General features: G+C 43.1%; 15 protein-coding genes and 1 pseudogene across 29 annotated transcripts; 11 read left to right on the top strand and 5 right to left on the bottom strand.

Annotated features, from left to right (window-relative positions):
- LOC110431753 (tubulin--tyrosine ligase-like protein 12) lies at window positions 3,239-10,410 on the top strand. Of its 3 annotated transcripts, XM_021451272.1 has the most exons (15): window positions 3,242-3,655; window positions 4,186-4,443; window positions 4,783-4,907; window positions 5,771-5,972; window positions 6,067-6,192; window positions 6,477-6,733; window positions 6,985-7,092; window positions 7,163-7,304; window positions 7,415-7,586; window positions 8,167-8,324; window positions 8,451-8,774; window positions 8,869-8,943; window positions 9,142-9,211; window positions 9,277-9,434; window positions 10,143-10,410. In XM_021451272.1, exons 1-15 carry the CDS (start codon window positions 3,356-3,358, stop codon window positions 10,290-10,292), a joined length of 2,625 nt encoding a protein of 874 aa, XP_021306947.1. In that variant the 5' UTR covers window positions 3,242-3,355; the 3' UTR covers window positions 10,293-10,410. The 3 variants fall into 3 exon arrangements, 2 of the variants coding, with proteins under 2 accessions (XP_021306948.1, XP_021306947.1); XR_002449196.1 differs by lacking the exon at window positions 10,143-10,410 and having other exon boundaries at window positions 3,239-3,655; window positions 8,869-9,051; window positions 9,277-9,323; XM_021451273.1 differs by lacking the exon at window positions 9,277-9,434 and having other exon boundaries at window positions 3,240-3,655.
- Window positions 10,685-11,638, top strand: LOC8082016 (germin-like protein 3-1). Its single transcript, XM_002468358.2, has one exon. The coding sequence runs from the start codon at window positions 10,760-10,762 to the stop codon at window positions 11,483-11,485; it is 726 nt and encodes a 241-aa protein (XP_002468403.1). The 5' UTR covers window positions 10,685-10,759; the 3' UTR covers window positions 11,486-11,638.
- On the top strand, window positions 22,914-26,675 carry LOC110437091 (serine/threonine-protein kinase RIPK-like). Its single transcript, XM_021465287.1, has 3 exons — window positions 22,914-23,055; window positions 24,777-24,913; window positions 25,596-26,675. The coding sequence occupies exons 1-3, from the start codon at window positions 22,914-22,916 to the stop codon at window positions 26,193-26,195; spliced, it is 879 nt and encodes a 292-aa protein (XP_021320962.1). The 3' UTR covers window positions 26,196-26,675.
- On the bottom strand, window positions 27,932-29,104 carry LOC8059790 (protein LURP-one-related 6). Its single transcript, XM_002465710.2, has 3 exons — window positions 28,766-29,104; window positions 28,365-28,607; window positions 27,932-28,252 (listed from the first exon to the last, which is right to left on the bottom strand). Exons 1-3 carry the CDS (start codon window positions 29,087-29,089, stop codon window positions 28,121-28,123), a joined length of 699 nt encoding a protein of 232 aa, XP_002465755.2. The 5' UTR covers window positions 29,090-29,104; the 3' UTR covers window positions 27,932-28,120.
- Window positions 35,624-42,064, top strand: LOC8082015 (probable lipoxygenase 6). Its single transcript, XM_002468357.2, has 9 exons — window positions 35,624-36,216; window positions 37,056-37,339; window positions 37,909-38,146; window positions 39,037-39,360; window positions 39,485-39,570; window positions 39,971-40,078; window positions 40,167-40,471; window positions 40,598-40,864; window positions 40,994-42,064. The coding sequence occupies exons 1-9, from the start codon at window positions 35,814-35,816 to the stop codon at window positions 41,751-41,753; spliced, it is 2,775 nt and encodes a 924-aa protein (XP_002468402.1). The 5' UTR covers window positions 35,624-35,813; the 3' UTR covers window positions 41,754-42,064.
- LOC8059789 lies at window positions 46,279-47,308 on the bottom strand. Its single transcript, XM_002465709.2, has one exon. The coding sequence runs from the start codon at window positions 47,013-47,015 to the stop codon at window positions 46,620-46,622; it is 396 nt and encodes a 131-aa protein (XP_002465754.1). The 5' UTR covers window positions 47,016-47,308; the 3' UTR covers window positions 46,279-46,619.
- LOC8082014 (polyadenylate-binding protein-interacting protein 7) lies at window positions 54,503-62,784 on the top strand. 5 transcript variants are annotated; one of them, XM_021448482.1, is made up of 8 exons: window positions 54,559-54,735; window positions 54,835-54,890; window positions 55,994-56,692; window positions 56,769-56,851; window positions 57,541-57,931; window positions 58,029-58,099; window positions 61,144-61,265; window positions 62,212-62,776. In XM_021448482.1, the coding sequence occupies exons 3-8, from the start codon at window positions 56,098-56,100 to the stop codon at window positions 62,486-62,488; spliced, it is 1,539 nt and encodes a 512-aa protein (XP_021304157.1). In that variant the 5' UTR covers window positions 54,559-54,735; window positions 54,835-54,890; window positions 55,994-56,097; the 3' UTR covers window positions 62,489-62,776. The 5 variants fall into 5 exon arrangements, with proteins under 5 accessions (XP_021304158.1, XP_021304154.1, XP_021304156.1 ...); XM_021448479.1 differs by lacking the exon at window positions 54,835-54,890 and having other exon boundaries at window positions 54,515-54,735; window positions 61,141-61,265; window positions 62,212-62,784; XM_021448481.1 differs by lacking the exon at window positions 54,835-54,890 and having other exon boundaries at window positions 54,516-54,735.
- On the bottom strand, window positions 63,069-65,854 carry LOC8082013 (proteasome subunit alpha type-6). The gene is made up of 8 exons (XM_002465708.2): window positions 65,636-65,854; window positions 65,427-65,521; window positions 65,172-65,253; window positions 64,406-64,502; window positions 64,239-64,297; window positions 64,030-64,112; window positions 63,792-63,887; window positions 63,069-63,448 (listed from the first exon to the last, which is right to left on the bottom strand). Exons 1-8 carry the CDS (start codon window positions 65,709-65,711, stop codon window positions 63,296-63,298), a joined length of 741 nt encoding a protein of 246 aa, XP_002465753.1. The 5' UTR covers window positions 65,712-65,854; the 3' UTR covers window positions 63,069-63,295.
- On the bottom strand, window positions 66,886-72,855 carry LOC8082012 (UDP-glycosyltransferase TURAN). Of its 3 annotated transcripts, none has more exons than XM_002465707.2 (18): window positions 72,672-72,855; window positions 71,948-72,062; window positions 71,630-71,663; window positions 71,401-71,456; window positions 71,185-71,319; window positions 70,605-70,753; window positions 70,385-70,474; window positions 70,215-70,281; window positions 70,083-70,146; window positions 69,888-69,993; window positions 69,598-69,764; window positions 69,406-69,516; window positions 69,240-69,301; window positions 69,114-69,166; window positions 68,959-69,034; window positions 68,636-68,764; window positions 67,782-68,550; window positions 66,886-67,694 (listed from the first exon to the last, which is right to left on the bottom strand). In XM_002465707.2, the coding sequence occupies exons 2-17, from the start codon at window positions 72,050-72,052 to the stop codon at window positions 68,539-68,541; spliced, it is 1,416 nt and encodes a 471-aa protein (XP_002465752.1). In that variant the 5' UTR covers window positions 72,053-72,062; window positions 72,672-72,855; the 3' UTR covers window positions 66,886-67,694; window positions 67,782-68,538. The 3 variants fall into 3 exon arrangements, with proteins under 3 accessions (XP_002465752.1, XP_021306425.1, XP_021306426.1); XM_021450750.1 differs by lacking the exon at window positions 72,672-72,855 and adding an exon at window positions 72,213-72,662; XM_021450751.1 differs by lacking the exon at window positions 72,672-72,855 and adding an exon at window positions 72,207-72,660.
- LOC110431605 lies at window positions 66,927-68,418 on the top strand. Its single transcript, XM_021450752.1, has 5 exons — window positions 66,927-67,062; window positions 67,157-67,238; window positions 67,341-67,714; window positions 67,807-67,960; window positions 68,064-68,418. The coding sequence occupies exons 1-5, from the start codon at window positions 67,057-67,059 to the stop codon at window positions 68,081-68,083; spliced, it is 636 nt and encodes a 211-aa protein (XP_021306427.1). The 5' UTR covers window positions 66,927-67,056; the 3' UTR covers window positions 68,084-68,418.
- On the bottom strand, window positions 78,506-79,847 carry LOC8059788 (protein TIFY 11a). The gene has a single exon (XM_002465706.2). It carries the CDS (start codon window positions 79,616-79,618, stop codon window positions 79,076-79,078), a length of 543 nt encoding a protein of 180 aa, XP_002465751.1. The 5' UTR covers window positions 79,619-79,847; the 3' UTR covers window positions 78,506-79,075.
- Window positions 84,033-93,285, top strand: LOC8059787 (annotated as a pseudogene). The gene is made up of 5 exons (XR_002450029.1): window positions 84,033-84,609; window positions 84,707-84,882; window positions 85,039-85,215; window positions 90,697-90,877; window positions 92,200-93,285. The product of XR_002450029.1 is annotated as an uncharacterized LOC8059787 (transcript).
- LOC8059332 (protein ROOT PRIMORDIUM DEFECTIVE 1) lies at window positions 99,768-101,701 on the top strand. The gene has a single exon (XM_002468353.2). The coding sequence runs from the start codon at window positions 100,129-100,131 to the stop codon at window positions 101,470-101,472; it is 1,344 nt and encodes a 447-aa protein (XP_002468398.1). The 5' UTR covers window positions 99,768-100,128; the 3' UTR covers window positions 101,473-101,701.
- Window positions 106,762-110,705, top strand: LOC8057674 (3-ketoacyl-CoA synthase 10). The gene is made up of 2 exons (XM_002468352.2): window positions 106,762-107,325; window positions 109,180-110,705. The coding sequence occupies exons 1-2, from the start codon at window positions 106,912-106,914 to the stop codon at window positions 110,395-110,397; spliced, it is 1,632 nt and encodes a 543-aa protein (XP_002468397.1). The 5' UTR covers window positions 106,762-106,911; the 3' UTR covers window positions 110,398-110,705.
- Window positions 114,961-119,715, top strand: LOC8057673 (protein FAR1-RELATED SEQUENCE 5). 6 transcript variants are annotated; one of them, XM_021445891.1, is made up of 6 exons: window positions 114,961-115,098; window positions 115,298-115,428; window positions 116,176-116,278; window positions 116,869-118,731; window positions 118,812-118,871; window positions 119,302-119,715. In XM_021445891.1, the coding sequence occupies exons 2-6, from the start codon at window positions 115,349-115,351 to the stop codon at window positions 119,377-119,379; spliced, it is 2,184 nt and encodes a 727-aa protein (XP_021301566.1). In that variant the 5' UTR covers window positions 114,961-115,098; window positions 115,298-115,348; the 3' UTR covers window positions 119,380-119,715. The 6 variants fall into 6 exon arrangements, with proteins under 6 accessions (XP_021301566.1, XP_021301556.1, XP_021301561.1 ...); XM_021445881.1 differs by having other exon boundaries at window positions 119,250-119,715; XM_021445886.1 differs by having other exon boundaries at window positions 115,295-115,428; window positions 119,250-119,715.
- On the top strand, window positions 122,011-126,620 carry LOC8057672. Its single transcript, XM_002468350.2, has 5 exons — window positions 122,011-122,399; window positions 123,588-124,263; window positions 124,492-124,845; window positions 125,119-125,210; window positions 125,713-126,620. Exons 2-5 carry the CDS (start codon window positions 123,616-123,618, stop codon window positions 126,317-126,319), a joined length of 1,701 nt encoding a protein of 566 aa, XP_002468395.1. The 5' UTR covers window positions 122,011-122,399; window positions 123,588-123,615; the 3' UTR covers window positions 126,320-126,620.

Raw genomic sequence — 133,020 nt, 5'->3', positions numbered from 1 at the left:
TGCGAGATTTTTTTAAAAAATAAATCATTATATATAGAGCATTACTATATAGTATTCAATCTATTATGTATGTATACATATGAAATTGACTTGCATGTATTTTATTGTATTAGATCTAGTAAAAAATTGCTAAGCTAATAGAACAAAAACTAATATTTGGTTACATTATAGAGAAATTAATTGATGCTGAAACAAATAGTGTATGTACATCTTGTATGTTAATAGATTAAAGATTTAAAGTATTTCACATGATATAGATGATATGGTAATTTTTTGTAATTAATGTGGGATGACATGGACTTAGTGGAGAATGATGTGGACACCTTGCATGAAGAAATGGAATATTTAGTGGGTCACTTAGTGAGAAATGATGTGGACACCTTGCATGGAGAGAGAATTCATCTAGTGGGGTTTAGCTTTATAAGAGTTATAGATTTACATGTTTCCAACTAGCCAGCTAATAACTAATACAGACTAGCTGACTACTCCCTCCATCCTAAATTGTAAGTCATTCCAAAAATCTTGGAGAGTCAAATTTTTCTAAGTTTGACCAAATTTATATGATAAAATAATTATTATTATGATACCAACTAAGTATCATTAGATTCTTCCTTAATTATATTTTCATAATATACTCACTTTACGTTACAAATCTTAGTATTTTTCTCTATAAATTTGGTCAAACATAAAAATGCTTTGACTCTCCAAGATTCTTGGAATGACTTACGATTTGGGATGGAGGGAGTATTTTTTAGTAGTTAGTTATTTGGATTCACTTGCTAATAGATGGTTGGACATCGGGCTGAAGGTGCATATAAACTATTAGCATCTAAATATTAACTTCAAACTGATTAATGGAACTAATAGTTACTAGCTCTCGAACTAATAAATAGTAGATCTTTTAGGATCTAATATGCTTTTAGTGGAGTCGGTATTCTCCACTGTTCAGCGCGGCGAATTATCAATCCAGTACAATAGGAACTTGGGTTGTCCTCGCCAAAAAAGAACATCAGATGCCAGGTACTAATTAGTAGAACTACACATGAACTAATTATAAAACTAATTACAGAAGCCATGGCTAATTCGTGAGAAAAAATTATTAAGCCAAATTAATCCATCATTAACATGTATTTACTGTAGCATCACATTATTAAATCATACACTAATTATACTTAATAGATTTATCTCCTGAATTAGTCACAAACTATGTAATTAATTTTATACTTAGTCTATATTTAATACTCTAAATTAATGTTAAAAATCCGATGTGATAGGGACTCAACTTTAGCCGTGTGAATCAAAGAGATTGGAAGATTAGGTTAAAAGATGAAGATGATGGAAATGGGAGAAAGAAATGGAAAGTGACAAATCACTGGATCAGTGAAAAACATCCCCTCAGAGAACTAGTGGAGTTTATAAAAGCAAAAAAAGAAAAAGAAAGAAAAAAGGAGAACAGGCGCGAAATCACTAGAACCGACCGGTCGCGCATGATTTAGCCTACTCCCTCTCTAGGGTGTACTCATTTTCCAAGTCATTTAATTTAAAATTAAATTCGTTTTGTATAAGAACATCGATATCATATTAGCTTATCTGATGAATTTATCAGTCATTCAATATTTTTTTCTCATAATAAATCATATTTTCAACCATACCTACTTTCGACGAGAGGTTAGAAAAAATAATAGAGGTTGTCATTCGGAAGACAGAGCAAGTCAGCCACCAAGAATGAGCTGGGAAATGGAAGTATGATTGCGAAATTAAAGTACGATCAGAACGAGCTCAGAAGTGGTGTGGCGTTGGGTACTCAATCTTTGGAGGACTGCATCAATGTGATTCAACGTACTAAGGCTGTGTCCAATAGGAGATCTATATGGGAACCCAAACCCAAAATAGGTTTCCAACACAATACCTATAGCCTCCAACAGACTACCCATACCCATACAGAAGACCCATTTTGGGTATCAGGAGAGGCATAACCCAAATTTGGGTATTCTCTCTCCTCGAGACCCATTTACAGAGAGTGTTGTCTTTTAGGTCTTGTTGTTGGAGAAGACTAAAAATAGGTATGAAACCTTTTACCTGTAGCGCTACCTAAAGATAAATGAGTCTTGTATTTGGCTTACGATCGGATGTGGTTGGTTCGGTTGGCTCTATAGGCCGGTTACGATTTACTGACACATATGCCCACCATGGTGAATAGTTTTTAAAATACTTTATGGTAATAAAGCAGGGTAACCTAATTTCTATGACATGAATCAATCAATATCAATATTTCAATAACAAAATGTATTTTTATTCATATCTGAAAACACAAAAATTTACAAATATTAGCCGAATGTGGCTACGTTGCCACCGACCATACGAGGGAGGACAACCAGTAAAAGACATTGCAAACAAAACTAATGATCCAAGGTTGAGTCAATCGAACTGAAAATATTTGGTCGATGTGCATTTCAGGCCTTGTTTAGTTCCGAAAAGTGAAAACTTTTCGGTACTGTAGCACTTTCGTTTGTTTGTAACAAATATTATCTAATTATGGACTAACTAGGATTAAAAGATTCGTCTTGTGATTTACAGCTAAACTGTGTAATTAGTTTTTGTTTTCGTTTATATTTAATGTTTCATGCATGTGCCACAAGATTCGATGTGACGGAGAATCTTGAAAACTTTTTGGTTTTCAAAGTGAACTAAACAAAGCCTCAGTTGGAAAACATCGAAATCTCCTGAAATAGGCGACTAGGCCTATATAGCAGTGCCATACTGCCATTGTATATCGATCGGGATCCATCACGCGGTAGTGCCGATGCATGGTCCTTTGCAAATTATACTAAGGATGTTGTGGTGGTATTCATACGATCTAATTCTCTAAACTACGCTTGTCATTCCTGTCGAATACATCAGCATTGTCAGCAATAACCAATAAGGTTGTTACTCGGTATTCCCATCATCTTAAGGTCTTGTTTGGATGAAGTCGGATTCCCATCAATCCACGTGTGTTGGGGTGGATTGGAGTGGAACTTGAACTAAATCTCACCCCAATCTACTCCAACACATGTGGATTGAGGTGAATCCGACAACATGCAAATAAAGCCTAAGAAGTGTGATTCTACCATTTGGTTACCATGGGATTCTAAAGGCTTGATCAAAAACGAAAAAAAAAACCCACTCCGAAACGAATCGTCTGAAGCATACTCCTACTTCAGCGCGAATCCTAAAGCGGCAAAGCAGGCTCACTTCTCGCCTGCTAGTCGCCCTTTTCCACTCCACTCTGTTTTCTGGAGGCCTCTAAACCCTTCTTCTCCCCACGCCCTCACCCGACGCCGCCGCCGCCGCCGCTTGCCGGGGTGCTATAGCCATGTCACCCGCGGCAGCCTCTGCATCACCCGACGACCGCATCCGAAACTACGAAGACTTCGTGCGGGTGCACGCGTACCTGCTGGCCGCGGCCGGCATCCCGCCGTCGCTGCACCAGAGGCTGTACCGCAAGCTCGCGGACGAGGTGTTCGACGGCGGGGAGGTCTTTGCCGTCGAGCCGTGCGAGGACGGGAGGCAGCGGCGCCTCGTGCTCTCCGCCGATGAGTCTCTGCGAAAGGAGTCCGATGTCTTCCTCGTCGACCACGCGTGGTCCTTCCGCCTTCCTGATGCGCTCAAGCAGGTAAGTGGCGTGCGCGCGTGGTGACTGGAGTGCGTTCAGCTAGTCTGTCTGTCGAGGAGCAAAATGTTTGGGGTCAGTCAGTATGGCTTGTACGTGTTTGTGACGCGTGCCTGAATAATTACTACTCCGAATTTGAAGATTGCAATGAATCCATTCAATTTAATCATCTGTTTCTTCCAGTGGAATCAATAGTCATTTAGTACGTTCCATTTCATTTTTTTGGCTAATTGGAACGATTAGGAATTCTATGTGCTGAAGTGTGGATAATTGGTCGTTCTATATTATAATTAGTACAATCCATTAAGTGGCGGATACAATTTCAGATACCTTAAGCTGTTCTAGCTAACACGAACCTAATTGTCATCACATTACTTGTTTAAAAATACAACAATCAGTGCCTTCTTGAACTTCTCTGTTATTATCTATGCATGGTCAGTGGTCAGCAAGGAAGAATTGTAGTAGCATTCACTTACAGGATTTTGTCATATTATTACGGGTGATCTTATGCATGTGTTTTGATGATTTTGCAGTTGCGGGAAGTGCCAGGACTGGCTGAAAGGATGGCAGCATTGATGTGTGTGGATTTGGACCGCAGGATAGAAACTGAAGAGGCAGATGAGAAGGATGGTCACGAGAGTGGGAGCTTGGAGCATGTATTGCAGGTAGTCGAGAAAGAGAAGGCTAGAGTTCAGGAGAGGGGAAGGGATTCTGCGGCATGGCTGGAACTTGAAGAACTCGGAATTGATGATGACATGCTAGTAGCCTTGGATCTATCTGCAAAATTTCCGGTCTGATTCTCTTTTTCTAGAAAAAAGAACAGTCTGATTCTTTCCAATGGACAGGTTCTCAATTTTGCTCATTTGTAATATACAGTTGGGAAAAAATGGTTATGTGCTTGTTCTCAGTTCTCACGTTGAAAAACCTAACATTACATTGATGGAACTTCAATAAAGTATTTTTTAAAGTATGCCCTAAACCCTAAACCCTAAACCCTAAGTAAGTGGTGACTTCAATAAAGTATTTTTTACAACGTTTTATGCTAGTTGCCAGAACTCAGAAGAAGTGTTTTTGGCACATTGTGCTTGGTCTTCTATTTATCTTAACTATTCCCTTTTGTATCTGACTAGAATCTGGTAGCTCTGAACCTATGGGGAAACAAGCTGCAGGATCTAGAGAAAGTTATGCAAGAAATCAGGAAGTGTGCAAAGCTAAAGGCACTGTGGTTGAACGAGAATCCTGTTCTTGGCAAAAGGTGAGACTAAGTTTTTTTTTTCTTAGGTTGTTTGATAAATTCTTCAGTGCATACTTCCATGGCAATAAGGGCCAAATATAACTCAATTTGAGATAAAACTATCAATATCACATTGATGGAAATTGGTAAGCTTGTCTTCCGTGCATACTTCAATGGCAATTTGAGGGCCAAAGAGAACTCAAGTTGAAAAACCTAACATTACATTGATATAACCTGGGAAGTAATTTATCTTCATGAAATACTTCAAGGTGCATTAATCATAGCATTCATTCATGCAAATTCTAGGCCTGAGATTTTGTGTTTTGTGGCTGTTCAAATAATTGATTTAATATATGGATGGATTTGAGGTGCTAAAAGCGGATTTGGGACAGAAAAGTAGCAAAACACTTGCCAGCTCTTTGCCATCCATGCATTTTGAGCCTTTGTGGTATCAACAATCCTGGCTACAACAGAAGAGTGGTTATGCATGCATGAAGTTTAGGTCACGGAAACTTAATTTGTCTAAATAACAGAGTCTACTGCTACATTTGGTTACAATACATGTCTGGTAACAGCAATGCCATGAAAGGGAACAGTGATTCCCTGATTAGATCTAGGTTGGATCTGTAGTTTGTAGATTGAATTAAAATGGTTTAAATATTTGTATTTAGTACAATCTGCAAACAAAGTGATTCATCCATATGCTCTTGATGCACCTTTAGCTTGAGATCCAAGATTTCTTGAGCTGGATCCCTGCTGAACAAGCTTAAGGAGCAAGGAATCAGGCTTATAGAATTTTACTGTCATGTATTTTCAGGCAGTAGTCTTTTAATAGCCTATGTTGTCATGATCTGACATTCTTGTTGTCCTGTTGGCCTTGCTAGTATTGACAAAGCTATTCTAGATGGTCTCTCTGGATTGGAAATATACAATTCACATTTTACGAGTAAAGCTGGAGAGTGGGCATTAGGTTTTTGTGCAGACATTGTTGGAGCAGATAATCCCTGTTCTTCTGTGGAAAGCACACTGTTAGGGAGTATTGAGATTATTGACCTTTCTGATAGATGCATTCACAAGCTACCAGAGGTACTTAATGACCCCAACTGATCTTCTATGAATGACATGCACTTCTCAACACTTGTACTGACAATTTCCCTCTCTATGGTGTTTAAACCCCTAGGTATTATCTCCTAGTAATTTCCCATCTCTGTCAAAATTGAACATCCGTGGTAATCCTCTGGATCAAATTTCTGGCGATGATCTCTTAAAGCTATTTGGTGGATTCACAAAGTTACAAGAGTTGGAGGTACTATGCTACAGCTTACATATCTTCTTTTGACATATCTTCAATTTTTCATGTGTCCTTTTTTCAAGAAATCCCCTATATTCCACTGAATAGGTTCAGATGCCTACAATACAGCTTTGATGTCTCACTGACATGCCCAAGACAACATGTCAGCTTCACGACAAGTGGTGTATTGTGTTACATGCACTTATTCAGTGGCCTATGGTGTTTTTTCTTGTTTTTTTGTCTAGATTCTCGACAAGGATCACTGTAATCAAATTTTACCTAGCAAATTCATTTTACAGGTCGACATTCCTGGCCCTCTGGGAAACAGCGCAATCTCCATTCTTGAGTCTCTCCCTAATTTATCTTTGCTAAATGGTGTGGATTCCTCAAGTATAATAGAGAGTGGGAAGCATATAGTTGACTCTGCACTTGAACCACGGCTTCCAGAATGGTCACCTGAAGAACCCCTTGCTGAAAGAGTTATTGGTGCAATGTGGTTGTATCTTATGACATACCGGCTTGCTGATGAGGAAAAGATTGATGAAACACCTGTTTGGTATGCCTTGGTTTCCATTCTTTTCTTATCACTTTTTTGAAAGCATTACTGACTCGCTAGTAACTAGGTGGATCTCTGCAAAAGTTTGGTCAGAAGATCATTGCACACCATTATGACTCATTACCTATAGTTAGATTATCGGATTATCTCGATTTACCTTTGCCTCGTTGTAAACAGAATGCCTGGACTCTGAGCAGAGGATATTTTGTCAGTCCATACTGTTATCATTTGATGCTTGGTTATTTATGCAGGTATGTCATGGACGAGTTGGGCTCAGCCATGCGCCACAGTGATTATGCAAACTTCAGAATAGCTCCATTCTTGTTCATGCCAGAAGGGAAACTAGACACTGCTATAAGGCATTGACCCTTGATATGCATTTCCTATAACTTATTAACACTATAGTTTGCTAATATCCAATATTTTCAGTTACACAATTCTGTGGCCCACTCATGATGTTCATACTGGAGAAGAATGTACCCGTGATTTCTTGTTTGGTATTGGCGAGGACAAACAGCGTTCGGCTAGGCTTACAGCTTGGTTCCGCACACCTGAGAACTACTTTATTCAGGCAATTTTGCTTCTTCGCCTATTTTGTACACAAAGATGCTTCTTTTGGTACTGGAGGCTGCGCGAATGACCTTATCATAACTCCATATATATCTTTCTTCTACTTTATAGGAATTCAGGAGGTACCAGGAACAACTTCAATCAAATAGCATTTGTTCTTCGACAAAAATAGAAGAGACGCCCTCTACCAAAAGTATACGTCCAAGTGATGGTCGTGCACTTCGAGTATATACTGACATACCTCATGTAGAGGAGTTTTTAACGCGGCCAGAGTTTGTTCTCAGTAAGCAACATTCAATCCTGTCTATGATTTGTCTTCCCTTTCGTTTGAAGGATTCTAGTTATCATTCACACAAGTTTTCAACCCATGCTTGCAGTCCTTTTCCTCTTCATTTTGTGCCTTTTCTCCTTATCATTAGTACTTGTTACTTGAAAAGCTATGGTTAGCTTGTCTGCAACAAAGAATATTCATTTATCTGGATCATCTGAACCTTCAAAATTCTTTGCATTTTTGGTATTATTATTTTATCCAATGACTCTAATAAGTATTCTGTTATTTTTCTTGTGCACCCTTGTGATAATACTCTGGGATCTATTAATGCACCATGTAATTTGTGACTTACAGTATTGTCAGCCTATCTTATAATGCTTGCCAGCGAACCAAATCAAAATTAATGTGATATATAGTTTTTGTAGTATTCACTTTAGTATGAAACTGTTGTGATGCCATCGTATCAGTTTGCTTCCTTTAATACATTCCTATAACCTTGACAATTAGTGGAATTTAGTTGGGTATCTTCCATTATTTCTGCAAATGTATTCATCAAAGGCAACTCTTTCACACCTGTTCTGTATACCTGCAGCAACTGATCCAAAGGAGGCTGACATTATCTGGGTAAGCATGCAAGTGGATTCAGAAGTAAAGAAAGCTGTAGGGCTCACAGACCAACAATACACAAATCAATTTCCTTTTGAAGCTTGCCTTGTCATGAAGCACCATCTTGCGGAGACCATCCACAAGGTTAGTTTCTCTCTTTTTTTTTTGGTGGTTAGGGGACCGTGTGTGGCTTACTGTATAAATCTAGAACGCGTTGAGTTAAACAACATCAACATTGGTGGTATTTGAAACTAAGATCAACTCATGCAGGCTTGGGGTTCACCTGAATGGCTTCAACCTACATATAACCTAGAGACCCATTTGTCTCCACTTATTGGTGATTATTTTGTGAGGAAACGAGATGGCATGGACAATTTATGGATCATGAAGCCTTGGAACATGGCGAGAACAATCGATACCACAGTTACTGGTGATTTGTCTGCTATTATCAGACTTATGGAGACAGGCCCCAAGATATGCCAAAAATATATTGAACGCCCTGCACTTTTCCAAGGAAGGAAGTTTGATCTTCGGTACATTGTTTTGGTCCGTAGTATCCGCCCTTTGGAAATATTTCTATCTGATGTTTTCTGGGTATGACCTGAAATTCTGATGATACTTGATAAATCCCTTTGTCCATTATCATTCTTTGTTTGACAACTCTTGTGTTTTTTTTTTTCTATTCTAGGTTAGGTTAGCAAACAATCAGTACACTTTGGAGAAGACTAGCTTTTTTGAGTATGAGACCCATTTCACTGTGATGGTGAGATCCAACTCATTCTCACTTCTATGGGATAACATCTAATTATTTGTTGCTATTGAAGATTTATTAATGCTGCATTCTCTTGTATGCTTTGTGCGATTCTGCTAAGTATGCCCATATCTCCTGGCTTATATGTTTATATTGTGATCGGTTGTCATGTTACATTTAACTAGTTACCTAACTGTTTCTCTGATTCAGAATTATATTGGAAGGATGAAACATATGAATACACCAGAGTTTGTCAAGGAGTTTGAGAAGGAGCACCAAGGTTGATTCTCTCTTTTATGTGAATTCTTAGTTGTACATTACTAATTTTTTACTTTTAACTTTTAGTTAAATGGCTGGACATCCATGAAAGTATACGGTCTACGATACGTTGTGTCTTTGAGTCAGCCGCAGCTGTTCATCCTGAGATGCAGAACCCATTCTCCAGGGCCATGTATGGTGTAGATGTTATGCTTGATAACAGATTCGAACCAAAGATTCTAGAGGTATGTCTCAAGGACTTACTGTCTTGTAATGGGTTGTTCGGTTTGGGGAATCATCCCATTCTAGATTCAGGCGATGTATCATGAGGTCATTCCTTAAATTTAGTGGAATGACCGCATTCCTCATACTAGTACTAAATTATTAGCTTGTGAGCGATGAGGTGGTGATGGATCAACTAATTCTATTCCACAATCCAAACAAAAAACTAAAAAGTTAGATGATGATGGACCAATTTATTCCCCAAACCAAACACACCCTAATTGTAGCTTGTTATCTCTCCAGTATAGTTATAACCTGCTTGAGCTTATATCTTTAGGCACATTGGCTATAATAAGTGTTTGCTCTGCTGGAGCAGAGAAAAGCTTTTAGGTATTCTCATTTTGTGCTCTACAAATTATGAAACTACACACAAATGTGTGGATGCCACTTGGCGCTTGCAGCCATTGCATGCTGACATTAATAAGATAGTACTAGTAGTAATTCGTACACTATTGTAACCAGAGAAAATACAATACAAGTCACGGTAAGGCTGTAGCATTGGAGCCGTTCTGCTTCATGAATAACTGCAATCTTCCAGTTTGCATTTTGCTTTTGCTACTTGTGTTTCTATGTGTGAACATTGAGTGTGAACATCTAAAAGCTTCCTGCGGTGCTGCCTATAGGTAGACATGTACGTATTCTAACAAAATCTGTCCTGAAATGGGATGCAGGTGACATACTGTCCGGACTGCGGGAGGGCGTGCAAATATGACACGCAAGCTCTGGTAGGGAGCCAGGGTACAATCAGAGGCCGTGATTTTTTCAACGCCGTGTTTGGCTGCCTCTTTCTTGACGAGCAAACAAATGTATCGCCCTTGTAAGCATCGCCCGAGTGGCTGCTGTAACATCAGATCTATCACAACATGACATGTATAACCTGCTTGTCTGTTGCCATATGAGATAGGACTTGGGAGCTGTTGCTCGTTTTTTTTTTGGTCAGCTTATTCTCAAATCTCAATGAATCGTACTGTGCCCAGGCTTGCCGAGGGTATAGCGGGGACTTGTATTCGTGATGCTGTTTGTTAAATCGCGCTTCAGTCGGAGTGTGCTACACCTACAGATACAGATTCATTCTTGAAGGCAAGGTAGACCTTACCCCTCTGTTACTCATACAAATAGTAACTTTAAAGCATGAGCTTGTATGCTCGCGTGTCATCAACTACACTTCATTTGTGCTGCTACTAGTACTATTTATACGCGACCACACTGATCACTGAAGCTAGACGGTGGCATACATCTAGCTCGTTCTCCCGCCAAAATTCAGAGCAAACAAATAAAAAAGGTAGCCATGATCATGAGAGATGCGGGTGATGGTGGCAGCATCGGTATCAGCCACCGAATCCTCCTCTCCCTCTTCCTCTTCGCCGCCGTCTGCATGTCCGACCCCGACCTCCTCCTGGACTACTGCGTCGCCGACACGGCGACCCCTCCGTCGTCCCAGTTCCACCTCAACGGCCTGGCCTGCATCGACCCGGCGTCAGCTCGGGCAGAGCACTTCGCCACCTCGGCGCTGTCGTCGCCCGCGACGACGGAGCACCGGTCGGCCACCGCCACGGCGGCCTTGTTCGGGTTCAACGTGACGGTGACGAGCCCCGCGTCGTCGCTCCCCGGCGCGAACGCGCAGGGTCTCGCCATGGCGCGCACCGACCTGGCGCCGGGCGGGCTGGCGCCGCCGCACACGCACCCGCGCGCGTCGGAGGTGGCGCTGGTGCTGGCGGGAAGCGTGCTGGTGGGGTTCGCGGACACGTCGTACCGGCTGTACACGCAGCTGCTGCGCGCCGGGGAGGCGTTCGTGTTCCCGCGCGGGATGGTTCACTTCCTGTACAACATGGACGTGGCGGCGCCCGCCGTGGTGCTGTCGGGGCTCAACAGCCAGAGCCCCGGCGCGCAGCTCGTGCCCTTCTCGTCGTTCCGGACGGAGCCGCCGGTCCCAGACGAGGTGCTCAAGATAGCGTTCAAGATCAACGGCCAGGACGTGCACAGGATCCAAAGAAACCTCGGCGGATCCTCCTAGTTGTACAGTATTTTTTTTTCTTTTATATATAAATTTATTTAAAGTTTGATTTAACATGCAACTACTACTAGAAAATAGAAATGATAATGATGATAATGTCTAGGGGAAAAAAATGGAATGCAACCAAAAGGCCCGAAACGAAGATTTGGGCCCATCAACAACTCTCTGTCGCGCGACCTAAGGCCTGGTACGTGTGTGGACCGTGGAGAGAAATCCGTGGAGGTAATAATGCAGAACATGGCCTCGCTAGGGAGCGAGAAACACACGTACAAATACGGGCCATGTGGATGTCATGCTGATGCACACAGAGCGTATATATCATACCATAGCGTGACGATCTCTGCGTCGACTTGTGAAGATTTCTGGAGAGGGTATTCCGGCGCAGGTTTTCCGGCTGGTTAACTTGCGTGCGTATGATGCGTTAGAAAAACCGGCGACACCTGCTGCACGTGGCGGGAGGGGGGTGCCGGCCGGCAGCAGGGAAGAACTGGCTCGAACGCACGGGGTAGTCGCAGCAGAAATCTAAAAGCATTCTGCTTTAGCGAGAAAGAGATCGGTCTCTTTTCAGTTCATCTGAACGACACCTTCTACTCTCCTTTTAGGGGACACCGCTGAATTCCCACGGCAATACGGCATGGATTGAAATCTTTATCTTGCTCGTCTCCTCCTTCTACGCGAATCTTCCATTGACAAGGTAAGCAGAGGCAGGGCTCTTTCTCTCTCGTTTCGTGTGGCCATTGTTCGTGCAGAGCAGCAGTGTACTCGTCCGCGTCTAGGTCTACACCCATGACGCGAACCGGTGGTGGTTGGCGGCGCCAATTCGTCCTCCCTTCCTCCGTCGCCGATTAGAGCTCCGGACGGCTACAGCGACGTGATGTGAAACCGGACGCAAAGCGTCTCTGCCTTTTTTGGTTTTTCCGATCCTGTCTTTTGGGGAGCATCCATCGATGGATAAAGGCGAACGGAGGATGCTGGCGACACACGTATTTCGATCGAAGCCGATTGAGGGGATGTTCTGCTCGTTCCATTTCTTGCGGCTGCGTGACATGACATCCATTCGGTCAGGTCTATGCTTGGAAGACGACGATGACTAGGGCTCCTCATTTGATTTCTTGTATGTGGTTGTCAGCAGTATGAATCATGAATGAACCGTCAAACAAGGCACAATCTAAACGGCGCTCAGCGCTGGTGAAAACACGTCGGATCGACTAGCGGCCGGCTTACGTGGTCTTATTAGAAGCTGTGTGAGGTCATGAGCGCGTGTGTTTTTTTTTTCTCAATTTGGTTTGCTTCATAAGCTGCCGGATTATCAGTCTCTGTCAAACCTGACAGAATTGAGAATACGATCCAGGACGAGGCCAATAAAATCTGACAGGATGCCTATTAGCATAGCATGACACAGATGGTGTTCCAAGTTCAAACGGCACGGTATTCTGATCGATCTGCAGCGAGAAAGAAAAACCTGAATTCGCTGGATGGCCCTATGATTTGATTTCTGAAAGGCTCCATCAGAAGAGAAATCCAAAAATTTTCAGATCAGAAAGAACAAGTCGTGTACAATTACTACCGTCCAAATTAAAAGGGAGATTATACATACACTTGAGAATAGCAAACAAGTGTCATGCGACTTCAATCAATCGATCACTGCAATTGCAGCCTCGAGCTAAAATAATCCTGATCCTTGTTAAACACACCCTTCTTCTAGTATATATGTAAGCTTCAAACATGTGCCACACAAGCTGCAGCTGCGTGGTACAGTACTATACAGGATGGTGAAGTCTACTACGCATTCATAGTTTCCAAGGGACCCCATCGTTTTCGGCTGTTCAGGTAAGGACCCATTCGTCAATCTCCCGAGAGCCCGTCTTCGTCTCAAGTCCTGTGGGGGGAAACGGAAATGCGTTTTAATTTCCTGGTGATGTTCAGATATGATGTCCGTCTCTCAAAACTATTCTCCAATCCAGTTTGCTGATACGAACGGAGTGTTCAATTCTGCACCTAATCCCTGACATGGACATGCCATACGACACTGATAGGTCGTCGTCATCGTCTGACAGAGATAGAATCAAAGTGTTTTTTTTTTGAAAAAAAAAGAAAGTTGTGGATGCCTAGGAACTGAAAATTCTTTCCCTGGAGAAAATTAGAAAGATAGTAGACTTCACCGTCCTGTACATCAACAATTCTAAAGGCAGCGCGTGCAATGGCTTAGCTTGCTTGCTTCTTCCGCCGTTGACAGTAGGCAGGTTAAATTAAAGGGCCGGGCCAGCTAGGTTAACTCAGCAAGTCAGCATCATTAACTTAGTTGAAAGTGGCTAGTTGACATTGTCGACTGTTGTTGACAAATATCTGCAGGAACTCACTCAAACTGCTTCGAATTTCAATACGGCTAGATCATGTACCGTTGAAATTATTCAAATGATTCAGCTCAGGTAGATGAAGAATTGAAGATCACCATGTTCTTTGAATTATCCTCTGAAAAAATGGTGTACCCATCATGATTGAGATGACTGATTGGACAAAGTTTACATGATTAAATCTGGAGCTTAAGGCATCGTTCGGTTCTTGGCACCGGTTCTTCAGGATTCATGCCCCGAAAGAGCTGGAACAATTCTTGGGTAGATTCCTAGCTAACCGAACAAGCCATAAGTCAGCTTTATGCATGCATTTCTATCTTCATATCAACCGTACATTTCTTTCTAGAAAGACTATCAGTCGGCAGCCAATGTTAATAATTACTATTACCCTTCCCTTTTTCTTAAAAAATTTATATATTATTCGACGTGTTTCCACTGCAGATCAATCACGCTAGTCACTCAGTCATTTCTCGGATCGGAGATAAAGTAAACCTGAAGTATAAGCTGTGGTTGCGCCCAACTCCGAATTAATAGGCCGTTGTGTCCATCTTGATCAAGATGTTGTTGTCGCTTCTTGACTTGTACTATGTAATTTGTTCATCTCACTGGCTGCTGTCTACAATTAGTCTCCTCATCCTCGTCATCGATCCATCTTAATTTTCCCTAGGAAAAGTTTTCGAAAACTGAGCTTGGGTGTATATATCTTAATTTTCCTAGTGTGTTTATTGGGTGGTGGAATCATTGAGATCGATGTTGATATATAGTACTCCCTCTATTACCGATAAAGAAAGTCGTTTAGTGAGCTCATGTACTCCCCTTCTAGTGAGCTCATGTACTCCCTCCACACACACGGTCTCCAAAGTCGATTCTTTGTTTTTTATAAAAATATTTATTAAAAAGTGTTATATGTATATTTTTATGATAGTATTTTTTAAGACAAATCTATTTATATGGTTTTCACAACCAAATTTAACAACTTAAAAGTTACTTCCTCTGTCCCTGAAAACTGCAATTTCTAGAGTTGTTCTAAGTCAAACTTTAACAACTTTGACCAAATTTATAGAAAAAAAAGTTAAGATTTATAGTAACAAATTAATACCATTAGATTTATTATAGAATATATTTTCGTAAGATACTTATTTTATGTTATAAATATTGATGCTCTTTTTTATAAAATTGGTCAAAGTTAGAAAAGTTTGACAGGTACGGATTTTAGGAGTTAAAGCTTTCAGGGACAAAGAGAGTATTCATGATTTTATATTCTCAATGTTTGACTCAAAGCTTGTCCAAAATAATTTTCTTTAATTAAGACGAATAGCCCTTGTCTCTTTGCATGCATCACAGTTGACAATGGATCTGTACCCATGCGTTCACCTCAAAGGCCACTAAAGTACTACAAGTTTTTAAGGTACCAACAACACCATGAAAAAAAAAAATCTTCTGGATATATCATGAGGACATGTATCGACGTGTAAAAATTAATTCGCCGGACGTGTTAAATTTTAACAGCTCTATTAACTACTTACGACGGGACATTATTGGCGATCGATGCATGAACATGCATCTGGCCAGGCGATGTGGCGGACACGTATAGAGTATGAACTTAATTGGACGCGCTGGTTTGATTGGTGAATGCACTAGCGCGAGCTAGCTTAGTTCGATCGTACTTCTGTGTTGTGACGCATGGAAGCTACAGATGATTTGCGTAACTATATATATACGTTGTTGTTAGGCGAAACTAGCTAGGGACAAATTGATGTATGAGCTCCATGCATGCATGTCATGCGCATGGAACGGAACGACCGTACCGATCGAGTTGCTTGGCAAGGCGGGCAGGCCAACCAACATTATTTGTCATCACACATCATGTTCAAAAGGACGAGAGCGAAAAAATTAAACGTTTTCACGCGTCGTCAGCTCACCAACCCCCATTTAACCGGCCGTCTAGTTCCGCAGCCGGACCACCGTCGTTGTTTTCAAAATCCATGATGTGTACGGTGGTAATTAAGTAGAGATCCACGCCCAATTAGGTCGATCTCACAGCGTGACACGAAGTACTCATCGGTAAAATGCATCGACGAAGACGAACTGTTGATGGGGGGCTTGCTGGTAATGGTAAATAACTAGCACATGCATGCATGTGTTGCGGTTTGGACGTCGTCAGCTGGCAGCGTCGCCGCGCCGGACGACGACTTGGCTACTCCGATCCGATCGGATGGTCATGGTCGCGAGCCCAGGTTTCTCTTCGATCGGTACACCGTACTCGGACTCGGACCTGTGCGCGCGCTGCCGGCCCGGTCTCTGGTGGTCCGCCCATCCTGGGTTCCGTGCGTGCGCGGATCGGAGAGGATGAGGCCAACCCGCCAAGGACCTGGCCTGGTTTGGGTTGCGGCCGCCGGCCGGGGCCCGGGAGCGATCGATATGCATGACGTGGTCGAGCCCAACGGCCACGGGGATCCAACTGCATGCATGCGAAAGCGCGTCCATGCTGCAATTGCAGACAGAACGCTGCAGCCTGCTGCGCATGCAGAGACGCTGCTGGGCGGCTGGCGATCGATCCATCGACCCGACCTCTCGTCGTCACGGCTGGGACGACGGTGCAATTAACTCGGCAACGGCAAGAACATGTTGCAAGCAACTTGCAACTCTATCTGGAACACCGACTCCATCCATGCATTGCACCTGGCGGTTTCGCACGTTCCTGCTTTGTGTTGTTAGTTTAATCAACTCGGCGAGACTAGGCCGGCCGGCCAACAACGTACGGTTTGAAAACTATGAATATCTATAATTCTATATATCTATGTCATGGTTTCCCCGTTCGCTTGTTTTATAAATCAGCCAACAACAGCATTTTTTTATAATAAATCAGTGAATAATATTTTTAATCATGATTTTTTTTTAATATACTCGTGGAATGAAAGCAGTTGTAAATGTATAGTACCTTTGTTTTTAATACCAAAACAACCCACACTATGACGACGACGGAATTCAAACTGCATTGTAGCTGTTGTCTGCTGAATCAAAGCAGGGGGGGGGGGGGGGGGTTCAGGACGGCCATTTACACGCATGGCTTCCTGTCTTGTGTCATTGTGTATTCCTTGAATAATTGAATTTATTTCCCTTGTAAATAAACTCTGGTATTTCTTTGGACCCTGGTGGTGAGGCTTGTGGCTAGTTTTTCTTTGTACCATTTTTTTTTCTCTTTTACTTGTCTAATAAAAACTGAGGCAAATCTTTTGTTATCCTTTTAAAAAAAACTAGAAATACGCATGTCGATCTGATCTGTGCCTCTGTATACACTCTAGTATACCAATGCAATAAGGGGGTGTTTGGTTGGAGATGTTAAAGTTTAACAAATACCATAACATTTTTGTCTTATTTGACAATTAGTGTCTAATCATGAACTAATAAGGCTCAAAAGATTCGTCTCATAAATTATTCTCTAGCTATGTTTTTAGTTTCATACATAATCTATATTTAATACTCAATGCATATATCCAGACATTTAATGTGACGAGAGTTAAATTTTACCAGCGCCAACTGGCCCCAAGAAAAGGGGGCAAAGGAACTTGCTTATTCATGCGTGCCATATATTTATCGACCTCACGCACGCATACGTACGTCCGAGTTCCGGCCATCGTCCTTACCTGCAACGCATTGACCGTACTGCGTAGTACAATTTCAGCTCGCTCGCTACATCCACATGTACACCAAGCACAAGGTCATCAAGTTTCTAGAAGCCACATCCATGTCAAGTGCAACTAACACCGTACAAGATAATCTGGATATATGTTTTTTACTAGTTTATTTAATCTTCATGATTGAGTTGATGAGAGTTTAATAGTTTATATATATTTCATGTCCCCTGTGCGCGTTTTTTTTATATAAGTGGCCTGGCCTACCTAACCACAGGCCCTTGGAAATTAAATCATCTGACTTGTAGCTTTATTATCTGAAGCGTTGCTTTCCTTTCCTAAGCACATCCTGATCTATGTGTGCTTGCTGACATGGGCTTGGAGGAACTTTCTAAAATTTGGCTCTCTATTCCTTCAAATATATACCCGTGGTTTTTTTCTAGTGTAACCAAATTAATAGTTCATTTAGTTACACTGGAGAAGAATTGTGGGTACCCGTTTGGAGCACCGTCTCCATACTTAAATTAAAGCATGAAACACCATATGGTAGTTCTTTTTGATACAGATGAGGGAGGAGGTATCTTTCTTCTAGATATATAATAACGTGATGTGATGGTGTTTGACACGTACATATATGTGTCATGTGTGTGTGTGTCTTAAATTAAAGGACAAAATATACATATACACATCGTAATAATAAGCATCGAGATTGCATATATACATGTGCTTGAATTGTTTTTAATAGAAAAGAATGAACACTGTTAAATGACCTAATGATGGATTATTTGTGTTGAGATTCTCTCTCTCTCTCTCTCTCTCTCTCTCTCTCTCTCTCTCTCTCTCTCTCTATATATATATATATATATATATATATATATATATATATATATATATATATATATATATATATATATATATATATATATATATATATATATATATATATATATATATATATATATATATATATATATATATGCTACTCCCTCCGTGTATTAGAAGTGCATAATAAAGCTATGCATCGAAAAACCTCATAGCGTCTTATAGTTTGGAATGAAGAAAGTACATTGACTTACATGCATGATGCATGCATGACAATCTGTTTGACTTTGCACTGTTACTAACATCTCTTGTAGTGTCATTGGTCCAATCTTTGTACCTGCTGGGGTTTTTGTTACCCAGTTAAAGAAAATGTTTTAAGATGGGATCCACTAAAGAGTCCAAAGCTTGTATATTCTGTTGTATGAAGAGAAGCAACACGAGCCGGATTGCCGATCGCATCCGGCCACCATAAATATAATCAAATCCCATGGCCAGAAAAATTTTATATATAAATGCACGCAAATTGGTGGCTAATAATAACAAACGAGACATGTGATATACGTGGCCCAGCTGGCACGCGCGCATGTATGGAATAGTATATGGTACAACAGAGATTTGCTGAATCGCTCTTGCTGTTTGAAGTGTCACCTTGCGCTGCACGTACGCAAGTGTCCTTGGTGCAGTGGCCGCCGTCCGGTCGGTACGGTAGCCGGTAGGCAGCTTGCGTCGCAGAGGATATGTGGCTGCCATGGCCCAGCCCATGCAAAGCGGGAAGGGCTTCCCTGGCAAGTCTGATGCAGAAGCAGCAGTACACAAGTTGTCGAGAACAGGATCGAGTTGTGTGGTGTGAATTGTGATATAGCTAAGGTCATGTTTAGGCCTTATTCAGTTCAGCAAAAAAATTTGGTTTTGCCAACTGTAGCATTTTCGTTTGTATTTAAAAAAAATTATCCAATTATGGACTAACTAGACTTAAAAGATTTATCTTGTAAATTATAGACAAACTATGCAATTAGATTTTATTTTTATCTATATTTAATGCTTCATGCATGCGTCCGATTGGATTTGACGGGGAATCTTAAAAATTTTTAGGAAATTTTGAGAACTGAACAAGGCCTTAGTTCACCTAAAAACTAATTTTTTTTAAGATTCTCCGTCACATTGAATTTTGGGGCACATGCATGAAATATTAAGTATAGATGAAAATAAAAACTAATTGCCCATTTTGCCTGTAAATTGTGAGATAAATCTTTTAAGCATAGTTAATCCATGATTGGACAATAATTGCCAAATAAAAACAAAAGTGCTGCGGTATCCAAAATCAAAAAAAAAATTCAGAATTAAACCAAGGCCTAAGTTTCTAAATTTTTTCCAATTTTTAAAGATTTTCCATCACATTGAATCTTTTACGTATGCATGGAACATTAAATATAGATATTAAAATAACTAATTACATATTTTATCCGTAATTTACGAGATAATTTTTTTGAGCATAGTTAATTCATGCATGATTGGACAAAATTGTCGAATACAAACGAAAAATCTAAATTTTTTTACCAACTAAACAAGACCTAATTAAATTTCCAGTACAAGTTGTACAACAGTGCACTATCGACGAGCAGCGAACGATCGTGTCAACATTTTTCCGCAATAGAAAAAGTGAGAGAAAACGAAAACGATATGTCGTGCCAACTTGCATTTGCATTGGTGCAAGCAGGCTTAAGGCCTTGTTTAGTTCAAAAAAATTCAAGATTCTTCGTCACATCGAATCTTATGCCACATGCATGGAATATTAAATTTAGACGAAAACAAAAATTAATTATACAGTTTGACTGTAAATCGCGAGATGAATCTTTTGACCATAATTAGTCTATAATTGGACAATATTTGCCACAAACAACGAAAATGCTACATACCTAAAATCCAAAATTTTTGCCAAGGCCTTGTTTAGTTCCTTGGCGAAATTTTTTTGCGACAATGTAGCATTTTCGTTTGTTTATGTTAATTATTATCTAATCATGGACTAACTAGGTTTAAAAGATTCGTCTCGTAAATTTTGACAAAACTGTGTAATTAGTTTTTATTTTCGTTTATATTTAATACTCAATGCATATGTCTAAAGATTCGATGTGACGGGAAATCTTGAAAAGTTTTTGGATTTTGTGTAGAAGTAAACAAGGCCCAGCTAAACAAGGCCTTAAGTTTCCCCGACCACACTGCACACGTTCCGCGCTTGCTCCTACCGTGCCTGTGTACCGTTGTCTGAAATCAAGGCAAAATGTACGTCTAAACAGCCCTCCACACACACACACACAAAAAGTGGCCATTTGCATCCACATACATGACACGTCTGCATCCGACGGACCTCGATCGTGCACGCATATTCCACAGATGACCCGGCCGGTCCTGTTGCGCTCCGGACCTGCTTGTGAGAACGGCGTTCTCTCGCGCCCCACCCACCGGCACGCGCGCGCGGACCCGCGCCTCCATTCGGTGACACAAAAATCCTCCTCTCCGTGCGCGGTTTTAGGCCTTGTTCAGTTATCTGGAAGAAAAGTTTTCATATATTATATTATTTTTATTTATATTTGATAATTATTATTTAAACTAATTAGACTGGAAAGATTCATTTTACAAATTATAAGTAAATTATATAATTAATTTTTTTATTATATCTAATATTCTATGTATGTATCGTAAAATTTAATGTGATGAAAAATTTTAAAAGGTTTTTGAATTTTGAGTACAACTAAACAAGGTCTTAATTCCGTGTCGTGTCAGGTGCAATGCAACCCGGCAACCAAGTCAGAGCTTGTCCGCCCGTCCGTCCGTCCCCAGTCCAGTCTCCCTACCAAACCACACCCGGGGTGCCGCCGCTGATCAGATCAGGCACACACTGCACGCCAGCCACTTTAATCGCCCGCACCGAGCCGCAACCACTCCCTCTCCCCCCCCCCCCCCCCCCCCTGGAGGATTAAGCGTAATTAACCCACCCCCCACCCCCACCCCCGGAAGCAAGAGCCAGCGTATATATACCCCGATGCGTCCCGCCAAAGCCGCTGGTGGGAAGGTAAGTAACATAGCAGAGTCCAGACTCGAGAGACCGACCGACCCGGCCGGCATGGCGGCGAGGCCGGCGGGGTGTGGCTCGCTGTTCGGCTGCTTCGGCAGCAGCAGCAGCAGCTCCCACGAGAACGGAGGCAGCACGAAGAAGAAGGGCGGGAAGAAGAAGAAGAAGAAGAGCAAGCAGCAGCAGAAGGTGGCGGCGGGGAGCGGCAGCGGCAGGCCGCGGTCGCTGCAGAGCCGGATGTCGTTCAATGAGCTGAGCCTGAGCGGGATGGTGTCGCCCGAGGACCTGTCGCTATCGCTCGTCGGCTCCAACCTCCACGTCTTCACCATCGCCGACCTGCGCGCCGTCACCCGGGACTTCTCCATGACCAACTTCATCGGCGAAGGAGGCTTCGGCCCCGTCTACAAGGGGTACGTCGACGACAAGACAAAGCCGGGGCTCGCCGCGCAGACCGTCGCCGTCAAGCTGCTCGACCTCGAGGGCGGACAAGGACACACCGAATGGCTGGTACGGTGTTCGATTCGATCGCTTCCTCTTGCTTATACGATCCATCCACCTGCTGGTTAATGCGTGGTGTTTTAATTAATCAACGCAACGGATGCAGTACTAAACGATTTCATTACGCATACAGATAAGAATATAGGATAGGATCGACCTGTGCGGCATATTAGTACGGCAGATTTAAGTGAGGAGGAGGAACTGATCTATATATGCAACAGTGTCAGAGATTGTTGTGCACGCATGGGGTTTATTATAGCGTCTATCAGCACAATTTCTCCTGCTTTAATTAGATCAATAGACTTTGCTGCTTGTTCCAAGTTAGTTGAGCTGCTCTCAAGTCTCAACTCTGATGGTCATATGTTTTGAGTCAGTCAGTTAGCTCGGAAATTTCACAGTGCGTGTGCCTCGCAAGGTCTAGTACTACTCTCTCCAATCCAAAAATACATGATGCTGCTTCTTAGAGTTTCTGATTATTAAAGCCAAATATATATTCCCAACCAAATAACATATATATCCCATGCTTTGTTGGCAGTGATATATAGTATCGCAAATTGGAGTAGTAGCTAATAAGAATTAAAAAAAAGTAAGTTGCACGTCTTATTAGTTATTAAGAGATTTATATTAAAAAAAACTAAATTTAAAGGGAATCATCGATCTCGATCTGCACATTTCTTTTATTTATTCTCAAGTATATTATGATTATGGTTTCGTTCGTGTTTCCGTTTAGTTTTTAATTACTTGTGTATATTTGTCAATATTCGTTCAAACAAGCAAGTTGTCTTTTCTTACAAGTAGAAAGTTCCCTGCTGGCTTGAAGTATTCCACGCACTGAAAGTGTCTTCGAAAGCTTTCCTCAGTATGCTTTAATTTGCCAGCTGCTGCTAGCATGACAGAGGACTCAATGGAACAGTGTTTACTTTAGTATGTTCAAGTAAATTAGGCTTAATTATCTCGGTTTCTCACGTGATGAAGCAAAGCAGCAGAGTAATATAATGAGAGATATTTACATTAGTTAAACTGACGGATAGAGCCATGATCTACCATGCATGCAGACGGAAGTGTTCTTCCTGGGACAGCTGAGGCACCCTCACCTGGTGAAGCTGATCGGCTACTGCTACGAGGACGAGCACAGGCTGCTCGTCTACGAGTTCATGACCAGGGGCAGCCTGGAGAAGCATCTCTTCAAAAGTAAGCACACGTAGCCTGCCTCTTTCCATTGCCCTGTTAATTCAATTTCCTACAGAGAAAAAAACACCTCATTTCACCATTTCATGGCATGTTGTTTTCCTATATATCTATATATATATATATGGCTGCACAAAACATGCATACTAGAGACTAGAAAACACTGTGCGTGGCGGCAAGCAGCCAGCAGACATCGATGGTGCAGGCGACAAGAAAGGGATATCCCTTGCACGTAGTTGTCAGCCTCCTTTTCCCTCGCTGCATCGCTAAGCTAACTAGGGAAAGATTCGGATCTCGAGACACACATCAGTCGAATTGGACGGCTCGATCGGTCGATGACCAACCTGTTTTTATTTATTTCTCGCATAAAAAGCTTTATCGGCGAATTGGATTTATTTCGTGGCCGCCGGCCGGATCGGCAGCAACTAGCTTTCCGTGCTCTGCACCCTTGGTTTTTGTCTCTTCCATTTTCTTCAGTGATGGTTCAAACTGCCTTTCGGGCGTGTCGTTGCGGCGTCAATTGATTGATGCAGTCTTGTTACATCGTCTGGATCGATCTCTACTTATTCTGATCCCCTGGGTCATTTTCTCTTAACCACTTTGCTGATATTATTCACACCAGCATCATCGTCCTTTGGTTATGCTCTCAAATTTCATGCTTGATTTCCGTCAAAGAAAAAAAAAATCATGCCTGATTCTACATTTCTACTGTTGTAGGGGTAAGACGGAGACCTGCACCACATGTTGCGTATCTAGTACTACTTGTTTTCGCTGCTTTTATGCAAAGTAAAAATAAAAAATCTATTTTACTGTACGTGCATGATTAGAATCAGTCGGTAGCAATATACAGCTGTCATTCTGGATTATAAGTCAAAAGGATGTGATGATGTGCTACTAGATATACAAGATTCATCTCGATCATTGTAGGCACTGAAAGGGCCAGTAAATTAGCCAGATGCTCGTCGCCTCGTCATCAAGCTATTGCTTTAGTGTGGAACTTCCAGTTCACCAGTCTCCATGCATGGTCACTGTCAATCTATCATTAAAAGTCCAGTAGGGGGCAACCCTTCTTGTTTCATAAAAAAACTATCAGTTTATCACTAAGGTTCTGCTACATTAGTAATTTGGTAGGGTAAAGTTAACATGGATTCAGAGTGCCTTCAAAAGACAAGACTCAGAGTGCTTGTTGTTTGGAACACATAAATCTCACAGGATTCATGTTAAAAACTACTGTTTCTTGGGAGTTTTATCCCGGTGATATTTATGCATGCTTCCAAACAGTGCCTGCTGCGTTTCTTTTCAAAGTTATCAGTCACTGTAAACAGTTGGCCACGGATCGATGTGGAAGTTAGTCACTAATACTCACTATTAGGCAAATCTTGCTGTGTAGTATGTGTATGTCACATCTTAATATCTTGCAGATCTGAATGACTGCACTGGTCGAACTAGAACAAACTCGTAGTACCATATGCCAGAAATTAGGTGTAGCTCATTTCCCTCATTCTAAATAAGAGGATGCATGCATGATGGTATTGGAAACGGACATGTTCCAAACATTTGACAGCCAGCTGTCTGAATTTTACACTCACATCGTGCATCTGAATTATATTTTGACAGCTTTAGTTTCTTCAAATGTTTTCGCACCACCATTCAGCTGGAACCTAAATAGTTTGACTACCTCAGCTGATCACCATAGCACTCAACCAATGTATATGTTTTTGCAGAATACGCTGCGTCGTTGCCATGGTCAACACGGCTGAAGATCGCCATTGGCGCTGCTAAAGGGTTGGCCTTCCTCCATGAAGCCGAGAAGCCGGTCATCTACCGGGACTTCAAGACCTCCAACATCCTGCTGGACTCGGTGAGCTATATCGCCTATACCTAGCTAGCTAGTGCATCCGTAACAGCACACGGCATCCACCACACATATCCACATCCACCTACTACCGTACTACCTCTCTTCACTCTTTCATATCTATCTCTCGCTCGAAAGATCAGGCTGGCTCAGCTGTGGTTGGGTTCGGTTTTGATGGAGCCAGTAGTGAAATATCTGCCAGAAACTAGAGTCTAGAGCTAGTGAAATATCCGCCAATTGGTTGGTTAGTTGTACTACAAGTTTGCAGCGGGTGCATTCAGTCTCGCAAGTAAACCATTGCTGAAAACTGAAATCGTCAGGTCGCCAAATGCCAACTGCTGAACAATTAACAAAATCTTAGACCTGACCTCCACCACTGCCGTCAGCTTCTGGCCGGGGCTTCATCAGGATTCAGGCCTGTGAACCAGAACCGGTCAAGTGTCAACCATTGCAGATCTTTTCTTCTCGCAGGAAAAGAAATTCTAAGCGAAAGCTTCCACTATACCACCAATGAAATATATATAAATAAAATATGATCATCGGAGTTGTTGGGTGTCAACTGCTCTAAGTACGCGAGGAAGCAAGCTGACGTCTGCCTGCATTCGCTACAGTACCATCCACCTTCTTACTTTTGGTATTGATTGAAATCCTCTTTGTTAATTTGCGTGTATTATATGTATATATATAGGATTACAAGGCGAAGCTGTCGGATTTCGGTCTGGCCAAGGACGGTCCGGAGGACGACGAGACGCACGTGTCGACGCGAGTCATGGGCACGCAGGGCTACGCGGCGCCGGAGTACATCATGACGGGCCACCTGACGGCGAAGAGCGACGTGTACGGCTTCGGCGTGGTGCTGCTGGAGCTGCTGTCGGGCCGCAAGGCGGTGGACAAGACCCGGCCGGCGAGGGAGCAGAGCCTTGTGGAGTGGGCGCGCCCGTACCTGACGGACGCGCGCCGCCTGGACCGCGTCGTCATGGACCCCAACCTCGCCGGCCAGTACTCCGCCCGCGCCGCGCACAGGGCCGCCGCCGTCGCGCACCAGTGCGTCGCGCTCAACCCAAAGTCACGGCCACACATGTCCGCCGTCGTCGACGCGCTCGAGCCGCTCCTCGCGCTCGACGACTGCGGCATCGTCGGGCCATTCGTCTACGTCGCGCCGCCGGAGACGGTCACCAAAGGGGACGAAGCGGCGGTGGGTAATAAGAGAGGGTCCGGCAGACGAGGAGGCCGGAGGAGGTCGTCAGGAGAAGGCGGTGCGGCGGCCGTCGTGCGGCCGGAGGAGTGATCCGTCCGTCCATCCGTCGTCGTCCGTGCTATCTGCTAATTAATCTGCTATGATGAAGATGATGATGATGATAATTGTGGTTGTGGGTTTGCTAATATTTAAGCTAGCAGGTCCCTGGTGTACGTACGTAACTGGCCGTGGCCGGATTGTTGTTGCCTGATCGCATGCAGCTGGCTGAGCTATCGATCGACCGAGCAGCAAGCAGGGATCGGTGGAAGGTTAACGTCGTTTGTGTGATTGAAACTTGAAAGCAGCTGCTTGTGTTTGGCTTCACGATCGAGCACGTATATAGGTACAAGTATACAAGAGGTTTTGAAGCGTGTGTAGTGTGTGTATGTACATATAGGATTTAGCATCTCGTAACATCACTTACATGAGCATCGACATTTTTAGTTACTTTTCTTCATGGTTTGGCAGATCGATATGGAAAAGGATAATAGAGTTTGAAAATAATGAAATACTCGTGTATGTGCATTGAAATTTTGCAATTTTGAAACCTATGTTTCCACGTCTCTCTATCGGAAATTAGGAACCGTGAGAAACAAGAGTGTCATGGCTCTCACGTGGGCCTCGAATCTTAAGTGGCAACGTAGTTCCAGAGTTGAGGCCCATTCTAACTCAAATATGGGACAATTGGAACGAGCTGGAGGCCACAATCCAATATGGGCATACTCTGTCTCAGACCTGAGGAGGAGAGGCATACGTCTAAAACTGTTAATCATGGTCCTCCTAAATAAAAGGTACATTTTTAGCCATCCAACTATTCATCGATTTTTTTTGATCATACAACGTTAAAAAAAAAACTTTGATAACTGAAATATCAATATGGATAAATGTATTCATCTAGTTGCCTTCAAAGGTCGTCACAACTAGATTTTTCAATTTCTCCTAGTAATGTGGGGTTCTCCTAGTGTTTTAGCATTCATAATTTAGTATAAACTTTCCCTAGTAAATACCTCCTAGTGAGGATTCCCTAGTGTTTTGACTAGTGGTAGTATTTTATTACTAACTAAAAACACTAGGAGAACTCCACCATTTTGGTAGTACGTTTTGTATTTTATAAAAAATGATAAAATTAGTCTATTTAAAAGAACATAAGAAATAATCCATTTTAAATAAAAAGTACGAAAATGACACCGTATTTTTTATCAAAATATAATATATTTTTGGTGGTCTATTGAGAGTGATTGGTATTATATTTGTTCATATTCTTGGTGTTTAATTACCATTTTGTACTATATTATGTCCACAATTGACCAAATAATCCATAGTAGACTACCAGTAAACAAAAAAAAATATGTAATACGAAAACCAGCCTCGCAGGTGCCAAGCTCCACCACATATAGGTTGCAACTAGTACAATATTGTTGTCCCTCTAAAAAATATTTTTGTTATTTAACTCTAGCATATTTGGTACTCTATTTTGAGCGTGGATTTACTTGGTGAATCACTAGGTTTAATCTAGCACAAAATTATGATATTATAACAGGCAGATGGTAATTTTAGTGGCAGATGTTGGTAATTTAGATGTAGATACTAAATTAATGGCTACGGTTTTTTATTATTATGATAATTGTGTCAGTATCTTTTTTTTTTGCAGCGCGTCACGTGAACATTAACATGGAGATGAAGTTGAGGGCCATTAAGAAACAATAGTGAACAAGCAACCTGGAGAAAAGTATTCAGGATACGCTATCATCAAGAACTTAAATCGTTTCCATGTAAACTAAATTTGAAGCGCAACACACTTTAATATTACAGATATATATCATATTATCATGTACACGGTAACCTATCAATGAAAAGATACAGTAAGAAATGTACAGTCCAATAAAATAATCAAGCTACACAACTGTGTTCTAACAATGGAATGGATCTTATCGACACAGGGATATGAGCAGTCTCAAATCTTGTAAGTTGTAACATTAACAGCTTGTGGACTCTCCATTCATGTTGTCAAGAATGGCAATAATGCCAACCACAAAGGCCTGGTCGTAGCCCGGTTGCACCACCACTTGGTAGAAGTCCCTGCCTGCCATCATCCCCTTCGCACCAATCTGTGCAGCAAAAAATAGCATCACCGTTGCATCATAACGTAATTTGATTGGTTTACTTCCAACTAAATTCCGCTCAACTTCATAGTCCTGTTGGCTGTGGAGTTTTTATTACCTGCGCTACAACCTGGCCTGCTCGGTTCTTGATGGCACAAGATCTCTGAGCAAAGGATCCAGTCACCTCGTAGTCCCAGTGCCTCTTTCTCCCGTTGGGTTCCACGGTGACCCGAACGTCACCCTTCATGAAGAGGACAGGCTTAGGATCCTGCAAGCTGAAAACCAGCTTGCTTGGCTCACCATAATCGGACAGATATCCTCTCCACCAGTTATTAACACTCAACGCTTGTACGACACCTTCCTGTGATCAAATTTCAGTTCGTTAGTTTTTCATCAACAGCTTGAAGTAGCTGGAGATCTTGTTGCATTAAGAAACGAAATATCGAAAAGTTTGATGGAAACATTCAGAAAAAGAAATCAGAGCTCAGAGGCTTTCAGCTTAGCTCCTGAATTTTGCACCTTCTTGTGGATGAAGAGGATTGCACTGCCATCACCATTCCTGACGATCAACTGCCCACTAGCACCGATGATTCCACAGCCATCGACGCTGAAAGCGGCCCTCTGATCCTGGTTTGTAACAACAAGGCCGCCGCCGTTCACTGTCGGAGGACGCCTGCGCACCATCAGCACGGCGTGCGACGAGCTGCAGAAGATCTTGCTGACAACCGGAGCTATGGTTGTGTATGCACCCATGGTAGTACGCACGTATGTATGTAGCTCGATCTTTCTTACAGTTGAGGTAGAAGACAGATATATAGTCCTTCTCTGAATGCACACAGTCATTTGCTTGGCAATGAAAGCAAGGAATAAATAGAGTTATTTGAGTGTGGATGTGTCTCAACTCTCAATGACTCATTTGTGTACCTGCCTAACAGGTAACAGGGATTGGCCGTAGAGGCTGTGAACTCGTTGATCATTGTGAACCAAGCAATGTAGATGAAGTATGACATCTGAAGCAAGCCAATGAGACATGGCGAGTATGCAGGGCTTCTGAGTCCCACATGGTCACATGGAGAATCTTTGAACAAGTTTGCTTTAGGCTACCAAACTACTTTATCTTTACCTTTTCGAACTGTCTGATTAGCTGAAGACGGATGATTGCCTAATTACGAGCCTAAACATACAGACTGCGGTGTTGGTTAGCTGAATGCTTTACGTCAGTGTTATGCGTGCCTTGTGATAACACATTGAAGAGATTAAACCCAGCTTATCCCTTCTATTAAACATACAGACTGCGGTGTTGGTATCTAATCATGCTACGGAATATAGGAGTTCTCTACTTATTTTGTTTCCTAAAGTAGGACATTGATCTCTTCTTCCCTAAGCAAACCTTTTTCCTCTTTATTTTTTTTAAATTTTTGTACTTTTGGTCACGAGGAAGTATAGAGAATCAGACCTGCAAACGCAGAGATGCAGCTCTTTGGGAAAATAAGTTTGGAAGGCTTTGAACTTGTTGGGTACACATAGCTTGTCGTGTGGTTACGATGATTTGCGGCTACAATATTTATTCAACCATCACACCATTTATTTCAATTATCTCGGAATTGGACTTTGTACCATTGTTGCATGTACAAAAACACATACGATTCTAACTTGCACCAGGAGTCATGAGTCTAGGTCACATACAGGATGAGGGGCATCAGGGCATTGTGGGAAGAAACAAAAAATATGGCTGGAAGAATCTCTTCTCTAATTCTAGACTAGATAGACATAGGTATATGTATTGATATAGATATGTCGTTGAGTAAAATGATGTTGTGTCTAATAGAACAAATGCTAACTCTTTCTTGCGAACAGGCAATGGTCACATATATCTAAAGGGAAAGAAAGAGTGACACTAAAGAAAGGGTGTCGTTGTTTGTAAATCATCTTGTGATTAGGCAATGATCATAATTATCTAGAGAGAGAGAGAGAGAGAGAGAGAGAGAGAATAGCACTAAAGAAAGGGTGGGGTGTCATTGTATGAAAATCATGGTGATCCAAGTCTTCGAAAAGTTGGGATAGCGACATCAAAGAATGATAGAGGCTTAGGACAGATACTCATTTGCTCATGGATGTTGGAGGCCCAAATATTATCGTTCTTGAATCTAAAAGATTATAGATATTAATTTGATTGGAAAAAGTTTAGTTTATCTCCCTCAACTATCGCACTCTTTTGATTTTATAACTTGAACTTCAAAATCATTTTTTATCTTCATCGACTTTTAAATTCGTTTGTTTGCTAATGTGGCGCTACGATCATGTAAATTAGAAAAGTTAAAAGTTTAGGGAGGTAAATAGGACTAGAATTTTTTCAAAAAAAATCTCCAGAAACATAAAAAAATATCCAAAATTTATATAGATAATTTTACTTGGGAATAATGCGATTAAAAGTCCTAGAATTTAGTTTAATCTTAGAAAAATGTTTTTCTTTGGAAAATTATGAAAGTTTTTAGATTTTTTTTATAAAATTCATGCTCGGTGGCTTGCTTAAAATTGTTTGTATCTTGATAGATTCATTTGGATGCTTATTTTCTAACAGAAGCTCTCATTATTTCTTAGTCGATATTGACCATCGAACTACGTGGAAGCACTAATAGAGGGACTATCTCCAACAATCGTCACCTAAAATACAAAACTCATTTGTCCTTTGGGTAGCGCTACAGGTAGAAGGTTTCATACCTATTTTTAAGTCTTCTCTAACAAAAGACTAAAAGACAACACTCTCTGCAAATGGGTCTCGAGGAGAGAGGATATCCAAATTTGGGTTATATCTCTCCTGATACCCAAAATTTTGGGTCTTATGTATGGGTACTCTGTTGGAGGTATTATGTTGGAAACCAAAATATTTTGGTTTGGGTTGCCAAATGAATCTCCTATTAGACATAGCCTAGAACGGCATGGGGGCGCTGATCCCGTGCTCCGGATAAATAAAAAGTAACTAATGTTAGAAGAAGAGATTGACAACGATTTTATGACGGACAATAAATCTATATTTCTTGTAGACCTGAATTTGGTGGAGCCAGAATGTTTTTCTTGTATTTCGTTGTGGGGTACCTCTGTCTTTTACAAGGCTGGACAGCCCTATTTGGCTAGCTAGCCCAAGTGGGGGGCGGGCGAGATCCGGAGCGCACCAGTCCATTACCATGCGATGCATCTCGGTGGGCCGCGTGGCAAGGGCATCCGGAAGAGGAAATCACACCCGCGGCACTGGGCCCTGCTCGAGGCGCGAAGGCGAAGCCCACCCTCTAGGCTCTTGGGCCTGGTATCTGAGCTAGCAGTGAATTTCTTTCTCCAGTGCCGACTGCCGAGGCATGTCAGTCTGGTCGTGGTCGGCGGTTTTGCTCAAAAAAAAAAAAAGGCCTGGTCGGCGGTCGCAGCAATATCGAACAAAGAGATTCGCAATATCCCTGCCTGTATCTGCAAGCGTGGGACACGCACACACCACGGTACGGTACCTGAAAAGTGAAAACATCCCCAATTCCCCAGTGGGAGACATGCCTGGCAGGAAAATCCCAGGAACGTCAAAAAGGCCAGTGCGTTTCTTGGGGAAAAAAAAGAGCATCACTCACTGCTGATACCACTTCCAAATGCAGTCAGCGCACTGAAGCAAAGCCGTGGGTGGCCATGATATGATGGAGCACAAGGCAAAAATAGGTGGAAGAAACGGGTTGGATTTGAGATGGCACCGGCCTAAAGACGAGCAGGCATAAGGCAGGGACATGTCGTCCCTCTCTTCTCTCTCTCCCCCAGCCCAGCCTCCTTTTTCTTTCACCGGCGCCATTGGCCACGTCGCGCGTCGGCGCGTGCATGACCATCCGACGAGGCCAGACGAGACGGGCAACGGCCGGCGGCCGCGTCGACCTGCACGGAGCGCGGGTGCTGCTGGAGCCTGGAGGCCTGCTTTGCTAGGCCTTGTTTACTTCCATCCAAAATCCAAAAAATTTTAAGATTTATCGTCACATCGAATCTTTAGACACATGTATAGAGTATTAAACATAAACGAAAATAAAAACTAATTACACAGTTTGGTCGAAATTGTCAAGACGAATCTTTTGAGCCTAGTTAGTCCATAATTGGACAATAATTACCACAAATAAACGAAAGTGCTACAGTGTCACGAAAAAATTTCGCCAACGAGCTAAACAAGGCCTAGGACCATTCAAGCATCAAGCATATGTATGTAACTTTAGCGCATCTTAGATATGGTTAGAGCATCTTCAACCATTATGCATTTGAAGTTATGCATTTTAGGTAAATTGCAAACACCCAAATGAAAATGGCAAGGCTAAAATCGGGTGATCTCCAACCGTTATGCAAAATGCCAAGTTCATCTTTTTTTCCCGGAAATTTTGTTTCGCGGCACTCTTTCCCGCGCGGCCAATCGATCCCGCGCCAAACAGCCCGCCGTCGTCTCCCGTTCACCAATTCCCGCCCCTTGGCTGCAGTACCGATCTCCATCAGGTTCTGTTCCCCATCAGTTTCCGGTCGCCGCCATCAGTTCGTCGTCCAGGCAGGTCGTCGCCATCAGTCAAGCCGTTGCAGCTCGCGAGCAGCAGAATTTCGTGAAGCCAACATGGGATCGAGGGTACCGGAGAATGGATCTAGCCGTATTGCACAGCGCATCGCCAAGGTTTGAACTTCGTAGCCGAATATCTTGATCCAATTCATGTGGTCTTTGTTCGATGTACTGAGCTGCGCAGTTGTTATCAGTGGCGGCGCGAAGGGAAACCGCGCGAAGGGAAGAAAAAAGCCCGCGAGGTGGAACCGAAATCCCGTGATCTCTATTTGCATAGCCAGACTCCTTTGGCATATATGCCAAGTTTCCCCCTCCAAATGCATAGCTATGTAAAATGCAAAGTCCAAATGCATAACGATTGGAGGGGTTTTTTTTGGAGTTTTATGCATTTTGGTAAATGCCAAGTCCATTTGCATAATGGTTGGAGTTGCTCTTAGATTCTTTGTGACGACACATGTTTATCTAAGTGTCAATTTTTAACGTAACACGGATATTTGCTTTTTTTTCCCTTAAGCACTCCGTGTATTTCGCGGAGCATCGTTCCCGAATCCTCCTAGGCCTTGTTTAGTTTCAAAAATTTTGCAAAATTTTTCAGATTTCCCGTAACATCAAATCTTTAGACGCATGTATTTAGTATTAAATATAGACGAAAATAAAATCTAATTGCATAGTTTGGTCGAAATTGATGAAATGAATCTTTTGAGTCTAATTAGTACATAGTTAGATAATATTTGTCAAATACAAACGAAAATAGTACTATTCTTATTTTGCAAAATTTTTTGAAACTAAACAAGACCCTAACAGGTTACGCACCTTTTTTTTATCTCATGAAAAAGTCCAGATGCGCCTTTTCTTTATCCGCATAAGCACATGCCTGCAGATGCTTCTAGTAGGAGTAGGAGGATCATCGGTGAACGGACACCGGCTCCAGTTACGTCACTCTAATGCATTGGGCCTTGTTTAGATCCGAAAAAATTTCGGATTTCAACACTGTAGTACTTTCGTTTTTATTTGATAAACATTATTCAATTATAGAGTAACTAGATTTAAAATATTCATCTCACGATTTACAAATAAACTATGCAATTAGTTTTTGTTTTCATCTATATTTAATGCTCCATGCATATGCCGCAAGATTTTATGTGACGAGGAATCTTAAAAAGTTTTTGGTTTTCGGGGTGAACTAAACAAGTCCCAACGTGGCAAAATGACGTCTTGTACTACTACAATATTGGCCTTGTTTAGTTCCGAAAAGATTTCGGATTTTGGTACCGTAGCACTTTCGTTTGTTTATGATAAATATTATTCAATTATGGACTAACTAGGATCAAAATATTCGTCTCGTGATTTCCAGCTAAACTGTGTAATTAGTTTTTGCTTTCGTCTATATTTAATGTTTCATGCATGTGCCGCAAAATTCGATGTGACGGAGAATCTTAAAAACTTTTTGCTTTTTGGGTTGAACTAAACAAGGCCATAGTATACCGCACAAGATCAGAAAGGTAATTAAGCACACACAGTAACCAACTTCTTTTAAATGAGCTAGCAAAAGCGCATTTTAATAAAAAAGAGAAAAGGAACGTGCCGAAATGAGCCAAAGCTTTTTACATGATCTTTTGCTGCACCGGGGATTCTGACTTTCTGAGACGGTGTGAAATTTCGGCCGGATGGACCGGACGGAAACCGTGGGCGGCTTCACGGTGTGATGTACTCGATCCATATCAAATTACAAGATATTTGACTTTTTTATACTAAGTTTAATCATCTATTTTATTTAAAAATTTCTACAAAATATCATTTTTTATCATGTCTTAATTTATTAATAAAAGTTTGTCAAAATCAACTTAAATTTGACTATATTTATATAATCTTTTTTTAAATAAAACGAGAAATGTCTTACACTATCTCAGTAGTGAGTAATATATATGGATATGGATAGCAGAAGTACATTACATACCGGTAGTAGTATACAACGGCGAGTAGCGAGGAAGCTTCGAGCTTCCCAAACGAGACCGATCATTGCGATTCGCGAGAGAAAGCCAACATCCTTGACTCCAAGCTGTTCAATTTTGAATTCAAACGGACGGCTGCTGATAGATGATGATCGTGATCTGAATGTGGTTGTCATGTCCAGCAGAACACGCGGTTTCAGGTCTTGTTTAGCCTTGTTTAGTTCCTCAAAAAATTTGTAAAATTTTTCATATTCTCTGTCAAATCGAATCTTTAGACGTATGCATGGAGTATTAAATATAGATAAAAATAAAAACTAATTGCACAGTTTGGTCAAAATTGACGAGACGAATCTTTTGAGCCTAGTTAGTTCATAATTAGACAATATTTGTCAAATACAAACGAAAGTACTACTATTCCTATTTTGCAAAAAATTTTGGAAGTAAACAAAGCCTAGATGCGAAAAGATTTTAGATTTCGCTAATGTATAACTTTCGTTTGTTTATGGCAAATATTGTTCCATCATGGACTAACTAGGATTAAAAGATTCGTCTCGCGATTTATAGATAAACTGTATAATTTGTTTTTATTTTAATTTATATTTAATGCTTCATGCATGTATCGAAAGATTCGATATGATATGAAATCTTGAAAACTTTTTAATTTTTGGGACAAACTAAAGAGACCTCAAATGAAATAGCAGCATCTGCTGCTGCTGTTCTCAACTTCTACCTGTTCAATGGTATCGTATGGACTGGCAGCTGCCTGTTTTCTCAGGTCAAACAGGAACAGGGAGCAGGCCAGCTCCCCTGGTCCCTGCAATGCCACCAAGACTCCGTTCCGTTCCGTTCTGCTCAGACTTGCAAATTATAAAAAAGAAGAGCGGGCGCACGAGGCCGAGGCAGTCGGCACGGCTCCCTCCTCGTCACTGCTGCACTGCTGCTGCTCCATCACGACGACGCCAACCACCTCACCTCACTAGCTCCCGCGGTCCCGCCTGAGCGAGCGCAGCCAAAACCCAAAGATCCCAAGCGCACAGGCGCAGGCGCAGCAGCTAGCATGGCCGCGCCATGCAGGGAGCTCGCGGGCCTTCGCCGGGGGCCAGCCGCGGCGAGGCCGCCGGTGCCGGGCCGCCGGGGCGCGAACGAGCTCTGCCTCGCGCCGTTCCACCACCGCGCGCCGCAGCAGCAGCGGCAGCGGCAGCGGCGGGGGCGGGGGCTCAAGGTGGTGGCGGCCATCAGCGAGGACCTGCCGAGGCTCGCGGCGCCCGGGACCGGGACCGGGAATAAGGGCGCGGCGGAGGGCAGGCGGCCCGAGAAGGTGCTGGTGCGGGCCGCGCTCACGGTGCGCCGCAAGCACAAGGAGGACCTCAAGGAGGCGATGGCCGGCCACCTCGACGCGCTCTGGGACATGGTCGGCCGGAGCGTCGCGCTCGAGCTCATCAGCACCAAGATCCACGCCAGTAAGCAATCACTCCGCCGCCCCCTCGCTCCTCGTCCTCGTCGTCGTCCAATCCACCACCGCGCGCCGTCCGTCCGCCCCTTTTTCTTTCTCTCGCTACTTGAGTTGACCTGCCTGCTTGCTCTTAATAAGTCCCCGACAAACTTTCGAGCTGCCTCTGAATTTTAGCTTCGTTTCGGTAGTCGTTAGAGCTATAGGGGGATTCGACGTGCAAAGCTTTTGCCTTTTGGGGGCATCTCCGTCTCTTCTTGACTGACCGCCCTGATCGGTAGGTGTCACCGGCAATCAGAATCAGGAAGACGCTAACTAGATGCACATGATCAACAGATCTTTCTGCGGATCTTCAATAATGGAGCCATGATAACCAAGGCCCGTCCGCGTGTGCGATTCTCTGCGCATTAGTATATTCGCTCTGCATTTTGGAACAAATTGTTTATTCAGAACACAAGTGACGAACTAAACAACTGGAGCAGTTTAGCTTTTTAACCGCTGGCATCTTTCGCTTGACCATGATTCCTGCAAGAAGAGAACAAATGGAGCAGATTTTTTTTTTACACGACTTCCTACTTCCCAGTCTTCAGAGCACTGCAAAACATTATAGCCTCCCTTTACTTTTTGCAGTATCTAGTAGTCCCCGTCCTGATCACTGCTCTGAATAATTCAAGCTTAAAGGAGTCACTATGCAAAACTGAACGAACGAGACATGTTTTCCCCATTCTCACCATGTGATCGGCACCCAAAGCTGATACAGTCACTTTCCATGTCTACATATTTGACTTCTCTTCTCAAGGTCGTCCTAACCTTCCCGTTCCCGGGTCGTGCCACGTGAATCATTGGCAGGGACCAAGAAACCGTTGCAGAGCGGTCAGGCGTCGATCAAAGACTGGTGTCAGAAGAGGGGTGTCAAGGGAGAGCACGTCGTGTACACGGCTGAGTTCATGGTGGATTCAGACTTCGGCGAGCCCGGCGCCATCACCGTGGCCAACCGGCACCACCGGGAGTTCTTTCTGGAGAGCATCGTCGTCGAGGGTGGGCTGCCGTGTGGTCCGGTGCACTTTGCCTGCAACTCTTGGGTGCAGTCCACCAGGGAATTGCCGGGAAAGAGGGTGTTCTTCAGTAACAAGGTAATAAGCATTTTCTGCTAAAGAAAAAGGTAGTACTAGTAGGCATTTTCTTTCCTTACTAGTTCAAGAAAAACGTGTTGTCGACCTATGCCTGGAACTGAACGTTCTGGTACTAGATTATCATCAGTCATCATTAGTATGTGCCTGCTACATCAATCCTGTGCCAAATGATCGCTGTTTCTGTTGGCAAGCTGGTCATGCATCGTTTTCTTCGATGTTGATAGCGAAAGGAAGCCATTCACTATAAAACGTGGAGCCCAGTCTAAAGGCATGATGAATTGATATGTTGTTGTCTATGCGCTGTTCAAATGACCAGCTTTTGAGTAGGCCTCGGTAGAACATATCTGTAGTACCTGAGCTTACTGGGTCATCAATCCCTTGCACTGTATGTTCATGTGTATTTTTAGTAAAATTGTAAATTTTACGAGCCCTGTCGAATTTTATATTCTGCCGATCTCTTACAGTATAGTAGATAATAGGTCAAGAACCATTGAAAATAATATTAAGAATTTACCCAATAGTAATTTGTGGCATCATATTTCTGATAAGACCTAGATAATCTCATGCAGCCGTATTTACCATCTGAAACACCACCTGGACTTAGAGAACTAAGGGATAAGGAGCTGAAGGACCTTAGAGGAGACGGCACAGGAGTACGAAAGTTATCTGACAGAATATATGATTATGCAATGTACAATGATTTGGGGAATCCAGATCGGGGAAAAGAGTTCACCAGGCCAATCCTTGGAGGTGACAAGATCCCTTACCCACGGCGATGCCGAACTGGTCGTCCACCAACTGATACCAGTAAGTTCTGTTCTTTCAAAAACCAATACGGTACCGTTACCTTTTGGAAAAAAAAATGTTTGCAGATAATGGCAATTAGAATTTGGCAAAATGCGAAATGATGCTTGTTACTTTCCAACTAGAGCCACAATCATATGTGCATGTCCAATTCTACTTTGATCAATTGTCTTGTCACTTTCGGACTTGACAGCTTCAGCCATCAGCCACCTTCACCACATGTTTTTTTTTTATTGACGAGACACCACATGGGTTGATGATGTCCAAGTTTTGAACAAGATAACATATGACTTTTGAATTTTGCTTTACACCTAACTTGAGGAAGACAGAAATTAGATTGGACCATTTGATTGCACAATCTATTCCACATGCTTCTTGGAGAAAAATAAAATTTGAGTTATCACGTTTCAGCAGAAAATTCAATGGATTCAGATCAGGATCACAGAAATGTCATGGTCAAGAGTCTCAATAAGTACTGAACATTTCGGTTAGTTAGGTTGTATGTACATGACCTTTAGCAACCAGGAACACCAACATGCTGTATCCACACTGAGTTTGATTCCCTGTATTTTCCTTTTTCCATTCTTGGGCATAGTCTCTTGGATGCTCTCCATGATATTGACTACAGTACAGAAAAAAGTATTCGTCATTGTTTCTCTCCATTAATTTTCTTCTATCCTTCAAATGACACAGAGTTTCCAGCCTGTAATGATTTACCACTGGAGGGTTTTACTAAATTTTATCAATCAACTCTTATGGTAAATTATGGCATTTAAGATTTAAGTGAAGCTGTTTACTACAAAATGGTTGCTCTAAATTTTGAAGACTAAGCATGCCTGTCTTTCTCCTCATAGAAACACTGTAGCTAATTTGTGCATTTACCTGTGGTGTAGGCATGATGGCTGAGAGCAGAGTAGAGAAACCACACCGGATATACGTACCTCGGGATGAGGCATTTGAGGAGCTGAAGCAAGGTGCCTTCTCATCAGGGAGGCTGCGGGCAGTACTTCACACCCTTATCCCATCGATGATTGCAACCATCTCAGCTGAAACCCACAGCTTCCAAGGTTTCCACCACGTTGATAATCTCTACAAGGAGGGCCTCAGGCTGAAGTTGGGTCTCCAGGAGCACCTGTTCCAGAAAATACCCCTTGTTCAGAAGATTCAGGAATCAAGTGAGGGGATGCTTCGCTATGATACACCTAGAATTCTTTCCAGTAAGTAAAATCTATTACCTTTTTGGCTTTAAACTGGTGTGCCAATGCCAGATGTTCTTCAGATTCAAGTGCCTTCGTGTCCAGGGAACTGCTGCTTTAATGCTTTAATACTTTGATTATGCAGAGGACAAGTTTGCATGGCTCCGTGATGATGAGTTTGCTCGGCAGACCGTTGCAGGAATAAACCCAGTTAGCATCACCAGGCTCACGGTAATGAATTTAAAAACATGATTATTGTGTACTCCCTCCAACCCAAATTATAAGATATTCCAAGAATCTTGGAGAGTCAAAACATTTCGAGTTTGACCAAAATTATAGAGGAAATTACAAAGATTTATGATACTATAAAAATATAATTAATGAAAAATCTAATGATACTTAGTTTTTTTGAGCAAGCTAATGATACTTAGTTGGTATAATAAATGTTATTATGTTATCATATAAATTTTGTTCAAACTTGAGATGCTTTGACTTTTCAAGATTCTTGGAATGTCTTATAATTTGAGATGGTGGGAGTAGATAAGTAAATATACTGCTAATATTGGTCAACCCCAGTAATACATAGCCTTGTTATACAGTACTACTTTACTGAGCGGTTATTTGGAAATAGGTTTTCCCACCAGTGAGCAAGTTGGATCCTGCAATCTATGGCTCACCAGAATCATCGATCACAGAAGCGCACATCGCTGGTCAGCTCAATGGACTCACAGTACAACAGGTACTGTCAATACGATGAAGTTGAAAGTTATGTCATGTATGAATGATTTTTTTTTTCTTCTGATTCTGATCATGCATCATGAGTGCAGGCAGTGGACGAGGCAAAGCTGTTCATATTGGACTACCATGATGCCTACCTGCCATTCTTGGACCGGATTAATGCAATAGAGGGGCGGAAGGCATATGCAACCCGCACAATCTTGTTTCTTACCAAAGCTGGCACATTGAAACCAATTGCTATTGAACTTAGCCTTCCTCCAAGCAAGGCAGGCCAGCCCCAACCAAGCAAAGTCCTTACTCCTCCCAGTGATGCTACCTCCAATTGGCTATGGATGCTTGCCAAAGCTCATGTTAGCTCCAATGACGCCGGTGTTCACCAGCTCGTTAATCACTGGTATGGATTCCAGAATGAACTGTTTGTTATGTGGTGAACATGCACATTACCACTGTCAATTTGGTTGATTTCTAAACAATGTCAATCCTGAAACACTTACTACTACTCTCTGACAAACTCTTCCAGGCTGAGGACACATGCTATAATGGAGCCATTCATATTGGCAGCGCATCGGCGAATGAGTGCGATGCACCCAGTCTTCAAGCTCCTACACCCCCACATGCGGTACACTCTGGAGATCAATGCGCTTGCACGGCAGAGCCTGATCAGTGCGGACGGTGTCATCGAGTCATGCTTCACCCCTGGCCCTGTTTCCTTCGAGATCAGCGCTGCTTACTACCACAACCACTGGCGGTTCGACCTGGAGGGCCTCCCTTCTGACCTCGTCCGCAGGTATGCATGCCGTTCCCGGCTTCCCGCCTCCCTATCTATAGTTGCTTGATTTTGCAAATCAGAAAGGTCTTCAGCTGTCATGGCCACTGACATTTATCTGCTCGCCGTGCTTCGTCATCTCTTGGTCAGGGGAGTGGCTGTGGAGGATGCGTCGCAGCCTCACGGCATCAGGCTCCTCATCGAGGACTACCCTTACGCGAACGACGGGCTCCTGCTGTGGTCGGCCATTCGCAACTGGGTGGAGTCGTACGTGCAGCTCTACTACCCGGACGCCGGCACCGTTCAGTCCGACGACGAGCTCCAAGGGTGGTACCACGAGACGGTCCACGTCGGGCACGCCGACATCCGGCACGCGCCCTGGTGGCCCTCGCTCTCCACGCCGGCGGACCTCGCGTCCATCCTGACGACGCTCATCTGGCTCGCGTCGGCGCAGCACGCGGCGCTCAACTTCGGGCAGTACCCGCTGGGCGGGTACGTGCCGAACCGCCCGCCGCTGATGCGTCGGCTGCTGCCGGACCCGGAGCGCGACGCGGCCGAGTACGCGGCGTTCCTGGCGGACCCGCACCGGTTCTTCCTGAACGCGATGCCCGGGGTGCTGGAGGCCACCAAGTTCATGGCGGTGGTGGACACGCTGTCGACGCACTCGCCCGACGAGGAGTACCTCGGCGAGGGGCGCGACGAGCCGTGGACGGGCGACGCGGCCGCCGTGGCGGCGCACGCCATGTTCGAGGCCGACGTGCGCCGCGCCGAGGAGGCCATCGAGACGCGGAACGCGGACCAGCGCAGGAAGAACCGGTGCGGCGCCGGCGTGCTGCCGTACGAGCTGCTGGCGCCCAGCTCGCCGCCGGGGGTCACGTGCCGCGGCGTGCCTAACAGCATCTCCATATGAATGCATCGATCGTTTACGATTCATGAAAGGCCCCATATTGTTTTTACAAAGAAAAAAAATTCTACGGGTAAATGCAGTATTATTGTTTTTGAAGCAAATCTGTGCGAGCTTCAATTGAGCTGCTGGGGTTTGGAGCGTCAATGATCAGGCAACGATATAAAGGAGAACAACCCCCCAAAACACCAAAGGCTTAAAGATAGAAGTACACAACGGAACATACATATCTGCAGTATATCGAACATCAGCAGCTCAATGCTGATGTTGGAAACTGAAATATGCCAAGAATGAGGATTGAAAATTGGAAACTGAAATGTTGGCCTGCAGATGGGCTCTTGCCACTTGCCAGCACTTTATTGCGGCAAGCAGCAATCACCAATCAATCAAAAGGCAGCTAAGTAAATTAAAGACACTAATAATTTGGTCGTATTCCCATAGTCTAATATTGGTAATATTGCCTCTCCCTATATTTGCATTGTACATGATTGAGCAAGCATATCAGAATTCAAGAATAGCACCACTTAACGGAATCAAAGAAATCAAAAATCCAAATTCATATGTATATACATATTCCATATTCACCTCCAAAGATTGGTCATATTGTTTCTCTCATAAAAGAAAATCAACCCAAAAGCGCTAGACCACGTTTGGATGCTAGAATCAGATGGCTTTCTCACAAGAAACGCTAGAAAAGGTTCCAAACACAATTTTGTAGCATGGGGATACGAAGGTCAAACGTTTTAGCTCCTTCCTCAAGGATCGAAATGGAAACGGCCAATGGCAGCTAGCCTCTCTTTGAGGAAAAAAAAACACTAGAGAAACACTTGAATATTCCTCATGAGGGCAAATTTTGTTTGCACGGTTAGAGTCGTACAGTGATGAACCTGTTCGCTTGTTATGTTGCAGATGCTCCTATTAATTCCCAGTCATTGTTCCCAATAAGGAGGGAAGAAGGTTAGAGTAACTCTAAAAATCTTTATATTCTGTCTAATTAATAGAAATAGATATTTTTATGAAAATAATACCCTCTAATAATTTCTTTAATTAGATCTTTAAATATAGTCATTCTTTATTCCATGACCTTTCACTGCAACTGGATCTTACATATGCACATCAATAGTTGCTTTCTCTTATTTTCAGGAAAACAACACTTGTGAACAATGATCACCGGCTTCAGTTTGTGGTTTGTGCAAACATGGCATATTTGGAATATTCCTAGTACATTCAGATTAATGTCTTATAACCAAAATGCAGTAATATTATATCACTATTGGTGAGTATTTTAAGGGGAATTTGGTCTTTCTAACCCCACTGTAGAGTTTAATTGTGATTGTATCTTCTACTTTTCTAATTTTGTGATTTTGCCGCAATTCTGATTTGAAGCTTCCATCTACCCTTGTTTGTAACAGTGTTAGGTGACATATGATTAAACTGAAAACCAAATTTAAGGTCATGTGAAAAGACCAAAGTACCCTTCCTTATATGTTTTCCCGGACCTTTTCAGTCTTCCGCATCAGTTCAGTCCGCGGCCTCGGCGGACTGGCGCGTTGCAGATCGGATACAGCAAATCGGGACTGAATGTTCTAGTTACTATCGTCTGAAGGTTCATACCCACTTGTATTTTCATTTGCCTAGGAGTAGGAGCTCCTGATGTGTTATCGTCTGAATGTACTAGTTGATACGTCTAGACTAACAATTGCTCTATACGTGCAGATCTGTAGGGCAAACAAACTAACTCTGCAATCTACAAAAGGCTTGAAGTTTTACAAAAATTGTCAAAGTTTGCACAAAATTTAAAATGTATACAGTAAATTATGTTAAAATTTCTTGCCAAAATCATTATTAAATCTGCAAAAAATGATGTCTAAACCTTTGAATCCAAAACAGGGATAAAATTACAAAGAACTAACAAGAGTGGGGGCAAATCTACAAGGACGAATTGTCATTTCATCTCAGAGTTAGCACGGTTACAATGACTCAACAGAATAGAGGTAAATTAAAGTCTGCTTTTGATTTGAATAATAAGGCAAAAATACAAAGTTGAAAAAGATGAGGTAAAATCACCATAAACCCTGAAAATAGGGGTATGAATGTCAAAGCCCCACCTTTCTTTTATCTCAAGCCCTACCTTTTATTACCGACTACATCCACCACCAGGACAGCTCAATCTTATACAACAAAACTACTACTGTATAACCAGTCCTAATGATGTCCTCCTTAATTATCAGTTTGTGTTCCTCTTTTTCTTAAATGGCACAGTTTGTGTTCCTCAGCAAAAAATAAATCAATCAATCAGTAAATGCTCTTGTTTACATAAATTTGTCAGGCAACTGAGCAACTTGAGACTTCTTAAGCTACCAACGGTTGCTATCTCCTCGCCAGTCGCCAGGAAAACGACGCTTGTGAACAATGATGACTGGCTCCCTTTAATAATTATTAAGCAACCAACCATGGGTATAGTTTGGAACATTCCAGGCTCCCAACAAAATTCAAATTAATGACTTGATTGCTACTACTAGTACTAGCAAGAAAATAGGAGTATATCGCAATTCGCAATACTGTTACTGAGTTTTCTTTCCTCTGGAATAAATAACATCACTACTGAGTATGTACGCCCATGACCAAAGGCAGCACTCAAATACTAAGCAAACAGCTAAGATCATCATAAGAAAGATGCTAAACAACAGCAAGTGGCCAAAGTGTCCAGTGCGACCGGCGCATTAGCTCACACTTTTGATGCATACTACTACTAATCTAGATATCAAATCCTGACAGAGCCAAGTCATCATAATATGTCCCTTTGTTCTTTTCTGAAAATTGGAGTAGGAGGCATGTCATCATGAGAGACGAATAGGAATATGCCAGGAACACTATGCGCAGGAAACAAAGATCTATGCATGCATGGCAGGATCGAAAGCTACGCGTATATTGGTTCTAATCAAGTGGTCCATGCTCCTGATGGAAACGGGCCAATAAAAATTTCCCTGGTCAAGACAAAAACTCGCACGAAATCGTGTTTTAAAATTCGGGGAAAAGAGGATGGTAATTGGTGGCCACATCATGATCTCCACGCCATTGGTGCACTGGTCTAGTGCTCCATCAAGAAGCCGTCGATGATTACGTCGCGCATGGAAGATTCGGCTTCGCCAAGACGCCAACGCTATCTTCAACTCTGACCACCAGCGCTCTGAGCTGATTGAAGAAAGAACACTAGAACAGCAACAGAAGCGCCGAATTATTTCAGCACCAAATTTCTAATTGAATGCTGTGTAGTTTTGAAATTCTGAAGAGAATTAATACGTGCCCGCAGCAAGACCTAGATGTTCAGTTCAGTAAACCATGTTACTGGAAATTTCATAAAATTTTGAAATCACGCCGACAAAATTGGTGCGTAGGATCCGTCAGTTTATGAATTGCCTTGTGTACTATGTGATAACGACCGCTGTCTGAATGTTCATAGGACAGACCAGAGCCCTGAATCCTCACTAAAATCACAGGAATGGATTCTTCATGTCGGGCGTGAGACGGGAAAAAACAATTGCGGAAGAAATCATGGATCCTGATTGGGCTCAGTTTGGCGCACCACGCACGTGAAGATGAGCATCACATTCACAGCCATGCATGATTGGTACTCACTCCACTCCATGAAAACCCAACAAAATCATTGAAGATTAGCATCTCCTTCAACCAATCAACAACCATTAGTGGTTTCCCGTCAGTCGCAGGCTTGCCTCCGAATAATATTTTTATAGGACAGATGATTCACAATGTTTATTTATTTTTCAGCAAAGTTGACTTCATCAATCTTACTCGTCTTCTGATTAAACAATCAGAAGCGAAGTAGTGGTAGTAGCAAGGAACATTAACATGGTTTCCCCTGGGAGGCCAGCAGATAAGAACAAATCTTACTTGAAAAGGCCAAGCATATCACCAACAAATTAAGTAACAATAGTTATCACTTTGTGCTCATTAACTTACCTTAAATTCTGGATGATTTTGTATTCAGTGACTTGGCTTTATTGCAATGTGCAATTTAGATACCAATCCTTGCTTTGGAGTACACTTTAGTAGCTAGCATCTGCAAGTTGCAGTGTTGCACTGCATCTGTGATGCTACCTGATGAGTAAAAAAGTCGTTATATGCAATGCAACTATATATTTCTGTATTATTTACTCAAAGCGATCATCAGACTGTCGTGTGATCTGAACAATTGCTCCACATGACTGTGGATTGTATTGTCCTCCATACTCTGTGACTAAAAAAAATCCATAGCACTTATAATAGCCTGTTAATGGGATTTAAGATGCTTCGTATTCACTGGCACGAATGTTTGTCTTGTGCTAGCATAAGCCTACTAGATTTTGACGAAGTCTTAGTAGAGTACTCCTATATCTGAAAATAGTTCTATGATTTAGCCTGAAAAAAAAGTAGTTCCACTCCACCGGGCCTCTGCCTCTGCATCTTTCGGTTTCCAATGTATTCAGCAAGGATAAATGTATTGGCATCTTACCCTCAGCTCAGCCAGAAATGATTGGCACCCTCAACAGTGTTAGATCATAAATGTACAGATTTGGATGAATTTGAACTAAATGACATGAAAGATGGGATTCTCCCATCTTGTACTAGCTTGTATATATACTTCAAATTTCTCACAGCCCCTTTTCTCCAAAATTTCTGATGTTCCACATCTCCTAAGGGCTTGTACAAGGGCTGGAGAAATTTCAGCGTTCATGTCCGAATTTTAAGCATACAAATATTCAGAACTAATAAAAATTTAAATTACGAAAAATAGGACTAGCAGAGTAGAGTAGCTAGCTAGCGCCGCCTGCAAGAACAAATCTTCGATCCGTCCCATTCAGCTTCAGGCGGTCAAGAGGCGGCCTCCTGGAACTCCACCACCACCACAGCCTTGTCCTCCTGCTTGGCGCCCGCGTCGGCGTTGCGGAGCAGCCGCCGCACCGCCGCGATGAGCCGCTCGGCCGCGGCCGGCGTCCCCCCACCAAGCGCGCGGCAGAAGGCGGCGTGCCCCGCGATCGCCGCCTCGACCTCCAGCACCGACCCGCCCCCGGCGGCGACCTCCTCGCCCACGGCGTCGCCGCAGAGCCCGCACAGCCAGTGCCCGACGTACCGCGCGCGCACGCCGGCCGCGTACGCCGGCGTGCACTCCTCCCTGAGCCCGCAGCACGCGCACACCTCCCACTCCTCCGCCTCGGCTACGGCCACGATGGCCGGCGCCACCTCCTGCCCGGCCGCCGCCGCGGACATCGAGGAGAAGCCCAGAGAATCCGCCGTCGTGGTACGGATGAAGGCAGGGGGTATCAAAACTTCTCTTCCGATAATTTGGATCCGTGAAGGCAAGGGCAGCGAGGCGCTCTGCTACTCGCCGGTGGTGAGGGCGTGGGGGAGTAGTGGTGGATGGAGCGGCGGTTCGTCCATGGAGGATGAGGTGGAGGCCTGGAGGTGGAAGGCAGCGGTGCTGCGATTGGTGGAGCTGGTCGCTCTGTGGGTGTGCGGCTTTTGTATTCGAGGTCTCAGTGAGGCCGGCAGCGTCGGTTAAAATGGCGGGAGCACGGAGGTCGGAGGGTCAAGGGTGTGGTGAGGGGGTTCGAGTGGGGCCCGCATCGCAAATGATTGAGGTGGGAATTGCTTGGTGTTGGGGGGTTTGATGAAACTGCGGCTGCTGAGCTGGCAGCGACAGCTATTGCTTATTATTGTTGTCATTTGGTTGGTGTTAAATTGATGCGAGTCCCCAAATTTCAAATAAAGCATGGATATCAAGGTCTTGTTTGGTAAAAGGGAGAATTGGCGGTGGGACATGTAGAATGGTGACCATTTGCCAGTGGACACTAGTTAAAAATTAGATTGCTCAAAGACACTCCGTTTCTTGTCAAATTTACTGGCGGACACTACATCTGATCAAATATTATTACAAAAATAGATATAAAATTATATAAGTGCTAGAAAATTATATTATAATTTTTTTTACACTCTACATGATGAGAACTATAGTGTAAAAATATTGTTTTGCACTAAAATGACCATTTTGCCCCTGTTCATAAATAGACAAAGATAACCATGATTATTTAGTTAATATATTAGTAAGATACTAAAAATACTAAACAATATTTTTACACTATAGTTCTCATCATGTAGAGTGTAAAAAAAATTATAGTGTAATTTTCTAACACTTATATGATTTTATATCTATTTTGTAATAATATTTGATTAGACGTAGTGTCTTCCAACAAATTTGACAAGAAACGGAGTGTCTTTGAGCAATATAATTTTTCTTAGTGTCCGCTGGCAAATGGCCACTATTCTGCATGTCCCACAGCCAATTCTCCCTTGGTACAACTATTCTTGTTACTCCGCGAGTAGCTTCATAGCCGGAGGCAAAACAGTTTAGTAAAATCTTTAACAAAATAGTTTCTCATGATATAAAAAAAAAAGATAAAAGGTTTGTGATGTCTTTATCAAACGGAGCCTAAATTTCAACTATGTTCTAGGCTATCTAACTATCTTCTTTTAGAATAGTTACTTGTTCTTTTAGCGTTATAGTACCAAATAATAGCGAGCGGTAACTTCTTATATGTTTCTTTAAAAAAAACACCCAGCGAACTTGGTGTCTTGTCAGATAACCGCAGCACCACGTCGTAGCATGTTTTATTTGGTATGGACATGCTCTAGATACACTTGTAGGTTGTTTGGTTTGGGCCTTTGGGGAGTGTCCCCATCTGGCATCAACACGTCCTATATGGGTTCGACCAACTAATTCTGGAGGGACGAGTAGATGACATGATTATGCTGGCGGAGGGTGTGATGATGGACGACTTGTTCCCTACATCAAAGAAACAAATAGGTCTAGGATCGAACGCAGGATCCATTGGCTCCACATATATAGTGCTACTCCGTGAACCAAACATGCTAGTAGGCAACCAAAGAGTTAAGAGGATCTATCACCTATGATGGGAACACCAGTTGGTGGCGCCACGTCAGGGGGATAAGCTGGCATTAGATGCCAGCACTGAACAGATATATGCTCCACCACAGCATTGTGGTACCATGTACCCGTGCGGCGGTGCCTGTCTGCACATACTCGGGCCTACTTGTCGATGGCACGCCTCACTTGCCTCTTTTGTGCTCTCGTCAAGTGATTTTCTTTTAAATATCAGATAGCATAACAAATGGAAAGTCGCCTGGTGACTAGCTTGAACTGTATCAGTTTGCAGTGACATAAATGATTATTGAACTGTCTTCGACTAGCCAATGCACTAGTTTGGCGAGTGACTACTCACACATAGAGTACAGGGGTGTTGGTTCCACCTCCTAAACTTCAGTCCTGTCATATCCTATATTTAGACACTAATTTAAAGTATTATACATAGACTAATTATTTTAAAAACTAATAAACTAATTTGTGAGACAAATCTATTAAACCTAATTACTCCATAATTTGGTAATATGGTGCTACACTAAATATATACTAATAATAGATTAATTAGGCTTAATATACATGTCTTATTAATTAGTTTACTCTTGTGCAATTAGTTTTTATTATTAGGCCATGTTTAGTCCTCCTAGTTATCGTCCGAACATGTGATGTGACGTAGACTAAATTTTAGCCATGTTCTAAATTGTACTATCCTTTGTTCTAAACTACTTTGAAAATGTCATTTTTAACTTTTGGGTATCATGTTTGATTATTTGTCTTATTCAATTTTTTTAATAAATTATTATTAAAGTAATTAATATTTATATAAAATTTTTGAATAAGACAAACGGGTAAACAAGATGACACGGAGTCCAAAACTTTCAATGGAATGGATGAAGGATGTAACACCCGGCCCAAGGCTTAATAGGATTAATAGGAGACTCATACCAATAAGTTACAACTTATTTTCTGGAAGCACATCTCTAAAGAACTCTAAAATTAAGCGTGCTTGACGTCTCGTGGAGGCAGGAAGTTACAAAGTATATTTTAATTTAGCTACAAATACTTTCTTAAAAACATATCGAGTATCTTATCTTGTTTTCTCGTTAGTCAAAACTTCTCTAATTTTCACTAAACTTTAGTAAAATATACTAATATCTATTTATTTCCAAATAAATGCTCTATCAAAATATTTTCAGTGAGAAACTAATGAATAATTTAATGTTTTAGATGTTATTACATTTTCTATTAGTTGCGTTAGCCGGCAAAAAGTATTACATGTGTTTTATATTAGATGTTTTGCACCTTGCATGAATCCACCTAGCTAACTATTAGTTGCGTTAGGTGGCAAAAATCAGTTAACAGCTAATTGTAAGTTTGGTGTTAGAGCATTTCCAGGAGTTCGGTAAAATAACTTTCTATCTGAAATTTTTAACAAAAAAAAGAAAAAAGTCTCCTCCAACAATTTAATAAAAGAGGTACTTAAAAATAAAAGGTTGTTAAATATCCTCCTCAACTTATAAGTTTGCAAAGCGGAAAGAACTCTCTATTCCTCTAGTAGAAGACATGACCGGTTCTAGTAAACACAAAAAAAAGATGTGAATCCTACTATGATTTTTTAAATTTTAGAAAGCTACTATAGGTTACTGACAGAGAAGAATAAAATTTAAAATTGCTATTTCTTTTATTAACTTGTTAGATTTATTAGTTTAGTAAGGAAATTATACCAAACTCCTGGAGATGCTCTTAGGTAAGACACTAGTTGGTTTATTAGTTGAGATCAAAATACGACCATAGGTAACATTTAGCACATGATTGGTAATTGCATATGATCCAAATATGTCTAAAATTAGAGAAGTTGGATATAGGGTATAGGGTAAAACTAAAATTACCTATAATTTAGAAACTGAAGAGCTATAGCCAGGACAACTTTGAGCCAAAAAGTAAACTAAGGGCGTTGAATAAACAAACACCTTCACTTCCATGTTGTAATGAAGTAATAGCAACACGGACACGAACACGGACACCTTCACTACTGATAGGCCAGTCTCAATGCATGTTTCATGAAAGTGTTATGCACATTAAATAGAGTGTCATATAAGCAAAATTGCTGACTTGGTAGGGTCATTAAATGAATGAGTTTTATCAGATGAGAGAGGAGTTTCATCTCCATGAAACTCATATAGCTCGATTAAAACTATGCATTGAGACTGGCCTAAGGCTTCGACATACTCCACATGGGTCCACATTCAAAAGAATAGTACATTTGAGTGTGTGCGATTTATTAAGGAGTGTGATAGCTCGATTATGCTACGGTACTGTCACTGTATAATTAAACAAAACTGACAGCTCATCTCTTGAGCAGAAAGCAACATGCATATGTCCCCATTTTTTATTTATGTCATTATGTGTATCCAATAAATGCAAGCGAGGCAATATATATATTTTGAAATAAAAAGAAGCCATCAGATCGAAGGGCACAACGTCACAAACCGTATACAGTACTATGGGTGTGATTGGTTGCCTCCATCGAGCCAGGCCCATCCCGCACAGTTCAGTGCAGTTGGTCCATGTTTGGTTTCTCTGTTGGTATCTTTTTCGTGTATGGCTTCGTTCCTCTCTCTCCCTCTATCCCGGCCGCCTCCGTCTTCTCGATTCGAGCTTCCCACTCCAGCCGCGACGATGCGGTGCAGCCATGGTACAGAGGCCCATGTGTCATACACTTAAAACTCTCATCCATGCATGCAACCAAACAAGATCCTACCTTATACTGAACCAACAACAAAAACAACCAAACACGATTAGGTGTATAGTTTCAGCATGCATCTCACCATGCTAGACCGGCTCTCCATCCCGGCTCCCCGTAACCAAAGCAACCAATCACCCCCTGTATCTCTATTTGTGTTTTTGTTTGCAGTGTTCTTAGGCCTTGTTTAGTTCACCCAAAACTAAAAACTTTTCAAGATTCTCTATCACATCGATTCTTGTGTCATATGTATGAAGTATTAAATATAAACGAAAACAAAAACTAATTGTACAGTTTATTTTTAAATCACAAGATGAATCTTTTAAGTCTAATTAGTCCATATTTGAACAATATTTGTCAAATAAAAACAAAAATGCTACAATACCAAAATCCAAAAATTTTCGGAACTAAACACGACCTTAATATACAGTGACAGTTGTATCGAGGACCATAAAATGGTTTGCAACGAAGAATCATATTTTTCATTCGCGGTACAAAGGTGCAGCAGGATTGGGTGTGGATGATTCGGCCCACGGAACAAGGAGATAAAAAGTAGTGCAACGCATCTCGCAGCCCCGGTCGCGGCACCACTTCCGGTGGGCCCCACGTGCCAGTTCCTAGCCTTCAACAACCCCCGAGGTGGTCCCGGGTGCACGGCCACACGGACACGGGCACGAGGTGGGTCCGTGGCTGTCTTCACGAGACAAACAAAGCAAGTCAAAGAAGACACACTCCTCTCCTAACTTCATTTCAGAGAAGGCACACTAATATTTCATTCAAATTTTTTTTGATTAGATTAGACTATATATATACATAATTAATTAAAAGAATCTAAAATCAAATAGACTTGCCCTGAAGGCAAGCCGGGGCTAGGGTTATTTGTCTTTTTCTTAGCACCATAAATTCATAGAACCTTTTAAGAATAAACTCAAAAGAGTTTCATATCTGATTATCTCAAGAAAAGCAAATGTTAGCACAAACTATAGACAAAAAGACACAAAACGACTTATAAAAAATAAGAGTACACCAAAGATTAAATCGGTCTTCTTCTTCTTTCGGACTCAATTGTTTGCCAGAAGACCGCATTGCAAATACAATAAAGAAAAGGGTCTGCAAACACCCACACCAAACATGGCTTTGAAAACCACAAAATCCGCTCTCATCCAACGAACGAGATCTAGTATCCACTAAAAGAACATCTGCTAGAGAAATCCTCTAAGGAACATAGGTTTACGATCCTTGACCATCAAAACAGAGTATTGAAGATTTTGAGCCTTAAGGTAGAACAAACCAAAAGAAGGGATCAAGATCGCCACATCAGAAGCCAACCATCTACTTCCTCTGGTAAGCACAACTGCCAAGATCTAAAGATCATAGATCTAACAAACCAAAATCTCACTGGTCCTTCGCCAACGCTAGATCGGACGTCGTCGAGGTAGGGATATACTAGAGAGACCTTATTCTAAAGTACCATCGTCGTCGACACCTGAACCAAACCCTAGATCAACACGGATCCACAAACATAATCTAAAACTATGAAAGACAAAAGGGTTTGAGTCCTCGCTCCTCTGTCCACCAATGAGATCACCGGTTACGAGAGAGGAGGAGGAGGACTGAGCCGTGGCGGCGGCGGTGGTTGGGAGAGGGCAGCGGCACTAGTGTCCTCGGGAGAGTGCCACCCCTTTTGATTTGATGAGACGAGTCCAAAAGAGTTGGATAAGAGAGATAGACCTATTTGATGGGCTAAAACTTTTAGCCCATCCAAATATGTATAACATTATTATTATTATTATTGTTATTTGTGAGGAAGCTTGTGACATTATTTAATCATGATAAACCATTTAAAATGTCGCACACTTATGAACATTATTTATCATAGGACATGTAATAAAGACATAAAAATATCAAAATGTTATTGGATACGATCCCACCAATAGTATCAATTTTCTATCCTCGACATATTACGATTTTACAAGTATATCGATTCATGTGACATCAGCTCCATAAGACCACAAAATTCTAACGTTGAGATCCTGGCAAACCTAAGTAGGGTAAGACATTGCATTTAGGAAAGGTCATTGCATATACATCTTGATAAAATTTAAATTTAAGGACATATGTTAACATCATATTCTTATGATGCTATTTTTCTCTATAAGATGGCATGTGGTGCCAATTTCGTTGCAAAAATATTTAGATTTTAGGAGCAGAACTTGTACAGCATGATAAGATGACAACACATGCCTTTTGATTGTAACACAATTTAAGGACATACAATATTGTAACAAGATGACAATTTAAAATAAAGAAATAGACATTAACAACATGTCAATAATGAACATCTATTAGGACCGAATAGCGGCCACTATGTTGGTACTCCAAGCATTATAGTGTGCTAACCTTTTTAATGGTAATAATGTGGTATTGCGTATACTCTACTATAGCCAGTGCCGGTGCTAGTGACGAGGATTTCTTTTATTCTCTTATGTCTCTAGTTTATTTTTAAAATTTTTATAGGAACAAATTTGTAGGAGAGACTTCTTTTATTATCTTTCATTCATCTCTAACCTCTTCCTTTAAAGCTTTTATATGAGTGAATTTGTAGAAGGGGCTCCGTGCTCCGAGTAGAAATAGTGTGGGCTTGAGCTCACCCCCCACCTCGTGCTAGATCCACCCCTGCCTCTAACATTACTTTGATAACGATAGTAAAACAAAACATTACAATGATAACAAAAAATAGATGCTATCTAGTACTCTTTGTTCTAAATGTCAGGTATTTTTTTATAGGTAAACCTTTGCTAACTTTGATAAAAAATATATTAACATCTATAACACCAAATAGATATATATATTATGATTGATTTAACAATAAAGTTAAGTTGTTATAGATCTTGATGCATTATTTTTTTCTACAAACTTAAGTAAGAAAATTAGAAAAAAATAAACTTATAAGTAAGACAAACTAAAAACACCCGATCGAGTAAAAATTGGAGCGGAGGAGTACCCACATTTGCGCACCACACCGTGATTGCAAGGTGGAGTAGGAAAGAAAGAGGTGCCACAGAAAATCAATGTGGGCGTAGGGCGAAGGCAACAGGTGAAGTGTCAACGTGTGGCTGCAATCCGCCTCCGCACTCACTCCACGCACACGCCGCCATACGCGACGCTGCCGAGCGCATCGCCGCCGGTCCCTCCCTCCCTGCCTGCGCCTGTCCTCAGCCCGCCGCTTCTCAGTCCACTTCTGCCGGCAACCCCTCTTCTCTCGGTCTAGAGATCCGTCCGGGCGCGGTACTCTTACCTTCGTTTTGGTAAGAATCATATCCGAGCTTGCTTGGATGCTTGGATTCCCTAGTTCAAAGGGCTTTGTTGCCAATCGAACCCTAAAATTCTTCTTCTGCTTCGTTCAGTTGTTGTAGATTTGTGTGCTGCCGGATGTCCTGCTAATCCAATAAATCAATCCGTGGTCTGTCTAGATTCTTGTTCTTCTTCTTGAAAACGGGCAAGATCGACATGAGTTGACAGTGCACGAGTTCTTGCTTTGTTGTTACCTAATCAAGGTGTTGGCGCAGCTTGTTTTCCAAAATTTTGGGGCTCAGGTGAAGCCCGCCCCTGCTTCCTGAGGGGGGTGTTACTGTTGGGTCGCACCTGAGCTTGCTTTTTATATACTTTTAGTAAAGATGCTGGTTTAAATGTTCTGTCTTCTTCAAATTTCCAATTCCCCATGTTTTTTTCTTCTTCTTATGAATGGTTAATGGTGCAGTAGCTGGTGTCAATATTTTTAGAATAGAGCACTGGCGAGCATATACTTCAATTATTATTATCCAGTGCAAGGTGATGATTGTAGAATCCTTCTGCTTGGTCAACAAAGAACAATGAGGAATTTAGTGGCACATGTTTTCTTCTATCAAGAAGTTGTTTTTGCGATCAGAATATTACATTTTAAATACTTTATGTTGGAAATACAACAGCCTTTTGATTGTACTAGATTTCTGATGTACCGATGCTAGAATAAAAGTCATTTGCTCATAATTGGATCCCCCAAGCAATAGGAGTTCTTAATCTTATACCTTTGTTGATGTGTGAAATATGAGTGACACTGTGCCTGCGCTAGTTTGAAACCCAATTCAGGAGTGATTAGGGATGTTCAGCTCAGTACCATAGTTCTTCTTTGTGCATGTTTGGTGTCTTATGTCCATTTCTTCTGCATAAATCTGAACCTTTAAGTTACATTTTTCTCACTTTCAGCATAAAGCCAATTTCTATTTGACATTTTCATCCATACCTGTCCCCAGTTTCTTAGTGATTTGGATTTATGACATTATCTTTCTGTAATTTCCTTTGACCTGATTGTTTAGTCGTGTTAAAGGATGTAGTGGTAGCATGGCCGTGAGAGGTCAGTGATTTTGAGTTTTGTTTGTCGTTATTTTTCTAAGTTAGTTCCGCTTAAATATATCATGATCAAGGCCTTTTGCTTCATTCTTAGAGTTAGGAGCAGTCTGTGATTCTGTTAAGTTTCTATTTGCAGAAATCTAACATTTACTACCATGCCCCAACTCTGTCTAATAGGCACAACGAACAATCACTCTAGAAGACTCGGTACTCCTTGGTGTGTCATACTCTTTGGTAGCAATCTTACCATTCTTGAGAAGAGGTACATCTGTCTGTCAGCAATGTCCATAGAAGAGAGGAAGATAAGTATGATAAGCAAGAGCACTATGCTAAATCCAAATGCAGAGGAATTTGTTCCTTCATCCCTTAGATCTGTCAATGATTCCTCCAAGAGATCAGATGCAACTATGGTTGTCTCAGGGCCATCTAAAGAATCCAGCACAGACAAGCCAGAGTCCATTTTACGAAGTAACTCTGATGAAGAAGCACATCAGTACTGGCAGCAACAGCTCCCTGATGACATTACCCCTGATTTCAAAGTCCTGGGACAAGATGAAAGTACTGGACCTGACAGTCTATCACTCACAGGCCTGTCCATAAATGATGGCATTGGCACATCAATATTTTCTCCAAACCAGGCACTGAGCATGCAGCACCATGCTTCGCCTTTTATCAGGGACAAACTGAGTACGCGCCCAAAGATTAACTTGTCTGGCCCAACTTATATGGATGAACGGTCCCAAGCCACAATTTTGAGTCCAACTGCAGGTTCCATGAGTCCAAATGCTGCTCCATGGGTGAAGACTATGAGGAATGGGGTACATTATAACACAAGCAGAAGGGATACCAGTCACTACAATGGAGATTCTAGCATTGGTATGGTGATGGTTTGTAATTTTTCTTTCATGAGGGTGTGGTCCTTTAGGCCTAAGATTTTTCCTTCAAATTTCAGGAGCTTCATTGCACAACCTTAGTGATGTGTATGGAAGCAGGCGCAGCTTAAGCTCGACTATGGATATCATGAGTCAGCTGGAGGTCTGTCCTCAGTGTCCTAATTTATAAACTATGCTATTTGTCTAAAGTTGTTTTGTCCCATGTGGCCATGTTTCTTGTTATCCACTATGCTGTTTGTATCAAATTCTTCTTTTCAAAAGTTGCACACCTACTGTCCTGAAACTGTCATGTCGCTGACAACTTATAACTTAACTATCTATGCAAAAGATCAGCTTAAAGAGAAGCTACTGTGCACCTAATGTATCAGTCTCACTATCCAGTTCTATATTGGATGATTGGTTCTAAAATTCAAAGCATTGCTTAAATTATGACCTTTTTATTTTAAATTTCCAAGAACACTGTAAACTGGCTTATTTTAATGCAGATTGATTGTACATACATTCATACTGTCGGGTCTATGTTCGGGCATAGTGTACTAGTAGCTTAATGTAGGGAATTGCTTATCCTCTAGAAGGCGCTGAACTTTTTCCCTCCTCTCCAGGTCAATCTATTCACTGTGACTCCATATACTCTGATTTTATTCTACTTCTGAGCAATAATGAAACAATTCTTCCTTTGATCTTCCTTCTGCTAACAAATTGCATGCGCTGTGCTTGCACAAAATTTTATTCTATTTTTCAACATGCTTCATGGAAATGGCTATTGTATTTGTTTACTGCATGAATTCTTCTACATATATTTGCTAATTATTCTTGTATGCCTAATAACAGAGTAAGGTTGATGGACGACTTGGTCAGAACCTCAGGTCACTGTCATTTGGAAATTCAAGTCCTCCATCACCAGCATCATATGCCCAAAATGGTCTTGGAAACTATAGTAATGAATCTTTTGGTCTGCCAAACAGTCCATATAGATCTCATTCAGCTATACTCGCAGATGATATTGTTTCACCTTCAGCTGGACGTGAACACATATCCCTCGATGTTCCTAGAGGAAGGTACAAGATGACTAGTTTGCCTGTTCCTGGTCTTGGTTCAAGCAGAGGTTCTCAGCTGTTGGGTGGCTCATATAATGGAAATCATGATATGATCTCAACCAATACCCTACAAAACATGGCTGGAATTCAGACAGGACCAGCTTGGCTTGAAAGTGATGCTGCGGGTAGTGCTCTTGAATTACAGTATACTTTTCATAATATGCTAGTAAATGTGTGTGGCATGCATATTTCCTTATGGTTTGAACTTGTTTCTGATGACAGCAAACGCTTATTTGGAATCAAAGGATGAAGTTCATGATTTTGCAAGCCTGCGACATGCAGTTCTTGAACAGGTAGATAAACCACTGTGAGAAACTGAACTATTCAAACATTTCAAGCAAAAATATTGCATGTGCTGTTTTTAGTATCACTGCTCTGTAACTGTAAGTGAATGCAATCATCCTATGTCAATAGGAGCAGGCATTTTAAATTTTGCAGATAATTGAGGCTGGTAGTTGATCCACATTCTGTTTAACATTAACTTTTAATTGCTTTGAATCACAAATTCTCACTCTCAGTTCAATTATGATCAGCCCCTTTTCTGTTATGGGCCGTTTGGATCCTTTCATTTTGGGGGAATTGGAATCTACTTAATAGACAAAGCTATTTGGCTTGGAATTTGACATTCCACAACTTTCCAAAGTTCACATAGCCCATCTCAGATTCATAGGGTGGGAAATGGAAATTGATTTTGTAGATCACCATGCTATGTCTCTACTTTGCAACTTATAACACGCTCTTCAACTCGCTCCCCTCCGGTACAAATGCAACGCATAAGTATCTCTCTCATATGGCCCACAATAATATATAAATATATTCCATATACGACCATATTAGCTTAATTAATCTGTGTATAAATTATGATTATTAAAATGAATCAATGTTCAAAAAGGCGTTTCTAGGTGCTCACCTGGGCCGCGCTAGGCGGAGGGGTGCCGCCTTGCCTATGGGGGTAGGCGGAAGATAGGCGTGGCCGGGAGGAGGGCGGGCCGCCGGCACGGAGGCGGCGGCAGGCGACGAGTGGAGGCTGGGACACGGCTGGGAGGAAGGTGGGCAGCGGGCGCAGCTGTGAAGGAGGGCGGGTGTGGATGTCCGGCAGTAGATGCCGGCGCTACGGACGCACGGCCGCGGATATGGCGGGCACAGCTGTCGGAGGAGGGGGGAGGCACGTGTCACCGGAGGAGGAGGCGCGCGTCGGAAGGAGGGAGGAGCAGGCGACGTCGGAGAAGCAGGGAAGGGAGGCGGAGAAAGCAGAGCACAGACTCTGGTTCGTGCGGTGGGTGGAGGATGGTTGGATGGATAAGGTGGAAGGGGTGGATAAGGTGAGCTGGGCTTTCTTGATGGGCCTTTCTTCCAACTTTAAGTCCACAAATCTCTTATTTCTTCTTTTACTTAAGGTAATTTAAGGTAATATATATGTATGTGTATAAAAATTAAAACGCCTAGAAAAACACCTTGAAATGCCTAGGGTTGCTTAGGCTCTAGGCCATGGGTCGTCACCTAGAAACTGCCTAGCTTCTTCTTGAACATTGAAATAAATTCAATTACAAGGATCCAATAGAAAATGGTTCTACTGCTGAAAACAGTGATATTTGTTGCGACATAGTAACATTATGAATTACAGGAGAACTAGAGTTGACTAATGGTTTGTGGTAAATAGAACAGATCAACCGACAGTGTTGCTCACCTTTTTTCATTACAATTGTGACGACCTTTGATTGTATGTTAGACAATATAAACATACTTGGCATTGTGATCTGTAGCTACAATTTTGGACTGATTTGGTATGGTTCACATGTATATCTGATTTTTTTAGACAGCATCCTTTATTTGCCATCAGAAGATAACTTGTGCCTTATTTGTAGCTAAAAAGTTTTCGGTTATCAGCCGTCCACTCTAGCTTTCATTCCTTATCTGCTACTTCCATCATTTTTTCAGTTAATTTCTGTTAAGTGGTACTGGAATAGACACTTTTGCCACTTCCCTGTGTACATCATGTAGTAAAATTTGTCCTGGTTTCCTTCCTTAACACTGATAATGTAAATATATGGCTATTTCGGACTTTGTATGATGCCATGCACAGAAGCTAAAATGTGGTCTCTCGCATCATTTTTAATGAAGTGCATACATCAGTACAAGCAATGTTCAGTGCAAAAATAGATAGCTTCACAAATATAGGTATCAAAGCATTCCAGACCAAGCATACTTCTGAATAAGTAAATGGTATTTGTTCCGTGCAGTTAAGAAAATGATTTTTTTTTTCATGCTCAAACAACTCAGTCTGAATAATTGTTCATCTCCAACATGTTATATTCTCAACCAAGAATGCATTTTCAACCAATCTATTATTATAAGACAAGAAACTGACTGGAGCCCAAACTATTTTCTCAAAGAAGGAAATTTACTAGGTCTTTCAGATCCAGGGGGAGAGAGAGAGAGAGAAAGACGGAATCTGGGTCTCACCTGCACCGGCAGCATGGAGGGGGTCCTCGGTATGGACCAGATGCGGTATGCGGACGGCGCCACCTTGGAGGGGAGCTGCAGCTGCCGGCATCAGCTGTGGGCAGCATCGGCCTGGACTAGATCTGCGATCTGGGTCTCACCTGCACCGGCGGCATGGAGGGGGTCCTCGGTATGGAACAGATGCGGTATGCGGATGGCGCCAGCTTGGTGGGGAGCTGTCGGCATCGGCTGCGGACAGCGTCGGCCTGGACTAGATTTGCGACATCCTGAGGGGGAGCTCTGTCACTTGGGGAGGGAGGGGCGTGGGTGGTGAGAACTGGCTTTGGACGAGCGGTGCGGCCAGCGCATACCGGCTGGGGACGGGCAGTATGGTTGGTCAGTGCAGACTGGCTGGGGACAGGGCAACAGGCGGTGTGAGGTTATGCAGGCGGTGTGAGATTATGACAGCAGTGCAGGTTGCTGTCTTGTGGACAGGTAGTCCCATGGGGGCATTCTGGTCAAATCATACAAACACTCAAATTTTTAAGGTCTCAAAGGGGACACATTTTGACGTAAACTGACAAAAAGCAACAGAAGTGGCAAATAAGGAATAAAAGTTAAACTGGATGACAGATAAGGAACCAAAAAATATTCAGTGGCAAATAGAGCACCAAGTCATCTTCTGATGGCGGATAGTAGTTTTCTCTTTTGTTACGATGATGGAAGAATAATTCTCAGATACCACCTAGGACCTAGCTTAGTATATTATCAATTCAGTGGTTTTGATGATATTTTTTCACAATCTATAGCAAGCTTCTAAAAGTATCTCCTCAGTTATGAGCATTCATTATCCAATCATTTAGAACTGTTTTCTATATGCCGAAAATTTTAGCAGGATAGACAGGCTTTTCTGATGGGCAACAACCCTTTAACAAAGGATCTAACATTGAAGGAGCTATACAGTATACAAACCAGGATGGTTCAGGAGAAGGCTAGAGAATCAACATATCGACAAAGGTCAGACATAAATTTTCCTTGATGCCATATGCTTACTCCGTTCCAAATTATAAGAAGCTTTGACTTTTTTGGTACATCCATTTTGCTATGTTTCTAAAAAAAAGTCAAAACAACTTATAATTTGGAAATATATGGTATGGCTTCCAATTAGGTGTTATTTCTGCTTGGAAGTTGGAACACTAATTATGGCTTCATATTGTTTTTTTTCTTTGGGCGTCCAAATACTGAATTGAGCTTTAATTGGTGGCAAATGAGCATGTAACTCAGTCCCTGTAGTCAGTGATCGATAGTTTGATACAAAGATTTTGTAGTGTAAATGGTATCTATTTGGTTGCGAACCATTTTATTGTGTTTATTTTTCAATTCCAATGTTAATACACAGTAGGACAATGATGGTTGTCATATATAGTTTCCATATTCAGTATAACTACACAGTAGGACAATGATGGTTGTCATATATAGTTTCCATATTCAGTATAACTTGCAAGAATGTGTGGATGGTATTGTAGCTTTATGTTAGGAGGTTGTTAGCACACTGGCCAAGTCAGATGTGTCTATTGAATTGTGACTTTCTTGTAGACCATAGTGACCAGCAGTTGTCATGTTCTACGAGGGTCCAACCGTGGTAACTGCTACTTCTCCTGATCACAAATATAAGTTTGTTAGGAACATGGACACGGTCTCTAATACGAAACTGACTTATAATATATTAATAAAAATACATTATGTTAAATACTTAAATGAAAATGCTATTTGTTATAGAAGTAACTTAAATATGGATGTCGTAATGCTAATGCATATGTACAGACTTTTTGAATTTGGACAACCTATGTTGACTTAAAATTTGTGATGGGAGGAAGGCCGGAGGCCCTGCAACATGATTTCATTTTTCGACATGAGATGTTAGTACTGCACGAAAGCTAAAACATTTGTCTGTTCCCAACAGATTCCAAATGCCAGAGTTGCAAGGCCTCATCCAGGAACAAAATCCCCCAATCGATCTCTGTGGTCTTCACGTCAGTGAGGCGATACATGTCCTGAACTACGAGCTCAACAACCGAAGAAAGATTGTGAGATCCACTGGTCGCCGACTCCAGGCTGTGATAATATCAAGCGCCCGCACCCCAGCAAGGCTGACCGCTGCCGTCGAGCAGTACCTCATGGAGCATGGCCTTCAGTACACACAGGCGCAACCGGGCCTCTTCCGCGTCCTGCTGTACTAATGGAACTGGCCTAGCTGTTGTTCAGAACTGGATCAGATGAAAAGAGAAGGGAAAAAAAGTTGACTTGTACTTTTGTATATGGCAGAGATGGCTAGCTGGATAGAAGCGTTAAGATAGGTCATGTAACATTCGTATATCAGGCTTTTTGTCAGCAAATGTATACATGTTAACATTTGCGGAGTTAGGGAATATTCTCGTTCAGTCTTTGGTGCTGGTGGATGCATAAGGGGATAGCATCTTCACAATCATAATCTCGTTCATAACCTTTGGTGATGGTGGATTCATATAGTTTCTTCGCTGCTGGTGGATTCAAATTGTGCGTCTTCACAACCTTCGGTGCTGGTGGATGCATATAGTTTCTTTGCTGCTGGTGGATTCAAGTTGTGCGTCTTCACAACTTTTGCTGCTGGTTGATTCAAATTGTGCACAACCTCTGCTGCTGGCGGATTCAAATTGTGAGGTGATGCTAAATCTTATGGGCTGTATTTACAGGAAAATGACTTCAGGACGATTGGATGGTTAAGGTATCAGACAACTCAAACACCGTTATGGAACGGTTAGAAGTATTGGCGACATGAACTACCAATCGCTCAGCCATTCAAACATAGTTGGCAACACAAAACCAAAACGTACCAAATTCAATCAACCACAGAAAGATATGAAACGAGTACATCGAGGGGGGGCTTGTTTTCAGTGTTAGACATGAAATGGTACACTCAGTTCCTTTGATGACTATGAAACTAAATGAGAGTGCCGAAGCACAATGGCACGGCCCAGTGTGTGGAGCGCTGACATGAACATATGACCTCAGTCCCGTTCACTAATTGCCGTCAGGTGCTGATCGATCTCCTCTGTTGTGAGAGCTCTGAAAACACGGTCTTCTTTTCTCACAACACCAACCTCGATCTCAGTGGCCTTGAAATCTTCCTGGAGAACTGATTGCAATGCAGATATTGCAATCTGGAAACATTGGGCAGAAGTTAGTTAAATACCTCAACTTCTACATACTAACTCCATTTCAAATTATAAGATGTTTTGACTTTTCTTGATATATTGCTTTTAGTGTATATCTATAGTTTAACTATGTATCTAGAAATGTCAAAACATCTTATAATTTAGAAAGGAGGGAATATTTAATAATTGATGAGTGAATGTGAGCTGCAGAATCTATGCAACGGCTACATTACTCTGACCATATATTGAGAAAACATATAAGCTTTTTTACTAGCTTGGCGCAGCAGTATAATATCGTGAGCAATTATAGCTTTGTGCCTGTTTGAAGCAAAAGCCATGCAACATTTACCTGAACAGTTTCGTCATAGGTGAATTTAGGATCATCCTTCATTTTCTTCTCCAGAAAATTTATTGCTTCCTGCTCCTTGAGCCCGGCACTAGTTGCCTGAAATAAAATATCAGTAAATTATTTAATTCTTAACAAATATACATTATGTCCATTCAGCAGAGACAGACAAACAGGACATTCAGCAGAAATTCATCAAGGAGAAAGGTGGCATCTGGAGCATAACAAAATAGGCATATACCTTATGTCCAAAGAAGTGACCAGCAGGGTCGCATTTGAATAGCTGGGCATTTTTCTCTTCGTCGTAGCCCAAGACCATAGCAACTGAAGAATGGCAGCAAATATGAAAATGATGGCAATAAGCCATATGCTATCTTAACGCTTGAACATCATAGTGGAATGACAGAAGCTTAATGGAACAGCAAATGTGTATTGTGTGATGATACTAACCTACTCCAAGGGGTCTCATGTATGCATGCTGCGTGTAAACTTGAGCTTTGTCAGCAATCCTGAAAGATAAATAAGATATGTAATGTATTATATGCTTGTTACTACTTAGTCATATGCACAAAGCACCATTAACAAATTGGGTGCCTGAACAACAAAAGTCTCAATACCATTTTGCTAACACATCAACTGGCATCTCGTAGCCCCATTTAAAACGAAACTCAGCTGCTTCGTTCCTTGCTTGGGAAACCAATGACCTTGCATCAGCTGTGAACAATAATACAACATATCCATTACTGATAAAGATCAAGATGTATTATTGTGTAATTCAATAGTGCAATATATGAAAACAGCAAGGTGGTAACCAGTGCCAACGTGTATTAATGGGCATCCTCAAGGGAAAATACACAGTAACAGATCAATTGAGATTTTAAGAAAGGGCGCTACTTGTTGTCATATCCCTATGGGAAGAATAAACAAAAGTGGCAAGACATCCGTTGTTTCCTAAAATAGCACGTGCCAAAATCATAACACAAACTCTTGTCCAAAGTCTCAAACTAGCAGTTTCCTTGTGAAACTGAAAAGCCTTGAACTCCTTTGTTAAAGGTTCAACCATACGATGATTCATGATGAATGAAGCTCTAAATACTTGAGATTTCGACACTCAGCTGCTAGAGTTAACTTAATTCAATCAAACAAAAATCATCGATGGCCAAAACTCCACTATAAATCCCAACTTATGTTGTCCTATTCTATTTAGTGCGAGCAATATCATTAGTCAATTTCCACTGATCTTTCACAAAATTGATATCTAGAACCTGCAATTCAACGAAAAGGGGGGCCTTCTCATAGCCTACAGCATCTAAAACAAGCTCTGTACCATAATATCACTACTGGCTAAATAATGATGTGGAGCAAAGCAAAATAACACAATACCTGTAAGGCCAGTGGCAAGCAATCCTACAAACTTGGTGATCGGGAACAGGTGTGTCACGCTCGTCTGATCCAGCAACTTATCCTGCACGCACAACACGTTAAGGTCTGGCCACACAAAACAGCCAATCCAACCGCTATAACACACAGAAAGCTACAATCTTTTTCAGTGCACCACCCCGCATCGGGGGTAGCGCAACAAAAACGGTCAGCCGCGCCGCCCCGATCGATGGAGGCGAGCGTCCGCGAGCAACTCACCGGCACTTTCTTCTGGGTGACGACGCAGACGGAGTCCGCGCCGCGGACGCCGATCGACGTGACGCCCGCCGACTTCACCGCCTTGAACGCGTACTCTGCGCACACGGAACGGCACAGGTCAGATGTACTACAAGTCCGACCCAGATCTAAGGAGCGACGAGGAGGAGGGGGGAAAAAAGGCTAGGGTTTTGGGAGGGGTAGGCACTCACCGACTTGGTACAGGCGTCCCTCGGGGGAGAAGATGGTGATGTGGCGGTCATACCCCGCGCCCGTGCCGCGGCTCATGTCGCCGGCCGCCGGAAGATCTCGCCGGAGCTGGGCGTGGTGCGAGGGTGTGTTTGTGTGAGCTGCGCGCTTGGGGGACCTCGGGCACACGACTATACACGCCGCCGCGGCTCCTCTTCTTATTCCGCAAGAAGAAGAGGAGGTAGCCCGTTCGGGCCCGGGCCCGGGCCCGACTTTTCTCTTCGATGGGATCTGGGTCCGACCCGGTTTTGTAACGTGGGGCCCCATCACACGAGCCCGCTCGACTCGGAATTGGGCCGTCAGCCGATGGAGCACCAGCGAGCCCACAGATGCACATTCAGGAACTGTTTTTCTAATAAAAAAAATTATATGCCAACCAGTGCACTTCACTTTAGCCTCCGTTTGGTTGCCGCAGTTAAAGTTTGACTTCCTTTATATTAAATGTTTAGACATATGGAGTACTAAATATAGATTATTTATGAAATTAAAAATATAGTTAGAGAGTAATTTTGCGAGACGAATCTTTCAAGCCTAATTAGTCCATGATTAGACACTAATTGTTAAATAAGACAAAAACGCTACAGTACTGTTAAACTTTAACACCCCTAACCAAACATCCCTTATGCGGGACCATTTGTCGGTGCCTACTCAGGAACTGCATCGTTTGTTTCTAATCAGTATTTATATACTAGCAGAACTTGGCGATTTTATATTTCAATTCAGCCACCACAACCAATGTGCCAAAAAAAAACAATCTACAACTATCCCAAGCTTGAGAGTGAGCCATGCTGACCTCACCTCCCTGCTTACTTGCCTACGATGATCTGGACAGGAGGACACGTACACTTGTTGAAAGACAGAGACCTCCACAGTCCACACAAAACATGCCAGCACCGAGCATTAGAATTCAGAAACCTGTGGCCAGGTTTGTCACACGCCATTTGTTCCGAAACGCATGCGATCTATCTTTCTTTGCTCGACTCTCAGTGCATCTGTCCTCCATTTTATCTTATTTTTGTGTGCTTTGGCTATACCACGCGTTTCCCATAAAACAGGATATATAGATCTTCCTCGATGGCTACAAGTTTTTGCTTCGAGTGAAGGCAAAGTCGGGAATGTACGTGTGCTTATGATCCTGTAAAAGTGCACCCAGTTTGCTGGACACAGCACTGGCCATGCATGAGCTTCTTCTGTTGAGGTGTACGCCGATGCAGTCTTTAACCAGATTTTCTTCAGTTGTGACCACATGGCCAAAGTTTATATATATATACACACTTGCATCATTCATGCGACCATGCGCTAGCTATATATCAAGACCATTCATTCACCTCACCACCTACATTTGTCCGAGCTGCTTACACAAGAGAATAGAGCACCGGTAACCATGGGGGTACGCTACGCAGGCGTTGTCACTGTTTCGTCTGAACTTGCTATGGCTGAATGTCACTGCAGGTGTTTAATTCTTGCTGCTGTGGCGGATGCAGGTTCTCAACTGGATGCAGACCAAGCTTCATGGATCGCCTCGCAGCAGGAGATCTGCAGAATTCAGCGCAGGCTTGGCTCGGCGTAAGTGATAGGCTGAAAGCCGAAAGCCTGAAACGGCATTCTTTCATGTGTCTGTATAGCTGAAACTCACACTCTTACACAGTTACACTCCCCGTGTTGCAGCAGCTGACGCTTCCGGTGGACTTCCTCAGACAGACAAGCTCAATGACAGCTGGACCACGGCGATGCTGTCGATCAGGACGTTCGGGACGAGGGAAGAAGGGAAGAGAGTGAAGAGCTGTGGGCGTCTGGACGAGCTCAGCAAGCTGCAGGAGCTGAAATCGCTCGCGGAAGCCAGAAGAACCGCCACAGCCGGTGAGCTGGGCAGGGTAAATCACCTGCAGCTGGAGCGGCTCCTGAGCTGTTCTTCCACCTCCAGGAGTGGAGGCATTGGTAGGCCAAGATCGTTCAGAGCACTTGCAACAAGAGCCTTCGGAGGTTTCCGGCGGCCCAGACCAAGCTTCAGGGAAACTGTACCTGAAATGAGATTTGACGAGGTGCTATAGAGTTCAGGTTGCATTCAGGTTAAAGAACCGAACTGGTTTGGAATTTAGAGTTACTCACCACACATGGCTTTCTTGTTTGACAGATTGTCTGGGGTTTGCTGCTCAAGAAGGCGCACCCTGAAAACCCACTATTCCCTGATGCTGCAACAACGGATGATCAGGTGGTCCAGATGGCTCCGAAAGGCAAGGTACAGGCCGAGGACGAAGGGGGCAAATGGATCAGAACAGATTCACAGTGTATGTTCATTTCTGGTACAAGAGTATATTTGTAACAGGGTGTGCATATGCAAGTAAACATAAGATATGACCATGTATCTGACATATCCTTTTAATTCTACAGACATCGTGTTAGAGATCTGAACTTCCAGGATGGAAGCAAAAAGGTTCCTTGCACAATTTTGTTTGTATACACGCCTGTCTGCGTATGATCTTATCAGATGGCCTTCAACACCAGGGAAAACAATATGGTTTTTCTATGTTTCCTTTGTCATGTGACACACTAAAGATATTCCAATATAGACCAGATTATCAAACAAAGTGCTGGCCTACAGTAGTATACATCCTGAAACAACTTATACATGTGTTCAGCAGAGTATGTTTCCCAGCCTAAAAAGGAAAGACCTTCGTATCTATAAAATTGCCCAAGTTTTGCTGAAGTGGCGCACATCAGCACATGGCATAAACTAGCAACTGATTTTGGCAGCGGCTGGTGAAAGCAATCCGTACCCTTTTGATGTACATCTGGTCTCTCTAGCACACCTGTCTCTGATTCTCTGGAATAGAACAATTCTATTTGATATGTGTTAGCACACATCTCATCCAATGACCTACAAATTTAAACATGAAAAAAAGGGTAAGGCCTAAGCTGATGAGTGTAACCACAATTTTAGTAAGTAATGTTTGGCCACTTACTTGGTTCACCAAAGGTAAGGCATTGGTTTCCCATTCTGTTGACCATTTTGAAGATGATGCTGACTTCATGGCACCTTCTTTGAGGGATTTCAAGGCATTGCATTCTTCTGGAAACCCCTTAAAGAGCATCTGCATTGTTTAGAAAATAGCAACTGTAAACATTAGCATTGGTTTTGATGATAAATATTAAGTCACGATGCAATCGTGCTCTTCCTTTTATTTCAGAGAAAAAAAGGAAGTTGCCATATGTGCAGATTCCAAATATGTCAAAACAATCATTCAGTGAAATGACATGGAAACTAATATACTCAAGTGATCCTGACCATAAGTTCATCAGCAAGCTCCGAAGATGTTGAGAAAAGAAGACCATTTTTGTTTACTTTTACAAGCTCCTCAATGCTGCAGCAAGCCTTAATGCTTCAGTGAAAACTAGATGAAGCAAAATATTGCAGATAAAAGAAATAAGAAACTGGGTTACCAGGAAAATGAAGCAGCACAAACAGGCAATCCACATCCAAACATATCAACCACCTAAAACCATTCAGGTTATAATCAAGCTAATAAAAATCCTTCAACCTTTAATAAAAACAAGTATATGAGTAACCTTCATTGGTAGGTCCAGCCCTGATGAAGATGTATGCAACGACACTCCTAGATCAGCTGACCCTGCAATGTTTTTTTTAAAGCACTCTTCATGCTTAGAAAACCATCAAGTTGGGATAGGTTTTGTGCTACAAGTGTCTGCGCACGTGTAAAATCAGCTGGCATACCGAGCAATAGAGGGTAGTCCTCTGATGCAAGCCACATCGTCCGCAAGGCAACACGTCTCAACTTCAACCTTTTTATCTGATCCTCATACTTCTTCCTATCAGGTCCTTTACCTAGAAAATTTGGAGTACATGAAAAACTAAAGAATGCTTAAACTTTGGTTATTCAAGTTAATATAGCAGAATGGATTATACCTGTAATGATGAACAGTAATCTTGGGTAGACAAATTGCTTCCCATTCTTGATATCGATCCAAAGTTGCTCCTCATCCATTGAATCATCTTCACCTAAAGCTGCAGCGACGCGTCTGTCGTACATCAGTGCTGCTTCCAGAAGTATGCTGAAATCTTCATCCGGCGTCCTAGAAATGTATGTGGTAAATGTTTATTTCCTTTCTCATATTTGAACTATCCACTCAATAATCACATGCAATGAACATAAAGAAGGCTATATATCAATGACTGCACGGTTCAAAAGAGCAGACCAGCTTGTGCTGCTCACAACAAGTGCAGGTCTATTAGGCTTCAAGAAAACTTCACCATCAATGTTACTGGTAAAGGCAGTAGTGTTCATGTGTTCCCCTACTTCCTCTGCGATGTATGATCAGGCAACAAGAAATAAATTGAAGTGAAATAAGCAAAAACATCAAAATGCTCTGGCTAATTGAAGAAAAACATACCCACTGATATGCAATCAGCATTGCCCATAGCACTACAGATGGAATTCCCTAGCCTGCTAAACAACTATTACATGTCTTAAGGTCACATGTGGTACTGGAAGGAGGAAAGAAAACCTCAAAATAGATGCTCACCCCATGTTTCTCCATCAATGAAGCAGGGTGGAAAAAATCAGGAGATTGATCATAAAGAACTGTCGCCCTGGAATTGAAAGTTATATTAGTACAAATTACAGACTAGAGAATGTGAACAGTAGTTCTTCATATATATGGAGAAAACTATGTTTAAATTTTGATCAGTCTACCTGATTCCCCAATTTTGAGCAAGCTCATGCTGCATTGCTTTTGTAACACAAAAGGCACCATCAGCCATCCGCCCAAAGTGCTTCTCAAACCTATAGAATACAGAACATGTTACTATATTAACAGACATATTCAAGTAAAGGAACAAATTTCATGAACACCAAGTTATACATGCTATGTTAATCTTAACAGAAAATAAACAAACAGGGTAAAATAGATTACCAGAAATAAATTTTGACAATAATATGACTTCGACCATGCGATAACCCCAGCAATGTATATCCAAAGTTATGCCAATCAACAATAAATTTAGCACCTCTCAGCCAGCTTGCCAATTTTACAGCAGCCAGTGTTGGAACAGAGGGTGGATTCTATTGGAGAAAAACAAAAATTGAATTAGGCCTCCTGTTGCATCACAGAGCATGTTGTTGAAAATTTTGAGACTATGTAAAAAAAAGGTGCTTCTGTAAGCTTCAAACAAAAGGGACTCTAAGAGACTGAAATCTAATTACCCATGCTACAAAACTACAATATAATCAACTAAAAGAGGAGACTGGAGCATATTCTCAAAAATGTGCTATACAACGACTAGTCAGAATGAGGAGGTGTCAAAAATAGGAGACCATACACACTGCATAGCATGATCTCCAGCTTAAGCCAAGCACAAAGAAACGATAAGCAAGTTTACTCTAAGAGACTGAAATCTAATTATTTCATATGACATCTGAACTGATAGTGGTTGTGTATAGGGTTCATGCAATTCTGGAATCTGGATACAGATAATAAGGAACTTGACACTAACCTGAACAACAAAGACATCAGGGCGAGGAATCTTAAAACAAAGGAACCAAACCAGCAAAATGAACTGGACAACAGCTTTAAGTAGAAGTGCCAGGGCACCAGATATCTTTGAAATTCCAGTTAACTGCACTGTTTTCTGAAGAGAGAATTTTCTAGTTAACAGTGACAAAAAAAAAAAGGCAATACACAACAACAGAATAGTTTCCAACATCAATACCATCTCGTGGATGTGAATTGACGGGTTCTCTCTCAATGACAAGTGAGGATCACTTCCTGTTCATTTACACAATGTCATATCTCCACAAGAAAAAGGAACAACAGAGGCTGACATAACTTTATATTGCACAATACAAACTAAACTGTGTATAACTGAGGTATAAATAGATCCCCACTGAAAGAATAGATTCATGAAAGTGAAATAAATGAAATTGCGAAGAACCCAATACCTCCATTTGCAACAATGTCCACTTCCATACTGGCCTGTGAAGAAGATGAACAAAGGATCAGCAATAATATAAGGAAAAACATACGCTCTCACACTAAAGTTGCATGTTTGGTGTTCTGAACATCGGATAGGTAACTGTAAGGACTATTCCTTCCTTGACATCACTCCAAAATTTTTCCATGGACAATAGAGAAGTTTTGTTGCTACTGCAGAAACAATCAACTGCGCGCAGCAAGCTGGAGAGACGGCTCCAGTGCAGCCCTGGCCAATTCAACCAAAACACTGCTAAAACGAGATGGTGGATTTAGGAGGAGCGGACCTGGTTAGCGAGCGAGAGGGAGTGGTACTGCATCCGCGGGCTGCGGCCGATGTCGCCCAGTACCACGACTGCCGCGCGCTTCCTCCTCTCCGTCGCCTCCGCCATCGCCGTCAGCCTACGGACAGGGATGGAACCGGTAAAGGACATGGGTGTACACATGCACAGCCGATTAAGTTAGGTTTTGGGTGGTCGGTTTCGCACATCAGACTGTCTCCAGCAGAGACAACCTAAACACAAGACCTATTTCATAATATAGGTCACTTACAGTAAAAGGATGCACACCCAAATCCTGCCCTTCTCCAACAGAGTCTGAGCCACCAAGCCCCAAATCTCACCGCACACACACATGAAGCACAGCGCCGCCGCCCTTGCCCCTCCCCACCGCCAACGGTACACAGCGCCGCCGCCTTGCGCCTCCCCCACCGCGGACGCGTCTCCCTCTCTCCCTCTACTCCAACCTGGACTCCCGCCGGCCTCTGCTCTGCCTCTCTGGTCCACCACCGTCGAAGCCACCGGCGCTGGCGAGATCCAGGCCACCCTCGCCGCCGCGGACCCGCGAGATCGGCCAGCCCCGGCGGCGTGGACCGGCGAGCAGGGCGGGCGCGGACCGGCAAGCAGGGCAGGCGCGGACCGGCGAGCAGGGGCAGACCAGCGAGCAGGGGAAACCTCCACCGAGATTTGCGTCGTGGAGAGAGGAGAAGGGAAATGGTGCGAGCGGGAAAACCTGGCGGACGCTCGTCGCGGGCGAAGGGTCCAACGAAGACCTCCGGCTCCTGACGCAGGGCGGCGGCGGCGGCGGCGGCGACGGCGTAGCCCAGTCGTCGCAGGCAGAGCGAGAGAGAGACCGCACGCGGGGTGAAGGTCGGCTGCAGCGGTAGCCCAATCCGGGGGTTGTTCGGCCCAGAGGCCCCTGGGCCGTTAAACCTGGGCTGTTCTTTATCACCCATCCATTTTGCGGTTTCCTTTTTTCTTTTTTCTTTTTTTTTTACTTTTGATTCTTTTCTGATTTCTTATTCTTTATTTATCCTCTATAATGGTACACAGCCAGCTGCCAGCCAGGGGCTGGGGCTGCCTGCCTGCCGTTGTAATCCTCTTTCTGGTGGTTGCAATGCAATGCAAAGGCGGCAGGTGCCCTGCTCTGCCCCTGCCAAACAATTGCAATTTGAAACGAAAGGCGGACGGGACGACTTCTTCAATCAATCGCGACCCCGGCTCTATCACCAGAAGAAGAATAAAGAGTCCTACCGTCAGCTGCTAATCCTGCCATTGTACCCTGCCCGCTTTATTTCTTCTTCTAGTAGACTAGAAAGGACTTAATCAAACTGTAAATGCAACTGATCAAAGCTAACTTGAAGAAACAGACAGACAGATAGAGATAATAGAAACCAAAACCAAAAACAGTCATCGTCTAATCAGTTACAAGGCAATATCAAAACCATGATTGCAGCTGCTGCACTAGTATGAACTCCAAAAGGTTCGCATCAATTTATGATGCACCACCTTTCAGCTCTAATAGTCTGATAAATTTCAATGAATACCTAGAGCACACTATTACAGATGGGCAGGTATGAGTTCTCGACTTGGTCTCGACTTGTATGGGTGCTCATTTTTCTATTTAATTTAGAATTTAACGACGCTATACTTTTAATAGTAGGCACCATTCTTATGTACAGAGAGGCGTCTGTGCTGATTTTATGAATAATCTTGAGATCTATCGACTTAGTCCTTTGAAGATGCTAATATGAGTAGGGTTTATGTACATGTGTTTGCAGTAGTGAGTGTGTATGTGTGTTGTGGATGTCTATGTTATATTATATAATTTAAAAAAAAATCAAACTTTTATGAGAATAGAATGGTTGGTAGAGGATAAATGAGTTGCCCATCATCTGAACCAGTTCCGGAGGCCATCCACATATGCATATTTCCTATCATTCTTGACCGTATTGTGCCTATTTCAACGCAGTAATAAGTGTGCAATTTAAGTATGATTAAATGTGGTCGCAAGCCTAAAAGGCATTATGGTAGAGGATACTCCACAACGTTGTGACCATACATGTAGCTTTATATCTTAGTAAATTCAAGATAATTATTTCTTTCAGAGAATCAAATTTCCATAGAGATCTAGAAGTAGGAGGAGCTATACGAAAAAAGACCCTTCAACTGCCAAATCTCTTCAAAATGGATATGACAATGCTTCCGAGGAAAAACTAGTCCAACACGTTCGACGGTCCAAAAACCTACTAAACAGACGTTAGATCTAGAAGGTCCGCTCGGCATTTTCTCTAAAGGGCAGTCTCGTTTCTTAATTATCAGAAATTAATGGCAAGGGCCACATTATTTAAGATGAAGAACCATGTCACAACGTTGAGGTTTTAATGCAGCAAGAATATGCATACGAATTTATCTGGACGAAAAAAAAATTCGTTCAAAAGTTTGTTTCGTACACGTCTTGTTGGCCTCGTGCTATATATTGTACCATCATAAGCTCATTAGGTTTTAGGTTCTGTGATGGGACCATGCAACAACAAAAAAACGTGCTTGACCATACATTAGTCACGGAAATTATTTGCAGATTCCGCTTCTATAATTCCGATTTAGTCCTCGTTTCATAAAAGTGTATCATATCCCCACGTCTGTTGATTGTTGTATCATCATCAGAAGAGGTACCTGCCAGAATAATGTCGCTGTCTACCATACAGAAATACTACACACGATGCACTTGTGGATATATAAAAGTAAAGTGCGTCTCGTGTCGTCATTGTCGCGGCAGTAGTACTATTGGCAGGAGTAGGTCCGAACGCGCGTTTACCCGTCCGCGGGTGTCCAGTGTACGTCGTCGTCCACGGGAACCATGGGGCTCCGCTCTACTCTACTGCTACTGGTGCAGCACAGCAGCAGCTATACGTAGTACGCGGGTCACGAGTTGTTCACACACACCGGGGCGCTCCGATCCACTCACACCAACCAACAGCACCGGGCGCGCCGAGTGTGAGGTCCGATCTGCAGCAGCTGCATGCGTACGAGTAGTGTGCTCTCGGTTCTCGGAGAAACGGCAGGGGCGCAGCACACACACACGTACGACATGAGCGTCGCCGTCGTCGCCGCTTTACCTTTACCACCTCGCCTTCACGAGCGTGCATCAAATCGGCCAGCCAGCGAGATTTAATGCCAGAATATATGTTCCGCGTTTCTTATCTGGATTTCTGAGAGGAGCTGAGACGCGCATATATGCGCAAAGCATACACGATGCGCACACTTGGTGCTGCTTAATTGGTTTCATACCTCGTGATGACGGTACCACGTACGTTCGGCGAGGAAGGAGACGAGACCAGCTGGCTGGCTGGCTGGTCTGGCCTGGGTCGTTCTCGTTCACACGGAGCACGGCACCTATTTTATAGCTTTATTTGGATCACAAGAAGCTCGCCGTGTCATGCATGTGTTCCTTCTCGATCTGGACGGGTGGTGATAGATACATCACTGTTCTTTTCTAACAAACAGATTATATTTGGCCGGCATATCTGCCGCAACTTGAAAGTACATTAATTTATAGGTGGGAAAACGGCATGTGGCCAGAGCTCGGACTCAAGTTGACCCTGTAAAACAAGGATGCATGATTAGCTAGCTTTTCACCCATGATCTACTGGTACTGTAATATGAAACACGACCAGTACTGTACTGGAGTAGCCTGTCCGATCCATGACAGCTATACACGTACAGTGAACCCCGTGTGACTCGGTTCTTCATCCTCTAGCCCCTGTCCGTTGGGCGGCCCCAAGTTGCATGCAACACGTACGATCTCCCGGCCCAACTCATCACCAGCTGCGCGGCCGCGTGCGCCTCCATCCGGGGCTCACACGAAGCTCGCCTGGCAACTAACCCCCCAGCACCAGCATTAGGGTGCGCACGCTTTCCGGCCTTTCTCCTCCGAGGAGGCAAGGCAATGCACGCAGCAGAGGCGAACCAAAAGCAGGCCACACGACGATTTTCTCATCCCGGGCACCGGCTGACCCGCAGAGGCTATCTACCTCCGATCCGATCGCATCCTTTACTCGTGTCACGCTCGCTCGGCGCCTCCCCGGGGATTGGCTTCCGCCGGGGCCATCCCCGTGCCGCGTCTCGAGAGCGGACGGGGTCCCGCCGGGCCGGGTTCACGCGGAACGCGCCGCGCGCGGGGCTAATAATCGTCCTTTTCGCGCCCCCTTTGCCGTGTTCTCGTTCGTCGTTGCCGCTTGCCACCCCGGAAACACCGATCCAGATTATTACCACATCATCAAGCGCGCGTGCGCCCGGCGCGCCGTGCCCGCGTGACGTGAGGCGCGCGTGTTGAGAGATGGATGCGCCGGCCCGATCGACGAGACGTGGAGTGCGTGGCCGATCGAGACGCGGCCGGATTTCTCTTGCTGGCCCGATCCCTTCTGCATCACGCGTTGCGTGCGATCGAGTGGGACGCCGAACAGTTGGGCGTAACGGAATCGCAAGCGTGTATGTGCGCGGAGCGGGCCTCGTGCTCGTGCGTGTGTGCTGGGCGGGCTAGTTGTCCTTACCTTGGTGATGACTCTCACTCTACCACTGTGTACTACCTCCTAGTCCCTTGCCAACGCAAGTCAGGCACATACCCCGGCTGGGTGTTGGCTGGCTGGCCTTCCATGGGAAACTCCAAAAGCGATGCACGTTTAACACGTTGTGATGCGTTTGCTTACACGAGTACTAGTATCGTCGATGACTGACTGCATCAGATACAGTTACACGTCTTGTCCCAATTGATTTGGCCGATCTCGTTCTCATCAAGTTGGATCGGGGACGGGTCACTAACGAACAGGGGCAGTATTTGGCACGTCTGGTAGCTACTGTACGTACATACGCCCGAGATGCCAAGTGGTACAGCGCTGCACTGTACCCTTTAATTTTCCGTTAATACCATACTCAATTACACTCAACAGGGTATTTGATCAGAGGATCGGAATACATCAGCGTACAATAGATATTATTTAATACTGCAATTACAATATATGACATTATTTAACGAAGTGTACTCTGTTTGTTGCTGGTGTACTAGGGACTGGAAGTTGAAGGCTGACGATTGTACAGTGAAGACTGCCTAGACGACCTTCACCTAAAAGAAACTATAAGACTAAGATTAAGGATTTGTTTGGTGTCAGTTTTTTTATTTGTTCTTACTTGACAAATCAAAATTCTTAAACTTTGGTCCTAATAATTTCAATAATATTCACTAATACATAGACAATTTCCAATGGCTACAAAATTTAGATTTTCCACTACTGTTTTTTTTCCTTGAACAAGTAGTGTGAAAAGCCTATTACAATGGCGGTTGGCTTAAGACTGGCGCAGTGTAAACCTATTTACACGGGTGGCATACTTATACAATCTGCTAACTACAAAGTTATAGATTTGTTTGATTACTACATCTTTGATATAAAATTTGTCTTCATCCGCCTTATATGAAATTGTAAATTGTTCATATCGATGACAACCGACAGGTAAAGAAAATTGCTATTGCCAAAGATTTACACTAGTGGTCATTTAAGCCAACCCTTAGTATAGATTCAGTTTACGTTGAAAAAAAAAAAGAAAACACCAATATAGATATGTGTACATGTTTGTACCTTCATGATTATGCATATCGTGAGAAGTTGTGAAATAGTCTAGACCTATGTTTCCAGCTGAAAAAATTGCAAACCAGAATTTAGGATTCCAGTATCGTTTTTATGGTCTTGGCTCAAACACTAAATTTTTGTGATATTTAATTTGGACATATAAAGGGCGATTTCGTAAAATTTATCTCCCTGTTTCTGCTATATCTCCCACTTGTCATCGACCTACTCTCTGTCGTATTAGATTTGTTCTAAGTCAAACATTTCTAAATTTGACCATTAGTTCTATAAAATCCAAAAATCCATGTAGTTTTATAACATATGGACTACATATTATTGAAAGTATTTGTCGTAATGAATCTAAAACATATATCTTATGTTGTTAACATATATAACTTTTTTAAAAATGACGGTCAAAGATAAAAATGTTTAATTCAGAACAAAACTAATATATGGATAAAGACAAATGGAATATCTCTATTAATTATTATCAAAGTCAGGATGAGCCAATTGTTAGCCATCACATAAAGTTGAACAAGAAAGTGTACCATGTACTATAGTATCCTAACGCCACTTATTTGGAAATGTATGTACATCAATGGAACAACAAAGACAAGCATCATTAAAATCATAAGGTCAGTATCAGCGGATAGTTTCATGAGTCATGACACAGCTACAAAAACTGTCACATCAGCTTTTGTGTTGGTAATTATGTCAGTGAGTTTTTTCCACATAAAGACTTTATATGAAACTCTCTCTATCTCTCTCCTCTTAAATAAGTTGCCAAATAAGTGATATTTTCTTATATGTCAATGAGAACGAAACTCTTTTGAAAACATCATTGAGATTGGCATAATATCTCGGTACCCATATTGTACATACATAATTTTCATTTTGTGTCCCATAATCCAGTCCGTACGATCAACTGTTCACCACAGTACACAACACAACAGAATTTCCTTTTATTCAAATCCATATTTCATAGCACATGTTTAATAGTGTAATCCGATAAAGAAAGATAGTGGAACAGCTCTCACACATAGTATATATGAAACAAACATATATAGCAATTATAATACAATTAAATGATAAACAAAGTAAACAAAGCAACAAACGATTCACAGTGCTGAACATCTCTTGTCGTTCAGGTTCACACGTCTTGTTAGATTAGATGATACACCACCAAACCAACGAAGGATACGAACGAATAGTGTCGTCGCTCTCTGTGAGAACGCATGCCGGCCGCAATGCAGTATAGCCGCCCGGCTTGATTGATCGATAGATACCGTATATACTAGCAATTAGTAATAATAATAATAATATGTACCCTATAACATGCGCAGTTCGTTGTGGTAGGTAGCACAACCGTAGGTAAAATGGTAAATTGCTGCTACAACGCCTCCAATGGCCGGGGGTCGATGCCAACCACGTACTCGTAAGCCAAGTGGAGGGGTGCGCCCGACCTCTTGTTTGAACTCTCATCACGTACGTACCGTCGGCGAGCCGGCCGGCGATCTCAACGGCTGTGCATGGAGCACAGGCTGCCGAGCGCGAGCCAAGAAGAGGAGGAAGGCTCCTCGCGCGTCGCCGCCGCCGCCATCTTGCCCTTCTTGGGCGCGGGCGGCTCGTCGTCGTCCTGACGGTCGTCGTAGGGCGCCGGGGAGGCGGAAGAGGACCTGTCCTTGCGCTTGGCGAGAAAGCGCCGCAGCGAGGCCTTCCTGGCGATGGGCATGTCCACCAGCGCCTGCTCCGGCGGCTGCGTCGACCCTCCCTGCGCGGCCGCGGCGGCGAGGCGGATCAGCTCGGCCGCCTTCTCGGGCGGGCACGCGTCCAGCACCACCACCCTCCCGCCGTAGAAGATGGTCAGCTGCTGCGGCGCGCTGGCGCTGGCGACGATCATCTCCTGCGCCGCGGCGGGTCCGGCCGCCGGCGCCTGCTTCAGGAACGGCGGCGGCGGCGTCATCGTCGTCGCGGGCGCGCCGTTCCTGACGTACTGGCTGAGCACGCCGCACGCGACGGCGAAGCGGCGAGTCATGCTGTCCGTGGGCATGGCCGCCATCGACGACGACGACGTGCTCACGGGTCGCGCGGTCGAGAGGGGTCGAGATCGATCGATGTCCGATCCCTGGGCTGGCTGGGGCTGCAACGCACGAGCCGTGACTTGCTTCTCGATGGATGGATGGATGGACCCTGGTGGTTTGTGGAGACCTGTTCTATATAGCGAGTGCAGCACGAGGGGGGTGGATCGGAGGAAGAGAAACACGAGAGGTTCGCAGGCGTCGACGCCCGCGCGCCGCGCGCGATGGAGCTGGAGGTGCGCTAGTGCTGCCGCGACCGACCACGAGACGAGAGGGAGAGAGGCCCCGGCCCCGCTTCCTCCTGGCCCTGAGGGAAAACGTGGCCACCGCCCGCAAGTGGGGGGGAGAGAGAGGACTGAGGAGGGAAACGGTGCGTTTGAAAAGGTCCTTTACGGTTGCGGGAGCAACTGCCTTCCCGTTCATGGAAAGAACCACGCATACGCATACTGGTGGTCTGCACCCACGCGCGCGCACGCACGCACGCACACGCAAGTAGGCCAACGCGTCCGTTTCTTTCGTTCTCTTTCTATTTCTGTTTCTGCTGCTACCCTGGGCGGTCGTGGCAATCGAGCTGGAGGAACGAACGGATCCGATGTACGGGCGATCGAGACGTCGGTTCGCGCGTTCGGCGTCATGCCGGGTAACTGTCAATTCGGATTGCCGTACCGGGAGCCCAAGTGGATGGCGCCGGGAGGAAAGCATGCACGCACCGCATCCCCTTCTATCTAGGCCTTGTTTAGTTCCAACCAAAATCTAAATTTTTTTAAAGATTTTCTATCACATCGAATATTTAGACACATGCATAGAATATTAAATATAAATAAAAATAAAAACTAATTGCACAGTTTGGTCGAAATTTACGAGACGAATCTTTTGAGGCTAGTTAGTCCATGATTGGAATAAACAAACGAAAGTGTTATAGTGTCGCGAAAATATTTCGACAAGGAACTAAACAAGGCCCTAGTCTCTCTCTCTCTATATCTGCTTGCCAATTGACTGCCTCGCGTCCATGTCCATGTCCATCCCATCGCATCGTCCCGTGATGTATGACGTGCAACTGCAAGTCGGTTTTGCCGCCAGAGCACACGTACAGAAACGTGCGCTCTCTCTATCGCAGGGAGCTCGGGAGGCCTAATAATCCACAGCCCAGCACGGCCTAACCGTCCTACTCCGAGCAATACAATCCGTTTTCTGATTTCTGGCGCGGACAAGAAGCACGAAGCGTGCCGCAACTAGTCGCTGCATGCATGCCTCTCGAGTGGACCGCGCGCCCGTGGTGCACTGGTGCGTGCGTGGATCTAGTAGCCATTGCCGAACCCGACCCGGCCGGAAGATATACGGCTACCACACGGTGCCTCCGTTTTGCCACGTACGTACAGCCCCGGGAGCACCAATAATAGCCAGGCGGCAAGCAAGACACACACGACCGGGCGACGGCGACACGCAACCGCGCTGCCGCCTCGATCGCCGTCTCGGCGGGACCATGCCCGCGCGCCCGGCCGCGTCGATTCCGTTGGGAGATCCTCGCGCGATCTCCTCGGCTGCCGTAGCCCGTATGTAAAGTTGTAAATGATACAGTAGATCAGTACAGTAGTTGTTTTAGAGAACAGGTGATCAACGCGGCTGCGGCAAACAGCAAGCGGCGTCGATCAAGACGTTTTACTTAATTAATTAATTCTTTGTCTAACTAATACATGCATGCTTAGCGTAACATAAGTGAGCCGAACCAATATAATGGATCCGGGGACGCGTGCATGCTGCTTTATTTTCAGTTCATTCCCCATGGGAGGAATGCTATACTAATCTACTACTACTTGTTGTTGTTGTTGTTGTTGTTGCATAGTACAGTACAGTATCAATAATGCACTATACAGTACAGTGCAAGCCGCGTGCACGCGGGCGATCACCGATCGACGTAATCAAACTAGGAATATTTGATTTCCTCGTCCACTATTCTAACGTTTCTTCCTTCCAACCACCCAGAGCTGAATGTCGTCTTCCAGGGAACTTTCTTCCGCAGTGCATCGTCACCTGCTGCTGTGTCCTATTGTGGCCCTTGACACGACGCGAGGGCCCACAACTCCAACCCCTAGCAATAAGCATCAGTGCGCTGCTATCTGTTCGACCGGAGTTTTTACTGTAGGGAGAAATTCAGGGAGCCACCTTGCCACCACCAACACACACACACACATACTCGCCTCTGAATTAAACGAGCATAAAAGGTCCATTATGTAGATAAATAGATCGTGCAAGAATTTACGTGTCGGAAAATTTAGATGAAATAAATAATTACCCATGGAGGAACCAGAAAAAAGAAAATAAATATTTAATCAAAAATAGGAATTTGTTATGAAAATATGTTCAATTTGCATAATCTAATTATACTTGGTTATGTTATCATAGATGTTTTTTTTTCAAATTTAGTCAAATTTAAGACAACTTGATATTAACTGTATACTCTCTTCGCTCTAAATTATAAATTGATTTGTGTTTTAGTGGATATAATGAAAGAAAAATAAAATGATTTATAATTTGAAATGAAAAATGAGAGTATTTAAAGGACAACTCAGATCCTATTCACTTGATCAGCCAAATTAGCTAGCCATTTAATAGTTTCTATCATGACTTATAAGGAAGGATTTCATTGGGCCATTTTTCGTGGCAACTTCCCACGCGTCGACTTCCAGCGTGCCGTTGCTTCGCCAAAAGTACAGGGGTAGAGTAGTGGTTGTACTATCTTGGCCCCACCACCTTTGCACGTCTCGTGCATGGCATTGGCTCGTTCTCAGTTCTGTATGGTTCTGCCTTGCTGCCACTACCACGACGAAATGGGGTTTGAAAAGCCACCGATGCCGAAGCAAAGCGCAATTAGCTTTTCTAACGAACCACATATACAGTAGTATATGGCCAAAGCGTGCAACAAGTACGATTCTAGTACTGCACTAGAAACTTCAATTCCATTTTGATCACCTGTCCGTCCTGAATGAACGATGAAGCAATGACACTTTGTAACCAAATCACGGCAGCCACCTAATAATAAGAAGGAAAACATCGCATGTGGGCGCTCGATTTGTTTCCTTAATAAGCATACAATAATGTGTAGGCTGCACGACCCGAACTAATGTTTAGGCCGCCAGAAAATGTTCGTAAAGAGAAAATGACAGTAGCGCCACGTAAACTTATCTGCAGCGCCCACCTAAAACTAGAACGCCGTGCGTGCATTCGCATAGTGGGCGCTCGATATACACGCACGAGTATATTGTTCCTTGTTTACCTTCAAAATAAATAAAGTATATTGTTCCTTCCTTAATAAGCATTATAAACAGGCTGGACCCGAACTAAATATTAGGCCGCCAGAAAATTGCCGCAACGAGAGAGTAGCACTTTTGTTTTTATTTGAGAAACATTGTCCAATCATAGAATAACTAGGTTTAAAAGATTCGTATCGTGATTTACAAGTAAACTATGTAATTAGTTATCTTTTTTATTTATATTTAATATTCCATACAAATGCCGTAGATTCGATGTGATAGAAAATCTTGTATGCATCTAAACAAGACCTTAGTCTATGATTGAACAACTTTTGTTAAATACAAACAAAAATACTACTGTTCATTTTGCAAAAAATTTCTAAAACTAAACAAGGCCGGGGAGTACTAGAAGGAACAGTTTGCGTCAGTCGGTCAGTAGCAACAAAGACTTGCTATTTCCAACCCCCACCTAAACATAGAACGTAGTACGGCGTGGATTCGCATGTGTTGAACTTGAGAGCACATGCATGCGTGTACCCGCACACACAACCACAAATCGGTCTGTGCTACGACAAGGACGACCGGACTAGGACTGGGCTGGCACGGGCGCTAGTAGGCGGCCAAGTAGCCCAGCGCCGATCTTCCACGGAGGCCGAACCAGCAGCATGTGCGCGCCGGAAACCGAGCAGAAACCCCCACGCGCCCGCTTCTTTTGCCGCCCCTCGGCCGCTCGCCTCGGTCCATCTCCATCCACACCACGCGCACGGCGCACCGCCCGGCAGTCCGCTCCACCGCGCGCTCCCATCCCACCGCCAGTTCGCCAACCAACGCCCCCACGCGCGCCTGCCTCGCAGCATGATCCCAGAAATGAAGAGGAAGCCAGCGGCAGGCGGCCCCGCGGAGCCAAGACCACCGCGCGCCCGGGAGCAGAGCGGAGACGTGCGGTGCGGTGCCGGCGTCTCTCCTCGCGCGCGCCCCGACCCGGCAACCGCAACCTTTCCGCTAGCGCTAGCTAACCATACCCCGATCTCAGATCACGTCGCGTCACGCGCTCGCCTTTCACGTGCTGCAATGCTTTCCCCTCACCGCCCGGCGCCCGCGCAAGCCACGAAATTAGCAAAGGCCTCTGGCCTACTACCCTGTCCTGTGTCTCTCGAGTGTCAACCAACACCGCTCCAGCTGCGGCGTGCGCAGCTATAAAAACCAGAGTGCCAAACATAGTACTCCTTGCTACCGCATGACCACGCCACATATCATCGTCTAGCTCCGTTTATTCGTTTCCGGGAAGCAACCAACCAACCAACTCTCGTTTCCAGGCAGCCGACGACCTTGGGCCGTGTTCGTCTGCTGCCAAGAGTACAGTTTGATGCGAGCAGCTAGCTAGTTGTTCCTTTCAATTCGTGTGCTTTTGCTAGTAGCTTGAGATCAAGCCAGCCGGCGAACGAGGATCGGAACATCATCCATCGCATCATGGCCGCCGAGCAGCAGCAGCAGCCTGCCAAGGCCGCCGCGGCCGGCAGCAGGTTCGCGGTGACGTGCGGCCTGCTGAGGCAGTACATGAAGGAGCAGGGCGGCAGCGGCGCCACCAGGTGCCTCGCGCCGGCCGTCGCCATGGGCCTCATGCCGGAAGCCGACGCTGCGGCGGCTGCGACCGAGGAGAGGACCACCGTGCTGGAGCTCTTCCCGCAGCAGGCTGGCACGCTCAAAGACGAGCAGCAAAGGTGTGTTCATTCTCCGTCGCCTTCAGCATCACCTTCCTTACCGTGCTGTGTGTGAACTTCTGAATTCTGATCGGATCTCCTTCGTCCCATTAATTAGGAAGAGGAAGGAGCCTGCGGACGGGAGAGCGCCGCTGACCATCTTCTACGGCGGAAAGATGGTGGTGTTCGACGACTTCCCCGCGGAGAAGGCCGAGGAGCTCATGCAGCTCGCCGGCTCCGGCGGCAACGCCGCGCCCGCCGCCGAGAACGCGCTGGGACAGCCCAGCCTCACAGGTAGGAACGGAACGCGTATACCTACACTGTCCTCCAGTCCAGTGTTCACACGGATAATTGCAGAGGGCAAAGCAAAAAGCCCACGTAGCGTTCATACAATACAGCGAGCTGAGAGTGACAGCATTTATTTGTCCCGTGCGTGCACGTTTCTTACAGACATGCCCCTCGCGAGGAAGGTGTCGCTCAAGAGGTTCCTCGAGAAGAGGAAGAACAGGCTCACCGCGGCGGATCCATACCCGGCGGCGGCAAGTGAGTCGTCGACCAAGCAGCCTCCTGCTGTTAAGGAGGAGGGCGCGCCGTGGCTCGGCGTGAGCTCCGCGCTCAGCCTCAGCTGAAGAATCTGATGGAGGACAGCAAGACACCTACTCCATGGGAAACTACAAATTACTCCAGTAATTGCTACTGCGTACTACTAGTATTTTTTTTTCAGGCCGTAAAAATATGTACGTGTTTCAACCCTTGACATTTACACCAGTTACTGGTTGCTTCAGGGGAATTAGCTAGCCAGCTAATTAGTGTATTATGATTGGTTAATTAGTTGTCTGTTTGAGAATTCTTTGGCGACAAAAGAATTCTTTCCTTCCTTGCTGATATTCATCTGCAAGGATATGAACTAATTAATTAAATCTAGATGATCGATTTCATACATATACAGTGTGTAAATTCAAATAAGCTGATGGAACAGGTTATATGCTATTCTTTTGCTTCATTGTTTCAGTCTCGTGTCATATATATAGTGCTGAGTTGCTGACAAAGTATTCAGTTATGTGGATTGTTTGCCCCCTTTTTTGGTCATCAGTGAAACGGAAACACATAGCTAGCACTCCTCCATGCTCCATGTATCAATTATGTTCCTGAGATGCTACTATTTCCAAATTTTAACGCAAAAACTGCGCGAAACAATTAATTTATCTGTCATCTGATACGACCTTAAAAAACTCTTGGTGTGAACAAACAAACAAACTCTGAACAATTATTCAGACAAAACAAAGAAACAACTGATGAAGGAACGAACCATAGCAATAGCCGTCATTTGTTAAAAGACAAGTTCAGATGTGTTAAACTTTCGGCTTCATGGTGATTGGTTCACACACCAAATTAAAGCTAAACTTTCATGTGCTGCGCTGTCCGCGGTGGTAGGAACAGCTCATCAAGGAACCGGCGGAGAGGGAGGGGAGTAGGAAGCCGCGCGCAGGAACACGGAGAGGGAGGAAAGAAGAAACGTGCATGCATGGGTGTGTGGTGCAGTCGTTACACGTCGTCGTCACCGAGACTTTGGGACGACGCCGGCCGGCCTATGCTTACCGTTTCAAAGCTCCTCTCCTCCGACAAAACTTGCATTAGGTGGTGGTATACTAAACACACATCCGTCGGCATCGTCGTGGCACGTTTCGCGTGTACGTGGTCAAAACTCAGTGGTGGGACTGGCAGGAAAGATAATTAGTAGTAGAAGGGAGAAGACGACGGGGAGCAAGTTCTGTTGGCCTTTCTCTTTCTCGCTCTCCTAGTCTCCTGCGTGTTCTTCGTCTCCACGTCTGGCTGGCTGCAGACTCTGATGTCTGATGAGACGAAACTGAATATTCCACATGTCAGTCGCATGCGAGGATGCAAGAACTTTGCTTTGACCCCCACAGGTGCTGCTACTGTGCTACTGCTCTGAAGTGCTTGGTGGCTGTTGCTAGTTAAAAGCCAATGAAATGGATAGTCTATTTGGAAAATTAAGATTGCCATTAATTTCAAAAGCAAAAGAGAGCCCAGACTGTAGTTCAAATTAACATTAGGTTGCGATCAGTATCAGGAGATTAGGAGAAGGAGTCTTATTTGGCCAGGCTCTGCTCTGCGCTCGATGGCTAGCACCTTTGCTGAGGGCCCCAGGTACTCAACCAAACATTAGCGTGTTTTTCGCCAGTAGGTATTCTTCCTTTTCTTTTCCAGCATTTTAGTTCGACCATCTCATTCAGATAGTTGACCCATGGATCAAACACGCAAGCTGCCTAGCTCATCAATCAGTGTCATGTGTCTGTAGCTATCGCAGAGGTCTCACTGGTTGAACACGAACTAATAGTTTATTCAGTGTGCATTGCGTCTGGAATTCCACGTGTTATCAGTATCGTAACAACTCTGTGGCTTACTTGTTGCTGGTTCTTTCCTCTACCAATTACGTACTTATGTGCACATATACGTATGCACCCTAGACACGGTACGCATATGCTAATTATCTCTGCAGTCTACTGAATTGACCAAACATGGAAATGGTGTGCATTGATCAGTTCGCTGAAAACCAGGATCACTTGGTCAACATCCCCATTTGTCGAGTAAGGACACAATGGTGTGAGCTCTTTTCTTCAACACTAAAATTCTCTTTGAAATGTAGGAACTCTTTCATGTTTATTGTATTCCTAGGAAAATAATTTGATTCGCACAACATTCTTGCACCATTCCTGTAAATCATATATACTGTTGAATGTATCATAGTATGTTAAAACTTATGTACATCATGACCTTAGTAGCCATGTTTCTGTTCCGTTCCCAGAAACAGAAAATTGGCGTATTATTTTTAAGAACGGGAATATTCTATTTTCAGAACGTGGAACATAAGAACAGGAACATGTACCATATTTCTGATTCTAGGCTGCTAAGATCATGATATGCCAGTGGTCAGGACCTTTTGTCCTTCATCTCATTGTAATATTTATCTGTAACAAGATCTTGCATTATCGGGGGAAAAAAAGAAACAATGGACCATGAGGAAAGAAAACAGAACATCTGACTGAGTGGTCTTGGGGCTCCTTTCTGACGACCAAACACAAAAGTTAACTCCCGTTCGTGTTTACTTTCACCATTTTCTTGTCATTTGAGTCTCAGTATATCAGTATATATGCTGGCATGTATAACAGGCGGCTGCAACTGAATCATTTTTTTAATGAAAAGGGGGATTAACATTTAACAAAGACATCAAGCTATGTTTCAACCGTAGGCAGGAGGACCGAGGCTGCGCAACACCAAGTTAAATTAAGAACCAAACGAGTCCATGAGCCCCACGTCAAGTTATAGCCGCTGCTGCAAGAAAAGCGACATTGTTTGCTTAACAAATCCTGCCATGCCTTTGAAATGTAGGATTTTTTTCATGTTTATTGTATTCCTCGGAAAATAAATTTGATCCATACTAAATTCTTACACCGTTTCTGTAAGTCATGTCCTTACCACATTAATTGTTGTTTATTGCCATTCCTCTTATGTCTTAAGGGCACTCACAATGCAAGACTCTATCACAGAGTCTAAGACAATTAATTACATAGTATTTATGGTATTTTGCTGATGTGGCAGCATATTTATTGAAGAAAGAGGTAGAAAAAATAAGACTCCAAGTCTTATTTAGACTCTAAGTCCACATTGTTCGAAGTAATAAATAACTTTAGACTCTATGATAGAGTCTGCATTGTGAGTGTTCTAAGAGGAACAAACATCTTGATATCTACATCGAAGGTGGTTACGTCGATTTCTAAGACAAACATCATGATATCTAATCCGTAACTTTTGGTTCGGCTACTAAGAGCATCACTGTACTTATGATAAAAAAAACTTTTTGCATGAAAAAACGACACATAAAGTGATTTGGCAACTTATACTCACAACAGTATATTCCTTCGCCCCTAACGATAGTCACTAATGATGCGCTGGCTGCAGCTGTAGTTGTGGCTGCTAAAGGCAAAATGATCAACAATTAGCTGTAGATATCAAATGAAAAAGAAACAATTAGCTGCGGTGCAGTCACAACGCGGCATGAAAAAATGACCTCAGTACATTTTGATATGCCGCAGGTCAGGACACCTGACCTCTGGTCCTTGATCTCGTTGTTTTTGTTTATTTACAACAAGATCTTGCATTATCGAAAAAGAAAATAAGCAACGAACCACGAGGAAAAGAAAACAGAACAAGTGACTGAGTCGTATTTGGGCTCCGTCCTTCGTGGCGAACAAACACAAAGTTGACTCACGTTCGCGTTTACTTTCACCATTTTTCTTATCCTTTGAGCTAGTATCAGTATCAGTATATATAATAATAATATGCTGGCATGTATAGCAGGCGGCTGCGACTGAATCATTTTTTTTTATATATATAAAAAAGGGGGATTAACAAAGACATCAAGGTTTCAACCATAGGCAAGAGGACTCACAGGCTGCGCAAACACCAAATTAAATTAACTTAAGAACCAGAAGACGAGTCCATCAGCTAGCCCCACGTCAAGTTGTAGCCTCTGCTGCAAGAAAAGTGACATTGTTTGCTTAGCAAGTCTTGTCATGCTTCTGATTATTAATTATATTGTTCTCCCGTTTAACAAGTCGCCCTGATTATTATGCAATTTGCTAGCACGATGCAGATAGTAGTATATCTTTATCCCAGCACGTTGCTGCATGCGCACATGTGACGGAATTTAATTTCTGGCGCATGTTGCCCGGTCCCGCGCGGCATCTTCCTTCCCGCTGCCGCCGATCGAGCTAATCCTCCTGGGGCCGCTTGTTTTGTTTCAACAGTCACGCCACGGCCACGCGACAGGGGTGCGTGGGGGCAGGTGGGCGGTGCTGCACGCCACGTCGCTGTCCCTGCTCCCCCGTCGCCACGAAACGAAACGTGTTTGCCTGCGCGCATGACGCGTCTCCACCACCGGCACCACCACAGGAGTTTCGTTTCAAAGATAGCAGCTGCAGTGTAATTAAAGGCTTAGCGCGGGCGGACTATTTGCTTAGCGACGAACGAATCTGACTGATGGAAATCATTGCTCCGCCTCCTCAACCTCAATTAGCCGGATACGATCATCATCTATACAAATCTCCCCTCGTGGTTCGTACGCGGACCAGAAAATCAAAATCGGGCAGCGGACGAGAGAGGGAGAGGGGGAATAAAGGCCGGTGCGGTATGGGCGCGTCGCGTGACGCCCCCGAGATCTTTCTCGTGAATGAACCATGAGCAGGCCACAGGGCCGGGGGAAAGGCGTGCACGCAGTTGCCACATGAGCTCGTACGGCTCCCTTTTCCTTTTCGATGTGATCCTGCGGCGACGGAAGCGCCACGTACGTAACGGGCACGCAGGTTCTGTTGATGGAGTAACAGACTAGCAGCAGTACAGCCTGTACAGGGGAGATGGTACGGTTGTGGTCTGATGGATATGGGCTTGGCTACTGGGCTCGCCGGCCTTGCATGTTCAACAGAGTGCAGGGGGATAAGTTGGGCTCGGCTGCCGTGTCATATTTTATTTTCTTTATTTACTAATAAAATCCTTATTTGCTAAAAAACTAAGAAATTCCTTATGCTTCTGACAACTTCTATGTATTGTTTTGCTCATCGATTGCAACCGGTGGTCGTTTACCATTTCAACTTCTAGTTTAGCCATTGCAAATTTCTTTATTAAAATTTAGATGCATGAACGGTTCCTAAACTTGTTAAGAGCTCCTTTAAAAGCAAAGGAGAGCAAAACCAGTGGATGAAAAAAACCCCACTAAGAACTGGAATGTTAATAAAATGATATCCCCATAAATTACCCACACAGGGAAGAAAAATATCCTATATGTAGTGGTACTCTAAATCCTCCTCTTCTCGAATTTGGGATGTCATATTGTCCATCCCTATATATTATTTTGAGATCTGGTAACTGTTAGAGAAGAAAAATATATAAGAAAGTTTTTTGTCATGATGTTCTTCGGTTCCTCCCCGCGTAGCGCCGAGAATATTGTCGCTAGCCTTTGCATCTATGTTGCCATATGCTGCAAGGACGGTAACGCACCAAACTGGTCTAGATGCCTCATCGCTGGGTCAGGGTTCAGCGATGCCTTCGACGCGCAGCACGTCGCCGATCACACACTAAAGCTGCGGCTAATGCTAGCCAACCATTTTGAGTTGGAGTGCTCCACGTATGACAGGGAGGACAAGCCCTTCATCAAGCTCGAGCTCGAGGACGCCATGGCTGGGAAGGACACATGGTTCGTGAACAAGGAGGTGTATGTGCTTTTCCCGTCGCCTGCTCTCGTCTAGGTCCATGTCCACGAGCACTTCCTCTTCCTCGAACGCTAATCATGTTGTTCCACCCCGATTTTGATCTTGCCAACCCCGTCGTAGTGGATGATGCCCTCGTGCACCTCACTGGCATTACTCACATCTTCTAGCCACCTCATACACACGCTCTGGTGTGATAGAGGACGAGGATCGTGAGTCTAACCGTGACATGCTCCAACACGTCCTAATAGTCGTTGTCCCCAACTGCCTGCTAGTTGTCCACATCTGCCTCTAAACCGGCTACAGGTAATTTCTTATCGCGATGCTCCCATACTCTGAGTATCTCTCGTGGCTCGAGAACATCCTCCTTGACATGCTCGTCGCTTCCCACAACAACGCGGCCACCATCAACTGGCAAGAGCATAGCCACACTACCGTCTTGGGTTTCGCCATGTGCAAGGAACATTTTCACACCAGACTGATCCACGAGTTTGGGCCCGACCCCAACCATCCTAGACCAACCAAACATATACTTATTAGCAACCACCATTATGGTGGACCAGGACTAGTCACACCCCGTCGAGCGCTAGACAGTTGTGTTGTTGTCGCCCCCTTCGGCAAGAAGAGGATAGGGAAAAGACAGTGCCTACACACAATCGGTTCATATGTAGTCGATTTGTTAAAGCACGGGCCGAAGTTCAAAGAAACAAGAAGTATGTTTTTTGCAAATATTTTTGGACACAGATTGGTCTAAGGGAGACTTATACAAGCTTTAGTAATAGAGACTTCACAATTGTGAGAACACCCTGGAAACAAGAGGACAAATTATTTAGTTATCTTTTAAAAAAAATATTATTTCTTGTAAAATGGGATGTATAATTATTGTAGACTAGAGGAAGTATGTTTTGTATTTGTAAACGAATAAAAGTGGAGCTCATGCATTCCCCGGTTGGATTCCTGCCTAAAGAAGTCCCAACCACGTTTTTTTTACCACGTTTTTTTAGAGCGTGAAGCATACTTCCTACAAAAAGAAATACAACTGGCCGCAGCTAGCCGATGGTCGACAAGACGAAAAGGCCCGCACCACACCTCTCTCTCTCTCCCCCGCCGAACGAACGAATAAAAAAAAATAGAGAGGCAATTAGGCATTCTCTTTTTCCTCACGTCTCCATCCGACAACGCCGGCCCACCCCACCCAACCTGCCCCTGCCTCCCTGCCCGTCGCCCACAGGAATCACGTGTTCTTCGTGCCCAGCACCACGCCACCACCGCGCCTCACGTCTCCCCCCCTCCCCCCACCCGCCGGCGAAAAAACTAATCCGCCCTAAACGATGCCTCCCCACGTCTCCACTCCATCAAGTCAATTGCCTTCTTGCCCTGCCCCTCCTCCTCCGCCCCCATTTCCCGACCCCTATAAAACACAAGGCTGCCCGCGGCGCCCCCATCATCCATTCCCACAGCACCACCAAGAGCAAGAGCAAACAGCAACACAAGCCAAGGCAAAGAGAAGGAGGAGAAGCAAGCGCGAAGCAGTCGTCTCGATTGACATGGCCATGGCGGCAGCGGAGGGCAAGAGCCGGAGGTTCGCGCTGGCCTGCGGGGTGCTGAGCCAGTACGTCAAGGCCGAGCAGCAGATGGCGGCCGCCGCAGCCCCTGCCGCTCGCGCCCCGGCCACGACGCTGAGCCTCATGCCCGGCGCGGACGTCGGCGCCGAGCAGGAGCCGACCCCGGCCGCCGCCGCGAGGGGCGAGGAGATGGCTGGGCCCGCCTCCACGGCGGCGCCGCTCACCATCTTCTACGGCGGCAGGGTGGTGGTGTTCGAGGACTTCCCCGCGGAGAAGGCGGCCGAGGTCATGCGCCTCGCAGCCGGCGGCGCCGAGCGCGCGGCGGTCCCGGCCCCGGCCCCGGCTCCGGCTCCGGCTCCGCGCGACGACCTGCCCATCGCCAGGAAGGCGTCGCTGCAGCGGTTCCTGGCCAAACGCAAGGACCGCCTCGTGGAGCGCGCGCCCTACACCCGCCCGTCTCCGTCCCCCGCGGAGGAGGCGGAGAAGACGAAGCAGCCGGCGGCCTCCTCCTGGCTCGGTCTCGGCGGCAGCACGACGGACGCCGAGCGCCTCACCATCGCGCTGTGATTTGGGGAGTTCGCGTCGCGTCATGTGGATCGATTAATTCGGTGGGTTCCTGCCTTCCTCAGGCTGGATTGGTTTGTATGGAAATTGAAATGGGTTGTAGAGAGATGTTATTCTTCTTGTTTTTTTTTTTCTTACGAGAGAGTTTCGCTGCTCTTGTAAGATTTGATGATTCGATAATACTAGAAAGAAAGATGGAGATTCAACAATTTGTGTGACTTTCGTGACACGTGTGTTTTCTGCCGCAAAAATCATGGCTGAATTTTACACAAAACTTGATGCCAGCAGCAACTTCTCCTCGCTTAATTTGAGAGTAAAAATTTGACGATTCCAAGAACAAATGGAAAACGAAAGAGAAAGAAAGAAAGAAAAATCCCAAATGGAGTTCCAATCACAGCCTCAAATCTGTACAGTCCAACACGCAAAGCTAGGAATACTCTATTTGCCCCCCAAAAGAAAAATTCAAAAGTGGTCCAAACGGGCACCACGAAAACGTGCCTACAAAACCGCGTACGATACCACTACGTACGCGTCAACACCTTTTGCTGGAGCGGCACCAGCCACCACCACCACGTCTCTTGCGCGAGTGTATCACCGGGCAAGGCGCAAGTGGGGCACCCACGGAATCCACATGCTGCCGACCGTGCTAGCTAGGCGACGGGAACCTTCGCTGCCAGGTCTCAACCGCTGCCTTGCAACTTGCACGCTGCTGTACTATTCATTCATTCAAACCGAACCGAGCCCGTGCCCGTCGCGTCGCGTCGCTTTCTTCCCTCCCTCCGTCCGTGGGCTCCGCCCGTGGCGACTCGTCCGTCGTGCCTGCCGGCCACCCGCGCGCGTTCCCGTGTGCCACGCAGATAAAAAACGAAAAAAAAAAATCCTCTCTCTCTCCCTCTCTCTCTCTCTCTCTCTCTCCAAAACTGAGATATAAACACCGAAATCAGGACATGCGACAATACAGAAACCGATAAATTTAGGGTTATGTTTATCTCTATGGAATGTAAAATACAAAAATATTTTAAAATAATGAAATACAAAAATACCATATTTTCAAGGGTGTTTTTAGTTCAATCCAAAATGTCAATTTTTTCAGTGCTCGTGGGAGTGGGCACGGGCTTTGAGAAACTTTTGGACCTTTTTTACCTCTTAAGGCAAAATCCAAAATAGAGAATAATTATTTTTTTATCAAAATTTTTATATGATGTTTAGTACCTGATGCAAAATTATGAACTAAAGGTTCGAATTCTTTGGAATAAAAGGAGAACTAAACACCCAAAGCCAAAAAGTTAAATTTAAATCAGGTAATCTAATATTTTCAAGTATATACATAAATAAAGTCAAATAATAATAATAATAATAATAATAATAATAATAATAATAATAATAATAATAATAATAATAATAATAATAATAATAATAATAATAATAATAATAATAATAATAATAATAATAATAATAACAACAACAACAACAATAATAATAATCTATTTCAAATTATAAGTCATTTTAAAAATCTTGGAGAGTCAAAAGATTTTCAAGTTTGACTCAAAATATAGAGAGAAATATAAAGATTTATGTCATAAAATAGGTACACTATAAAAATATAATTAACAAAGATTCTACTTGATTGATACTAAAAATGTTATTATTTTATTATATAAATTTAGTAAAATTTAAAAAACTTTGACTCTATAAGATTTTTGGAATGAATTGTAATTTGGGACGGAGGGAGTAATACAGTGCGAGACGCGCACGGGAATTTTTCCATCCGTTGTCAAGCTTGCTCCCCGGCTACGTGCCTAACACTCCGCCTTGGAACAGGAGCGGTCAGGGTGCCCGGTACAGTACAGTACGCGGGCGAGGATGGGATCGCGCACGATTCTGTCACGTTTCCGATAGCAACTCGCACGCGGTATGTTGGGTTGGGTGCGCAAATATCTCTCGGGTGTTTACCCACCGAGCCATCATTAATGCATGGCTGTCGCCCCTTGATGGTGATCTGTCGTGACCGTCACGCTAATTCAAAGCCTTGTTTAGTTCACTCTCAAAACCAAAAAGTTTTTAAGATTTTATGTCACATCGAATCTTGTGGTACATGCATGAAATATTAAATATAGACGAAAACAAAAACTAATTACACAGTTTAGCTATAAATTACGAGACGAATCTTTTAATACTAGTTAGTCCATAATTGAATAATATTTGTCATAAACAAACGAAAGTACTACAGTACCGAAAATTTTTTCACTTTTCAAACTAAACAAGCCCTGAGTATATGAGGAGTACTGCTACCTCGCGAAAGGGAGGATTGGCCGGACCTTGGCGGCCAGGCAAATGTATCGTCACTCCTCATCGTCAGGGTAAAAAAAACAGACAAGAAGTAGTTTACTCCGTACGTTTTTCAAGGTCAGACGGGTTGACAGTGATGTCTTCAACTTCAAATGATGGTGTGCAGATCTTCCTCCTGCAGATCCGCACTGCCAGACAAAAAAAAAAAAAAAGGCGAACGTTCCGTCGACCTTGAATCAGGCAGCGCAGCGCAGAGGCCGCGTGAGAGTGAGACCGCAAGCTCTGAGTCAAAAGTGGCGCCATGGTTTTAGTTTTATTATTATTACTAGGACTAGGATCATCATTTGCGTAGACTTGGCTTAGCCACCTGCGTATGTTATGTCTGTCGTCCTGTCGACAGTCGATACCTACAGTGCGACGACGGTGCGTATTAGGCCTTGCTTAGTTAGAGAAAAATTTTAGTCTCACAAATTACAGATAAACCGTATAATTAGTTAAGTTTTTTATCTATACTAGGTTAATGCCCGTACGTTGTTACGGGTTTTACAATCCACATAGTCTATGTTTCTTCCATATTTTTTTAGTTGTAGAGATAACTATTCATTAATAAAATTGTATCTAAATATATCCATGTGTGTTTTTGTTTTGAAGGATTTGTTATGAGAAATTTAATAGTGCAATCGGAATTTAATTTATATCTTCGGTTTAAAAGTTATGATTTTTTTAAATTCGCTAAAATAATTTTGCATGTATGGGTGAGTGGGTCTAGGTTGATGGGATAGCCTATCATGGCTAAAAGGGATGGGAGTTGTGGCTTCACCATAGGTGTGGTAGATGGGTCCTTTCCATAATTTTTAGTTGTAGAGATTCTAATGTTTCATACATATGTTTAAAGATCTAATGTGACGAAAAATATTAAAAAAATTTAGAACTAAGTCCAAAGGATCCACAGCGAGATCACCGCAAGGTCAAAAGGCGTTTGAATACTGACTATAACAGAGGGCATGGGAGCAAGTCAAGGGACTGTTTGGTTTGAGTTATTAAAGTTTAACATGTATTATAAGATTTGTCTCGCAAATTACTCTCTAACTGTGTTATGTATGTATCCAAACATTTGATGTGACAGACGATAAACTTTAACAATTGAAACCAAACAGAGCCTCAATTTGTCTAAGCTAGACGAGCGCCCAGTGGCGTCCTGGTCCAGTTTATTTCCAACAAGAGCCCAACCGTGTGGGCCTTGTTTAGTTCACCTCAAAAACCAAAAAGTTTTCAAGATTTTCTGTCACATCGAATTTTTCAACACATGTATGAAATATTAAATATAGACGAAAATAAAACCTAATTTCACAGTTTAACTGTAAATCGCGAGACGAATCTTTTGATACTAGTTAGTCTATAATTGAACAATATTTGGCACAAACAAACGAAATTGCTACAGTACCGAAATCCAAAAACTTTTCGAAACTAAACAAGGCCCAAGTAGAAAAGAATCACGCGCGGTGCCGTGCCGTCGTCGCCGTTCCCGTTGCACGAACTGGAGACGGGCTTGTGGGGAGACGCAAAACGAAGACCTGGCGCTGCCAGGTTCGTGGGCGCGCACGCACGCGGGATGGCGTTTCGCGTTCGCGGCCGTTCCATTCCATGAAGAGAGGAACACGCTCGCGGAACAGTCCAAGTCGTGCGTCGCATTATTTTTGAACAACAATGGCTCCTCCACTGGTATGCAGTGCAGCTATACGGACACAATGGTCTCTCTTTTTTTTTTAACCTGCAACCATCTTGGTTGACAACTCTAGATTTCGACAAGGATCCTATTCATCTTCCTCCTCTTCTTGTATTTCCCAAAGGAAAAAGAAGTATTTGCACTATAGCACCAACGAAGAACGAGAGACGCCTTCGACGGACACGAGGTCACGATGAGAACAAGCTTCCAGTTCGTGTTTAATTTCCAAAATTTTTGCAAAATATTTCAAGATTTAACGTTACATCAAATCATTCGACACATATATAAGATATTAAATACAGATAAAAAATAACTAGATATACAATTTACCTGCAATTTGTGAGACGAACTTTTTGATCTTAGTTAGTACAGGATTGTACAATATTTTCTCAAATTAACGAGGCCTTGAATGGTGCGCCTAAGTTCTATGGGCCTGGTTTACAAGGCTCTGCGCTCGCTTTTAGGGCTTATTTATTATTGACTTCATGTTAGAGGTCTAACGAAAAATGAGCCCCAAAACCCAACTGAGGTATGGGCTAGCATTTAGACCAAGCCATATCGCCTCTACTCTGAAATGTGCTCCAAATTACAAAGGCATTCCAATAATTTAGGAGGATCAAACCATCTCAAGTTTGACTAAATTTGTGTGATAAGTTGATTCTCAAAAAAAAAAAGATAATAATAGTTAAAATGCTAACTAAGTATTATTAGAATCTTTATTAATTATATTTTCATAGTATATCTATTTGATGTCATAACTTTTTGAAATTTTCTCTATAATTTATGTTAAACTTGAGATGTTTTAACTCTCCAATATTCTGAAAATAACTTATAATTTAAAATGGAAGGAGTATTTCGTTGTGGTATGTGAGAGGGTCCAGTGGTAAGGTAGGCTTATGCTATTGACTAGGGTTTGTTGTATCCTTTTTAGAATTTTTCTAGACAAAGTAGGGTACACATGCGTGTGGTGTGAGTGGTGGATTGATATGTCCATCCAATCAACGGTGGGCTAGAGTTCCCTTTTTTTTGCATGTCTATAGACGCGCACGCATGTAATGTTGATGTGTGATTTGTGTACATACAGTTGTACCCAATAAAAAAACTACACGTTGATGTATAGTTTTTCTACTCGAGCCCTAAAACCAAGATATGTTAACCTCACAACTTTTACAACTAAAGTTACTTCCTTGCTCTAATTAGAAGTGGTGTTCATGGTAGTTTCATCTTTATTTAGTTATAAAATCCATTAAATAAATAATAGTGTTTCAAAAGCATAAAATGTATCTAGGCTCCTAAAAATTACAAGGAAAAATTCTAGAGGTAGATTGGGGCATAAAAACCTAGATAATATATTTAGAGCTCGTGAAAGTATCTCTAAAAAAACTTCCACAAATTAAAATTAGCTCTAAAAAATGGAAAGATATCAGGTAAAACCAAGGGAAAAAATCCAAAGCATTTTATTCAATGTCTAAACACGTTTTGAAATATTTTCCTCATTTTCGGGAGCTAAATATATTTTTTGAGACTTATAGAGATATTTTCATGAGCTCTCAATACTTTATTTGATTTTTTTTGTATAATAAACTTTTAGAAGCTTAGAGGCATTTTCCATGGTTTAAAAATATTACTAGGTATTCGTTAGGCATGTTGTAACTAAAAAATAATGAAACTACCTTGGAAACCACTTGTAACCGAGCATGAGGTAAAGTTAAATGGTTTTAGAAGTTGGAGGGGGAGTTTAATATGTCTATGTAAATTTGAAGTTTGAAGAGGGAAATTAGGTAACTATTCTTAGATCAACAACTTGACCATCTCGCTCGCTTAGGGTGTCCCCGATGAGCCGATGATGTCACCAACTTAGCTTTGTGTTTGGTCCTACGTGGAAGAAAAAGAGTGAAAAAAGTATCTCGCTAGGGAGCCAAGAGTTGCAAGGCTTGCACTGTTCCCAATAAATACTTCGGCTGGCTGAAAAAGTTGTTGCTAATGCAGATATCGATATGTTGTGAATGTAAAACACCGTTCCGTGGCTAAAAACTAGTACCGATAAATTCAAACGAACAGTCTACCCTATCTTCCAAGCATATACATGGATGTTAGCAGCTTTGTTGTTTTTTAATTTTTCTCTCAGCCACGTTAGCATTTGACTTCGCTAGTACTGCTAGGATGTCCTTTATGCATTGGTTGTTGGCTGCCGCATATCACACTAGGAGGGCTAAGGTACGACAACCTTGTTCCTGCGAATCATCGTGTTGTAGGCCACCCCACCACCTAGCCCTGGCGTTGACACTTGGCAACACACTACGCTTACTCCTCATTCCTCAAGGCAAACCATTCTTGTTCATGTCCCTCATCTTCCTTGATCCATTTACTTAGATCGGATGCTTTCGTTGGATAAAAAGGGAGCTTTGCCTCAAGCGGAGTGATTACGACCCACACTAAAGTTGCCCACATATTCTTTGACCTCAATTTAGACATTGCTTAGATATAGTCGGATTTATATTAATCTATATGTGTTAGGATAGATTAAAGTGAAACTTAAACTGAATTCCATTCCAACATCTAAACAAGGCCTTAAGGTTTATTTGAATGCAAAACACCTATTGTTAGACAATAATTTCTAGCTTTAGCCCAATTAAAAGTGAGGCTAGGTTGTCTATTCTTTAGTTGTGAGCCAACTAGTTGAAGAACCTAACAAGTTTGGCTCCTAAGTCCTAACTAATACGATCAAAACAGGGCCTTATCAGTTAAAAAAAAACTGGGCCTTATCGTGTGGGCTTCAAAGGCCTAACGGGAAATGTCAAAATGAGCCCAGCAAACCCAGCAGAGATTAATGGGCTCTGTCTAGACCTAGCCACATCGGTGGCTTCCTCTGGTAAACGATCATCAAGCACGGCCAAGTTTTCATTTTCTTCCCTCCTCCGTCTTTCCTTCGGCCTCTCCTCCGGTTCCCCCGCAGCCGCCGCCTTGTTCTCCTCTTCTCGCCGCCGTTCCGCAGCGCGACTAGGCTCGCGCCCTTTGCATCCTCCTCCCAGACTACTCGTGTTACAATAGTATTGTTACTGCTCCTGTCACGGCACTCCTGCTTCAGAATTTACTGGCTGCCTCACACGCCATGCACGCAGCATGTTCGCGCAATCGCCTGAGCGAGCTGCTTCGCTCCCGGAGCCAGAGGCACTGGCGGTGCCAATGCCCGTACCAACTCTCGTCGGCTCGAGGCATGACGCGCGGCCGCAGCGTGAAGGACCGGAGCAAGAAGAAGCGCGTGCACGCGCTCGAGGTGGCCACCGAGCGCTGGAAGGTGCTCTCCAAGGTGCTCGCCGTCGTCGACGCGCTCAAGAAGGAGGAGGAGCACGTCACCCCGCTCAAGCGCCTCGAGATCCTGCGGCCGCAGCTCGGCCTCGTCAAGCCGCACAAGGTGGCCCACTTCGTGCGCCGGTCGCCGCACCTGTTCGAGGTCTGCCGCGACAGCCGCGGCGTCATGTGGGCAGGCCTCTCGCCGCAGGCGGAGGCGCTCGTCGAGGAGGAAGCGCGCCTGCTGGAGGAGCACTCTCCTGTGGCCGCGCAGTACGTCACCAGGATGCTCATGTTGTCCGTGGACCGGCGGCTGCCAATCGACAAGATCGCCCACTTCCGGCGCGACATGGGGCTTCCTCATGACTTTCGGACACGGTGGGTGCACATGTTTCCGGAGCATTTCAGGCTGGTCAGATTGGAGGATGGTGAGTATTTGGAGCTCGTCTCTTGGAACCCAGCCTGGGCAGTCACTGAGCTTGAGAAGAAGGCGTCTGTGTCGACTGGCGATGCCAATGCCAGTCCACCAGGAGATCTCTCGCTTCCGTTCCCGATGAAATTCCCACCAAATTTTACTAGTCACTACAGATTTCGAGGAAAAGCTCATCATTATGTGAAAACTGGCAATACCGAGCAGTTTCAGAAGGTCACCTACCTGTCCCCTTATGCAGAGGCAAAGGGATTGACTCCTGGATCACCAGAGTTTGATAAGAGGGCAGTTGCAGTGATGCATGAGATACTGAGCTTCATGTTGGAAAAGAGGCTGGTGACCGATCACCTTACGCATTTCCGTCGTGAGTTTGTAATGCCACAGAAGCTTATGAGGTTACTCTTGAAGCATTATGGCATCTTTTATGTTTCTGAAGGGGGAAAGAGGTTGAGTGTGTTCTTAACTGAGGCATATGATGGGACAGAACTGATAGAGAAGTGTCCGTTGGTGCGGTGGAGGGAAAAGCTCCTTCAACTTACTGGTTACAGAGGGAGATTTAAGAATCTTGGTAAATTTGACGTGTCTTCTGATTCAGATGATTACTTATTAGGCCGTGATGATGATGATGTATTGGATGTTGAAAGTGAAAATTCAGATTACATCTTAGATGGCTGTTCTCTTTCAGATGATTCTGAGATGGATTTAGGGGATGCAGATGAATTTTGCAAAGACTGAGTTGGTGGCAAGCGTGTGCAACACAAAAGAATAAATATTGTTTTTAGTTTGTTAAAAACAAAGTTTAGAAATGACTGTTTGTCACTTTAAGCTCAGCATATAATTGTAGACTGTACCCTAGCTGATATCTATGGAGTTCCAAGTGACACGTTGAGGCAGGTTGGATATTTTCTGGTTACTCACATTTGGACTTCCAAATATTAGTCAAAGCTCAAACAGATCACAGTGATTTGATATGGCAGGCTTGAATATTGCTTATACCATATTCATTCATGTTATAACACCAGATTGTGCCCTGTAATGTTTTCTTTAGAAAAGAAAAATTGATAAGACAACATGCAACTGTTGTACTCAAGTTATGATTTTGTCCAAGATATCTTCATTAAACAGTCTTAGATTTCCTTTAAGCACCCATAAGGCAGGAGGTGATGATTGATGAATTATATGTACACGTCTACGGTCTACATCACTGGGCCAATGATAACCTTTGTATACAAGCAATTTTGTAGTTGTAGTATGGATGAAGAAATTGTCGCAACAATATGGCAGTTAGAGTTCTTCTGCACTCCCCTTTTGTATTGACTTTGCTGTGTGAAACAAGATATACAACCCAAATAGCTAATAGATGTACTACTGGTGACATACTCTAGTAAAAATCTATACAGAATATGTCAACGTTTTCTTGGTACTTTGGTATGTCAAGTTTGTGCTGTATCTTGGTGATTTTGCGATTTGGTTTCCTGATCTTGTTGTAGGGCTCTTCCAGAAATTGTTTCTTTATAAATGCTTCTAAGCTTCATTGGGCTTATATTGTGCACATTATGGTTGACTTTGCTATACCTCTTCAGCCTCTCTCTGTTTGTGCTGCTCTTGCTTTGTATATAGACATATGCATTTCAAATTCTGTACATTGGACCGGAGGCTAATTTCCTTCGCTGATCTACTCCAGTACTGGCAAAGTTTGAAAACATGTGTACGGTACATCCTCTTTTCTCATTTTTTGCTTGAGAAAGTGGTTAAATTTCTTTTCTCCTGTCTGGTGTACATTTTCATCAATCTGGCAAAAATAATGAGTAGTTATGGTATTACCTGGCATCTTTCTTTTTCTCCTCCCCTGATAATGTGTCATCCTTTACATTGTCCAGCAAATCCTTTGAAGGCTTTGAAACAGTATTCCATGCTGTCCTACTGTGCCAGACTGCCAGCCATCTCTTGTCTCTTGCTGAAACTTGCAACCTAGCTGTTTTGTGTGGTGAAAATTGGTGCTGGTTAAGCTGTTCTTTTGTGCTAGCTGCAAATAGAAACGAAAACAAATAGCCTCTAGTGTCCTGGTCAGATAATTATTCAACACAATCCCTTGCTGTAGCCATCTTAATTTACTGGTATTGTTTATGTATGTCATGGTAGGTTCAAAACGACAAACTGGTGTAGCATGTGTTCTGCTTATTTCTACCAATACTTTGCAATATTCTTGTGCCAAAATTTCTTCTTCTTCGTACTGATCCTTTTTTGTCTTTTAACAGGACATATTTCTCTTCAGCATTCACTGGCCGCTTCATTGAGAAGATCCACCGCCTTTGCTGCAAACATGGTCACATGGCGATAGGAGGCGCAGCTTAATGCAACCACATGGGAGCAGAGACGCCCCCATTTACTTCATCCTGGGTCGTTGCCACCATGAATGTTGTTCCTACTCTACAGATCTCCCAGCCATCCGTCCATCCGTCCATCGTCTATTCCCCGTTTCCTGTTTAAGCTTATTTGGATTGGATGGGTGCCATGTTCCTTATTTAAGGCTTGACACGGTAATGAGCCCTGATTCTCTCAAAGGACCTAACAATGGCGGTGCTGTTGGGAGTTCGCCGGACTGACGAAATTGCATCCTTATTGGCAAACTTTGGATATTCTCTCGCCGTCCAGACTTCAGATTTTGGGAATTTATGGATTATATGGGCTATGGCCTGGCGCAGGTCGGTGGAGGTGCGATGGATCCATATTTCCAATCTGAATTATTGTATGTTTGGTTTTTGCTGAAACATGACTTTGGATGTGCACAGGGGTCTGCCATGCTGGATGTGTGTGGATCCATCCGAGGTCCTGGACCATCAGCCCATCATCAAACCGGCATACCTCTTCAGCTGAACCTGTTGCGGCAGTACCATTAAGAGGTAGGGTGTGTGAATCGCTGTGTCAATTTAGGAGGCTGGAAGTAGTTGCTGGGGATCCTATGGACATTAATCCCGTCTCCATCATTGTACATGTTTACATGAAAAAAGTATGCTTGCGATGCGTTCTTATCAGGCAAACGGATTCACTTATTCAACAGTCTTTTCTTTTGGGCTGGTGTTATTAAGTCATTGTTATCCTCCTGATCGTGACCTAAGTATATTTTTTCCCCATCAGATCTGGAGAACGGAACGCTACTGCGTCTTCCGACTGGGGAAGCGAGTGATGCCGCAAGCTGAACTCCCAACCAACTGCTCGTATGGATGTAGTACTACGAGAGGATAAATGTCACTAGCAGAGTGGTTAACCCTCGATGGACTGTGGTCAACAAACTGTCGCTTTTGCCATGAAGGAGCAGCAGCTCTTGCTCTTGCCGCTGTCTGTCACTCCGCCTGTCAGGCTCTGAGCCTGAGCGAGGTCTTCGCGGGCTGCCCGAGCACGTTGTTTCCTGTTTCCTTTCCAGTAATTGTCGTCGGGTGGGTAATTCTGTAAGGCCTTGTTTAGTTCCAAAAAATTTTGCAAAATTTTTCAGATTTTCCGTCACATCGAATCTTTAAACACATGCATGAAGTATTAAATATAGATAAAAATAAAAACTAATTGCACAGTTTGGTCGAAATTGACGAGACGAATCTTTTGAGCCTAGTTAGTCCATGATTGGATAATTTTTATCAAATACAAACGAAAGTGCTACAGTGTCGATTTTGCAAAATTTTTTGGAACTAAACAAGCCCTAAGAACTGAATGAAGAAGAAAAACCATGGATTTTTTTCCCCGTCCATGCTTGTTGGAATACTTGGGCCTTGTTTAGTTCCAAAAAATTTTGCAAAACAGACACTGTAGCACTTTCGTTTGTATTTGACAAATATTGTCTAATCATAGACTAACTAGGCTCAAAAGATTCGTCTCGTCAATTCCGACCAAATTATACAATTAGTTTTTATTTTCGTCTATATTTAATACTTCATGCATGCGTCTAAAGATTCGATGTGACGGTGAATCTGAAAAATTTTGCAAAATTTTTTGGGAACTAAACAAGGCCTTGTTAGAAAAACACGTTTCCACGCTATTGTTGCCTGTGCTGTGAAGAAATTTTAGGCGGTGCATGCAGTGCAGCTGGATGCATGTCATTTTGTAGTGGCTACGACCACGAAGAATGAAATCTCCCTAGGTTCAAAAAAAAAAGGAAGAAATCTCCCCTACCAGTTTGGCTCATCGTAGTTAATCTAATTATATTTACTTAGTATCATAAAAATATTAGTAGCTCTAAGGCCACCCTACTATCTCTAAGAATTTTTCTTATATTTTAATAAAAGAGAGAAAAAACTAGCTCTTAATCAATAGCTAAGCTCTTATACAAATTTTAAGGCTAGTGAGAGTGTCATAAGAGATTATCCATGTTACAAATTAGTGCTAAAAGTTGGCATTGGAGAAGTTGGTTAGAGAGGCCGTCCGTGGGATCAGATTATACCGTACGCGTCTACATACTGCATCAGCCCAGGGATGGTGGGCAGCAGTTCAGAACGGGCCAATTCATTTCACCCTCGAGAGGTTAGGTGCAGTATGGCAGCATGCATGATGCCCTATTGCAAGTTGTGGTCGCTTGAAATTATTTGTTATTCAATAATATTTTTATCTCATAACAAATCAATAAATTAGCTAACAGTACTTTGAGCCACCGTCTCGCTAGCTCGCCTCCACCGGCCCATCTGCCACCCGAAGACTAACGAAATTGTTTCCACGCGGACGTGCACGCTGCACTTGTTGGTGAACAGTTCGCAGCTGAGCGCGAGCTTTCACGTCGTCGAGTGTCAATTGACTTGATCAAAGCTAATATGTATACGTATACATGCATGCATTCCGGGACACAATTCTTTTAATTTCAGCGCGGACTTCAGGACAGGTCGACCTCAGCTCTGTTCATCTCCAGAGTAGTTTGAGGATACAGGATAGATGGAGCATACAACATGCAATGGGCGAGCTCCGAGTGTCTACGTTCACTGTATTATATTTGAAAACAAAAGGAAAAAAAAGTGAGGACAAATTAAGTGCACACCTCATAGAGGAGTTAACAGATTTCAAATCTAACTTTAATATCAAGGTTTACTATAAAAATATTCGACATAATTAATCTAATAATATTTACTTAGTATCATAAATATATTAGTTTTTTTTTGTATATTTTAATTAATATGAAATAAATTAATTTCTTGAAATACGAGATGTATACTTGTTTTTGGACGGAGCTCTGAGTATGCCTCATTTTTCTTGAATGAAATCTCGGCCTAAAGGCTAGGCATACAAACAAAAGTAATTATGTATCAGATTAAGGGAATATTTCGTTGGATTGTTAAAGTTTGACAGATACTGTAGTATTTTTGTTTTATTTGACAATTAGTGTCTAATCATAAACTAATTAGGCTCGAAAGATTCGTCTCGTAAATTACTGTTTAGCTATGGTTTTGATTTCACAAATAGTCTATATTTAATACTTCATGTATATGTTTAAACATTCGATATAACGGATACTAAATTTTAACGTTTGAAACCAAACGGGGCATAAATAATTCATTTTCTGGTGTACATGCTCATGTCATGCAGATTATAGCAAGCATGCATGCATATTTCTTGTGCCCACGAGTAACACAACAGGTTATGCATGGTCACACGCAACAAGTGCAAGAGCATGCAACGTTACAGCTTCACTCCCAACTCCCAAGTCCCCACCGTAATTCTCGTTGGAGTGAAGGTGTGTTAAAATCCTAAACCCACACGCATAAAGCTCTGAAGTTCAGCGGGAGCAACATGTCAGTCTCACATAAAATAAAGATACTCATGGAGGAAGGCATGAGCACACGACTGCACGACCAGTCCAGCTGCTGCGGCTTTCATTTCCTGTCTGCGTGGTACTGTGGCAACAATTACAGCAGTTGCATGCGGCGGGAGCTCCATCAGATGATCAGCCCAGCCCCAGCTGCCCAGCCCTCTAATGGCATTAACTGCCGCCCACCCACCCGCCATCTCCTCCCCTACCCAACCCATCTCCTCTTCCTCCTCCTCCCCAGCGCCCAGCTAGTACTACTATATCAATACTAGCTGGACCCTTTCCACTCCCCTCACCTCTCACTGCCACTGCCGCGATCCATCCCGGCAGCGACCTAGGGAGCGAGGGAGAGTCTCGGCCGGCCGGGGCAAGCTAGCTCGGCCGCCACCATGGCGCGGGAGGAGCAGGCGCTGCTGTCGACGGAGATCATGAACCGCGGCGTGGAGCCGTCGGGCCCGGACGCCGGGTCGCCGACCTTCTCGGTGCGCGTGCGCCGCCGCCTGCCGGACTTCCTGCAGTCGGTGAACCTCAAGTACGTGCGCCTAGGGTACCACTACCTCATCAGCCACGGCGTGTACCTGGCCACCATCCCCGTCATCGTGCTCGTCTGCGGCGCCGAGGTGGGCAGCCTCAGCCGCGACGAGCTGTGGCGCAAGGTCTGGGGGGAGGCCACCTACGACCTCGCCACCGTCCTCGCCTTCCTCGCCGTCCTCGCCTTCACCATCTCCGTCTACATCATGTCCAGGCCTAGGCCCGTCTACCTCATCGACTTCGCATGCTACAAGCCGGCCGACGAGCTCAAGGTGCGTGCGTGCATGCCTACATGCATACTACTCTTGCTCTTGTCCATCACTAGCTATATATGATTTGCATGCAACAAAAATATGATACTGCTCATGCTAATATGTTTAAACATGCATGCTTTTCAGGCCCGTTAAATTTCTTCCTTAGCCTGACTTACTTTCTTTTATTGTTTATGTAATTAAACTCCTACTGCTACTACTTGCACCACACATTTGATAGTCATGCTGCTCACGCGCATCTGCATGTACAAGGAACATACTCCTACCACATCCGATCTACTTTTATGATATATAAAATTATTGGATCAGAGTCTTGAGATAAATGTTTTATTTCCGGGCAGGAAGTAGATCCTTACAAGGGGTGGTTATTCATGAATCCGGGAAGTGAACATGTGATCATTACTAATTAAGTTGTTGCATCTTATTAGTGCATCTAATACTTGGTCAAGCATGCATGCATGGTGCCACTGTTTGCCCACACCTATGTGAGTTTACAAGCGGAATATGTCAGTCATTTAACAATATTTATTTTCTCACAACATAAACGAATATTACTTTCTGCCCTGATTTATCAGGGGCTACTACTACAAGATTAGTGCACGTTTTGTGAAGGAGACAAAAACTTGATTAGGCCGTACGTTAATTCATATACACTTACAGTTACCGTATATAACAAGGATGAATAACACAATGTTGGAAATTAAAGGGATAGCAGTAGCAGGATCAAGTAAAACATATGGGTATTACTGCCTACTTAGGGCACTCACAATGCAGACTCTATCATAGATTCTAACGTTATTTATTTACTCAAACAATGTGGACTTAGAGTCTAAATAAGACTTGGAGTCTTATTTTTACTACCCCTTTATTCAATAAATATGCTGCCACATCAGCAAAATGATATAAATAATATGTAATTAATTATCTTGGACTATGTGCCCTTATACACAACTAGCAGCCATGCTGTATAGACTGTCACATCTGTGGACGTACAATCTACACGCTTACTAGTTATATACTCCGTACCCCGTATATCCGTACTCCTACCAGCAGTAGTATAGTAGTACATATATACCATTGCAGGGCCGTGCTGGGCCTTTAATGGTTACAGCATCGGCCAGCTGCCACCAATATATTGAAGGCCCATAAATGTTGCAGAAACTTGAGACAGTGGCATCCATAAATACACCGACAAAGCACACCCACATGCCTGAAATGAAAACCCTTTACTCTCTGATGAAATCCTTCCAACCCCTCCACCCGTTTTCTCTCACAGATCAGCCATTTAGTATACTTAATCAGTCATCATCAGCATGAATGAGCATGAAAGACATTTTACAGTCAAGTCAGCGCTAAGTTTGCACTAGATTCATACTTAAATCAATATCGATCGCATCGCATGCATTAGAGATGAGCATTGGGCCTCGGGGCCCACCGGTATGAATGGGCCGGCCGGGGCAGGTAGGATAGCAACGGTTTCCGTTGGGTTGAGGTCACACCCATCATGAACGGTTGGGCGCTCGGTCCTTCGGCCCGGTAATCAATGAGCAGTAGTCATGCAAACGGGTCTGTATTATTAGGATCTTATTTTAATGGATAAAGATCTAGTACTCCTGCTTAAACAGACTAGGATCCTTTGAAACACGGGACAGTTTTCCTAATTTCTGCGTACGCTCCTTTTTCCAGTGATGAAATCGATTTGACTTTTATAAAATTCCAGAACGATTTGTGGAAGTCTTCTGTTCCAAAGGCTAACAGAATGAATAGATCGCTCGTTGTAGACGATGCTGTATATATACATAATCATGCTGTGACTGTGATGTGATGCTGGTGTGTACATGTGCACACGTACAGGTGTCCAAGGCGGAGTTCATCGACCTAGCACGCAAGTCCGGCAAGTTCGACGAGGACAGCCTGGCGTTCCAGTCGCGTCTGCTGGCCAAGTCCGGCATCGGCGACGAGTCGTACATGCCGCGCTGCGTGTTCGAGCCCAACGCCAACTGCGCGACCATGAAGGAGGGCCGCGCCGAGGCGTCGACGGCCATGTTCGCGGCGCTGGACGAGCTCTTCGACAAGTGCCGCGTCCGTCCCAAGGACGTGGGCGTGCTGGTGGTCAACTGCAGCCTCTTCAACCCGACGCCGTCGCTGTCGGCCATGATCGTGAACCACTACAAGATGCGCGGGAACATCCTGAGCTACAACCTGGGCGGCATGGGCTGCAGCGCGGGCGTCATCGCCATCGACCTGGCCCGCGACATGCTGCAGGCCAGCGGCGCCGGCCTTGCCGTGGTGGTCAGCACGGAGGCCGTCTCCTTCACGTGGTACCCCGGGAAGCGTCGCTCCATGCTCATCCCCAACGCCTTCTTCCGCGCCGGGTGCGCGGCGGTGCTGCTGTCCAACCGGCGCCGCGACTTCCACCGCGCCAAGTACCAGCTGGAGCACGTGGTGCGCACGCACAAGGGCGCCGACGACCGCGCCTTCCGCTCCGTGTACCAGGAGGAAGACGAGCAGCGGATCAAGGGCCTGTCCATCAGCCGCGACCTGCTGGAGGTGGGCGGGCACGCGCTCAAGACCAACATCACCACGCTGGGGCCCCTGGTGCTGCCATTCTCGGAGCAGCTGCTCTTCTTCGCGGGCGTGCTGTTCCGCCACCTGTTCCCGTCCAAGGCCTCCACGCCGCCGCCGCCGACCACGCCGGGGGACGCCTCCGCCGCCGCGCCATACATCCCGGACTTCAAGCGCGCGTTCGAGCACTTCTGCATGCACGCGGCCAGCCGCGACGTGCTGGAGCACCTGCAGAGCAACCTGGGCCTGCGCAACTCCGACCTGGAGGCCTCCCGCGCCGCGCTGCACCGATTCGGCAACACCTCCAGCAGCAGCATCTGGTACGAGCTGGCGTACCTGGAGGCCAAGGGCCGGGTCCGCCGGGGCGACCGCGTCTGGCAGCTCGCCTTCGGGTCAGGATTCAAGTGCAACAGCGCGGTGTGGCGCGCCGTGCGCCGCGTGCGCCGCCCCGCGCGCAGCCCCTGGCTCGACTGCGTCGACCAGTACCCGGCGCGCATGGACGCCTAGTAAGTAGCTGCAATGGCTGCTTATAATGTATGATGGTATAGGATGCGATCGATCGATTTGCATGCATCTAACTGATGATGCATGCATGCACCAAGTGTTATTACGTTGTTAAGGTACGTTTGAACTTTGGTTTGTGTATTGTTGTTTAGTGGTTAAGAAGGGGTCAAGGGAGAGAGGGCATACGCTGCTAGCATAATGGAAGTACTCCGGTCCGGTCCTGTGTGAACTTAATTATGTACGTGCAATTTTAATGTGTTTTAATATTATAAGATTTGACGCTTGGCAATAGATGTTCGCTGTTGTCGATATTTTGATTCTCTTTGTAAATCTGCTAATCATTCTGCGACTTTGATTGATCAAGCTCGGATGCTCTGTGCCAGTGCAACGTAATGACACTGGAATAAATCCAATTATAGCAAACGTGTATAATATGTTAAAGGTGAGGCAAAATTTGTTGTTAGACATATCAAGGGATGGCTCTTTATTAGCGGACATCTATTTTCGAGCGATTTCTAAAAGACACACTAGTTTTTGATAAATTGGTTGGTGTACATCGTGCCTAATATAATACTTTTATAAAATAGATACAAAATCATATAAGTGCCCCAAAATTATAGCATAAAATTGTCTAGACTCTACATGATAAGAACCAGTGAACCACACAGTAAAATATTGTTTTGCACTGAAAATGATTATTATGCTTCTCTTCATAAATAAACAAAGTTAACCATGGTTAATTTATTCATATATTTGTAGAACACTAAAAATATTAGAAAATTATAGAATACGTAGATCATCAAATCATTACTATGCTAAAAATAATAAAGTTAGGCCATGCAACAGTAACTCTTCCTCCTCCTCCTTAATAACCTCGTAGACTTTGGCCTTGTTTAGTTCACCCAAAAACCAAAAAGTTTTCAAGATTCCCTGTCACATCAAATCTTTCGACACATGTATAAAATATTAAATATAGACAAAAATAAAATTAATTACACAGTTTAACTGTAAAATCGCGAGACGAATCTTTTGATCCTAGTTAGTCCATGATTGGACAATATATTGCCACAAACAAACGAAAGTGCTACAGTAGCGAAATCCAAAATCTTTTCGCATCTAAACAAGGCCTTGTATGGTCGTATCATGGTTCATCATTTACCATTGCAGAACTAACACGAACCATCAAAAATTCTTTGCCTATCTGAACACTATGAAGTTTGCGTGTTGGATCATAAATCACTACTGATCTTGTTCTGCAGGAAACAAGTCAAATAGATAACTTAGCATTGGAAATTAAGCACATTGCTACAATATTTACTTGGTTGTGAGATGCTTCAAAATTTGAGAGTAGTAGATGTTTTTTTTGGCACAACCAGTAAAATGTGCTAGTTTAAATACAACACTTTTGTCAACAATTTGATAAACTTCATAGAACTGAGAGCTATTTATACAATACTTTGATTTCATTTGTACACTTGCTTTTACGCAATATAACATCGTTGTGGATATGTTTTTCCTGTAATTAAATAGAAATAGAAATTACTAGTCAATTTGCGAAAAGGTATGGTCTAGTAGAAATGATCCACTTACTAAAGATATGATCAAATTTAACAATATATTATTGTCACTAAGTACTAGATTGTCTTTGTTCTACAAAGAAACGCATGTCAGGAAGGTCGAAAAGCAGTGACAATAAAAGTATACAGTAAAATAAACATAATATATTGCTTTGCATCCATGTGTTCAGTTTGGTGTGCAAATCTTATCATTAATACAATTATATTTGCAATATGCCGGCAGATCCTTGTGCTTCACATAATCATCTTGCTCCATTTGTAGTGAATAAAAATAAATTAATATTTTGTTTCACTGACAAAATGGAGTCATAACTGGATAGGTTATTAATGCCATGCGTCATACCATGTAACTAAAATATATAAAGTTTTATCAGTTGGGCCAAAGAAAAATTCATGAGCTTTTTTTTCTAAAGTAATTGGATAGGTCAAGATAAGCACACTTGTCACATGTAAAGTGTAAAGTAAACACTAATGACTAAAGTTAGAACAATGATTACAAAAACTTGTCTAAGAGAAAATCTATAGCTAGTGTTTCATAAATAGTTACCTGTAAGCTAATATTCATTGTAGTTGGGCTAGATGAGTCCAGATTTGTGGCTTTCTATGAGTTCTCGACCACCTTCTTAACAGAAGAACTAAATAAATCTTTAACCAAAACTATTAATCACTGAAAAATAAGTTGTACTTACCTATTTCTTTGGGCATAAAATTCTAGTTAAAGCGATAACCATTACTTGCTTTGCAGTGTCAGCCATAGTAAAAAGCTCTGATCCATATTAGTGCGCATACCTTATTTGCAAGATTAAAGTATTTGTAGTGTGGCTTCAGATCATCCTCCTCCACATTGTCACCTTTGCCCATTCTGCAGTGAACTAAACTAATTAATATTTGGCAGAAATTTGGTATGAAAAATCCAAATGAATTGTACCATTGTATCATTCAGTTGTCCATCCATGCTGAAATCTTAATTTTTAGGGTCACTATATATTTTTTGTTTATAGACAAAAGACTATAAATTAGAACCAGCTATTAAAAAAATTACAGTAGATTGTTGTCTTATCAGGGGGTATGTACACATCAGCACAATAGCCATCTTTAGGTGCATAGATAGGATAATCTGAACATCCCTGTGTCAAGGAATCAAAAGTTTAGTGTAGGAAATGCTTAGAATTGAATTTTTTAAAAAACTACTTGTTGGAATTATTTATGTTCCAAGGTTCTAGTCTTCTGTTGTAGGTGTGGTATTGTCATCTTGATTCTGCACACACGCTGCCCAAGCTTCTCCAGTTGAAGTCTCAAATATATCTTCACTTCATGTTTCCTCGAAATGTAGCCTCTACTCCAATTGGTTGATCAAACTCATTGCATCCAACCATGATTCTATGACCTTTTAGAAGGTTCCACATATCTTTCAATTTGGTCTTTCCACGCTTTACATTTATTTAGTGTTGCATTGCACAAAATATTCAACGATAAACAATACATTCTGTTAGTAATAAAAATAACTTAAAGTAGGTGAGTAAGTACCATAGAAATTAACCTTAATTTCACCATCATTATCAATCTGATCTCCTCTAGCACTTGAATGAAGTTCAGATGCCTCAGCATTTTGTCCACGACTCTCTTATCCAATATGCTCTTTAAAAAAAGTTAGAATTTGGGATCCAAACTAGTTGGGTTCGTCAACTAGTTGGCTAACAACTAAAAAATAGCCAACGTAGCCTCTTTTTTGATTGGGCTAAAGTTAGAAATTATTGTCTAATAATAGGCGTTATGCATTCAAATAAACCTGAAGGCCTTGTTTGGATGTTGATGAAATTTAGTTGAAGCTTCACTTCAATCCACCCCAACACATGTAGATCGATATGAATTCGACTATATTGAAGCAATACCTTAATTGTGGTGAAAGAACATGTGGGCAACTCCGGTGTAGGTCATAATCACTCCACCTGAGGCTACAGTTTCCTTTCTGATCCAACGAAAGCATCGTGGCTAAGGAAATGGATCAGGGAAGATAAGGGACATGAACAAGAATGGCTTGCCTTGAGAAATGAGGAGTAAGTGTAGTGTGTTGCCAAGTGTCAACGTCAGGGGCGCCAGGCGGTGCGGTGGCCTACAACATGATGATGATGTGCAACAGTGGGCTGCCGTCCCTTGGCCCTTCTAGATCTGGTTTGCGGCAGCCAACAACTAACAAATGCATAAGGGCGTCCTAGCACTACTAGCGAAAGTCGCTGGTTGACGTGGCTCAAAGGAAAAAAAAAATAAAAAAAATCAAGAAAGCTGCTAACATCCATGTATATACGCGAAATATTTAGAGAAAGTATAACATCTTTGTTTGAACTTATCAACACTAGTTTTCAGCCACGAAACAATATTTTTCTCTCACTACAAATCAACATCAGCAGCAGTAGGAAAACTCAAAATGTTCATGAGATATTGAAGTGTCAACACTCTGCATTAATTCTTGTTAGAGCATGATTTTTTTAATGAATTCATACAATTTTTTATTGATGATAACAGTATTTCTAGCTCATAGGAACTTGAACAACACAAAAAAAAATCACTTGGGAAATTGTCTCAAAGAGAAAATTATTTTTATTTTAATTTTTTATTGCTTGTTGGTTTATGAAATTGGTATATATTCTTTTGAAAATGGCTTCAGGATTCAAGAAAAAATATTCAACCTTAATAAAATATAAAAAGTTCATTTACTTATTTACAATGTACAATATATTTACTAGCCATCCACTGAAGAGAATAGATATGAAATTTCTGTTATATTATTTAAAATAAATGTTTTACTAGCCAATAGTGTCCAATGAAGAGAATAGACGTATGAAATCAACAAGAACAAAAAATTAAAAGGGAGAGAAAGAAAAATTAAAAAAAAAATCAAAGAAACTGAAAAACGGCCCACAAGAAGCCCGTGCGTTTTTTTTTCCCGCCGTCTGCTTCCCCTTCCGTCCGCTGCCTTCCGTCCGCTGGCCTCCTCCTTCTTCCCTCCTTCTGTCTCTCTCTCGCTACCCTCTCGCTCCCAGACGACTGTTGGGCCGCCTCCGCCCTAGCCCAGGTGCTGAGGCTTTCCTTGGTCTCTCTCTCTCCGCCGGCGACGAGCACCCACAAGGTACTCCCACCCCTTCTCCCTTCCCCTATGCTGTGCGAAGCTGAGCACCGAAACCCTAACCTAGAGCTATTTAGCTATTTGACAGTCCTCCTAACTTCTGAAGTTTTTGCAAAAATTATTGGGTGTACATGTGTACACCCATGTCCCTTTACTGGTTCCGCCCCTGCTAACTGGAGTTTTGGTTGACCACCTGAAGCAGGGTTCTGCTGAACCCCATGCCCAAATTTAAATCCAGCCCGATTTGTAAGTCATGCAGTTCGATGATGACCGGGACGCTGGTGTGGGTGGTGGCAACGGTGAAGTTGATGACAGAGTGGACGAGCCTGCCAGGTGAGGAAATGATACTATCTTTAACAGCCAGCAGTCAAATTTAGCAATATGTTTTGATTTATGCAATGAATTTTGGTGTGAGTAACTATTTGGAACTTAGGATCCGGCAGGAGCCAGTAAAGCTGTTCCAAATTTCCTATTGAGTTTGTTCCTTAAGGACAGGCCTAAACTTGATATGGAGTCCAGTTTAGCTAATGCTTGCTGTGTGTTGTGCGGTTAATGCGTAATGCTAGATAGCTAAGTAGTGTAAATGTAGCTATTGAATGTCATGGAAGAACTGGTGGTGCATTTCTTGTGCAGCTAAAGGTTGTTCCATGTTTTTGGTTTGTCATGTTTAGCAGAACTGTTTGGATCTTAGGTTCCCAAAAAGTGTCAAGGCCTGTCTAGCCTTTTTAGGCTTGGATTATGTGGTAGTGGGACCTGAATCAGATAGACCAAATGATCTATGACCATATATAGTGTATTTTCTCTGAAAGGATTGTCAAAACTATAAATTTCCAATGACCGCCCTATTCCTATGCATAAAGCAGCGCATTAGTTGACTTGCTATTTTGGCTTTTATGTTAATATCTTTTAATAGATGAACATAAAGGTATATCACTGTTTCAGTGATTGCCAGTTGTATTCAACTTCAACAGCATGCCTGGGTGATCTGAAAGTAGTGCTGCTTTTTGTTTATTTATTCAAATAAATAGTGCACTATGCAGCAGTAAGATAATTTCTAAGCTCTGTGTTATAGCTGTTCAGATGCCTACGCTGTGGCATCAGCGCAAATGCGACACCTCATATGCGTCGTGGACCAGAGGGTCGTAGGACTTTATGCAATGCGTGCGGCATAGCTTGGGCAAAGGTAGGTGCCAACTATTCTTCACCACTCACTTCTGTATTACAGTTCTTTTTTTACATCAGTGTTGGCTGCACTCTTGTTCGTAACTCTGTTCTTGTTTTTTCATGGTTTATATAGGACCAATTGCAACACATGTTAATAGCCTCTATATCAGACTTATGGATATGGCCATTTACTTTAATTATGACTGTCATGAGTCCCTTTTATGCTTCTTCATAACAACACACTAATGTTTGATTGGACCGATATGTTTTTTTACTAGATTAATATTGGCCAGTGAGTGAATGAGAAAAACAAAATTGGCCAGTGAGGATAAGGAATTAAGGAGGGCTTCTGTGCTCACCTTAGATTATTCGTTAAACTTGCATATACTTATGACAAATATGCTAGTGCGATACCATGCATGTTTAGTTTGAACACTGCATTGATGATGCCCTACAAACTCAAAACTCTTAAAAGTATTTTCCCCATTCTGCAGTGGAAACAAGTATAGAAATATTACTGTTAGACTTTAACAGTCTGGTTTAGTGTAAATTTTATTGCTGTTTAGTTAACATGCTAGTTGACAACTCATTTGAATTTCATACACGCAGGGGAAAATGAGAAAAGTTATTGATTCTGATACCCACATAGATGATGCCACAGTTGCAAAAATGGTGCCGGAAGTCGGCATGGAATTTGACAATGAAGATAAAGCATATGAGTTCTACAATAGGTATGCTGGACATGTGGGATTTAGTGTTCGTAAGAGTTCATCAGACAAATCAGCTGAAAATATCACAAGGTCAAGAACTTGTGTATGCTCGAGAGAAGGTTTCCGAAAGGACAAGAAAGGAGCTAAAGAAGTTAAGAGACCACGACCAGAAACAAGAATAGGGTGCCCTGCACGGATGACAATTAAGATTACATCAGATGGTAAATATCGTATTGCAGAATTTGTAGCAGACCATAACCATGAGCCAGCACCCCCATCAACCATGCATATGCTGAGATCTCAGAGAGTACTAACTGACCTGCAAACAACTGAAGCAGACTCTTCAGAAGATTCAACAACACCTTCAAGGATTTCCAGTGGTTGTTTAGTCAGGCAGGCAGGGGAAACTACAAACCTCAACTTTCTCCCTGCTGATTACAGGACTTCCCTTCCTTCAAAGCGTATGAAAAACATGCAGCCCGGTGATGCAGGGGCCGCTGTAAAGTACTTTCAGAGCATGCAGATGAGTAGTCCTTCATTCTTCCATGCTTTTCAACTCGATGAGGATGACAAACTGACCAACATTTTCTGGGCTGATTCCAAATCTAGAACTGACTTCAGCTACTTTGGTGACGTAGTTTGTTTGGACACTACTTACAAGGTAAATTCACATGGCAGGCCATTAATGCTCTTCCTCGGAGTGAATCACCATAAGCAAATTTCCATATTTGGCGCAGCTTTGCTTTACGATGAATCAATGGAGTCTTTCAAGTGGTTGTTTGACACATTCAAAGTTGCCACTGGTGGAAAGCAGCCAAAAACAATCTTGACTGATCAATCAATGACAGCAACAGCTGCCATAACAGCAGCATGGCCAGGTACAATTCATCGTCATTGTCCATGGCAAGTTTACCAAAATGCTGTCAAACACCTTAATCACATCTTCCAAGGTTCTAAGACATTTGCGAAGGATCTGAGCAAATGTGTTTATGAATATGAGGAAGAAGAGGACTTCTTGCTGGGTTGGAGTACTATGCTAGAGAAGTATGATCTCAGAAACAATGAATGGCTTCGCAAGTTGTTTCAAGATCGAGATAAATGGGCTCCGGTGTACAATAGGCATGTCTTCACTGCAGATATAAAAAACTCACTGCAATCAGAAAGTATAAGTAGTGTCTTGAAAAAATACTTGAGCCCACAGTTTAATTTGTGTTCTTTCTTCAAGCATTTTGAAAAAGTACTGGACGAACATCGATACTCAGAGCTACAAGCTGATTTTCATGCAAGCCAAAGCTTTCCAAGAATACCTCCCTCCAAAATGCTGAGGCAAGCTGCTAGCATGTACACACCAGTAGTTTTTGAAATTTTTCGTAGAGAGTTTGAGATGTCTGTGGATTCAGTAATTTATAGTTGTGGCGAGGCTGGGACTGCATCTGACTATAGAGTAGCAGTAACAGATAAACCAGGGGAGCACTATGTTAAGTTTGAATCCAGTGACTTCTCTGCGGTTTGCAGCTGTAAAAAGTTTGAATCAATGGGTATTCAGTGCTGCCATGTGTTGAAGGTTCTTGACTTCAGAAATATAAAAGAGTTGCCACAAAAATATTTCATGGGAAGATGGAAGAAGGACGCAAAGTCTGCAAATACAGGCAATCAAGAATTTCTGAACGATGGAGCTTCACAAACTCCAAGCTCTTCTTTAAATGGTCCAGGACCATTTATCCATCACCAACACATGGAAACAAATAATCAGACTAACCATGTCAGTTAATTAAATACACCTAAATTATAAGCTATTTTATTTCGCACTTCTAGCTGAGATTGACATGTGATCAATCACAGGATTCCTCTGTTTCAAACTTGGACCAGCAAGGCCTTCATGGAGACGCACAAAGGAATCAGGTTTGACACACTGTTAGTTTGATATGCTTGCCTTGTCAATCAACTGTGGAGCTTTTTCATAATGTATTTATAGCTACAACATGTCTTGAGTAGAAAAAATCCCATAAAATTTATATACATAAAAATTTACTGGGAAAATATTCATTAGATGATTCCAACTTTCAATGATTGTATGCCATCTTAGACTCATGTTCATAAAAGAAAAGAACATGATCCATCCATAGGATCTGAGAAAGTGAGAAGTGTAGTCACTAGAGTTAATTATGATTTTTCTGCAGTTCTCAAATTTCTGCTACGCAAAGAGTAATTTCTATACAGAACCTGAGAACCCCCACGATTATGACAGTATCACTTTCAAACAGTCTCAAAATTCTGCAGGAGTTCAGTACTTCAGTGTCTTCCACATTTCTGACTTGCGGTTGTTCGACAGGGTTATACCCCCGTGGCCGGGGTGCAGCAGCTAGAGTTCGTAGGGAATTTTCATCTAAACAATGGAGCAGGTTTTTGATAAAAAAAAATTGAACTGGAGCTTTGGACCAGCTGGTAAAGAAGACCATGAAACATGCCATTTATTATTCAGTTTTTTCAATATACTTTTCTCATGAAAGCTTTGTTGCACATGCCCTGTAAATTATAATGTGTGTTTCGGTAGCATCAGAATGTAGAATCTAGCTAGGTTTCTAGAAAGATTAGGCACTGTTAGGCGGACCTTGAATCAATTTTTTTTGGCAGTCAGATGTTTGGTTATTTAATGTTATCAAGAATGAAAGTTCATTTGGCTTGTGGATGGTAATAGTCTCGATCTTGTGTTGCTGAAATGACCATGTCGAACGATGTATTTTTTTCTATTTACTTTGTGTTCATTTCTATTTCCAAATATTGGTAGTCACGAATTGTTAGATTTTGCATGTCAGTAACTTGTTGAATCTTATAGTTTGGATACCTGACTTGTACAGTATATATCCAGTGGCGCATTAAACAGATTTGTCTGAAGTCAAACCTTTTTTAGTTTGACCGAATTTAGAGTAAAGAGCTTCAAAATTGAAGACACCAAATTAGTATTATTAGATACACTATAAACGATATTTGTCACCAATATTTGTACCTTTTTCTATAAACTCGATCAGTTTTTAAAAAATGACTCAAGGCAACTCTAGAAATTGATTTATTCAGACATCGAAGGAGGGAGTAGTGAATTATGCCATCGAGGACAAGCACGAGGAGGATGTGCTGGCACCAATTTGGACACATTGGTGAATCATGTAGGATGGAGGCATTTCATTTGAACTTTTTCATCAATGCTGCCCAGACCACCCTATGGATAAAACATGCTTGCAGATGCATATAAAATTATGAATTAGATGGAACGTCCATGTTGACATTACATGGGCTCCGGACGCCTGACAATGATACGAGCAAATCAATTGCGGAGAAAAAGAAGACATGGAGAGGAAAATCCTATTGGAAGTAGTAATAAGATGGAAGATCCCGTTTGATTTGCATTTGATATGACCGCCGAGCTGCCTGCTTCTGATGGCATTTGTTAAGCGGATTGACGTGGTCATGCTATCGCCCAGCAGCCGAGGTGCATCTCGTGAGCAGCCTGGAAGAACTGGATGGTTGAACCGCTCTAATGATTTGATGAGTAATTTAATCTTTGTTCATTGCTCCTATATAGTAATAATGCTGAGCACTACGTGACGCAAACAAAAGTGAAATTTAGCTGCCCTACGGAGGTAGTAATGCCTTCGCATTAGCACGATTTGTGTTTCTGGTGCAGTGCGGATCGTGGAGTCCACCGGAAGTTAGGTTCGCGCGCGTCAGTGTGGTTGTTGAGGTTCAGTACAAGCTGGGCCTATGCATGGTAGCCATGACTCGTCAGCCGTCACGGTAGAGCAGCCGTCAGTGGTGCAACATCTTGTGGCAAATGTAAATCTCAAAACCAAACAAAGCGAATCCATATTAAGACCAAACAAAGCGAATCCATGTCATGCTTGGCTTTCATATATGCTGCATAGGCGCGTAGTAGCCATTGTTGAGAAATCAGAAGCAAACACAAGAGTCGCTTTCGATGGAAGTTGACATTTCGTCAGTTGCCGGTTCAAGACACCGGGCTACTCGATCCGGTCCCGTGTGGTCAGACGTCAGAGCCTGCCTCTGGCTGGGGATCCTTGGTAGGAGTAACACCCAATTCCTTGAGCATGATCCTGAATGAATTAAATAAAAGGTGGCCATATCGTAATCGCAAGGGGAATTCGGGGCAAAGAAGGCTGTCGCCTGCTGGGCTGCTACTACTAGTACAAGGTGCCCATATCCTTGACGTGCTCCTCAGTGGAGTGATCTGCGCCCAATACTTTTCCTCGCCGACGACGGCACGCTGAGCAACAAATTCGCCAACGTCCGGCTGATCGCTGATCCGGGACCGAACCAACTCCATCACAATCTCCTGAAACTCGCTTTGTGTGAAGAAGTTGCACAAATCTCCATATATATGAATTGGAACAGCTTGCACGCTACCGCTAGTGCAAATTAAACGCCAGCTTTGGCGATCCTGGCCTGCTGCGTGGCCTCCACTAAACCCCAAAGCTGGAGAGTTGGATCAGGTCGGCAATCGTGTATGGGAATCTTCGCCCTTTTCCCCTCTCTTTACCGAGCCGAAACCATCGCCAAACAGCTGCTACTACTGGATTATTAGTACAAAAAAAAAAAAAAGTTATGACCCGGCAGCACGTTGCAAACATGCGAGCATGAAGTGCCGGCCGGCACGTCTTGTGGTTGGTCAAACTCCCTGGACTGGGATGCCGAACACGCGCGGGGGCGGGCGACCGGGTACAGGACGGACGCGTGTGCTTACACGGCCGCATCGCACGAGCGCGCCTGGCATGGCGGCCCAGCTGCCGAACCCGCGGAGGCGTTGCCGCCGAGCCGACCCCCCATCGGCCGCGACGCGGACTAGGCACCGGTTTCCGCTTCGTGCCGTGGGGCGTCGCTGCCTGTGTGCCTGGAGGCTGGGGCCCAGTAGCCGACGACGGCTTCCCGCAGCTCGTCGTGTTCTGCCTTGGGCTGCGTCAGTGCGACTGCGAAAGCTATTGGTCTCGGTTCAGCTCGGCCGCGGGGCCCGGCGTGTCAGGGGCGGTTAGCGGCGGTTGGCCGCCCCGCGGCCGCGGGCTGCTTTTTTATGGCGCCGCCCGCCTTAGGGGAGGAGAGAGACCAACCGCCGCTTGGGCTCCTCCACCTCCACCACGTCGTCGTCGCTCGCTTCGCGGACTCCACCTCCTCCTCCACCCAAAGGTACTGCGCCTCCCTCCTTCCCTTTCCTTGCTTCCCCACCACCTGTTCGCCGGAACGCTGCAGCCGCGGAAAAAGGGGAGGAGAAGAAAAAAAAAAGAAGTCGCTTGCTGTCCCGTGTCTCTGCGCTGCCGAGGCCTGTGTCGGTATTTGGTGCGGCGCTTCTCTTCCGGCGGCGGCGACGGAGAGAGCGTTGTGCTCTTGATCGGCCGGTCCTCGGCAAGGGCCTTCGCTGCATATGTAAGTCTCTTCGAACAACTGTTGATGGTTTTCTTGGCTACCTCCGCGCTCTCAGTTTCAGTTTCTTTTCTTCTCCCCGTAGCTTTTCAGTAACCTCGCTAGTCTGCAAGAGATGGTGTAAGCTCGCTTGGATTTCCCTATTTTCGATGGATTAAAAGGCGAGGGCGACTAATTTCGATGCAGTTATATCTTTCATCTTATCGGATGCTACTACACACACACCGATACAAAGCTGTTCTGATTTTAGTATAGTAGGAGTATCAAGTTAGCAAGAGTTGTTTCCCTCACGTTTTCACATTGTTCTGACCTAGAAGTTTAAGGATTATTACTCAGTTCTCATCCCTCTCCAACAATGCCTGTTTCTTGGCTCGTTGGGTTTCTCATTTCCTGAATTTTAAGCCAAGAAACCCCTAAAGTACAGGTTACTACAACAGGATTTTGGAAGGTTGATATTTCTTCACAATCCCTTTGTTTGCCGTCTGAGACATGAAGGATTTGGGAAAGTTGTTGTCGTCTGTGTGTCCCTCCCTGTTCATGGCCACAGAGCTAGAGCTTTGCAACAATTATTACCTTGCCTTTTGGTTGAGGAGGAAGGGGGGGCTACACCACTAATCTTTGCTGGAAAGCTAAGAAATATTGATACAGTCCTCTCCCCTTTCCTAAAACCTGCACTTATTCAGTAGAATATTTTCGTCCTGCAAAAATAGAGATTGTTTTTGGTCGCGGGGGGGGGGGGGGGGGGGGGGGGGGGTGTACGCTTATATTGCATTGTCAACTAATTTTGCTTGCTGTGTGAAAGGACATTATTTGGTGCTGAACAGGATTGTTATTGAGTGCCTTGTTCTTTTCTTCTGTTTGGTTGGTGTTCCTTTATGTTCCAATCATCATGACATCTGGCCAAATTTGGATTTTTGGGTGCTGCAGGTCCATAGCTATACTAGTAATTACATGCCTATATTGCTCCTTTATGTGTTTCTGAAGCTTAACCAATTCAGCTTTGCCCTTTTGTACTTTAAAACCACCAGTTACCTAAGATATTACTTTCATGGAGCTTAAACATCAATTTATTTCTTTACATTGGGCCACCACCATGAAGACGTATTAATCCACATGCACGATGCAGCATTATCAGTAATGTGGCGGATAATGCATTTACATTTAACTTCCATTACTTTTTCTTTCTTTCAGAGAAAAAGAATAAGCTGGCTCGAAGATAATGGCATCTCTTACTCCAGGGATACTATTAAAGGTTCTAAAAAATATTAACTCCGATGTGAAAGTATGTGGAGAATACCGGTCCATTCTTCTCCAAGTTATTAGCATTGTCCCTGCAATTACTGGTTCAGAACTCTGGCCGGACCATGGTTTCTTCATCAAAGTTTCAGATTCTTCACACTCAACGTATGTTTCCTTGTCTAAGGAGGACAACGAACTCATCTTGTCAAACAAACTACAACTTGGGCAGTTTATATATGTTGAGAAGGTACAGTCAAGTATACCTGTTCCAGTTCTTGTTGGGGTCCGCCCAGTTCCAGGAAGGAACCCTTGCATTGGAAACCCAAAGGATTTGATGCAAATGTCAACTCCCTCTGGGGTTATGGAAGCACTGGATCATCAACGGAAGACTTCCAAGTCAGCTGATCTGTCTGAAAGTGAAAAGGAAAATTTGCAGAGAAAGGTAGTTATCAAAGAGCAGAAGACAGTTGTTGCTTCCCGATACATGCTTGGGGTATCAAGCAACAATGGAAAAATTACCAATCTCAACTCCAGCATTGACAGTGACAAAAGTAATGGAGGAAGTACCATATCTGAATCAAATCAAAAGTCTGTTGCCCCGAAAGTCAGACAAGAGGCAAAACCTCAGGTATGCTGAAGCACATAGCTTCAAATCAGAAGTCTGGGTTTTAAAAAATTCTTAAAAACATTGACTTTAAGTTGAAAAATCCTGTATAATATGTTTTTTAAGAAGTAGCATGGATATGATATGTGAGCTCTTATAAATTTTATATAAACAAAGCTTTGAAACAAAAAAAAAAAACTTCTCTTATCTTCTGAAAAGGGTAAAAAAACAATTCTTGATGATTACTTTCAGGAGAGGCCAAATAATACATCTCCTAGTAATGCTAAGTTAGTTTCCACAAAGCAAGAAATTAGCAAGGACACACGCAAGAATAGTGGCACTTCACCTAGTCCAAATGGTTCTGCTGTAGTCAAGAAGCAAATGCCAAAGGAGGGCAAAAAGGAATCTGCTACTGAAAGAAAATCACCACCAAAGCTTTATAGAAGTTCACCAATGCCAGCGAGGACTTCACCAACAAAGCTCAATTCACCAGCAAAGCAGACTGGAAACACTGGTCCAGTTCCTTCTGCAGCTACTGTTAAAAGAAGAGTTACTGAAACTATCTCTTGGGACTCCCTCCCAACGAGCCTAATCAAATCAGGAAAGGTATGCTTTATGTTGTTTTGGTAATGTTGTGCCTGTATCAAGTATGAGGTTCTCATGAATTGAAAATGTTTGCTCATAAAAATGAGTTGAAAATGTGCTCTCTGTTTCTGTAATTTCTGCGCATGTGTGTATTGGAAGCCATTATTTTGTACCATTCATTGTATATGCGGTAAAATATCTGCCTATAAGTTAAACTTTACTAAGTTATTCTAGAATAAAATTTACTAAATTGCTTTAAACTATTTGAACATTTATTTTATTTTGTGTGAATAGGCTGTTGTCCGGAGGAAGAATATTGCTCTTATTGTAGCAGCTGAGGCTCAAAGGGAGGCTGCTGCAGCTGCATATCTTGTAAAAGGCCTTGGGTAAGTAGGTCCATAGCTCAGATATTTTATATGTTATAGTGATTTTAGTTGCATAAGTTGGGAAAGACGTTCCAAATTGATGAATTCAATGTATTCCAGTGCCACTTTACGTCTTGTTCTTTAGCAAATGGTACCAATTGGCAGTAATTCATAACCTGTAGATTCTAAAAATGGTCTTTAGTTTTTATGTTTTTTTCTGAAGGCCTATATTTGTTAATTGCTTAGTTGAGATTTTTGTGTGATATGCCTGAAGCGCCTTGCCACTGCAAATCAGTGCTCTCTGAACAGAATAACCACACACAAAAATACCGGAATAGCATGAGCTTTGCATGGAATAGGTTTTGCCTCTGATGCTGCAGTGCATCCCAGGATCTTGATTCCTTATTGCAATGCACATGCTTTACTCTTTCTTTTATGGTCTTTTTTTTTTCTAGGGAGCTACATTGTTTACTTTAGCTAATGAGCTGGACGAATAAATCTAATCTTGTACGTGCTTTTACAGAATTTTTGCTGAGATAAGAGAATCTTCTGAAGTGGATCCACATGCTGCAATCACCAAATTCTTCCAGCTGCACAGGCTTATCATTCAGCAAAGTGCTGTCTGGAAAGCTTACTCACCTGAGCCTAGCAAAGAATCTCGACCAGAGAAAGAAAAGCCGTCGAGGAAAGCTTCTGCATCTCATCAGAACAAAGCTGGTAACACAGCTAAGAATCCCGAAGATGCTCAGGGAAGCGAAAAGACCGAATGGGCCCGGGAGGACGGTTTCAAGGAGATCTGCAGGTCATGGATTGCCCTGAAAAAAGAATCGCGGTCATGGTTTCTGAGGTTCCTGGAGGATGCACTTGAATCAGGATTCATGTTCGAGAGCCAAACCAAGAACACCAGAGAACGTGTGAGGGGACAACCCAAGGGCGGCGGGGACGGGAGGATCGCGGTCCGGCTGTCGCAGCTCAAGGAGACGAGCAACTGGCTCGATCAGCTGCAGGACGAGGCGGCAGACAGTTCCGCCGACGGTTTGGCCGAAACCGTTGAGCAGCTGAAGCAGAAGGTGTACAAGTGCTTGCTTGGAACGGTTGAAACCGCGGCGTCAGCACTGGAAGGAAGGTAGTACACGAGGAGATGAATGAAATGATGTCAAGGGTGATGAAGAAGAGCTAAGTTATTGGGTGTTTCAGTTCTGCGACATGACGTAGGGTTGAAGAAGAACACGATGAGCAAAGATGTAAATAGTCGGGTTGCTGATTTTAAGTTATATAAATTAATTTATTGTTTTTTTGTCGGGGCATTTCCTGGTGTTGCGTGTGAAGTGGTAATTGATTTTCTTGGATCTTCAAATCGTGTGTGGAGTGTGGTCAGTACAAATGGTCTAGCGTGTGAAATATAGTCGGGTTGCTGGATTTCTATTTGCATTTTGCTTGAAACCGGGGATTCCTCCTATCCGCGTTGGTTCCTGTCAGTTTAAGGCCAGTTGGTGCAATGCCAACTTCGGAGTTTTGTTGCTTGGGAAAATCTGAGAGACAGACAACTGGAAATTAATAAACATAATCAAGCAGCTAATATATCCACGTCGCAGTTGGCAGAGCGAGATAGCACAGCCCACAGCATACCAGTAGTACGCTGGACGAACATTTGATAGAGCACTGCGTTTGGTAGCAAATCTGCTGAGCCTGCGCTGTAAAAGTTGTGTGCGCGCACGGACGAAGACGGCAGGTCGTTACACTTACTGGGGCCTCCTCGAGTCGAGCGAGAGAGGCACGTTGCCTTGCCCAGCCCAGCGCAGCCCTCCGCCAAGAGCCCAACACGCGGGTTGCTGGCCTGCTGGGGAACTGACTCCCGGACGGAGACGCTTGTGTGGGCTTCAGCGGGTGGTGAAGGCCTCTCCACCTGGGCCAGCAGACTGGGTTCTGTTTTATTGCATCGCATGACAGCAAGGTCCGTCATGGTCATGGATGTCGCTGCTGCTGGAACGGCGCCGCAAAGCGAAAGGCGAGTAGAGAGAGAGAGCAGGCCGCGCCGGCCGGTGGCCGGGTCATCAGTCAATCAGTCATCACATGGCCCCAAGTGCGGCCGAACGCGTACGTGCGTGCCGGAAATCCTAGAAATCTTCCAGGTCGCGCTAGCAAACTATCTGGCCGCCGGTCAAGGTTGGACTCGAACGCCGGTGTGCATGCCTTCGCGCCGTGCCCGTGCACCCCTGCCGCCACGCCAACGTGCCATTGCACCCATGCGCCGCTATGCCCGCGCCTCCCTCAACGCAGCCCCCAACGGCGTCCGTGACCACGCCCTCGCGCTAGCCATGGCGGCACGCAGCGCCGCTGGGTAGGGCTCTCCTCCTTTTAATCTATGATTTTGCATAGAAAAAAATTTGTGATCTATCCTTCTATAGAAAAAAATTATTTCTTATGATATGTGATTATGCTTCCATAGAAAAAATAGGATTAGGTCCACTTTTAGCCTCTCAACTATTGGCCGAGTTTAATTTTAGCTCTCAACTACAAAACCGTCTATTTTTCACCCTCAACTATCAAAACCGGTCACTTTTAGCACCCGGAGAGAGGACAGAGCGGTTTTGAGCCACTTTGAGCGGTTTTCCCTTTTTCTTTTCTATGGTTAAATCTGTGAATTTCATAGTGAATTTTTGAAGCATTGGAAATTTATTAAATTTTTTAGCCTTGTCATGATGTTCTCTATGCATAAAAAATATAAAACTATGAAAGTAAGTATTTTTTGGATGCTAAAAAATTAGCTCTTTTAATTAATAAATACATGTTCTATGATTTTTGTAAGATAATATATATATATATATATATATATATATATATATATATATATATATATATATATATATATATATATCCTATGATCATGAAACTTTTTGTGTAACTGTTTTATACTAAGATAGACCTTCAAAAAAGTTTAAGATTAATTTTTGCTTATGTCCCTAATTTATATGTAATTAATAAAGCATATAAATTAGGGATATAAGCAAACATCATCAAATTAATCTCAAACTTTTTGTGAAGGTCTATCTTAGTATAAAACAGTTATACAAAAAGTTTCATGATCATAGGATATATATATTATCCTACAAAAATCATAGAACATGTATTTATTAATTAAAAGAGCTAATTTTTTAGCATAAAAACACTACTTATTTTTATAGTTTCATATTTTTCCTTCATAGAAAACATCATGACAAGGCTACTCAAAACATTTAATGAATTTACCATACTCAAACAATTCACTATGAAATTCACAGGTTTAACCATAGAAAAGAAAAAGGAAAAACCGCTCAAAGTGACTCAAAACCGCCCTGTCCTCTCTCCGGGTGCTAAAAGTGACCGGTTTTGATAGTTGAGAGTGAAAAACAGACGGTTTTGTAGTTGAAGGTTAAAATTAAACTCGACCAATAGTTAAGGGGCTAAAAGTGGACTTAATCCAAAAAAAAACTATGATTTGTCCTTCTATAAAAAAAATTGTCTCTTATAATCATCCGTGATCTGTGATATATGGTTGGAGAAGGAAAATGTTGGAGGAAGAAGAAGGTTGGAAGCTGTTGAATCTTCATCCTATGGTTCAAAAAATTAGTGTATTAGAATGCTAAAACCACATGGTTGTTAGGTAGACAACAATTTTTTTTAAAAAAAATGATATATGTACATTTTTATAAAAATATTTTTAAGACAAACCTATTTATATGATTTTAATATTCTCAAACTTAATAATTTAAAAGTTATTATAATTTATATTTTTAATGTTTAACTTAAATATTATGTTAAAAAAAGGATTTTCTTTGTAGGCATAGAAGGAGTACGCGCGTGCGCAGGGGCGGGATCAGGCACCGCCCGATGGGAAATCTGCGAACGGACGTAGTCGTCACCGGACCACCGCCGCAGTGTCGGATTCGTTCACCGTCACAGTTACTAACGAATATTGATCGATGACGACACGGAAACATCGATCTGTGTATCTCATGATATCCATCCGGCATGTGCGTGCGTGCATGCATGGTCCGGTCGCGCCGCGGGTCGCCGCCGAGCAATTGCCGTGCGCGTGCCCCGAAGCCGGATTTGGCGACGACGACGAACCTGTCGCGTCTAGGATCCAGTAACGCCGCACGCGCCAGGCCGCGGTCGGTGCGTGCGTGCATGATGATGGAATTGATGGAAGAGTACGTACGCGCGGTCGACTGGAATTGAAATTGGAAAGAGACAAGCTCTAATTTGATCATATCATATCTATCAGCTGACGGGCGCGTCGTCGTCGTTCCAATCTTAACAACCAAATCGGCAGGCCACGCGCGACTATTTCGTGCCTTTCGCCAAAAGAAAGGAACGGAGACAGAATGCGTTATTACGTGCGCGAAAACAAAGGGACGACGGTCGTACTCGTACATACTACCTGATACAACATACACCATACGTACGTACAAGCCAGTTTAATGTATGTCCTCCCTCCGAACCTGTAAAAAAAAAGTTGTTTAGAACAGTGACATGGTTTTGAAAGCTTAACTTGACTCCTTATTTTTATAAAAATACTTATCAAAATTAAATATATAATCTATTTATATGGTTTTCACGTTTCCAAACTCAATAACTTCAAAATTATTCATAATTTGTATTTATAATATTTGACTAAAATCTTATTCAAAATGACTTTCATTTTTTTGGTACAGAGGAAGTACACTACAGTATATGTGTACGCTTCTTGTGAACATATATAAGCTGTATATATAGTATGTACAAGCTCTGCATGGGCCTAAGTAAACAGGTCAAGGTTATGGGCCCAGATCACGTCTTCTACTCTTTGAGCCCAACAGTATTATACCATCTTTCTTTTTTTGGGAAGAAGTCTACTTTTCCTTCCCGAAAGTCCGTTTTTCCTCCTCAACCCTAAAACTGGGCAAACCATTTCCTTCAACTTTTTAAACCATGTATTTTATCTTTTTGGAGTAGTTTCGAATATGATTTTACTACAGTGAATGTTGGTTTTGCTAAGTGACTTTGGTTTTGTTTTTTTTCTCTTTTTAGTTATTTCGGCTGAATCTTTAAAAAATCATAGTAAATGACATAAAAATTATAAAATAAAAAAACTAATTTTCTTGGAGTCCAAATGAGTAGATCATATAGTGAATATACTATATATTCACTGTGTAGATATGCTCATGTGAAGTCCAACAAAATTTGATTTTCTATTTTATTATTATTTTTAAAAAAACTTCAAAATAAATAAAAAAGAAAAAGACAACACTATTTAATGTAGCAAAACCGCCTTCAAAATAGCTCCACGGAGGTAAAATACATTGTTTGAAAAATTAAGTGAGGTGATTTGTCAGGTTTTGGAGTTGAGAAAGAAAATGTGGACTATCATGAAAGTTAGGGGAGGAAAAGTAGATTTTTTTCCCTTCTTTCTTCGTCCAATATATAGAGTAAAACTCTCATACCATCTTCCTTTTTTTTCCTTTTGAGATGAGATGATGAGGTGCCATGCATGTACAAACCATGCAAAAATAAGACGCCAAGTATTATCAGCAGCTAGTTGAGCAAGTGAGCATAATATATGCGATGCTCTGACCAGTCTCCAAAAGTCAAGTCAATCGCACATGGCAATGCAAGTTTACACATATATACATGATCTGATGTACGTACGTACCAGTACCATGGATGCGCAACAATCATGGAGCATACGGGATTTGAAATTGTACAAGTGGGGCTTGCTGCAACCGCCAAAACAATAATATGTGCCTTTCGCAAACCACACCGGCACACCCATCACACAACAGTACTGCTAGGTGCAGACCGCTGAATCTTGGTCAAGGCTTGGAACCTACTAATAACAGAACCAGGCAACCACAGAGATATGAGACGTTCTTGACCGCCTCAAACTCGAGATCAAAACCTTGTGCGTAACAGATCAAAACCACAGCTGTATCGGTACGGTGTGTTCTCTAGTTTCTTGAAAAGGCAACCGCTTATTCTAACATTCTCATGCAAGCAAGGTCATCTCTGAATCTCTGATGATGCATCTATATATCGGTCTCGGCTTGGACTACTACTGCCAATTTGGCAAACAAAATATTTATATTCAGAGCTGACTAGTCAACCCCATTCCGTGCATACATTTTTCCTATTTTATAGCTGTTGTTGTTGTTTATGCGCGCTTGTGTTTGGCGCAAAGTTAATTGATGGGCTACCTATTCGTTAATTGAGTGATTAGAGTCCGTCTTCAGACAAACCAAAACTGCTAGGAAATGTCGGAGAAAATATGAGCACAACGTGTAGTCGTGTACACATGCACCTAGTATTAGTCAGCTGCAAGTACTTTTACTTGATCCACGTCTTATTTAGCCTATGTATATGTATGTCTCTTCTCTTGTGTTCCCTTTCTGCGCGCGGTCCAAGGGTCCAGTAGTAGTACGTGTAGATGGTCTCCAAGACTTCAAAGTTTTCTAGTACCACATTCGTTCACGCACAGCACATCATTGTTCAATGTTCCAAAGGTGAAAAATCACAGGCTATAGGCTAACAGCTGCTAACTAGATGATAAAATATTGTTACACACGGATGCATTTTCTAGCCTTTTGTACTCGTTTAGTTGTCTCAGCTGAATGGATCTTGACGAATGACGAGTATGGGCGGGCGCACACTATGCATGGAGAATTCAGTCAGAGTGGAAAGCTCTCTCTCTCTCTCTCTCTCTCTCTCTCTCTCTCTCTCTCTCTCTCTCTCTCTCTCTCTCTCTCTCTCTCTCTCTCTCCATATATGTTTTTCTTTGCAGGATCGGATGATGTAGATGCACACGCCTATAAACCAAACTAATAAAGAAGAAGATGAGTACTAATAGAGAAGAAATGTAGGCGAAATTGGTACTAAGCTTAATGGCAATTCACATAGAGGATTAAATTAATATAAGCATGTGGCAAGCTGAGTCGACACTAGAGTTTGCCGTAAATTAGACTGTCTAAGTAACGGTTTTGTTAATCAAACAGTCAAAGGAGTCATGCAGCAGTGCATATGCAGGCACCATTAGTTTGTTATCGAAATCAATATATGCACACACGCCCCCTCATCAGTTGAAATTCAATGGTCAATTTGAATTTCAACAAGAAGTACAATAATATATAGCTCCCCATTCGCTCTCTAGAACTCCTTTGAATACTCTGAATTCTCGCGAGTACGTACATAGGTTGTTGTTGTTCAATTTCTGACAACCCATGAACTGTGATCTATATCTAGCTCTCTACGAATAAAACAAATTATATATATACAACTTATTTCTCTACTTACGTGTGTGCCTACGTACGCATCTAACTCTCACTTCATCAGAAGCAGGTAAGCAATGTAGTTCAGGTTTCGTGGTAAATGTATGGAATCCGGAGTACTACAGTATACAGAAACAATCATTAGTGTACCAAATATGCTCAATTATACAGTATATGTTAAGTTCTTTATGCTGTAATCCCTACCTAATATCTGCAGTGCATGCAATCTATATAGACCAATAGAACCGGACCATGTGTAGGACAGAGATGCTGCTACATGTGAGTATATATATCGTCCATGTGTCCCAAGAAATTAACTACATGTGTATATGGTCTACGCAGAAGTCAAACCTCAAAAATTCTCTTGAATCAGGTCTTCAGAGGAAGTTCAGATGTAACATACATTTAATAGTGTTGCTCAACCTTACTTAATATTCTTTGTACTAGTGATACTACCAGCTGCATGTTCAAGGTCAACCCTAGAAAGTCTTAGTTTCTTCAGTTCATAAGTGCGCGTACATACACACAGTGTACGTAGATATAGACCA

The sequence above is a fragment of the Sorghum bicolor genome, chromosome 1 (assembly GCF_000003195.3).
Source record: "Sorghum bicolor cultivar BTx623 chromosome 1, Sorghum_bicolor_NCBIv3, whole genome shotgun sequence".
Taxonomy (NCBI): domain Eukaryota; kingdom Viridiplantae; phylum Streptophyta; class Magnoliopsida; order Poales; family Poaceae; genus Sorghum; species Sorghum bicolor.
This window is presented reverse-complemented; position numbering and strand designations above follow the sequence as displayed.

Bases quoted from the DNA above. Each gene is read 5' to 3' on its own strand.
- LOC110431753 (XM_021451272.1), top strand. From the start codon at position 3,356: ATGTCACCCGCGGCAGCCTCTGCATCACCCGACGACCGCATCCGAAAC. The intron at 4,444-4,782 runs GTCTGATTCTCT...GTATCTGACTAG, and splicing joins ATCTATCTGCAAAATTTCCG to AATCTGGTAGCTCTGAACCT. The intron at 4,908-5,770 runs GTGAGACTAAGT...TGGCCTTGCTAG, and splicing joins AATCCTGTTCTTGGCAAAAG to TATTGACAAAGCTATTCTAG.
- LOC8057674 (XM_002468352.2), top strand. From the start codon at position 106,912: ATGGCGCGGGAGGAGCAGGCGCTGCTGTCGACGGAGATCATGAACCGC. The intron at 107,326-109,179 runs GTGCGTGCGTGC...GCACACGTACAG, and splicing joins AGCCGGCCGACGAGCTCAAG to GTGTCCAAGGCGGAGTTCAT.
- LOC8082016 (XM_002468358.2), top strand. From the start codon at position 10,760: ATGATCATGAGAGATGCGGGTGATGGTGGCAGCATCGGTATCAGCCAC.
- LOC8082015 (XM_002468357.2), top strand. From the start codon at position 35,814: ATGGCCGCGCCATGCAGGGAGCTCGCGGGCCTTCGCCGGGGGCCAGCC. The intron at 36,217-37,055 runs GTAAGCAATCAC...AATCATTGGCAG, and splicing joins CAGCACCAAGATCCACGCCA to GGACCAAGAAACCGTTGCAG. The intron at 38,147-39,036 runs GTAAGTTCTGTT...CCTGTGGTGTAG, and splicing joins TCGTCCACCAACTGATACCA to GCATGATGGCTGAGAGCAGA.
- LOC8059332 (XM_002468353.2), top strand. From the start codon at position 100,129: ATGCACGCAGCATGTTCGCGCAATCGCCTGAGCGAGCTGCTTCGCTCC.
- LOC8057672 (XM_002468350.2), top strand. From the start codon at position 123,616: ATGGCATCTCTTACTCCAGGGATACTATTAAAGGTTCTAAAAAATATT. The intron at 124,264-124,491 runs GTATGCTGAAGC...GATTACTTTCAG, and splicing joins GACAAGAGGCAAAACCTCAG to GAGAGGCCAAATAATACATC. The intron at 124,846-125,118 runs GTATGCTTTATG...TTGTGTGAATAG, and splicing joins GCCTAATCAAATCAGGAAAG to GCTGTTGTCCGGAGGAAGAA.
- LOC8082012 (XM_021450750.1), bottom strand. From the start codon at position 72,295: ATGTGTGTGTGCGGTGAGATTTGGGGCTTGGTGGCTCAGACTCTGTTG. The intron at 71,457-71,629 runs GTATTGGGTTCT...GTAAATGAACAG, and splicing joins GGACATTGTTGCAAATGGAG to GAAGTGATCCTCACTTGTCA. The intron at 70,475-70,604 runs GTAATCTATTTT...TGTATTCTATAG, and splicing joins ATTGTCAAAATTTATTTCTG to GTTTGAGAAGCACTTTGGGC.
- LOC8082013 (XM_002465708.2), bottom strand. From the start codon at position 65,711: ATGAGCCGCGGCACGGGCGCGGGGTATGACCGCCACATCACCATCTTC. The intron at 65,254-65,426 runs GTGAGTTGCTCG...TTGTGCGTGCAG, and splicing joins TCACCCAGAAGAAAGTGCCG to GATAAGTTGCTGGATCAGAC. The intron at 63,449-63,791 runs GTAAATGTTGCA...CAATGTTTCCAG, and splicing joins CCTATGACGAAACTGTTCAG to ATTGCAATATCTGCATTGCA.
- LOC8082014 (XM_021448479.1), top strand. From the start codon at position 56,098: ATGTCCATAGAAGAGAGGAAGATAAGTATGATAAGCAAGAGCACTATG. The intron at 57,932-58,028 runs GTAGTGCTCTTG...TTCTGATGACAG, and splicing joins GCTTGAAAGTGATGCTGCGG to CAAACGCTTATTTGGAATCA. The intron at 58,100-61,140 runs GTAGATAAACCA...CGAAAATTTTAG, and splicing joins GACATGCAGTTCTTGAACAG to CAGGATAGACAGGCTTTTCT.
- LOC8059789 (XM_002465709.2), bottom strand. From the start codon at position 47,015: ATGTCCGCGGCGGCGGCCGGGCAGGAGGTGGCGCCGGCCATCGTGGCC.
- LOC110431605 (XM_021450752.1), top strand. The intron at 67,239-67,340 runs GTAAGTGATAGG...CCCGTGTTGCAG, and splicing joins CAGCGCAGGCTTGGCTCGGC to CAGCTGACGCTTCCGGTGGA. The intron at 67,961-68,063 runs GTATGTTCATTT...TTAATTCTACAG, and splicing joins GATCAGAACAGATTCACAGT to ACATCGTGTTAGAGATCTGA.
- LOC8057673 (XM_021445881.1), top strand. From the start codon at position 115,349: ATGCAGTTCGATGATGACCGGGACGCTGGTGTGGGTGGTGGCAACGGT. The intron at 115,429-116,175 runs GTGAGGAAATGA...ATAGCTGTTCAG, and splicing joins AGAGTGGACGAGCCTGCCAG to ATGCCTACGCTGTGGCATCA. The intron at 116,279-116,868 runs GTAGGTGCCAAC...TCATACACGCAG, and splicing joins GCGGCATAGCTTGGGCAAAG to GGGAAAATGAGAAAAGTTAT.
- LOC8059788 (XM_002465706.2), bottom strand. From the start codon at position 79,618: ATGGCGGCCATGCCCACGGACAGCATGACTCGCCGCTTCGCCGTCGCG.
- LOC8059790 (XM_002465710.2), bottom strand. From the start codon at position 29,089: ATGACTGTGTGCATTCAGAGAAGGACTATATATCTGTCTTCTACCTCA. The intron at 28,608-28,765 runs GTGCAAAATTCA...ATTTGATCACAG, and splicing joins TCCTCTTCATCCACAAGAAG to GAAGGTGTCGTACAAGCGTT. The intron at 28,253-28,364 runs GTAATAAAAACT...TTTGCTGCACAG, and splicing joins CAGGCCAGGTTGTAGCGCAG to ATTGGTGCGAAGGGGATGAT.
- LOC110437091 (XM_021465287.1), top strand. From the start codon at position 22,914: ATGCAGACGGAAGTGTTCTTCCTGGGACAGCTGAGGCACCCTCACCTG. The intron at 23,056-24,776 runs GTAAGCACACGT...ATGTTTTTGCAG, and splicing joins GGAGAAGCATCTCTTCAAAA to AATACGCTGCGTCGTTGCCA. The intron at 24,914-25,595 runs GTGAGCTATATC...GTATATATATAG, and splicing joins CCAACATCCTGCTGGACTCG to GATTACAAGGCGAAGCTGTC.